Genomic DNA, 130,884 nt, shown 5'->3' with positions numbered 1-130,884 from the left:
TTGACCCTTCTGACAGGGCATGCTTTCCATTTGCCACATCACTGCTGGACCTCTTCCCCAGATGCCTCACCACACCTGTCCCATCATGACACCATCGTTAGTTTCATACATTCTGAAATGACATTTCTTGTTGATATGATGTAGAGCTACCCTCTATCTACAGCACATAACTCCCTGCTTTTCCCACCATTATCTCTCTAGTACTATGAAACTCATTGTTTCCAGGAATTTGATTGTGTCTGACTTTTGTTTTCTATCTGGCCTCTGGTACAGAATGTCCTGTGAAAGAACAATACTAAAATAGAAAAATTGAAAACAAAGTAAATCCTACCATACGGGTCAAATCTCTTGGCCTCCAAGGGTTGAGTTTTGTGCCATGGAATCTCTATCAGGGCTTCCAGTATTGGTTTGGGAAACAACACATGAGCAGCCAAGTGCAGGACCACCTTTATTCCTCAGCAGTTCACTGCCTTGCATGGGCAAGCCCTGAGGTCTGAGAGCTGTGGGTAATGACACACAAAGAACAGCTTTACACATGCCAAAACCACTTACTTACAGACGAGAAAGATTCCAGTGTTTCTGGGGCATTCTGAGGCACAGTCTTGGGCCCTGCAGTCATTGGCTGATTGCTGATTCAGAAGAGAAGAAAAAGCAAAGGTAACAGGTGAAAACTGAAAAGCCGGGGAGGAGACATGATTCCTTTCAGAGCCCTCACTAGAGGGAGGTTTGGAGGAGAAGTCAGGAGTTCAGCCAGCCTCACACAACTTCGGTGGGTTACATATAAGCACATTTTAGCTACAGCCAGATGAAATCCATCATCTGAAGAGCAGAATTAAACTACTCCCAAAACTGTAACCTCATTACAACCAGTGAGAAAATATGAATCTTTGAATAACTGCAAGAAGAGGGTTGATTATTAGCTTGGTTTATCTCCAGCTGATTAGGAATTCCAGGTCATGTCTGCTGACCAAACATAGATAGGTTTATGCTGTTCCTGTCCCCAATATTTGAGAAGGAGTAATTAATACAGCCTATTTTAAAACATATTTTCAGAATATATTCCCTGTATGTAATCAATATCAAATAAGTCCCATCAGCCCCTCCAACTGATGCTGCCTCCATCAACCACAAATTTCAACACCAAAGAGGAAATCTGAGCTTTGCTCCTGGAAATGACAATTTCAACTCATCTGTGCAGGCAAAAGCTCTGGTTTTGGTGCTGTTCACTGCCTTGTGGTTTTTAGGCTATAGGAGTCATTGAAGGAAGACTTCTCCAATAACCTTTTTGTAAAACTTTGTACTGAATGTCATCTCTGCAGGAGTGAACAGCAGGTGAAGGGTTAAGCTTTCCTTGTGCTGCTGCCCTCTCCAGCCCTGCAAGCTGTGATCTTTGGCTGCTTCAGCTGCTACCATGGTCAAACACAGTCTGCCCCTCACTGCAGACAGGGCTGGACACAATCCTGACTAATCCCAGGGAAGATCTGCAGAGGCCTTAGATCCTCCTGACATCTGGGCAAAGACATCTGGGCGCTGCCTGCAAAACAGTGCTTGGAGCTAAGGTTCAGCTGGGGTGTTTCTCCTGGACGGATGGAGGAGTAAGTGGGAGAGAGAGAAGAAAAAGCAGCCTGCAGATAAACAACGAAGTCTTTTTAGTGTTTTTCTAGACAATGTAAACTTGAGCTAAATGCATGTGGTTCTACCAGTCTGCTCTTTTCCTGCAGAACCTTGGGGACTTCAAATGAAACAGCAAGTCATAGGGTTCAAAAGAAACAAGGTGTTGCACTTTCCTGTGAAGCACAGAGTAAATCTGCAAAACTCCTTCCTGCACAATGCTGCAAGTGCCAGAAGTTTAAAAAAACAAGCAGCTGAATTTATGGAGGGAAAATCGAGTGAATAAAATTAAAGTACTGGCACTGGCTCAAGTTATATTCAGACGTGGATCAGGGCGGGCTGCAACACATTTTGGGGAAGGGTCACTGTGCTTGCATTATTTCCTGGCTCTACTACTGGCTGCTACCAGAAATATGGGCTGGAGTACTCTTGTCTGGCCATTCCCATTTTCTGGTCCAGTTATGGAGCTTGTGCCTTCACTCTGAAACCAGAATAATGCAGCTGTGCCTGCTCTGCACACCTGCTGCTCTGTGCACCTGCCCATACTTACAATAACTTACAATCAGATGTTTACCCTTATACATGAGTTCAAGGATGAAGTCAGGGGAGTCCGGGGGCCAGCTTTGGTGTGCACAAGGACAGGGAACCACATGTGAACCTGTGCTTCCCAAACACAGGCATTGCACAGTGAGACCTTCCCCAAGAAATGTCTGAGAGAAGAGGAAACCAGGCTGCTCACCTGCAAGTCCTGGCAAGTGTTAAGGCTTGTTTTTGCCAGAAAAGGAAACAGGTATCGTTTACTACCCACAGAGCTCAGATCTCTGCTGAGTACAGCGCTGAGGCTGCTCTCTGACTCACACTCCCCCCAAGGGAGTGACATGACCAAGGTGTTGAGCATTTGGCCAGCGCAGCCAGGGCTGTGGCACACGGGGGCAATCTCTTTGAACAATTAGAGGAGTTTCTCTAACTGTAGACAAAAACACCCCAGTTTGATTTCAGGGACTGTCTATGCACACGCCTCTTCTCACTTGGTCATGCTATTGTAAAGGAGAAAAAATTCAACTTGCATGTTTACTTAAGAGCAGGCCAATCACTAAGGACTGTCACTACGGGAGTACCTTTAGCCTAGAGAATACAGAGGAGATTGCAACATCGTGGATAAACCCAGGTCTTTCAGCTGAGATTAATGATCTGAAGAAATGGTATCTCCCAAAAGTCAGGTATAAAAACTAGGTGAAAATAGAGTGAAAACTCTTTGGGACTTCCAATGAAAAAAAACCGAAAATAACCTCAGGCAGAGGAGGAAAGACAGTGATTATGGAGTAAAAAGAGGTTTTATTTTGCCCATTGAAGCAGTGCAGAAAATCGTCCAATAAAAGAAATAAGGTATTTTATGTCTCAAAGAAAGGAAGGAAGTGCAGAAGAGGAGACAAGGTGCTCTTAGGGATACTGTAAAATCCTCTGCAAATTCCAGAGCACTGAGAACATCGACGAGTGATGAAGGGGAAAAATGGAGTTTCAGTGTTTATCTTGCTGTGTAAATTCCTTGTGATGATTCCACAGAAATAGTTTCTGGGTTTTGAAATCTTTCATGAAACATGAGTAAAAAATACCAACCTCAAATTGTCTCTAGAAAGCAAAATACAAATTGGGTGTTCATGAGGCTGGCACTGTGCATGAGGAGACTGTGTAAACTCTGTGTACAGGTTGTCAGGGATGTTCAGTGGTCAAAGAGACACTGGAAACTTGTGTTGCAGCCTATGAGGACTATGGGAGGTCCGAGAGCACGTGGATGTGTGTCCTTATTGCCTTTCATCGGCTTTGTTTGACCCAAGGCCACTCTGTCACCCAGTAGCACTGCCCAGTGCAGCACCATCAGGGACAGAGGAGCAGTGGGATGGCTGTACAGCCCCTCAGGAGCACAGCGTCCATCTCCAGGCAGATATAGGCTGCAATCCCTCAGTAACCCTCACAGAATATTGCTGTCTCCAGTGTAAGTTCCGTGGCCTCTTGGAAGAGGAAGAAACTGAGCACACATGCTGTCCTACTGTATGAGTAAGCAGTCAGACTCACACTACAGACAGATTTGGCACAAACTGTCTCAAAAGTGCCACCAGGATAAATTCTAAGATAAATCCTAAGTCAAATTTTCCCAAGGACAGAGTGGTCATGAATTTCAGTCCATCCAAGAGCTAGCAGCATGGTCAGGGTGCTACAACACGCATCACATGCTGGTGGCTGCATTTCCCCAAGACCACTCTTGATGTCCCTCCCAGTACAAGTACAGTCGGATCATTGGCACCCGGGACTCCTCCCTGTGCTTTCCTAGAAAGTTCAGCATGAAGTCCAAGTCCTTCCCATACAGAATGGTTCTGTTCCCCCATGTCCTGGCTGCTCAGAGCCTGTAGACAAAGGATCTAAACCTGCTAAAAGTGTCTTGGTAGCTTTTAACCCTGTCCAGATCTGACCTTGCCCTGCAGGAGTCAGTGAGGAGCTGCCCAATCTGTCGGAGTGGGGTCTGGCAGGAGGGTCAGGAAAGGGGTGAGTCAGCTCAGTGCTCTGAAGCACTGGAAACACTGCACATTCCTTGGCAGATGGACACTCTTGGACTGAAATGACTATGCAGATGTTAATGATCAAATCCAGACACTCCTAACTCTGCTCTCCTCAGGTTCACATGAGTTTCTGCCCTGCCTTTTTACCAGGCAAGGGATTGTTCCTCACAGGAACCAGCTCCAATAGCCAGCACCATGCTGGTTTCCCTGCTCCCTATATCAGTTCTTCATGAATACACAGATAAATGCATCTACTTTGTTATCTCTGCATTGCCAAAGAAAACTTTACTGCTTTCTTCTTCTTCACTCCCAGAAGTATAAAACTGTGGTCCATGAAGACACAGGAAAACTGAAAATTCTTCAGATGCAGAGTCACAGCTCCCTATTCCTTCGAAAGTGAAAAAAACATGACTGTAAAAGTTTGCTACCAGGCAACTGGGGTGGATTTCATCACACCAGCACTGCTGCCTGGACAGTGGGGACCTGCAGCCCCAAGTGTTTCCAGAGCAAAACAGCCTTGCTTTGTATCTGTCCGGTGGGACAAGATTGCAGTGGCTTTTCTCCCCTTTGACCCCCCGGCATTGCACAGGACAGGTAGGTAATCATGAGCCTGTTTGTCTGTTTGCAAATCTCAGGAAGCAGCTCCAGCAAAATCTCCTAAGTCATCAGAATGCAGCAAAACACGGTGTCAAAACAATGCAACCCCATCCGTACCTCCAGCAGGACCTTTATCAGGAATTACCACCTGTTTATCTCAGAGTCTGGGATTACAGCAGGTCCAGGCTGAAGGACCCCTCCATCCAGCCTGTGGTGAGAGCAGGCAGCACCACCCAGCTCATGCCATGCCCTCTGAAGGAGACAGCATTTCTTCACTTTGCCTGTTCTGAGTCGGATGTGTCAATATTCAAATATTCACGCAAGAGAAAGGGAAACTATAGTAACTGGACAAACACACACCCAAGAGAGAGGACACTCCTTCCTGGTCTGTAATCCCCTGGTTCAATACAATTTAGCAAGTCACTGAAGTGAAATTTCTCCCACTAACGCAGAGGTGTACGGGACACTGTTCTTACTAAAATGGTAGGTTCAAAAGTTTGGATTTGTACGTGGATGATGAGTGTTTGCACAGCTGCCTCTCTGAAAGCCCTTAAAAATCATAGTACTCATAATTCCCATGACTGCTCTACTGCCTTCTCTGTAGCTGGTTGTCCCACGTGTGCTGCATGTCCAGGAGCCAGGCAGGGAATCTGCCAGGAGGGGAATGCCCCCCTGCCTTGCCTGGCGGCACTGAGATGGCTGGGGAAGGTGGTCACACATGCAGCAACTGGACAAGTGGAACTGGCACAGCCCCATCCCCACTTCCCTGCCCACTGTGCTGGCTCCTGGAGGGAGGGACAGCCAAGTTTACAGCTCCAGCAGGTGAAGAACAGCAGCGGGCTGCCAGTCCCAAGGAAAGCGAGAGGGAGTTCTCACTCTCAGGACCCCCAGCTCTAGGAGGGGGCAGATCCACGAGCACAACCAGGGCACCCTTCGGAGGTGCCAAAACATCCAGAGGTGCCACCTCATCCCGCTGTGGGGGACAGAAGGGACGGTTCCACGAGGCCTTTCTCCAAAGGGAGGGGCAGGGCGGGGCTGGGGTCACCTGGGGCTGTGGGTCAGGCCGAAACCCTGAGGGAGGGGTCGCTCCGGGTGCGTTCGGGGCGGGGGTCACCTGGGGCTGTGGGTCAGGCCGAAACCCTGAGGGAGGGGTCGCTCCGGGTGCGTTCGGGGCGGGGGTCACCTGGGGCTGTGGGTCAGGCCGAAACCCTGAGGGAGGGGTCGCGTTCGGGGCTGCGCGGGCCGCGGGAGCCCCGCGGGGCGGGGCCGGGGCGCGGCCGGCAGGGGGCGCGCTGCGCGCGGGTTTAAGAGGCGCGCGGGGCGGCGCGCGGGCGGCAGAGCGGCGCGCGGGGCCGTGCGGAGCGCGCTCTCCGTCCCCTCGCTGCCACCGTCCCCCGGGCCCGCAGACATGGCCAGCGGAGGGCTGCAGCTCCTGGGCTTCGTCATGGCCTTCCTCGGCTGGATCGGCATCATCATCAGCACCGCCATGCCCCAGTGGAAGATGGCATCCTACGCGGGGGACAACATTGTCACGGCCCAGGCGCTCTACGAGGGGCTGTGGATGTCGTGCGCCATGCAGAGCACGGGGCAGATCCAGTGCAAGGTGTACGACTCGCTGCTCAAGCTGGAGAGTAAGTTGGGGCTGGGAAGTGGTGAGGGTGTTGGAGTGTCCGTCCCGTCGGGGCTGTCCCCTCCACCCCAGCGCCTCTTGCTCCGGTCGGGGCGGAGGGTACCAGTCCCGCAGGGCCATTACCCCGTGTCGGGGTCGGGCTTGGGCTTGTGGAAGCTCAGGCTGAAGTACTTAGACTGGGTTTGCCAGTCCTGTTGCACGTCCAGTGTCCTGTCTCCGTCGTCGTCATCCGTGTCGTCCCCTCGCCCCTCCGAGTGCCTGTCGCGATGGGGGTGCCACTCCTTTCGGGTGTCACGGTCTCTGTCCCGTTGGATTTACTCAGCCTGTCCCTTCGGGGTTGAAGGTGCGGGGCTCGGGGTCCCCCATCTCTTTCATGATTCCTAATCCTGTCGGGGGTCGGATGCGTGTTTCTTGGGGTTCCCCGCTGGCTCTCCCCGCCGCAGCTGGGGGTCACTCCCCGGTGACGGTCTTTTGGGGCACCCTCGGCAGTGCCTCCTCCCCGGGCGGGGAGCGGGGGCGCCCGGGGGGCAGTGCCCGGGCAGGAGCAGGAGCTGCCCCGCATCCCCCTGCCCGTCCCCCTCCAGAAAATGTCCCGGGGGGAGGAAAGGTCAGATTCTCTACGTGTGTTCCGGAAAACGCCTTGTTTGCGAACAAGAGCTTTTGGCTGTGGAGGTCCCGCGAAGGACTGGGCAGCCCTGGTTGGGCACGGCTGAGCAGGAGCAGAGCTCAGCAGCGTGGCCGTAGTGGGCTTTTGGAGCACGGGTCCTATTTGCCTTTGACTGTTTTGGTCTTTTGTTTCCTGGGAAAGTCGCTGCTGCTCCCGTGGGGCTTTTAAGCAGAGGGCTGGCAGGTGAGCTGGCTTCCTACCCAGGTAGCACTGCCTGTAGTTTTTAGGCAGGTCGGTGTGCCGAGACAATGTTTGGGTCTCTTATCTTGTCCTGGGACGGCAAAGCCCATCTCATGCAGGCAGGAGCTGCAGCCCGGCTGGCTGGGGTATCAGCCTGGCTGCTGGGGTGTCATTCGGATGCTCAAGCCGAGCTGGAGCCACACAGAGGGCTGTTTCTAGAGCGCTGGGGCAGATAACTTATGCTGACACCCAAAGGGGTTAAAAAAAATTTACTCCTTTCTCAATACCCCTCGTCTCATCCCGAGTCCTGGAACACCCTCATCCTTCCCTAATTAATAAAATAATAATTGCCACCTTGGTCACCTTCTCCTTCCCAAAGGAACGAGCAGGCAGTTTCACGTAAGCCGAGGTCCGCGGGGAGTGTCCCCGAGTCCGATTGCTTCGGCCCTTCCTGTATGTCCCGCGGTGAAGCCGGACCCACCTTCGTGGCCAGCCCACATCAGTCTGTCCTGCTCCCTTGCCCCAAGCCCCCGTGGGCCCTGCAGCTGGCGGAGGTGCGGATTGCTCCCATCGGGAGTGCTGCGCACCCACTTGGCACTCGCAGAGTGCGGGGCTGTGCTAATCGGGGCAGGGCTGAGCGTACAGTCCGGAGTGGTAATTATGTGTAAGCTCAGCTTCAAGCCTCTTATCTCTCACTGGAGGTGGGGGGCGAAGATGCCAGCAGGTGCTGAGGAATCTCCATCCACCCCCTGGATAGCTTGCGAAAGGTAACCTTGCCTCGGGGGCTGTATACAGCCCTTTGTGCTGTAAATGAGACCCACCTGCGGAGCCCGCCTTGAACAGACTCCCCAAAACCTGCCCCAGGCCCTCCGGCCCTGGCCCATTCAGGGCTGAGCGCCGAAACCAGCTGCTCCCCTCACCTTTGTCCCGCGAACAATACGGGCTCTTCTCTTCCAGGGCTGCGAGGGAGGGAGGTGATGGGGACCGAGGCTGAGCTTGTAGTGGCCTTTTCTGTTCTCGCCGAGCTCTGCAGGACAGAATGCCTGAGAATTCTCAAATATCACAGGGGATGTTATCCTCACAGGGAAAATCGGTGAGGGCTGGCAAAAAGACTCCTCGTTCTTGCGGTCCCTCAGATTGCTTAGGCTGTGCCTTTCCCGCTTGAAAGCGGATCATGCCTGGGGAAATACACCTTATCTGTCGTTTTCCCTCCTCATATCCCTTCAAGGTCTTACAGCCACGTGGGCTTGGGCAGGGACTTGCAATGCTGGTTTGGATGGAGGTGCGGAAAAAAAAGACCAAACAAAACCCCCAAACCGTTTATAGCCAATTCAACAGCCACACCCCGGGACAGGTGCAGTGGAGAGTTCCCTTACTGCATTCATCTGAGTCCTGGTGAAGGTGGCACAGCTGTGTGGGCAGAACTTCTGCCTGGCCACGCTTTCCTGCCAGAGCTTCACATGCCCCAGGTGCTCTGAGCCACATGTCAGAGCCTCATGTGCTGATGGGAGAGGCTCAGATCTGTAATTACGTTGTCCCTGTGGAAAGGACTGAACCTTCTTGCACCTGCAGTAACTCGTGTTTGTGGGAATGCTGGAAGGCTTTGCCAGCAAGCTTTGGAGTATCTGATAGCTGTTGCCATTGCTCTGGATGTGTCAGTGTTTGGCTGCAAGGCAGAGATGGGGTTGGCACAAGCTGATGAGCACCATTAGCCAACCGAGGGGCCTCCAGCTGCCCGTGTGGGCACACTGCTGGAGTGCACCCATGCTGGCACTTCTCCCGCAGCTGTGTTCAGCTGAGGGCTTATGTCACTGCTCCTATTCAGGCAACAGAAAGGCTGCGTTTTGCTGGCTTACGTGAAAAGCAGTGTGTGGCCACACGCAGACATTCAGGCAACAAATGCCACCCTTGCAACAAGGCTTTATTGCACAGCCTCAGCATTGTTCTTGTGGCCCTCCAGCATGGTCCATGGAGCTTAGCTCAGCTTTGTGCTCCTCGGGGTCTCAGGGGGATGGTCTCAGACAGGAGGGAGTAGGGCTCCTGGTACCTTTCTCTGAAAGTTTTCAGCCCCACCTAATCGCGTTCTCCTGTTCAGAGCAGATGTTCTGGATCCTGTCTAGGCTGTTATAGCTGAAGATACTCATCGACCTGTTTGGTTTTGCTGGGAGAGGTTCTGTGCTTGAGACAAGCTGAGACTCACCTATCAATTCATCACCAAACCTAGTACATCCACAATGAGCCTTTGTGCCCTAGCCCAGAAAATAAACAAGGTTTTGAATGCCCTCTGGGTCAAGCAACATCGCTGAAATGTGAAATCTTCCCTCCTACACCTTTACCACCCTGGCTGAGCCTGTTCCAGGAGCTGGGGAAGAGAATGGGTGGGGGAAGGAACGGTTCATGCTCAGGTTACTGCTGCTCAGTTCTGGTGGTAGGGGAGTTGGGAGGGTGGCCCAGGGAGGGACAAAGCATGAGGGACATGTGTCCAATTCTCCCATCTTTAGATCTTGATTAAGCAGGTAGAACCTGCTGGTGGCATCTGTGCTTTCATGTGGGTTAAGGGTTAATTTGCTACCGTGTTTCTCAATCCCTGTTCCTTCCTGATGAAAAATCATGATTGAGCGATAAAGGTCTCACTTGTGCTGGCTTTGAGAAGGTAGAGGGTTACTTGGAATGCCACCGAGGCTGTTCCTGTGCAGTGCCCTGGTGTGTCTGCAAGAGGGGATGGGAGTCTGTTGCAACACACTGGCTTTATTGCTCTACAAGCAGCTTCTAAGCGGCTTTAGCTGTTACTATGTGTTACTAAATCTCTTGGTAAGGGAATTTCCAGGCTTTGTGGGAAAACAGGCTGCCCAGGTCTCCTCTGACCAGGAACCTGGAAATGGTGGTACCATGCTTGTCTTGCCACCAATCTTTGTCAGTGAGCGTAGGAGGGAGGACATTGAACCTTACTTGCTTTCAGATACACAGCGTACAAGCCCACTGTTACCTACTGAACTTGCCTCTTTGCACTGGGCATGCAGTGGGGAGTTCCCAACCTTCCCATTTTTTCAAGAAACAGGACCCAGAGTCCCTGTTCTGCCTCGATACCTCTGTACCGTCTTCTAGACTGGTAGGGAGGCACTTTAAAAGTGTCCAGATTGGAATCTGATGCTGATGGGTATGCAGGGTGGGCCTTTGCAGGGTCTGGTAAGGGGGTTGAAAGCCTCCAAGCCATTAGCAGCTTTTGGGTGCAGTGAGAACGACTGCGAAGTGTGAGAGATGTTTGCTGGCCACCTCTGAAGCTGTTAACTGCTTGCTCTCTACTGCACAAAAGTAACTTTCGAATGCAGGCGGGGCAGACCAGCAGGATCTCAGATCCCTCTCCTTCCAGGGGATCCAGCTTTCGTGAAACCCCGGTGGGAAGGCTTTGAAGGCTGCTGACTTCTCTTGGAGGCGGACAGTGGAACATGCTTCCTATACTGCAGGGGTGCTTGTAGCTCCTGGGGAACTTCCCTCCTAAGGATTAGAGGGAGCTGCACAGCATCTGTCTCACCTGTATTCTGTCATCAGTTAGCTGGATGGAGGCCCATGCGAAGGGAAGGAAAAGTCCTTATTTTAAATTAAGGCAGTTGATGAGCATCCCTATCAGAGAATAATCTGCACACAGAGCCATTACAGCAATTTTGCCTTACAAACAGGCATTACAAAAATCCCATGGCACTTTCCCAACAGCTTTTCTGTAATATAAATGACATAAACACATTGAATAAGGAAATGGGATGATAGAAAAAACCCTCAAACATCTGCAGGTGAAATACTGAAGTACTTTTTTATATAACTAAGCAGTTACCAGCAATTACTTCTGTCTCAGCTGATAGTTATGGGAAGGAAAAAGTATTACTTAAGCTTCAGAAACCACTAACAAGAATTCTGAATGGTTTGTCAGTATGTTTTTAAAACAAGTGGGGCTTATTCTGTGAAACAGGTGTTATCTGCAGCAGCATGTTTTGTTATTTTAGGCCTTGCAGAATGCAAATATGTTATTAACTGTCTTCAGTAGTTTTACGCCTCTGTTCTTCAGTTCTTGCTGCTTTCTTGCTGTGGGCTTTTCAGGCCATGTCTCTCATTGCTAACCAGCAATCAAAAGGCTTGGCTTCAGAGTCAATACTGGTTTGTGTTGACAAAATACTGTTGCCGTCTGAAAGCTGTTGTTTGGTGCCAGACCAGTTTGTCTCACCTTGTGTAGGACTGTTTTTTCCCCAAGGGCTCCCAAGACTGCCTGGGCTTTCCTGTTCCTGTTGGCGAGACAGTTGCAGCAGCAAGGAGTGTTGGGGAAATCCTGTTTTCCCTCTAATATGGTAGAAGTTGTAAAGTTAAATTGCTGTGGATTACTTCTACTTGCTGTCGGTAGCCTGTCCTGTTTAGCAGGTTGAGACAATATTGTACTTGTATAATTTTGGATTTTTAAAGCATCTGGAAAGGCCCGTGTGAACAACAGAACTATTATTAAAGTAGCTTTCCCAGCCCGTGGATGTGAAGCTTCCACTGACAGCGCATCTGTTAATGTGTAGTTAATAACTGGGAGCTTGTATGATGATTAACTGTGGCCAGTGCACTGCACACATTGCAAAAGTGGTAGGAGGACAAAAGCGCTGCCTCCCAGGCTGTGCTGGGAGCTTGGGGCGGGTGGAGGATGGCTGGCTAACACAGTCATGGCACATTACAGCTTCTTGGGACAAAGGAACAGAATGTTTTGCAAAGGCTCCAACCTGTTTTTCTGTCCCACTTCAAGTTTCCTACATATTTCTGTCCCTTTATGCCATGGAGCCATGCATGAGGAGGGGGCGAGGGCACCAGGAGTTGTCCCACCAGCGTCTGCTGAGAGTGGGCAGCCCTGGGGAATGCTCACAATGCTGTATTTTGTTCGGCTGCTCCTGCAAAGCTGTCGTGGCATGCATCCAGTTAATACTTAAACATCTTGAGATATTAGTGGGTTTCATAGTTGGGTTTTTAGAGGTCATATAAACTTTTTCCAGCATTTCCCTGTGTTTGTCCCTTGGCACTGTGTGTGAAGGTGAAATGTTTCTTCCCACCCTTATAATTGGTTTTCTAGTTTTTAGAAGATAGCATTGCCTATTTTGAGCTTCATGAAAGATCTCTTTCAAAACCCTCTCCTATAAAGTCATTTCTTCTGCAGCAAGACTGAGCCCAATTTACTGTAGTCTTGATAAAACCAGTTTGGTACCTCTGCCGAAAATACAGTTTCCCATGCGTAGTACAAACTGGTATTCAGCCATGGGCCTCTCCGGAGCTGCTGCTGTAGGGCACAATTTGGCCTTTAATGTATGGCGGCAGAGTTGGGTTTCCTGGGTGGCAACCTGTCAGTTGAAGTCTTTCTGAACATTGGCATTACTTTTGTAAGGTAGAAATTATATTTGGAGTGTAATCTCTGACACTGGAGATAAATCAATTAAAAACGAGTTTGGATCTGCAGTGGTGATTTATGCTAAAGTGACAAATGGCTTTGTTAATGGGTTTCTGTACTTGGTGCAGCAGATGGGTTTTGATTAACACGTGGGTGGTGCGGAGGTGTGTCACCTTCCCCTTTGAAGAAAGGGAGAGATATTAGCCAAGCTGATGGAGGACTTTTTCCCAAGAAAGCAAACACTCATCTTATAAACGTGTGTTCCTTCCTGTTGCTCTGATTGTCTTTTTGTGTTGTGTGTAAGTGGTTTCGTAATCTATTTACAGAACAATAAGATTGTGTGTGAAGGGGCAGATCCAGATCTGTTTTAATGCAGAATTAGAGCTTGGTGTTGGTGTGGGTCACAGGAGTTTTCCTGCACAAGCAGTTCTGTGGGACAAAGTGTGGTAAAGGAGCTGCAGGGGCTGGCTGTGTGGCCTTGCTCTCCTCCTAGCTGGTGTCAGGTCTGAGCTCTGAGTTTCAGATTGAGCCACAGAGCCCATTGTTGTGGCAGGGACTCGGGTGGGTTCACCATGCCAGCCCTGACTGAGTGTGCAGGTGCTCTGTTGAAGGCTTAAATCTTGCAGTTGTTCAAGCCTGAAATGCTTTGCAGAGTTCTATCAGGATGCAGTCAGGGCGTTTTGAGGGGTGAGCTCCAGACCTGAGATTCTGTGTCAGGGGACACTTGTGCCTTGGTTATAGCATGCTCCTTGGAATTTATTCCTTTTATTAACCAGCCCTGTTTGTTCTCAGGGCTCTACAGGGCTGTATATTAAAATCCATGCTGTTCAAACAAACTTGATTTGCCAGACAATAAAGCTCAGGCTCTTATTGCATTGCTAGTCAGGTGTTTTGTCACCTGAGGGTTTTTTTTAGTAATGACTTTGTTTATATCACTACTTGTCTTTCTGTCTTTGGTATCAAGAAAATCTGAGTTCAGTAGCTCACATTCCTAGAGTTAGTGTGTCAATGCCTTCAGATGAGTCCATATAAAACCAAAATCCTGGGTAAAGTACATCAAGTCTGTCTGCTGAGAAATCAGGCAAATTCCATGCTTGCCTACGGGAGGCATCACCCCATGCTCCAACTCTTCAAAGCACAAGAGGCTCTTTAAGCATTTGAGTGTCTTTGAGTCAGTTAAATATTTTAAGTAGAAAAGAAAACAAAGTATTTTTTAATTGGCTGGGAAAATCCTATTTCTTTTGCAATTGTATTTTTGTACCCTCTGTGACTCAAACTGAGAATTTAGCACCAAGAAAAAATCTAAATCAGCACTGAGTTATTTGTATAAAAGACAGGTTTTGGAAGTGTTGAGCAGTTAAGGGGCCTTGCTGTCTGCTGTGGGACTATTCATATGTATGTCACTATTCATATTAAAACGTGTGCTTAAGTACTTTGTCAAGGTAGAGCCTAAATCTGAATACTTCTTTTGATAAACAGATATGTCCTTCCAATTGGGATTCAAATGATCAAGGAACAAAAGATGTCTGAGGGCAATTCCCAGGTCATTTCCTGCAAAAACCGCTGCCTGCCCTTGTTTGCCATGCATTTTAGAAGAGGCTGAGTCCTCTGATCCTGATGCATGACAGTCTTGAGACTAAAGCTGAAAAGGAATGTCTTGCTTGGATGTATCCTGTGTACCAGGGAGTGGGAATATTTAGATACATGATTGCTGAGCCCAGTAATTTGAATTTCGATTTGTATCTTGAGTTTTCTTTGAGGGTAACTCAAATCCTAATGTCTTCCAGGCAGCCTGCAGGCCACAAGGGCTTTGATGGTGGCTTCAATACTCCTGGGGCTTGTCGGAGTGTTTGTTGCTGTGACAGGCATGAAATGCATGAAGTGCATGGAAGATGATCAGGTGAAGAAGATGAGGATGGCTGTCTTCGGTGGGGTGATCTTCATCATTTCAGGTTGGTAACCTACAGATGTGCTGAGTGTTCAGTGTGCTGTTTCCTAGGTGGCATATATCCTGTGATGAATGTGCAAGGGCTTGATGTGTTGCTCCAAAAGCATTTGGTCTGGGAACTCCTTAGAGGACTTTGACACAGTAGTTCAGGCTACCTGAGGCATCTTGGCACTGGCATTGCACTCTCTGTATGGACTTCATGCTTTCTGTACCTGTTGGCAGAGCTGAGTTTGACCTTGCTTCAGTGAAAAAAGTCTGTCAGCAGAGCAGTCCTGCCTTTGCTGCAGTGTAACTGGGGGAAACCTCAAATCTGTTCTTACCTTCTCTCCCAACCAGCACTAACTGAAACAGCTCAGAACCTCCAGGGTAGCAGCAGCTCGGCTTTACTCCAGATGCTGATTCTGCTGCAGTGATTTTGCTGATTGTTTTTTCTTAAGCCATGACATTGTGCTCTCTTTACGTGCAGGTCTGGCAGCACTGGTGGCCACGTCGTGGTACGGCAACAGAGTGGCTCGGGCCTTTTATGACCCTTTCACCCCTGTCAACACCAGGTACTGACCCTTTTGGTGTAACACACTATAGTTCAGCATGACAAATACTCACAGAGCTTAGTTTTGAGTAGCAGTTGCTCAAAACAAAGAAGGGAATTTTCTGAACTAGCTGGGTTGTATCCAAACTGTGCAGAAAGAGCTGGGACCAGATCTCATTTTCCATGTGCTTCTTAGGTCTTGGCTTTAAGGCAGCATCCCTACCAGAGACCTGTCTGGTGGGACTTCTGCGATTTTTACCCCACTGCATGCTACAGGCCTGGTTTGCACAGAGCTTGGCCTGCAGCTCTGTGGGGTGACCCAAAATACTGGACAAAGCCAGCTCTGAGCTTTGAGGGTCAACAAAGCCTGACTGCTCCAAGCTGCTGCCTTGCAGGAAGCCACATCCGTCCCAGTTTTGGCTTCCTTCTGCTTTGTGTGAATGTATTACTCCAAGTAATACCCCTGGATTACAGTGATTTTCACTTTTTCCCTTCTTTCTTTAGATTTGAATTTGGGTCAGCTCTCTTCATTGGCTGGGCAGCTGCATCTCTGGCCATACTGGGGGGATCCTTCCTCTGCTGCTCCTGTCCACGGAGAGAAACTTCATATCCACCCACCCGAGGCTACCCAAAAAATGCCTCCTCCACAGGGAAGGATTATGTATAATGAAACAAAGAAGAGGAACCACCAGCACTGGTAGTGAAAGCATTTTGGAGAGGACACTACAATGCCACTGTCCTGAGCAGAGTCCAGGCTCTAGGTTCTGCCTTCCTCTTCTCCCAAAAATGTGTATATTTTTGTAATCCTCTTTGCTACTGGACATAACTTCTCCTTTCTCTCCCAGCCCGTGGAGGAAGGCTAGCCTAGATTCATAGGTATTGCCACTGGAAAGATGAAACCTCCAAGCTTGGGTTAAGTTTAGTTTTTGGGAGTAAAAGGGAAAATGATACTGTTTTTATAGACGGATGTTGGTGCTTTTTTTAGTTGTTTGTTTTGGTTTTTTTTTTAAAAATAGGTGGTAACAATTCAGTCCCATATCCCATTAAGTTAGAGCCCAGTGTGGTGTGTGTAGAAATTAAAGGAACATATATTATATACAAAATGATGAAACCAATAGCTTAAGGGGAAACATAATTTTGGGGAAAAGACTTTACATGTAGGAATGTTTGAAGAGATATAAAATTCTCTTGTACTGTCTTATTGGCATCATCTTCAGCACCCTCCTTGCCATGCAGACAAAGAGTCAGAAACAAATTGCTGTGACTTCAGTGGAAATCCATGCTGTCTGTGCACATGCTGTTGGCCAATGGAAGATGCAGTGTGAGGTAGAGACCACAGAAGTTATCAGACTCCCAAAGCATCTGCAGGTTTCCCTGGTGCCAGGGAAGAGCTCAAGGAAAAGGATTGCCTTCTGTTTTCACTGTGTTTCTCTGAGGCTGTAGCTGTTCCTTAGACACTAAGAGCTGCCAGTGATTGTTTCTCCCTGTTCCCACCCTGGCAGCTGAGCTTGAAGCTTTATCCCCTTGTGTGTGTTACAGGTTACCTTTTAACACTCTCCTCTTTCCTCGAGTCTTTCTTGTTTGGGCTTAGTTTGGCAGCAGATCAACAAATCTCTGTTTGCCTGATGCAGCTAGCTGTGTTAAAGCAAACTGAATGCACTGCCACTCCCTGATGTTTCCCCACGGATACCTCACACGCTGCCATTCCATCCTGTCTGTTTCTTGTAAACACTTTCAGTGGTGATAGGAAGGCAAATTCCAAGAAAACTGACCCAAAGGGTATGGCATTTGCTTGTAATCCAAGCTCACCAAAGAGGAAGAAACAAACATTTTAAAGATGTAGCCATCCTTGCATATTGAGTCATATCCAAAAAAAAAATAATAATAATGCTGTTCATCAAAGGTTCCCACCCCTTTCCCTGAAACACCCAGTCAGTCACTTGGTGTTGGCTGACACTGGGAGTTAAGTCTTGTAATTCCTAAAGGGATGGTGCCACTTCTCCAAAGCTCAACCTTTTTGTATAGAAGGAAACTGGTGCTTCTGACCAGGCTTTATAATTGTGTATATGTTCAGAGGCATCAGATCTCTTGATTTCCTTCTGTAGACAGGGAGAGCTATGTACCATGTTGGTGGTCTGTACAAGCCTTGTACCTCTGTTTTACCTGACTCCTGCAGCATAAAGTTACTAAAAGAAACCAACCAGAGCATTTGCTTCAGGCTTGAGTTGATGTTGGCCTGTACTTGGAGCTGGGCCATGTGGCTTCCCCTTCTCCATGGGGAATTGCCTGTGCACAGCAGCTGCCTCGAGAGACCTCTTGTCTTGGGAGATGGCAGCTCAGGTCACATTAAAGAGCTGCTGAAGTCTGTGCTTTTGTATTTGCATTAACCCTGAGCCAGGGAGCAGATGCTTGTATTGGGAACTTGTACAAAGTGTTTTAAAAATTTCAATAAATGGACTTTTTTAAGGAAAATCAGACTACTACTTCATTTCTTGTTTTTGAGCAGAACTTGGAATGGTGCACATGGAAGTGAAGAGTGGGAACTTGGGCTTTTGGGAGCCTGTCTGCCAGGATGGAGTTTGTTTAGCCGTGTGTATCTATAGCAGACATAGGTGGGGACAGATCTTCTACAGTGAGTCAGGCAGTTGTGGCCTCTGGCAGAAGCTCACCCAGTAATCTGCTCCGATTGCAGCCCAGGAACCAGAAGGTCTGCTCTGCTCCTTGGCAAGGCAGGCTGCACCCTGGGTGGAGCAGGAAGGGGCAGGGGGAAGGCAGATGGCTCCCTTGCAGGGGAGTGGGAGCTGCAGGAATGGGGGAGGGATGGGGTGTGGAGCCAAGGTGTTCCCAGGGGAGCTGCTGTGCCCTCAGATCAGTGAGAGTCCTGCTGCTCCATGTGTGACTCCTTCCATCTCACTCTAAAGCTCTTTAGGGAGTGTACTGTGCTTCTCCTATTGTGACAGCACAACCTTTTTTGCAGGCCAGGTAGAGAATGGTTCCTGTTGGGCATGGCATCTTCTAACCTGCACTGATACCTCCCCAGGGTATAGCAAAGCTCTATCCCCCTGCTTCTACTTGCCCTGGAAACCTTTTTCTGTTCACCAGGCTTTTGAGTTCATCCCTTTCATATTTTTAAGTATTTGTGATGAGAGGCAAAATGTATTAAAAATGTTTTCTTAAGCTCAGTCAAGGAGCTGCCTCTAGTCCCTCACTCCCCAAGAACTGTTTGCTTTTGTAATTACAAACAATAGGAGCAAAGCTAATTAGGCCTTGTAAAGCTGGCAGAGCAAAACAGCCAGGCATGTGGCTGGCTGAGTGAGCTTGCAGTGCCTGGAGCAGGCTGGTTGCCTGGCATAGTTTGGGGTCTATGGTCATTCTTATTCCAACCTGTCAATTAGTCAAGGATTTCCATTGAGATTAACTTTTTTCCCATGTTTTCGTGCTCACTCCCTCTCCAAGGACTTTTGCAAGTTCTACTCTGAAGTTTCCTGGGCAGAAGAAGAGAGGAAAGCAATCCCATCTATAAAATGGTCAGGGCTTCTCAGCAGCTGGCAAAAATAGACCACTGCAGGAGATGCAGGTCTGTGTGTGGGACTGGCACAGGGGCAGGAGCCAGAGGCTACCTTGTTTATGTGTTTACTGTACTTTTAACTGGATGAAATTCAAAGCCAAACTTTAACTTCCCCTGCCTTTCTTCCATGATCATGCAATTGTACTCGGTCATGTTTTCTACAGCCCTTTGGCCATCTCTGCTGTAGGCTGCATAGAAAAGGAGTTGCATGGGTTGAAAGTTGGGGGAGTTTCTCACTGGATTTCAGTCTTTGCACGTGACTGACATTCCTTCTGCTAAAGCCATCTTGCAATGAAATGATGGCATTTGTCTCTGCAGACAATGGGAACTTTGACTGCTTCTTGGCATCTTCTTCCATATCATATTTATTATTCACATAGTGCCTGAGCTCTGTATACTATGCAGGGAACTTCACTGTCAGTGGGAATTACATGCTCATTTATATTGCTTAGATATTTAAAAGGAGTAAGAGATCTCAAGATGTTTTCAGAATAGCATCAGCCTGTTGGATTTCTTGGCTTCTCCAACTCAATAATTTTAAGAAATTGTTGATGCCCAATGTCTTTTACAGATTCAGTTTCTGATTTGCACATGAGCTTCTTGTAATAAATTTGGCTCTGTTTTCTGTATTGCTCTGAACACATATCTAAAGAGTACTAAAGCACTGAAAACTGACAATTAAGATCCCAGAAATAGCCAAGAGACCTAGTGACAGCTGTTGATGGCTGTTTGTGGAACACTTATTCAAGCTCAGAATCTTTTTAATATAAGGCAGAAGCAGAAATAATGGCATTACCGAGTGAAAGAAGTTAATGAAGGACTTCTTCTTAAGAGAAAACCCCAGGAATGTCAGTAAACTTCTTAAGTTGCTCAAAAAGCAGCAGATTTACAAATCTAGATGAGTAACCAGACTGAAAGAGCTCAAGCCTTTGTCCTGAGCATGGAGGCATTTGGAGTAACTTTGGGACAGCCAATGAAGTGACAGTGGTGCAAAATTGTCTCAGTGTTTTCACAAAGGACAGCTAAAAGCTGCCAATGGTAGCAGCATCTTCCAGGGTCTTACACCTGAGTCTGCCTGAAAAGTTATTTTGTGGTCAGCTCTTTGCACAGTGTCAGGTCTGCAGTCAAATCACAGAACAGCCTGGGTTGGAAGGGACCTTTATGTGTCACCTTGTCTGTGTCCCTGCAATGGGTGGGGACATCTTCCATAAATCTTGCAATGTCAGACCTCGCAAGTGGCCAAAGCCCTGGCACTGGTGTGTATCCCATCAAGATTACTCACCCACAATGTGGTTTGCCCACCATCTTAGCACCTACCGGCTGGCAGAGGAGGTGGCTGGTGCCACACAGAGCAGAGGAGCCACAGGCTCACAACAATCACGTGTTTCAGCCAGGGCTTTGCATCCAACTGGGCAACTGATCTGAGCTTTCCAAACTGGCCTTTGGATTGCAACACAAACAGCATTGCAAGGGTGTCCTCCTTGTCCCCCTTCATTAGACTCTTCATTCCTCCACTCCCACTGGTTCTTCAATTTGCCTCGTTGCTGTTTCCCTGCTTCTAGAAGTCCAGCCTGCGACAAGGAGCTTGTTCTTCTATAGCATATTGCTTTTGACCCTTTCTGCAGCTCCTGAAGTCCTGCACTCAGGCATCTGCATCACTGATCAGAAAGGGAAAAACACTCCTTTGTTGAGCCTCATGTGCTTGATTGGAAAACATCCCAACTCCTACTGCTTTTCCAGAAAAGCCCTGCCTGGATTCCTAGCATACTGCGTCAGGGACTCGGTGTTCCTAGGGTCTACATTTCCTACTGCGACCTACTGTGAACACCAGGAGCCCTTGGAACTGTGGAGCCTGTGGGTGCTCCTGCTTTGCTGCCACAGGGGCCACAAGGAGCCATCGGCTTGTGGGTTCTGCCATGGCTGGGGGCCAAGCCCTAGACAACCCACCTGGATAACACATCTGCCAGGTTTGCCTTGAGGCACAGAAGCTGCCCTCTCCACTCCTCATCAGCCAGGCCCCAGGAGCAGGTTTCATGTCAGAAACATGAATTTTGATGTTAAGTTTCCCATATTTTTGCCTGGTTCTGCTTCCATTGTGTCCTGCTTCACTATGGTCATACAGATCCTCCCTCCTGCTGGAAGAAGGACTATTTGGAAAAGTGTTTTCATCACCAGGCAGGTCCACCTGACAATACCAGGCTGTTGCTGACCGGTACAGCCAGGCTGGGTGGCACTTTCTGGGACATTGCACAAGTCCCCATTCTTACCATGGTGTTTTTGTACTTCACCTGCCACATCATAAAATTCCAAGCCTGCAAAAGCTACATCACTGGCTCTTGTCCAGGAAGGTGAAGGATGACAGACATAAAAAACTGCATTTTCACATCAGGGCAGAGGATCCCGAGGACTGGGGGGTACAAAGACAGACTTTGCCAATGTCCTATAGCTTGAAGGTGGGTTTTAATGGAAAAAAAAGAAGAAAGTGAGGGAAGAACAACATGAACTAGCTAGTGCCAAGCTTTCTTACTTCCCAGGCTCCTAGAAAAGTCCCAGCTATGTGAAAGCTTCTCAGTGCTAGTACCAGTGTTCTCCCCTGCCATGGATTCACCTCCCTCTGCATGGGAACCACACAGCAAGGTTCAGCAGTTGGGAGGCATGGGATGCTGCTGTTCCCAGCCCAGGACTCCTGGCTGCCCTCGGAGCCAGCTGCCCCAGCAGGACAGCAGCCGGAGAGACTGAAAACAAGCTCAGCCAAGGGAAAAAAAGCAAGAAATAGCATTCTTATTACAAGGTAAACAGTATTAACTCCGTCTTGGGGGAGTAGCAACATCACGGCGGTGATCGGCTTTTCTGCCCACAAGCCGTGGAAGGGCGGTGGAACGCGCTCCACCCTCCCCTTGTGTAACGCTCCCCATGCAGCAGCTGTAAATAATCATTTACCTGTGTGGCTCCTCTTTCGCTGCTTGTTTTTTAGGGCCTCTCTTGTTAAATGCAGCTCCCGGAGGGGTGGCTGCCCTGAGGTGTGCATGGCAGAGCCTCAGCCCCGGGGCCGGCAGAGCTCTGTCACACACAGGCAGAGCTGGAGCCCCGGGTTACTCCTGCGAGCAAGGCTGCCAGCTGCGGTAAGGGGGATGGGAGAGTGTGGGCTGCATTTGTTGTTTTTCCAGGGAAAAGAGCTCAGTGGTTCCTTTTAATTATTGTTTTCCCAGAGCCACAATAACATTTCTCCACACTGCATTCTCTAGAAAAGGTCTGGTAAAAACACATTGGCCAAAACACGTCTGTCAGAGAGCCAGGTCTGCTTGTTTACCTGACTCCAGGATTTCAACACAGGTGCTCTGGGGTCTTCTCTGAACCTTTCCTGACTTCAGGTGCTCAGAAATTGGGGACAGAAGGGGGAAGCCAGTCCCTTCCTACATGCTTTTTTTTCCCCAATGAGTAAAAATGCCTCACAACTGACCCAGAGCTATGGGCAGTCGCTTTTGCTGGGATTTACTGGTCACTGTCATATTGTAACATGACAAAAGCATCCTTTGGGAAGTACATGCTGGGATGGGTGCTCTGGGAGCATGAGCAGAAATGTGACTGTGCCCAGGCAGCCCTGTGCATGGAGCAGGGGAGATGAGGAGTAATGAAACCTCGGCTGCCGCCTTCCTTCAGGGAGGGATGTGGCCTTGGCCCAGCAAGCAGAGTCTGCACAAGAGGGAGTCTAATTTAGAGTGCCCTGTAATTTGCTGATGCTGTAATATGTTTAGCTTGGGGAAAAGGCTGTGTTGATGTTAACGTGTTCACTCACATTGGAGCTGCAGTATGTTCCATCCACATGGAAAACAACGCCACACAGGGCTGGGGCTGGGCAATCCTCGGGAAAATAACGGGCAGGAGCTCAGCTGGGGCTGAGCTGTTGGGGCTTTAGTGGGTGGGAGCAGCCCCCTGAATCCTCCAGACCCAGGTAGGATGTGACAGCCCAGCATCTGCTGCAGTGACACTCACTCTTCATTAAGAACTACTGCCCAGATTAATTAGACTTCAAGTGTCAGCACAGGACCAAGCAGTATTTCCCTAATGCTTTCGAACTGGCCCCAAATGACTGATTGCGGTGTCAGAAAACATAGCTCCATCCCCCCATCTACAACTTTTCCTCTAGCTGGTGCTTTTTTGAGTCCAGGCAACGAAGGTGACAATATTGTTGTCAGTACCAGCAGTGATAGCGGAAATACCACACATGATCTCAAGACACAGGCTGGGGTGACAGGGTGATACTGGACAGACAGACAGCAAGTAATTACTGCTCTGTGAACAGGTCCTGCTTTGGGACACAACACTGTCATGGCTCAAGCATGCCTCTCTGTTTGCCTGCTGGATTTGTTAGTAGTAATTGCTTACACCTAGGCAGCACTTGAGCTCATGGGACTGCTCCAGGCTGTCTGCTCCATGTTTCAGGGTAAGACTGCAGGACTAAGCCCTGCAGATACAGAAAATACTTGTTTGAAATTCAAGCTAACTCCAGAGCAAGTATTTCTCTCCCAAGACTTGCATGGCTCTTTATACCTAAATTCTTCATCATCCTCAGAGCAGCCAAGTGAGTTAGAACACTCTGCTTCACATGGGCAGCAGGCAAACTATAGCCCCGAACCTTAAATGCCTGAAACCAGGTGAAGTGCCTACAGATCCAGGAGGCTTTGGACTTGAGTCTTCCATCATCTGTGCTGGTGCTTCTCCTCCTCCACAAATCCACCACACGCTCAGAGAGCTCTGTGTGTGTTGGTGTGGGGCTGCCCAGACGTGAGGAGTTATTAACTCTGTCTGCAGGCACAGGATAAAGATGGACCACACTGTCCTCATGCTGCCCTGGAAAGGAAGAGGTCTCCCTTGCTCCATCCTTGCCAGCAGTATGTTCTCGACTCCTTCTTCTTGCCATCTCTGGAACACACAGAGCTGAACAGTTCTCTGCTGGGTTTGCCAGTGGGTGGTCAGGCCGGCACAAGGCAGGGAGCTGGGCTGAGACCCTGCAGCTCAGAGGCAAGGGAGAAAAGCAGACCAGTGGGGTAGGACCACACTTCTGGCACTGGTAACTCCCTGGGCAAGGCAGGTCAGCAAAGCTCCCAGGCTTTCTGCAGAATTCCTCAGAAGCTGGAACATTGAGTAAGAGTCTACAAGGAGTTCTATGTTTCAGAGAAATGACCAAATTTTCCTTGCACACACCTAATTCTACTGAAGGCAAGAGTTAGTCCTGATCACTGCAAGACAATGTTTTAACAGGAATTTCCTTACAATTTGTTCCCAGAGCCAGGCTCAGGCCAGATTTGAAAGGTGATGACATCAAGACCAAAGTTAAGAGCAGATGAAAATTGCTTTTACAGAATTGCACTCAGCATGAACCCTTTTCCAAAGAAGACATATCAGGTGTTTCAAAATAAGTTAAAAACATTAATTACAGCTGTAGCAGTAGTTCAAAATGTGACAGGCCTTTTAGAACTTGTTTCCATAGATCACAATGTCAATATTGGAAAAGAGTAGTTTGTTTCCATCATAATCAAGTTGTCTAGCACTGAATAATGGACTACTGGAGGCTGCCTCTTTATCTTGGCATACACAGAGCTCAGCAGTGTGTGTCAACACCAAGAATACTTGAAGGCTTGCATTGCTTTGTCTGCTTGGACCCAAAAGTACAAGGGCTTTGGAGGGGATTCAAACTGTTTTGTGAAGTACTTTCTCTAAGCCAGCTTACCCCCTTCTAATATGGGCAAACTTGCTTATCTGTGTCCTGGTGTTCAGAACTTAGCCCTCCCTTTCCTCCTATTATTCACCTGGATAATTAAATCTGTGCTTGTGAAAGGGGCAGTGACACACAGTACACACAAACTGGCAGAGGTTTCCATTGGTGCACTTCTAACCCAAATTATTTCAGTGTTATAGAAATGGTGTCGGCCCTCAGGCCCCCTGAGCAGTGGCTTCAGCTAAGCTATGCCAGGTGCCATAAAAACAGCTCAGAGTTTGGAAAAACACATAATATAGTAAGGGTGGGACAGAACCAAATATATACACTTAAATCAACTTGTTCATGCATGACTGGAGTGCAGTAACAGCTCTGGTGAAGCAGCCGATATTTAGCTCAGCGTTCCTGAGCCTGCAGCACCTGGGCTCCCTTGTGGGGCATCACTTGGCTGTTCGTACTCATTTTGAAGAAGGGATACCTATGGAAATGATAGGACAAATACAGCACAGAGGGTCCTGGAACTGACCATAGTCTTGTTCCAGTTTGTTCATTTAAGCATTTCTTACAGAACAGCTGCAGATGGCACATTAAGTGCAGGGCAAGCTCTGCTCCGTTCCTGACAGAGCACAGATGTGCAAGTAAAGCAGGGGATCTGCTAATCTCTTCCGCGATGAGATTTAGATAGAGGTTTGTTTGGGACTCCCCTGTGACATGGGTAATTATGATTCACATCTCTTGGAAAAATGGGAGCTAAAAGCAGTGATTACAACGTCCATGACTTCCCACAAGAGATTCTTTCAGGACATTGAGTTTTTACCTTTTGGCAGGACTAAAAGAAGTTCAGAAAAAAATGCTGATAAAAGCTGAATATACACTTCCTTCTTTCCATGGAATTCAACTGCAAAACAACTTACAATGTAGCTAATAAAAACTGGAAAATTTCCTCTCGGAGTCATAGCTTTTCCTCTCGAGAGCAATTGAGGCGATTTCCTATGAAAGCCTGTTTCTGCCCAGTGCCAGTAGTGGTGCTTTTCTTCTCAGAATAGGTGACTGCACATGTTTGTGGAGACCATCAGTGCACTTGCTGCTGGATGTGCCGTAACACCCACCCTGGGATGGAAGAAGGTGTCCCTCCCCACAAGCATGGGTCTGCTCCTAACACCAGTAACTCTTCATCCTCATGATCCTTGGGGCTCCTGTTGGCAGTGAAATCTCTTCCATGTCAGAGATTTATTTTTTCCTGCTGGATGTTTCTCATGTGGCTTTAATTCTGTTTGTGGAGGCAGCTGCATGCACAGATCAGAGGAACGGGCTGGGCACAGAGTCAGCTTCCCACAGCTTATCTCTGGTTGACTAGGGCAGGTGGGGAAGGGAGGATGTCATCTCCATTCGTCCCCAAAACCTGTGGGATGGCTAAGGATGGTTACTGTAGTGATGATATCTTCTTTCAGAGAAGACCAGAAGAACGTGGTGGGTGCAACCTGGGACACATTCCCACACCCGCCTCTGTGTACTTCTCTCATTCATCCTATTAAGCCTGATGGAAGCAATTAAAAAAAGCAGCAGTAGCTGTTCTTGCTCATTTGTGAAAACCAGTTAGCAAGATTCTGTTACAGATGAGCAGTCAAATCTTAAGCTGACTGGTGAAGTTAGGCTCTCAGGGTAATTCTGTCTTTTGGAAACGTTGTGTGTGTGTGTGTCAGTGTAACACAAACCAGCCCAGCACAGGGAGCCCTCCAGCAGGGCGAAGTTTAACTGCTCAGTAGAGTGGAGAATGGGGATCTGCTCTGACTAGGACCAGCAGGAGAAAGTGTGTTTGTGTAAGCATGCACATCTGTAGGTGACACACACACTGGACTAAGTTTGCAAGGGCCAGTGCCAGCATCTGCTTGAAAAAGGCTTCTAGCAGCATCGTAAGAGTAATGAAAACTTGGGACTGCTGCCATTTGTGGGGCAACTTCTGTTATTTTTGTGTGGGAATCCCACTGGGAAAAAGGCTAAGTCCATTTGTTTGTTGTAACAACACAGGAAGGGAAGAGGTTTTCCTTTTATCCTGCTAGAAGAGCTACCTTTGGCATCGTATCCCTTTCCTCATCTGGTTGAGATCCATATTCAAACTAACAGAGCTTGTCCATAGTTACCATTCAGTAAACAGTAATGAGCTACAAGCCAGCTTTTATCTAGATTGAATTAAGCAGGCGGCAGATCGAAGATGTAACATGTTCACCTTTTCTTTTGCTAGAGCAGGAAGGGGTGTGTTGGACCCCACCAGGAAAGGGTCTCCCTTGGTTCTGATTGCAGAAGCTTGTGACTGCAGCTATCAAATAGAAAGCTCTTGAGTTACGATAAAACATCCTAAATGTGGTTGAAGAAACAAAACTAGTGGTGAGCCCCTGATTCAGTTGGGTGCTCACATCAGTTCAAATCCAGAAATGATCAAGATCTCTCCAGACTGGTATTATTTGAAAATGCCATCAGATTTTCCCACCTGGAATTGCCCTGAGGCAATCCTTGGCTATTGACTCTGGACATCCAGCAGCCACCAAAACTTAAACTAAGTCCTTTCTCCTTTTGGATAAACAAACCACCCTTTGCGTCCCTGATCCCCATCCAACAGAACACTCACTCTTGTAAATGAAAGCAAGCTAATTTACTGATCTCAGCTGCTCTTTTCCCAACATAATATTCAATGCTGTGAGTCACCAAAAAAAGCTCTCCCCTTTTCCATTAAGGTCAGCAGCAGCTTTAGTAGGGAGCAGGCCCCTGGTCATAGCTCCAAGATGAGCTGGCAGCACCAGCAGCAGTGTCCAGGTGGAGGAAGGTTTTCTGCTTTTGCCTCTGCCACAGATACACATTGGACCATAATGTCAAAGGAGGTCAGATAAACAAGATAAGCTGCATTGCCTGAACCTTCTTTTTTAACAACTCTTTTTGGATGCAAATAATTCAGTTTAATACAGGTAGGTGCTGCCCCAGGTCTAAACATAATTTGGGTGACAAATGAGGAATGGCTTAGAGGCAGGGAGCAGTCACCTAACTTTAGAAACAGTTAAATCTCTCTCTTAGAGCTGCAACAATGAGGACTTTTCTTTGTGTTTCTGTCCTCAAACAAACTTCCTTTGTTCTGATGTAGTTTCTCCTCCCCTGGAATTTGCTGTCCCAACTGCCTCACTCAAGTCATGCTCAGGCTTGCTCCAATGCCAGCATGTCTCACAAGTCTGATGAAACCTGAATGATCCCTTCTCCCCCTGTGTCCAGCCCTCCAAATAGAAGCCAGGAGCCATTTCCTGCAACAGTGTTGGCCCAACAGCAGTGCATGAGGAGCAGGAATGGAGGGATGGCACCTGCTGGAGCCCAGCCTTTGGGTACAGGTACTGAGTCACTCAGATGTCCAGAGTGGTGATTGACTCACCAGGAGCATGAGAGGCTCGTTTTGAGTCCCTGATGAGTGTTTTCACACCCAGACACACCTCAGCTGGAGTGGAGGACAGGGAGCCATCCAGAGAAGCCACCAGCTCAAAGTTAGGGCACTGCCTTGGGAGGACATTTGCAGCCTCCAAACTGACCAGAGCAGGAACATGAATTAAATCTTCCATCTCTCACATGGATATCCCAAATGTCAGCACCAGCACAGGCTGTCTTTGTTCAAGCTGGCCCTGGTTTTGGCTTTGTGCATGTCTGGGGCAGAAGTTGGGGAAATGCACATCAGTTCTTCAGGGCATCCAGCCTGAGCTGCTCCTTTCAAGGAACTCTGCTCTTGGACACATTGGCACAGCTTGGGATCCTGCTGGGTACAAGGATGCCCCTGAGTGAGGAGCTGTAGGCTAGGAGCCTGTCCCATTCCCACCAGCTGAGACCAGTGGATCAGCAGTCTTGGTGGCTGACTCAGCCCAGCTCTCCCATTTGACCTTACTGAGGAGCAGCTTCTAAATCATGGTGTGACTTCAGAGTCAGGTGAATCAGACACTTGATCAAGAGTCACTCTAGGATTTATGGATTTGAGTGCAAGCTTAACTGTGGCCATAAAGGGCAACATCAAAATGCAAAGTCAGTGAGATGCCTGCTGCAAGAACCCCCCTCCATTTCATTGCTGCTCATGGGGCCATTTCTTCACACAGAGTCAGAGCAGTCTGAAATCTCCTGTGTCATCCTTAACCCTTATCAGGCTCCTCTACACATAATTGTAACAGGTAGGATCAAGCCTAGAGTGAAAAACAGCCCTGTGTTCAGTGAGGGAATTCTTACCGCTAGTGTCTGAGCCATGTTGTTCAAAGGCCCAGTGACAAGCTGGGGCTGGAATCATTGGAGAGAGCAAAGTTTCACCTGGAGAGGCTGTTTGCATCAGCACTGCCTGCATCTGCTTGTGTGACATCCACTTGGAAGTTGTAGTGGAGGGGCAGGAAGGGCCCCACTCTGTCCCTAATCGAGTCTGTACACCCTCACCTTAGCTTCTTGCTGTATCCTGGTTTGCATTTTCTGCTGTGCCTTGTGGGAGCAGAACTCAGGTTTCAGGAAGCGTCTCATTAAATTTTCCGTATTTTGAAATGGAGTGACTCACTCACCAAGCCAGCCACTGTTTTGTCCTTGCCCTGTGCACTGAGACAAGCACAGGACTCACCCCTGCCCCGCAGCTGGCCCCAGGATTCTGGGGAGTCGGGGGTCCAGGCAGCAGCAAACACTCATCACCTTCCCCCTCAAAAAATGTCCCTCTGTGGCTTTTAGACACAAATATGAATGTACATGAAAGGGCAGTGGGTGGGGGCTTGTGCTGAATAGTAAGCAGCAGCCAAACAAGTCGAGCAGGTCTGTGGAAGCAATTCAGGCAAGGCAAAAAGATCGGTAAGGTGAGATGTAATTATAATCCCTCTGAGCTGGGACACAGGGAGCCGAAGGATCCACAACATCAGCCGTGCAGCCCTGCTACACCAGGGGGAACCAAGCCTGAGTAACAACTTGTTTACAACTTCACATTTTCCTGGCTGAGCCAGCCCCACAATGATGTAACTCTGAGCGCCTTATACCTTGGCCAGGCCAAAATTTTTTGGGCTGTAAGAGCAGATAGGGAAGAGGAACACAGGTACATAGGTCAAATTTTCTTTTTTCCTTTCCTGTGTCCTGTCCTAAAAATATTTAGCTGAAGAACAATTTATTCAGGACTTTCCCTCTGTTTTTCCATTGTGTGTCATGTGCTTTGCTGGTGTGTCGATGATGGAGGAACTGAAGAGCAATAGCTCACATCCATCCACAGTAAAATGAAAGTTCAGAACCCAAGCAAATGGTCCACAAACCTCTACTACCCTGTTAGGCAATAAAGAAGCCAAAAGGTGCCTTGGTTATCACCAGAAAACAGCCTATGGAAGCATCCTGCTCATTCAGCTGTCCCTCACTTGTTTTCTTTCTTTAGCTGTATGAGGTTTCCAGTCTCAGTTACCCAGTGGCACAACATGACTGGGTGAAAGGGTGAAAGGGTGGCCCTTGAGAGCCAAGTGCCCAACCAGAAGCTGAAAGAAACCCGTTATAGCCAAAGACGAAGCTTAACCTAATGGGCATAATCAATAGAGAAAAATATGAAAGCAGAAGAGCTTCAAATTGTCCTGTCACTTCAGATAAGATCTGACTTTCTACATGTGAAAATGGGAATAAAATCAAAGGGAGGGGGGGAGAGAAAGAAGCTGCGGAAGTGCTGAAAGCTTTCAAGCTTTGTTCTTTCATCACAAAAAAAGAAAAAGAAAAAAGGGGCACGTTTTCCCCTTTGTAAGTTTTATTTAAGAGCTAGACCCTTCTTCATTTCGAGCCAAGGGAATTTTTGCTTTTGAGTTTGAAAAAAGCAGAATCAGGGTCATGATTTTAAAAAGCTTAAATCCCAGGCGTGTTTTAGAAACAGATTCAAAAGCACATGCTCACTGCAATTATCTACGCCTGCGGTATTTTCAGACATGTGGACTTCAGGAAAACAATAGCCAGCCCTGTTATCAGCACAAAGGAGGATCAGTTTGGAATTACCGTACCTGTAACGTAGGCAGCCCTCAGCTCTGAGGGTTTCCATTCCCACTGTTGTTCAGCTGTGAATTTACTTACAACATTCCTGAAATAAAAAAATAAAAGAAAGAAAGAAAAGAAAGAAGAGAAAGAAGAGAAAGAAGAGAAAGAAGAGAAAGAAGAGAAAGAAGAGAAAGAAGAGAAAGAAGAGAAAGAGAGGCATTCCTGACTGAAGTATGGAGCAATTCAGAGCTGGCACCCTCTAAACAATAACTCTCAGCACAGGTCTTGCCTAAAATTAGGGGAATATTCTGCCCCTGGAAACTGATGGTTTTTGAAGCAGGAAAAAAAATCAGAGAGAGAGGATGTCTGAGCACTGGGATGCTCCAGGTCCAATGCAGACACTGCACAAGGGTAAAGAGGTGATAGATGTATCCCTGGCTGGAATATTCCCCTGTGCAGGAGCCATGAGTCTTTCCATACATTTGAAACAAAGGACCATGATGAACCACTGCAGCTCCAGAAGAGGGTTTAATAGAAAGTTTTGGTGCTGGTGGCAAATATCCAGATGCTACTCGGTGTGATCACTCAGAGGTACACACACCTTGGGTAGATGGGCTGGGCTGGCGAAGAACTGTCTCTTGGAAACGCCAAGCTCATTATTCAGGTTAGCTGCATGTGACTCCTTTATGTATTTGAGTTTAAAACTCTCGGGGATAATATTGTCGAATCTCAGAAAGCTGGGTGTGAATCAGAAAGGCATGGGCAGTCAAGCCTTAAGGACTTGAACTGAAAAAAAAAAAAAGTGATTGTGAGTTTTGGCAGGTCCTGGCTCCCCTGAGCAGCTCTGGAGGAAGTGGTCCCTCTGTGGTGTTTGCATTGCAAACTGTGCTGAGCAGGTAGTGACGTTGCCTAACCAAAGTACCAGAAACATCTTAAAAACATCTTAGAAATCTTGGGTCTCTGTGTCAGGGGCTACAAATCCTCAGTGGCCTGGATCTCTGTGGTGCAGTCACTGAAGGGTGATGAGTCCCCCTGTGTGTGGCTGAGCCCAGGGCAGCCGGGGGACAGGGGGATAGGACACACACACTGGTATCTGTAGCAGCCATCTCGGCTCCTTTCAGAATCGATGGGGAGAAACTGGGAGGAAGGCGTGATTCATCCCACCTGCCCGACGCTCCGCCTCGGCTCCCCATGGGTCGCGGCCCTTCTGCCTGGAAAGTGCTCTGCCAGACTCTGCCGGCACTCCTCTGCCTGCCACCCACACCCCGCACCCCACTGCCATGTGGGTCTCCTGCTGGTGGCCCCCGAAGTCCCGACCCCGGGCAGGACGCTGCCATCTCCCTGCTGGCAGCTTGTGCTGTGAGCGCCGGGATGGGGCAGAAGCCGCGGTGCGGAGCAGCACCCCCAAAAAGCAGCATCCCGCCTCCTGCACGGGTGATCCCTTGTTGGCACTTGGGAACAGGAACAAGTTTGTGTCACCCTTATCTGCATGATCTCAGCTGTGCATTTCATTTCTCTGTGTGCCAGAGGAGGAGCTGAAACCTGCACCAGGTGTGATTCATGTGCCATTTCCATGGGTAAGCCCCGTGGTGGCGATTAGCAATCGCTTATATAAAACACCGGGTTTCCAGGGTACTGAGCACCTGTGAACTCTGTTAAATCGCAGGCAGAGTTCTCGGGAAGCTTCTGGACCTTTTTGGTCTTTAGCAGGGTCACCCATGGGCTCCCCTTTGCCCCAGGCTAGCCAAAATTGTGATGCTGAGTGGCAGGGAGCCACGGTGACAGCCCTGCCAGAGGGCTTTGCCCCGCGTGGGGAGCAAATAGTCAAACCTCCCAGGCAGGCTTATGTGGAGAGAGAAAAAGCCAGCAAGAAAGGACTTAGGGTGGGAGGAGGTAGAGCGGGGTGATGCTGGAAGGGAGGGTTTGGAGAGGGGGAAGTGCTTGGAGGCTTGGCTGGGGAGGAGAGGCTGGTGGAGGTGTAGGGTGAGAAGGTGACAGTGGAATGTGGGGACTCTGTGAACAGCCTTGCGGGAGTGGTTTGGAGCCGGGGGAAAACCAGTGGAGGAAGGGCGGTGAGGCAGATTGTTTTCCAGCTTTCTGTTGCAAATGAACAGAGGTGGGAGAGGCTCTGAGGGCAGATAGGGAGATTCAGCTAATCTCTGTCAAGTTAACCATTCTTTAAAGACTTGCTGAGCAGGTAGTCCATCCATGGGGGATACCGGTGCCAGTCCTGATCCTTATCCTCCTGTGCCCGTGGAAATGCACTGCTCACCACTAACTCAGCACATGCAGAGCCTGAGTGAGTCCGGCTGATGGCTGAGAGTGCCCCATGCCACTCTCACAGCCCCGGGTCTCCGGCAGGGGCCACACTGAGCCTTTGATGAAGCGGGATAAAGGGATCTGGGAGAACTGGTCCTGCAGGGAGCCCGGCAAACCCCACCGGACAGCTTATGCCCAGCGCTGCTATGCACTGCTTAAAGTCAGCTCCATTCTCAGCCAGAAAACCCCTCTGATAAGTAGTAAGTCAGCCAGCTGCATATTTACCTTCGGAGGCTGGCCAGCGCTGACATGCTTTGGAGAACCAGGCCCAGCTCCAGTGAGAGGGGGAGTGCCCGGGAATGCTGCGGCGCGAAGTGGGAGGATTTATAGCTGTTTGCGATGGGGGTCGGGTGGGTCACCTGAGCCGAGGGGGCCTCCCAGGTCCTTCTTCTCCCTTGCCAAGAAAGACTTTCCTTGTTTGGCCTCCCAGATAGCCGGGTCGTGCAGCCCCTTCCCAGGGAGCGGGGTCACTTGGGAGCAGCTGAGCCTGGGAAATGAAACTATGGGTAGGGCTCCCATCTCACCCGGAGCACAAGGAAATGGGCTTGGAGGGCTGCAGGGAGCTCAGCAGAGAAATGAACCCGGCTGCAGACATGTTCTCTATTGCTGAGCATTTCTCTTTTGCCAGCTGACCATCTCTTTGTACACCCCCACCCTTCCGGGCTGCCCTCAAACAAAATAACCGCAAAAAATGGACATTTTCCAGGTAAAATGGGGTCAGTGCCTGACCGCGGAGGGGTGCATAGGGATGGACTTTGTTTTCAAAGTGCAATGGCTTAGAGAGACTGTTTTACCAGCCAGCAGAGCGTTCTGCAGGGACTGTAGCACCCCAGTGTTCCCCCCCCATGGACTGACACACACGTAGCTACAGCTGAACTCCCCCAGCTCTGCTGCCTTGCTGGTTTGTTGGGGTTATTTTTCTTCTTTTACCAAGAATGCGGGAACCTGCTGCTCCTGGATGGCTCCGAGATGAGTTTCTGCTTGTAGCACTCCCACTTCCCAAGCGGAGCTGAGAGTGCAGCCGGCCGAGCTGCTGGAGAACCGCACTGAGCCAGGGAAGCGCTTGGCAGAGATGCTGAGCACCCTGCAGTGCCTGGAGCAGCTGGCCTTGCACAGGGAAGGGGCCTGGGGCAGGAAAGGGGGATGTGCAGGGAACCCCGTCTCCTCCCTGGACAGATACAGCTGTGAGGAGCTGGGGGACATTGTTCTGGCCACTGCTCCAGGGAGGTTGTGTAGGAGGAGGGCTCATATTAACATTTTTCCACAAAGCTGGATGAGGTCACAGAATGTTTGGAGTGACAATAGGTGGGATTTAGGCTTTTCCTCTGAGAGGATTTCTTGCAGGAAAAGACAGAAAGCTAAGTAAGGTCTAGCAGGATCTCCTATGGCCAGGCCCTGGGGACAGGGTCAATCTTTCTGGGTCAGTGAATATTGAATATTTATGCTAATTGAAAAGCCTGGCAAGGTGAGGGCTGGCTCTCCAGGTTCATGTGATGGTAGTCCCACTCCCTGTCTTGAACTGCACCGAAAACTATTTTCAGCCTGTTTTTCTAAGCCAATATCCTGGCATTTGGGTTAGTGTGTGTTGGTTTGGGTACTTCTGCTGTTGGCAGAGAATTTTGTCCAATCCCCATCTCTGAGATTTCTCACCCTAGTTAGGAAACTAGTTGCAGAGAACCACAGATTCCTCCAAACAGGACCATTTCCCAGCCTAGTGAGCCCTCGACTTTCCCGAGCCAACGTGAGAGTCTCTGTCCCCCTCCAGCCCTGCCTGGCTGCCTGCCTCACCCACCACTCACTGGGCTGTGCAGGCAGGGGATGCTGCTGCTGCTCCTCAGGACCTGCTCTTGCAGCTCCATCTGCAGGTGCTCACCCAGGCTGTGCCTGCACTGAGCCGCTCCCCGGAGCGTGGATTTCCAACCAGACTACAGTGCTCATGCTGGGCTTGCACAGTCTGTTGCTGTCTGTCCCCTTCCATGGGGTTCCTGCCCTTGGCTGTGACACTGGGGTGCCGCTCCTCCTGACTGCCCCACTGTCTGCCTCTCCACGTGGTGTGTTCTCATACTTTGCCTCCAAACTCTTTGAACCAGTCTGCAAGATCCTTCTTATCCTCCTCCAGATCTTCCCCTGAGAGGATTTCTCTGGGACAATGATGAGAAATTCATCGTCTAGCTATGAGGAGAGGAAGGGTGTGGGCTGGAATCTTTATCTCCTGCTGGGACACTGGCTCCTGATATGATGTGACCCATTTGCTGACAGCCACATTTTCAAACCCTCCAGCAGCTGTTCTGCTCACTGCTGGGTGTCTCTGGAGAACAGGATCACAAAGCCACGGGCAGCAAGTCCTGGGAAGATGCTCCAAGCAGTGTGCAAGGCTCCTGTACCCATCTGCCCATGTTACCCTGTGTCACAGGCAGCTGTCCCTGGACAAGACAGGAAGGTGTATTTGGCCTCAGTGCAAAGTCCAGCAGCAGTTAAAGCAGAGCCCATAACAACTTTTCATCATCCCAGTGTTCCTCTTCACTCAGTGCTCCTCAGGGTATGCAGGGACCTGTGGCAGCCTGTCCCACCTTTGTGCAGGGTTGTGGCCAGCACCTCTTGCTGCTCCTTTGGTGGCTGCAGCATTTGTGATGGAGGCTCTTGCACACCTTTGAAACCACAGTCACAGGGTTTCTGCATCAATCCAGGTGGTGGACAGTCAGATTAGCATCTACAAGGAGAGGATATGAGGGCTGAGAAGGCATTAAACACAAAAAACATCTCCAAATCAAACTGATACCTCAGGAGCAGTCATGACTGGGGAGGGGCCTTTTGGTCTTGCATTGCTAATAACATAAATCCTACAAAACCTAGTGTGGGGCTTACGCAGGCAATTAATGTCCTGTTGGCTGGGCTTTGTGAAAGACCTGCTCTGAGATGTCTGTGGGCAGAGCTTGGCAAACTCCCCACAAGTGGGAATGTTGAGATACTGGAGCGGACTCTGGATTTACTTTCCAGGAAGGGATCCTCAACCCAGGGCTGACTCACTGCCAAGTAGGATTTCAGGATTTCAAGATTATAAAATAAACAGGAACACCAGCCTACAAGGCTTTTAACTTGACAATTTTCCTTGATACATGAAAACAAAATGAGCTGGAGATGGTCAGTCCATCAGGCTTCCAGCTCTGCTTGAGGCGAAGTGTTCAGCCTGGGCTGCTCATGGGGTGTGTGTTGATCCCTTTAACCTAAGAAATCATGAGCATGGTCCCTCCTGTCAGCCAGATAAGTACTTTGCACCGTCTCTTGTACCTGCATGCATAACCCTTGTTCATCCATCCATCTGGAGAAGATGGCAGCAAGGACAGTTAGTCTGACCACTGGCCAAGAGTCTGGGATCTGCTGGCTGTGAAGTTTGGGCTTGGAGAAATTCTACTACCTGTGATATATAAAAAGGGGGTAATGATGCCTCAGCAGAAGTTGCTTAGAGTGGTTATGGGGGTTAACTAGTTAATCCCTGCAAAATGCTGTAGGTATCTGAAGTGTGATGTTAGTATTACTGCCTTTCACGCAGGCAAACATTGTTCACTTCATCTGAGAACGTAAAGCAGACTGTTCTCATTAAGTCTCCCAGAAGTTTGCAGACTTTTGTGTACATGACCTTGTCAGGACTGATGTGCCCAGTCTGTGTGAAATAAACTGCTGTGATCCCATTCAATTTTTTTAGCAGGGAAGTATGGTTCTTTCATCAGCTCATTTGTCTGATGCAGAGACCAACACCTGGGATTTCAGGTCCCTGGACCAAGTCTGGTGCCTTTCTTGGCACAGCCGGGATGGTGTTGGACTGGCTTCACCTGCAGGTTTGCAAGCTCTCCGTACTGAGTAAGCTGGCAAGAAGCACATGAATAGCATCCATCCACTTACACATTCCCACACGGTAAATCCCGGCAGCCCTGTCTGGAGCAGAGCGTGCCTCGAGCGTTTCAGAACCAGGAGGGGGCAACGAGGAAGAATCGTGCGATGGGGAAGCAGCTGTTGCGGAGAGCGGGGAAAGGTGGCATAGCGAAGAGGATCCCGGGCTCCGGGACGCCGCGGGGATGCGGAGCCACGCCCGAGGGTTGATTGGAACCGCGGAGATTCCAGGCGGGAGCGGCGGTGGCGGGGAGTGGCCGGCAGGTGACGCTGCGGCCCCGGGCGCGCTGCGGGCGGAGGGCGCGGAAGCGATCCCGGAATCCCGGGATCCCTCCCCAAATCCTGCCCTGCAGGACCCCGTGTCCTCGGCTACAAGGAGCCCAGCGCCCCGAAACTGCACCGTATCGCACCCAGCCCTGGTTGTGCTGCTCATTTGTGCTGCTGGGTACCGTCGTTTGTCACCCAGGCTCTGGCCGGGGGACCGTGCGGAGGATGGAGGCAGGAATTCGCCCGGGAGCCTCCTGCTTCTGACCTTCCTACCATGGCCCCCTTCTGCCCCACTTGAGTGCAGGGGTGGCTGCTCGCCCGCCTCGCAGGGAATGAAGGGCCGGGGGGTGGATCAGAAGGAAGACATTGTGCCCTGCTAATCCCCTCGAGCCCACACTTGTCGCTAAAAAGCGTGACTTTGTTCCCAAAGTGTGTTTTCTGCCTTCCCAGTACAGCCAGGCGACTTTGTCCCTAAAATGCTGACTATCCCTTTCAAGAGGCTGCCAGCTATAACTTCAGACATCAAAATGGGATGGCAGCGCTCAGTGCCTCACCTGTGCTATCACTCCTCTTTTCTTTGCCTTGTACATCTTAAGTCTCTTAGCAAGAACTATGTGAACTTAATCCTTACACTTCCACCAAATTAATTTTCCTTTTTATCTTTCCCTGTTAAAGTGAGATGCTTTCCAGGTGGCAAGGATGCGCCTTACTCCTCCAAGAGCAGATGAATCGAGGGCTGAGGCACCACTGTGTTTTGGTGGGAGCGGGTGGGACACCAGAGAGCAGGGGGATGTGAGGGGGAGCAGCATGTCACTTGGACAGGTTATCAGCCCTCTGGAGGGACAGGGCAGTGCATGGGAAGGGAAAGAGAGGGACCTTCCACCATGGGCTGATATTATTTGATTTTATATTTTAGAGCATAAACTCTCCCAGAATGAGAGCCTGGGCAAGCACCCCCACACCTAGGAGCGGGGAGGACTCCCTCGTGGTCATCTGCCTGTTTTCTGTCTCCTCAGGCTTGCCTGCACCCAGCATGACCCTCAGACCTTCCTCTTGGCCATCTTTGTCCCTCCTCTGCTCTTGCCTCAGTTTCCCGCGATCCTCCCTGCATTCCAGCCACAAAGGAAGAGCTGAGAGGAGGGCAGCAGAATGAGACAAGGAGCTGGGGTAGGAGTTAGAGAAAGGCCAGGGTGGCCATTACGTCTTTCCAGTGGGTCATTCTCCTCCCATGCCCCCCACAATCTCACTGCATCTCACATTTCTTCTGCAATATGGACCCCTTGCTTGCTTGCTACCCTCCAGCTCCCAAAATACAGTCCTATACTTTCCCTGTAACACTCCTATACTCTCCTTCTTGCCCTGTCTCCCATTCCAAGGAGAGAAAGGGAGCCATTCTCACTGTTCCAGTTTACAGGGCACTGTATCCTCCTTCTCCCCCCTGCAGCCATCGTAGCCAAGCGGCTGAGGACAAGGGGCTGTGGACAAGCATTCAAACTCCTGGGGCAGCCATAGAAACCATAACACTGAATAATACCCTCCCATGAAGCCCAAGCCAAGGGCTGCTCCTTGCACACGTAGCATGCTGAAGCTGGCCCTGATTTTCAGCACACTTGTGCGGCCAAGTTCTGATTTATTTGTGGCAGTTTTCCAATCAACTGGAGTAGACCAGGACTTAGAGTGAGACACACATTCTCACTAATGTTTCATGTAGCTGTACTTTTTCTTCCAACATGATGGTCTTGTTAGCAGCTGGAAGGCTTCAGAAATGTGCAGAACAGATGCAGGTAATTTGGGATTTCCAGTCTTGGGAATATTTTGTGCCCACTGAAGTCAGTGAGAAAGCTACCACCACTTCCAGTGGGTGCTGGAATGCCTCTGAGCTATTTGGCAGAATAAAATTGATTGCCTTAACGAGTAAAGGAGGGCTTAGGTTTTCCACAGGATAAAACTTGTGTTATCACTTAGGTCTTTCATAAAAACAGACGAAGCCCAACAACAGCAACAAAGTCCTGAATGAGGGAAAAAGGAAACATTTTTTTCTTAAAAGCTCTGGGCATTTGGAGCACTGGGAATCATCTTAGTGCGGTGATAGGTTTGAAAATGAAAATTCTTACAAATTTTCAAATGAAAATTCTTAACCTCAGTTCATTGTGGGAATGTGCAGCCTGGTATTTCTGTTCTCAGCAAAGATCTTATCTGGCAAATGAGCCAAACTACCCAAAAGGCCTGTGTTTATCCCACTTCTATGACACAACAAGGTCCAAGTGCCACTCCACAGACTCACACAGCTGTGTGTGCAGCAGAGCTCATTTCAGGAGGACCTTTGAGATGTAGATTTCCAGGAGTGCCACAGTGTCCATGGGCTGCTTTTCTCCCACATTATGGATGTTCCATGCACCCAGCTCACGAAGGCTGTGCCTCCTTCTCAACTACCCAGGGAAGGCTGCAAGGTCAGAGTCAAAGGCTGAGATTCAAACCTTTGCTGCACCTCTTCTTCTGTTCTATTACGCCATGTTTTCCCTTCCTCCAATAAGGAGGTTACTTTTTTCCCTCTGAGAATGGGTTCAGGAGAGGCAAAAAGAGCTCTCCATGCAAGAGCCAAACCTCTTGCATGGTGTGATGACAATTCACAGCCTCCTGTTACACTGATAGGTAACATGAATGTCACCTGTGTAGTGGGGAGAATATTTCCAGGAGAGCTGAGGAATCTTGGACTAGATACAAAGGTACCTTGCCATGGAAATTTGAAATCATGAGATATCAGAGGCTGTTTAAAGAAGTCATGAAAGCAACAGCCCTCTGAGCTTGTTGCTCAGGGAACTGCATGTTTTCCTAATCTGGGAATAGGTGATGGAAAAGCCCCCTTCCATTATCAAATCTTCATAACTGACCCCAGCCAGGAGAGTGTTTTCCCTATAGCGTGTTTTCCCTTTACATTTTGTTATTTCATCAGTTTAATACCCCTTGCATGTGTTTCTTCAGTTCACAGCTACAGAGAGTAGCTTCAGCTGGAGCTGTCCTGCAGCCAGACTGATGTGCTGCACGTAGGAGGCATCACCCTGGAGGTGACCTTGCAATGACTTCACTCGGTGCCTCACAGTAACCTATAGATACTGGTGCTGTAAAAATGGTTTTGTGAGAGGTATAAATACAAACACTGTGAGATCACATATTCCGGGCTGTAACTGGATGCAGACTCTTGGAAGAAAAACAACAAAGCCCTCCTGGAAAAAGCTGTCAAGTACAAGCACACTTCATAAATTTTTCCACAACCCCAAATGCACCATGCAACAAACAGGCTTCTTTTAGAAAGTGGGGCCATGAACCCCACAATGCCTGGGCATTATTCATATTATTTGCAATCTGTCCACGATGCGGAGGAGGAAGGGTTATCTCCAGTCCTTATTGTGTTGATGTTCGTAGGATCTCCATGGGAACCAAGACCCTCAGGAAGGAGTCACGTGCTTGCTCTACAAAGTGAGTGTGATGCCTTCAGTCTGGTGCCTGCCAGCAGCTCCCCTTGCCCAGGAAATACCCAGCGTGGCTGTTTCAGGCAGTGCCAGCAGTAAAACCAACCTGTCACTCAGGAGATCATGAGATCAGCCCACGCAGCCCAGCACTGACACTGGGCAAGGAGGACACACACCATGCAGGAAACTGTGCTTGAACCTCTGTGTTGCTGGACTCAAGTGCCACCAATGGATCTGAGAGTCAAACACATACCTGCCCAGAAGTTTAATTTTTGCTGTATTTTCTCTCTACTTCTAGGCAAGCCAAAGCAAGGACGGTCCAAGCAGGATTCATAACAGCTTGCTCTGGAGCCATCATCCTTCAGATTTCATTGGAGAAGGTTAACCATCCTGGCAGATGCTCCTGCTTGCAGTCAGAATAGCCAACATCTGCTGTGCAAGTGATTTAGTGGCAGTTTACCTGGCTGTGAAAGGTGCCATAACATTGACAATTACAGTATGCCCATAGGGAGCTCGGAGCTCCCTGCATTCCATCACACATTTGTCTGTTAGTGTCTGGTGATGTTGCACAAATGCCTAGAGCAGGCAATCAAAAAGAATTATGGCTTAATTAAAACCCACCATGACCATTAACCAGGCATAATGAAGCTATCTGACCTGGAATTCGCCCAGCACTCAAACATTTGCTGTTTCAAATGAGTGAGAGTGGCCAGAAGTGGTTTTACAGTTCAGGGGAAAATGGCGTGTCCAGTCCTACAGCCCCTCTACATCCATGCCAAGGCCTCAGTGCAGCCCAGTTGTTTGTGCATCTCCTATCAAGCACCATCTGGGCACAGGGCCACCCTCACACAGCCCCTGCCAGGAGCTTGGCCCCAGCTCAGTGTGCTGCACACCTCCTTCTGCTTCTCTGCATGTTTTTCTCCCTCTTTCCGGCAGTTACTCCTTCATTATTCACTGGAGCAGGGAGTGGATGCTGTGACAACAAAGCTTGTGCCACAATCCTGCAGAGTCCCTCCCAGACCAGTAAATAATTGTTGATACTGAAAATAATCTGTCTGGGCTTCTGTTCAGCCTCAGAGGAGGAGAATGCAGAGGCTGCACATGGCTTCCACTGCCACCTCCTACTCATGCTGCTTTTAATGAGGCTTAGCCATGCTCCTCAAGGCTCTGTCCCAGCAAGGGGCAGCAGAGCAAGGACATCTGGCTTGGGAGATGTGCCAGAGCTTGGCCATGATGCAGGACCCTGTCCCTCAGCAGGGTCAGCCCTGGTGACTGCTGCAGATTGTCCCTCTAGGCACTGAGCATGGCCTGGGGGCCCACCTGCACTTCTGGGCAGCACCTCCCAGACCTTCTTCTGTGACTCTGTTAAATACTCTGAGCTAAAGGTGTCCATGTGGTCTGTCCATCTCAGGCATTTCCATGGTTTTGGGGTGTTTCAGCTATAATTGTCCTATTCTCTGTGGCCAAGATTTGGGACAGATATATAGTTTTGTGCATTCTTGCCTCTGGTTTGTTGCAAAAACAAAAGTGTTGCCCAAGCCTGGAGGTTTGGCAGGGAGTGCCCACTTTGGGTGGGAGGTTTTCTGCTTTCCCCAAACTGGACAAGTTACAGGTGTCTGAAAAACTTCTTGTAGCACTTTCTCGGTGTGGTGGGGCTTGCAGATGCTCACTGATATGGCTGGTGTTAATATAGATTGTGTTCTAGATAGATTAAATATGCCATACTCTGAAAAATCAGCACACTGATGCCCCAGTAGGCACGCCAAAATTTGTTGCTGTATCTCATTTTGATTTTGTGTGGATTAATTTTATACAGCTAACATGGAGCTAATAGTATTTATTTCTTGCACAAAGAAATTAATGAATGCCAGAGTAGCATTTAGAGACAGCATAAAACAGTCAGAGAAAAGCTTAAAGTGAAGTGGTGTCCTCAGGACAGCATTTAAACACTTGCACTGAATAAGACCTGAAGCTGCATGCTGAAGAGGAGGAAAACAAAGGATGAAATTGTTTCATATGACATGAACATCTACTCTGTGGTGTGAGCAAACCATAATGCTGAGGGGGAAAGAGGAAGGAAGAGTGAATAATGGACAATATGCCCTTGAGATCTGTAGAGCACTCAGCTTGTGGGAACAGCAGGAAGCAGAACAGAGCACCCTCAGCTCTGAAATCCTCTGATTTCAGAGGGTTTCACAGCATCCTTCATTTTGCTTAGCCAGTTTAGGAACAGAGAACTTCCTTGCATGACCTTATAAAGTCATTTATTTGTGGTTTGCCTTCAGTGTCTGTGGGTCTTCGCCCTCCCCTGGTCTTGCATCAGTCCTGTGGATCTCCAGGGTCCTATGCCTCTTTATGAAGCCTGGCCAGGCTCAACACTGGTGTCTTTTCATCTTTCTGGATTACTGGATGAATGTCAAATGCACCTAATCCCATAACTCACAGTGGGAATCAATTTCTCTCTCCCATCTGCAAGACGCCAGGTTGGGACTGAGGGCAGGGAAGGTAGCAGGAGGCTGGGACTTGGTGGGATGAGGAAAGGGGGAGGTTCCCTGGGTTTGTTTTTCATCATGAATTTAGTCATCATAAGTTTCTATTTTATTCATTTTTCTCTGTGTCTACCTGCTTTCTGTTTTTATATTGTGAGATCCTGAGAGAGGGGGACTGAGGTTTTTTTATTCTGGATTTTTACAGCACTCTGCACAAACCCCGAGTGCTGTCATAACAGAAAAATATTGCAAAAATTCCTGTGTATATAATAGGTTATGCTGTTTCCTGGTCTCATGATGAGGTGCCTAACTAACCTTGCATCTAATGCTTGGACCAGCTCCATAACTGGTGTAAACCAACACAGTTGCCTGTTTCTTGCCCTGCGGTAGCAGAGTTTAACCTGACTGGAATATTCCGTGTGTGGAGAGACTTCTGTCTGATTTTTTCATGCACACCTGTCACTGTGAGAGATCCTTTTGGTACAGGGAGGTGCTAGTTATCTCAGCCCTTCAGGGGGAAGTGGTTGCCCCAGGGGCCTGATCTTGGCTCTGTGTTTTCCTGACCTTAGAGTCTGTGCTGGAAATCAGCAGAAGCTCTGTGAAATAAATGGGTAGCACTGATATATGATAAAAATCCAGCTCAAAACATATTTAAGGGAGGGACATAGTGATCTTTTCTCTCCTAGCTGTTTGGATAAAGGACAGAAAAATATAGCTAGGACAAAAATAAGACAACTAGGATGGTTGCGGGCCTGGGGGAGAAGAGGGTGGGCTGTATTCATGGGTGCCTGTCCGGCACTTTCCCCTTGACATGCTGAGAGGCAGTTCACAAATGCAAGAATTTATTGTCTGGGTGTGACATTGTTGAATGTCACTGAAATGTCTCAGACTTCAGGTTTTTTGTGCTAAGTGCAGCAGAAGTCTCAATGGCCAGACCACTGCAGAGATTAAGTGCTCCTGGCATCAGCTGGTAGCTGGTTTCTCTTGTATTTGGGGCTAATTCTGCCCACTTCTGTGTTGACCCTGCTCATTGTTCAGGGCAGAAAAAACCCAGCCTTGACATAGCTTTTGGGCTGGACACATGAAAACCTCAAGTATTGCTTTTTTTGAGCACAGAAGCTCATTTTATTTGCACAGGAATGTTTGTGTGCTTGCGAGGCTGGGGGAGCAGCATGGGGAAGAATGAATTCCTGTGATGTTTTGTGATGAAAAAGTGGACACACAGTTAAAGAAAAAAGGTCCCATTTTATCCCAGCCAAGCCTCATTGGGGAAACTCCAATAAAATCAGTGATGTTTGGCCCAGAGAGTGAGCATGTTGGCATAAGCATAAACTGGATCATCCAAAGTCACAGATGATTTATGAGAATTCCTCATGCCTCTACTGCCATTTCCTCCATCTGTCCGAACTCCTTCCACACCATTCTCCCATTGGAGAGCAGGAATTAGCCTCCTTTTTCCTAAATGCTACATTTGGGGAGGACATCTGACTGACCAGGCCCTCTCTGCAGATGGGAATGGCTTCAAATATTGGAGGGCTTCTCTTAACATAAACATGCTAGCTCCAGCTCCCCTGGAAAACCAAACACCTCCCTTGGGCTCCTTTAGCAGGCATGGTTTCCCCTCATGGAAAGTCTGTGTGGGATGGATACAGCATCAATTAGGGAAAATCTAGCACCAGCTGATGGGTGATTTGGTACCTCCCCAGTGTGACATGGACAGAGTTATTTTACTTTGGGTTCTCTACTTGCTTGTTCATTTCTTCCTGTCAAGTCTGTCCCAAGGGCTGAAGAATGCTTTTACATGTGTCCTTCTCCAGTCTTCACCTACGTCTTCGGTGGTTAGGGCAGGGTCCTCTGGGACCCCCCCAAAGCCATGTTTAATGTCCTGCAGAGACCTGCCATGGCTGCTGAGGAAAGAAGAGGGTCACAGACTTTTGGTGCTACTGTCAACCTGACTGTCACGAGCTTGAAAAATCCAGGCAGCCTCTCACTTGCACTGGAGCACAGTGCTCCTGGTAGGTCTTGCTGATCCCTCATGTTGGGGGAACAATGCTCAAAGCCAGCTTCTTTGCTCCCAGGTGACCTCTGGCTGGAGATGTGCCATGCTGAGGATAGGAGCCAAAGGGAATGGCAGTTTTAAAGCAGCTGGGGGATTGAGGGTGGCTCACCAAGACCACAGCCCTGGGAGGGGCCCTTGCTTGCTACTACCTGGTACTGACCATGATGTAGGTATTGACCCTCAGCACTGTCATCACAGCTGGATGTTGCTGTCTTCTCTCCTCAGGTTCTGTCTTGTCCATGAGCCATCCCCCTGGCCTAGAGACTGTCCCTTGTGTCTCTATCAGGATCTATCAGGATGAAGAAAACAGCTGTGGGCACAGCCACTCCAGGTGCCACTGATAGGCAGGATCCTGATTGCAAGCTGCTTTCATGAAGGCGGGGAAAAGCCCCTGAAGCCCCACCAGGTAGAGAAGCTCTGGCCAGTGCAGTATGAGCTGTTCTGCTCAGATGTCAGTGCAGAGGGAGAAAAGTTTCCCAGGGATGACTCACAAATTCCTGAATGTGCTGAATGTGCTGAGGTTTTTCTGAGATGAGGTCAGCTCTCACAGAAGCAGGACTGCTGCAGAAGGGGGTTAGCTGATGGCTTGATCTCCATCCTGTGTGTGTTCAAAGAGACACCACAACAGCCCTGGTGCAGAGTCCAGCACTGGCACACATCTCTCTCCAGCGGCTGAGCAAATACAAGGATCTCTGCCAGCCTCCCCTTTGCCACCTCTCCTTACTGGATTAGTATCTGCAAACTCATCTGGAAGCAGAATATCAACAGTTCCTTGGGATTTGATCAGTGCTTATAACCAGCAGTGTAGCAGGCTTACAGGCAGACACAGAAGCAGAAGGAAACACAAGGAAACACTGCAGGCAATGCTAACATCAGACAGGCTTTTATTTCAGCTTTCAAGGTGGTTTTCCAGACCTAATTGTGCTCAGTATTTAAAAAGTGCATTCGTTTCTTCGTTACCCGCAGCATATTGGACGTCCCTGTTCTTAGGTTGTTTTGATTTCTAGGTATTTGAGGGTTTAAAAAGGTTTTATGTTTGTTTAAGGAATTATTGCCCACCCAATTGAAAGATAATGGGAAGCTGTAGCCTTGCCAAGTGTTTTATGCTTCAATAAAACAACAAGCAATTTACACAAGGCAATAAAACGGTACCCTGCCTCCTCAATGAAGAAACACAAAGCCATGGTTGAAACGATGTCTAGCTCAAAAAATAAATCCACCCTTACTCAATGAACTCCATAAAATTAACTAGGTACAAAATCCCCCATATGCTCTCCTTTTCCTAGAAGTTTGGAAAATTAGCACAAGATGTGTTTGAAAATCCTATAATGTATCAGCATAATTTGTCCCAAGATAGGTTGCTGTCTGTAAAACAACAGACTGACTACTCATTAAGACTTCCAGAGGGGCATAGGTTTGATCACATACCCCATCAATCCTTTATTTATTTCCTCTCTGGGCTCTGTCACTCTTTGAGCCCTGCCTGGTTGTGTGAAGCATTGAAGAATCCCCTCTGATGTAAGGAACTGCCTCTTTACCCACTCTGCTGCATGGCTCAGGCATTTGAGGGCATTTTCCACACTGGCATTCAGAAAATTTTGAAGGCTGTGCTGACCTTTTGCCCTCTGAACAGCTCTGTCATCTCTATTCAGGAGCTGAGAGCATCCTTGAGCCCTCAGGGAGGGCTCTTGTTGCCTTGCCTGCCTCTTCTGTAGAGGCAAAGGAGGATTTTGGAGTCCCATGGAGACAGATGGTAGCAGGGACATGAGAGCCCTGTTCCCTCAAAAGTGTCTTGCCGTGTGTATTACCTCAGTTTGAGTCTTGAGCTTCGAAAGCCTGCCTGGAGCTCCATCTGAAAGACCTCCTGGCCACAAGGATGCTCTGGCCTGCCCCTTCAGGGACTGCCATAGAGGAGAGATTTCAAGCTCTGTTGTGACTAAAGTGGCAAGAAGATGTCTGAGCCCAAAATGGAGTAGAACCCCCTTCTTGTTCTCACACAGGACTTTAATCTCAGCAGAAAGGGATTTCTGCTGGCTGTTCTGGTGGGAAATGGCACAACAAAACTGAGCAGTATGCAGCAATTAGTTCCACAAGTGTTGCTGTTGGTGGCGCAACAGGGGCACCAGCAATAAATAAAGGCTCAATTTTGCCTTTGCAGATGCCAGCTGAACTGAGGCCCTGAAGCACAGGATGGCAAACAGGATGGTAGAGACTCACTGCCCTTGATTCCAGCTGGGAGCCAGCGAGGAAACACACTCCCCACACTCCCCAGTGAAGGCCCTCCCAGAACCCATCCAACCCAGCATATCCAAGCATGTGCTGTTTAAATGCATTATCCCTACGGGCACGAGGCACCCCCAGAGCAGCATCCAGCTGTGGCCAAGGACCTTCTGAGATGCTTTTTGGGCCTGCATCTCCACCCAACCAGCTGCTAATCCTTTGGAAGTGCTCTGGTGACCTTTGCTTTGGGGCGCCCGCCAGCCTCTTCAGCAGCTGCTGCTCTGAGTGACCTTCCTGGCTTACAACAATGGAGGCTGTTTAAAGAAATAAATAAACAATCCAGCCTGTTGCAAAGCCAGGTTCACAGCAATCTTTCCTAACAAAAAAAGGTCAGAATCTCCGTAAGTAGAAACACACGCTGGTACTAAGATTAAAGTTTTCACATATCTCTTTTGCCATTAAAATCCCACTTCTCATGAGAAACCTCTCTTCTCCTTCCATAAATGCTCCATTTGAGCTGTTGGCTCATCGAAGTATGATGGATTAATGCAGCAAAAGGTTGCTGAAGCTTTTGGCTATCCTTCTCTGGACATATACTTCAAAAACCACCCTTGGCCTGGCACACAGAGCAAATTTCACTCCTAGTCCTGAAGGCTTGGCCAGGGGGATGCTTGTGAGACCAGATCACTGCTCTCTACAGAAATTACAGGGGTCAAAGAAGTAACCACAGTCTAATTTCTAACAGCTGAGACCTTCAATGCAAGGATCTGATACAAAAGCAGCACTGTCTGTGCCTTACTTATTTTCCACTAAAAGCTGAAACATAAACTAGAAAATTAAGGAAAACTGAGTCCTTGCTACTGTGTTCAGACATCATCTCCTCTTGGCTACACTCTGGAATCTTTTTCTGGACAAGTCCCAGAGGTAATGCAATGTAGGAGAGAGGGAGGGAATGCACACTAGGGTCTATTTTTAGTGATTACAGTAAGGCTGAAATCTGTCCCCTCCCCCCAGTCCATCCTCAGCCAAAAAAAAGGCCCCAGAGAAACTGCTGAAGCTGCACTGAACAGGCTGTGCCAGTGACATCCTCTCTGCTGGGGTGCTCACCTTCCATGCCTGAGCCAGCAAAGGGTGTCCCCCTGCAAGGAGAGTCAGGGGAGCCTCTGTCCTGGGGGATTTCAGGCAGCCTGCTTCCCTGCCTGGGTGCACAGCACCTGGTATGCTGGGAATCTGCTCCCTCCACAGCCTTCTCCTGCTCCCCTCAGAGAAACAGCCACTAATCAGAGAAACATCAGCTTTCACAGAGTGCTACACCACAGGGAACACAGAGGCAATTTCCCTTCCCATTCTTCAAGAGTGTTTCTATTCTGCAATTTCTATAATTATAGGGAACACTTCAACGAGACAGGATATTTGCTCCTCTCCACTTCATTATCACCATCTGGATTTGCTGTTCTTGCCATATGTCCCACAGCTGATGTTACAGTCACCCTCTGTGCCTCCACTGCTGCCTGGTGTGCAGTTGGTGTCCCTGGAGCTTGGCATCCCTTAGAACAGTAGGAGAGGGTGGCACAGGGGAGCCTGAGGCAGATACTGATCTCAGAGTGTTGTTCTTGGAGTCACTCCATATCCTTCCACCATATCCCATGGTTTCCATACCCAGTCTTTCTGTGAGTAACACCACTGTGAAACCAGAGTAAATTTGCTGCAGGTGAGTTTGTCCAGCTTTACTTCACCTTTAATGAAGCCTAAATATTAGCCATGGGGGAAGAGAAGGAAAGAGAGGGAATGAGGGAACATGTCATTGCTTGGATTGGGAGAATCTTTTCCAAACTGAATGCTTTCCACTGGCCTGCAGTAGTTCTGCAAATAATGACATTAATGCACTCCTTCCAGGTCTCCTTCCTCCATTCACCCCTTCCAGCCCTTTCTCCAGCAGGAATGGCCCTGCACAGTATCTGTGCAGCCTCCCCAGTTACTGACACAGGTACAAGAGATGGGATAAGAGGAGGAATGATGGTGCAATCTCCTGCACACCTTAGCTGGCCACAGACCCTCTGTCTCCTTATTCCTTTCAGCCGGAGCTGGCCGAGTGTTAGGAGGTTTCTCGTGGGCTGGGGGCAGGAGGTACCCCTGCTGCTGTGTGTTCCCGAGCTGGTGCCAAGCACGGCAGTGTCGGTGTTACGGACCCACCGCCAGGTGAATCTGGGCGTGGTCCATTGCAGGCTCCCAGCACAACTCTGAACTCTTGGTGTTTCCTCTCGTTTGCCCCAGGGCCACACAGTTGGCTCCAGCACTCTGACTCCAGTATTACAACGGTGAAGACTGACCAAGACCCCCCCAGAGGACTCTGTATTACAAAAAGTGTTAAGAATTTAAGTTCTTCTTCCTTTCCCAGGAGTAATTTCCCTTAAGACAGGATTTTGCTGAGATGTCCTGGGTTGGTTATTCCCTTCCCACATCTGGGTGGGAAGCAGTGTGCCAACAATCTGCCTAGCAGCTGTAGTGAAGTGAGTTTTATGTGTATAGCATTAGCAGAACATTTTAGGATTCTCTAGGATGAAAACTATGGCCGAATAAACCTAACACCTTGCAGTGAAAATGATTCAGCCAAATGTGCTCTGGAGTGTAGTTTTAATCACCTCAGGGCCTCTCTCTCTGCATGCACAGTGTGTCTGTGATCTGCCCCAACAGCACTTCACCCTCATGAAGATTTTTGACTTTTAACCAGGGCAGGTCTTTAAGGAGATCAAAAGCTACTCCAACTAATACTTAAATGCACATCATTTCTTCTGGTTTCCCTTGTGCTGCAGCTGATGGGGCTGTAGAGGTTATGTGCACCTCTTGGTCAGCTCAGTCAGAACTGCACTAATGTACAGGAAAGATGGACTATGAAAGAGGAGCCACAGGGAACCCAGTGCTTGTGAAAGAAGTCTGTCTATGGAAGCTTCATATCTTCCCTAGTCTCTCAGCCCCCCACTTTTTCACTGAATCATAAAACTAAAATTGGGAAAGACTGACAGCGCAGGAGTCCCCTCTATGCCTCTGCCATGCCAGTGTTGGTGAGAGCCTCTGGTATTTGCTGTGGTCCTGGATGGATCACAGTTATCATTTCTGGTGCTTAACCAGGGAGCTCCTCTCTGCTGTGTGTGTCCTACCATTGCCAGATTGTTTTCTCATTTCCTCAGTGGACTTTGTCTTTTGGGCTTCCCCTGCTGCTCTCTCCACCCCTCTGCTTTCACAGGCAGGATGTTGGGTTTCCCACTGCGACAACTCTCCATTCTCTCCTGTCGGGTTGCCCTCCTTGTGGGCCTCTTCCCCCTGCCTGACATTTCCTTCTTTCTTCAATAAGTTGGGGTCTGGCTTATGTGGAGAGCTCTGTGGGGAAGACAAATATTTACTCTTGGAGTCACAGTCTCTCACTGCTGCGCAATGCAGGGAGAAAGGTCTGTGGATAAAACCTGGCTGTTTGCAAATTATATTTTGGATGAGATGCAGCATCTACCTGAGCTGGCTCAGCCTCCCCATGGCTTATACATAATCTTATTTTTAAATGTTTTCTAAGTCCTCAATGGTATTTTGAAACCAGACAAGACCTGATAAGAGGAATCACAAAAAAAAAAACCAATTAAGGTGCTCAGATTATAATTTAATACATATGAAAAATAAGCATGAGGTCATACAGAGGAAATATACGGCCACACTGGATTTAGGGGTAGTTATATTGATTTTAATGAGGGTTTACTTAACATTTCCGCTAAAAGACACAGACTGCTTCAGATAGATTTTGAGAGACCCTTGAGCATTTTCCTGTTGTCCCACTTTGATGCCCACATCTTGCTTTCACAAACTCTGATTCTTCCATGTCACTCAACAGCAGCTGAGTCCTCATACTTTTGGGACAAACAGCCCCATTGCAGGCAGCAGAGCTGCCAGCACCAGGAAACCTGGGAATCAAATCCACCAGATGTTTATCCAAAAGGTTTTCATGGGCAGGACTTCCATGGGGAGCTTTTCTCTGGAGAGGGGGTGAGTCTGCAAACATCCACACCAGCTGCACAGGAGCCTGGGCCACTCCATCCGCACCCACACATCTCCATCAACCTCATTTGGGTCAGAAGAGGTTTGCCCTGTGTGGCCTCTCTCTGCCATCCCCTCTCTTCCTTTACCCTTCACACACCACCCCAGAGGGCTGCAGGTTGTCAGACAGAAGTGTTACCTGTGGCTCTGCCCCTCCTAGATGAATTCTGTGTCCCTCAAACCCTATTCAGAGGCCACCTCAGCCAGCCCGTGCCACCCTCATCCATCTGTGTGTGTGACCTCCTCGAGCTGCAGCCAGGCTCCGGCTGTGCGAGCACACGCTCTACACTTGACCCATCATTTTGGCAATGTCACCAACTTCGGTCCAATTACAGCAGTCATGAATTGGACCCTGTTCACCCTCTGAAACTGCCACAGCTTACAGCTAAAGTTCAGACAGTCACACAATGAAACCATTCACACGTCTCATTAACTCTGGACTATGCATTGAAAATAACTGTGTCATATGTGTCTCTGATTTAATTTTCCCAGTTTATGTCATTTATAGGTACCTTCCTGTTCATAACAGCAACTCTAGTTGTGTAAAACTTTTTGTCTGTCAGTGTAGTAAAACTGGTATGTAGAGCACAATATAATAATTCTTTAGTGTCATTAATTATTGTCGTCCCAAATAATATAGGCCATGGAAGTATTTTAAATCCAAGCTCAAATGTACAGGCATGGGGCCAACTCCTTCAAGACACCAGTGTGCCTGCCTTTGGTTCAGTATTTTACACTTTTTGAACTTTATTGTTTTTTAATTTATAACCGTACTCAAGTCCAAGTTTCCAAGTAAGCAAAGTGTGAAGGCACTTGGAATTCAATACTGTTGTCTACACATGGGAAGACACAAGGATCATCTGCTTATGTGATTTATAGGATTGTATTTCTCTGCTGAGTGCCAACAGCAAACCTTGCGTTGTATTTGTCTGTGCTCTTGTATTAAGGTTTTTGTAACAGATGCAGCACAGGGGTTTCTGTGTATCACAAAGCACTTGCAAACTAAAGCACACATGTCCAAAGCCTCAAGAGGCACAATGGAGGGATGATTGCAGAGATGGCTTTGGGGAGTTAGTTTCGGTTTGTGCTGCAGTATAGAAGCAATAGCAAATTCTAGAACACAAAACCTTGTCTAAAACAGCAGAGGTACAGTAAATCCCATGAAATGAAGCAGAGAGACAGGACAGACCACGAAAGAATAGAATGAGCTGTCAAGGTTGGTATTAATAGTGGTGTGCAGCAGAGAGAGAAGTGGACAAGCCTGTGCCAAGGCAACTTTACTGGGTGCTGCAAAGGAGGATATGAGATGACCTTGACAGTGTATGTGAAGATACAAGAACAGGTCATGCACTTAGAGCAACGCTGTAAGCAAAGCTTTGCTGGCAATCACTTGGTGCTTCTGCAGAGGTAATGCCAAGAGGAAGTCATTTAAAAAAAGAGGCTGTCACCAGCAAGATATGAGATGTACATGCTTTGGAGAAATGTCAGGATAGAGGCCTGCTAGGACAGAGGACATTCTGGGTTCTTGGGATTGTAGTTTATGATATAACAACAGGCAGTGTTTGATCACAGGTCAGACGTCTGGGAGAAAGCCATAGCTGCTCCCAGGTCCTGAACCTACACAAATATTGCTAGAAGGAAGTAAAAGTTAAAATGTTTAGGGAGAAAAATTAAAGACCTGTTCACCTGTGCTGACCTCAGGTCGTCAGCAACCCATGCAGAGCAATGCATCAGAGACAGGCCCAAACATAGAGTGGGACAGCTGTGGGGAAGCAGATTTGTAAGTCAACAGCAACGAAACAACAGGTAAAACCTGGAGCACATGCAGTGGCATCCCCAGCAGGCACCTTGTGTTCTCTCCATCCATATTCTACACTGTTGTAATGTGCTACATCTTGCTATACCAAGAATAATAATTTACAGAGAAAATTCCTCCTTGGTCACTCATCCTTTCCCTCTGCCCAAACCCAGACTAGTTTTATACAACTCTGATGATGGATTTTTCCTAGGAGAGTCCCAAAATATGGTGTGTAATTAATATTGCAGCACCTCGTAATTAATATTGTAGCATCTTTTTATTTAGTATTAATTTCCTGACATTTACTGACATTCACAACCACTCTCACACTTTCTTGAATAAAAACAGTGTTGGGTAGATGGAAGCATTCTATGAAATTCAGCTATGGATTCGGGTCTAAATCATGAAGTACTAAACTAATGGATGTGATATAGTCAATTAACTCTCACTTTTGTACATGAGGCAAAAATCAAAGCCCCTCAATAAGGGTATGTTTTACTTCTCCATCTGATTCAAAGCACTCTCACTAAGGTACATGGCTGAAGGGGTCACCTGTGTTTGATTTGGAATTACAAAGTTTGTCCACAATTAAATATGAAAGCAAGTCTACAAATGAAAGAGAGATGGCTTGGAACCTAGGTCTGCTTGTAAAAGTGCGTGTTGAAAAGCCATTTTGAAAGGCATTTTAAATTTTGCTCTTATCTTGTTGCCAAATCATCAGTGGTTTGACTCACATATCAGAGTTTTCAAGGGAAAAAAAAAAGCTTCAGATGAACCTATTTACGTAGGAAAAGGTTTTTCAAAACAACTGCACAGGGGCCAGGATCAACATCTGAACAGGGGCTGAGTTGTTACATTTTTAGAATTATTCCTTTCATTAAAGGCATGAGGGACATCTCAGGCATCCTGGGGCCTGATTCAGAGTTGTAACATCCTAAACCAGTAATTGCTGTACTGGGTGAAACCCTGTCTTTATATATGCAAGGCTTTCAAACCCTGCTCCTTTCCAATTCCATGAAGGCAAGCCCACCTTGCCTGTGATTCTGGTGGCTGTAGCAGCAGCACGGCTGGATGTTATGGTCCAGATCTTCTGCAAGAACAAGACCCACAATAAAGGGACCAGCAAACTTCTTTCCATCTGGTTGCTGCTGTAGCAGTGAGCAGGGTCATAGAACTAAAGGTGGTTGTTCAAGCAAGTGCTCTGAATGTCAGAGAGATACCCTGGATTAAGAGCCCTGTATGTGCCAACTGTTGTTGAGCTCTTTGCTCCAATTAGGTAACAACAGACCAACAAGGTGAGGCAAAGCCAAATGTTTGTGAACAAAGAAAGTGAGACCCCAGGCAGGGAGACTGCAAAGTGGGGTGGTTGGCAGCCTGGTCCTAAAGCCAGCGGGTGCCTAAAAAAACCCTGGAAGAAGGGCAGCAGAATGGGGCCGCAGGGTGTCAGAACAAAGAATTATTTCTTCCCTGTTTTAAAAAGGACTTTTAATGAGAAAAAAGATCTGGACCACAACATGCAGCAGTGTGAAATAAAACATTTTGTTTGACCTCCTTCTCTCTCCAGCCTCTTGCACTTGCTGCATTCCTTCCTAAGCAGGGCCTCTGTTACCACTGCAAGCGCAGAGATGTTGCTGACTTGGAAAGCAATATGGAATTAGGTACAGCACTTCTGCAAACAGATCATCGGAGACGCATTGTTCAGCAACTGCACCCAGGGAGCCAAGCATTTTATCCCCGTGATAATGTCACAGGGATAAGAGCTCCCTCCTACTCTAAATTTCTGCAGTCACCAGTGGCACCTCTGGGACCCTTGAGAACGTTTAAGTAGCCCTCTCATAATGTCGCCTCTGCTCCCCAGGAGTGCTGATAAATTTTTCTTTGCAAAAGGCTTTATCTGGACCTGAGACCTTTGTTTTGCACAGGCAAATAGTTACAGCACATACCCCTCCCACTGCAGATACCCCTTCAGGGTGCTGTGCTCCCCCATTGTGAACACCCTCCCCAGCATGCCAGCCTGGCAGGCAGAAGGGTGGAGGGACACCCAAACCTTTAAAACATTTTGTGCCAATTTGCAAGAAAGCAACAAGGACAATTGTTATGAAATCTTTGCCAGATGGGAAAGATCTTCACCAAGAACCCTAGTAAATTTCTAGCCATGTGGAAAAAAACTTCCTTTATGTGAAACTGTTGTAAACTGACTCCATAATCTGACCACTTGCCTGATGAGAGGCTGCTGAGCCCTGTTCCTGATCCTGGACACAGCAGTATAAACAAGGCATGATTTGATCAAAGTCACTGGAGCAGCAGAGGGGGATGCACAGCATGACCGTGAGGAACATCTGGCTTGATGCAGTAACAAAATCTGGACCAAGTGGATTTCAAGCATCTCCCATTTGCAGCTATTTTAGTCTATGAGAAGATAGGCAATATCTGTAGAGATATTCCTGAAATGTCTGAAAAAAATAAGGCCACAATGCCTTGTGAGAGACCCTACTGAGTACAGTGCTGTATGCACAGACTTTGGAGTAGCAGAGCCCAGAACAGCTGACAGTAAAGCATCTAGCCAGATCCAGGGTTTGGTCATTCTCCCTCACTCAGGAACAGCTGATTTCAGCCGAATTAACTGTGTTAATATAAAAAACTTCTTGTTGACAGGTGTTCAACACTGAGATTATTTAAAATGCCAACTAAGATATTTTTTTTCATGTGTCACCAGACTGCATTGCCAAGTGTCTCGTCACAAAAAAGCATAAAAATTCATGCAAAAAAAAAGAGTAACATTTTTGGCAGGGCAGGGCATTGCAGCATTGGGAGAGAGAAATCTTGGAGGAATCGAGACAAACACACAGCTGGGAGCTGAGAAAGCTTCGCCAGCCACTCACTGTGCCCATCCCAGATTATTTATTTGCAGAATTCCCGAAGGCAGGAGGCTGCCGGGGTAAGAAGGGCGAGGGGGGTGGAGAACCCAGCAAAAACCGGCTCCAAACAGCAGCCTCGCAGGCAGACAAAACCAAGCATCCTTCGAATAAGAACGCCAGCGCGGGGATGCGGGGCGGCAGGAGGAGGTGCGAGGCACGGCAGGGAGAAGCGGGAGGAAAGGCTGCTGCCGCTGCTGCCGCCGCCATCACCCCGGGACGATTTACATTTCCCGACGTCACTCACGAGCCCCTGCGGCCGCAGGGGAGCGGGGATGCTCCGCGCAGCCCTGGCTGCTGTCGCGCCCCCTCCGCGCCCCCAGCTCGCTGCGGGGGGGCCGGGGCCGGGCCGGCGGCGCGGGCGGGGCGGGCCGGCGGCGCGGGGCCCTTTAAGAGGTGCCGGCGGCGCGGGAGGGCGGCACAGGCCGGGCGTGCATGGAGCCGCGGCCCCGCCGCCACCGCAGCCGAGCCCCGCGCACGGCCCCGGAGCCCGCGGTGCCCCGGCCCGCTGCACCGAGCCCCGCTCTCGCTGACGGACCCCCGCGTCCCATCACACCGAGATCCATTGCGCGGATCCCGCACCCCGCCGGGCGGACTCTACGGCGCGGAGCCCCGCATCCCACCACGCCGGGATCCACTGCACGGCGCCGCTTGCACGGACCGCACCACGCCGAGTTGCACCGCGCGGACCCCGCCGGGCGGACCGCACGGCGCGGAGCCCCGGACCGTCCCGCATCCCGCCGCCGAACCCCATCGCCCCGAGCGCGCCCGGACCGCGCTGCCCACGGCGCGTCCCGGCGGTGCGGCGGGCATGGCAGGCGGGAGCCGGCCCGGGGGGGCCCTGCTGCTGCCGCTGCTGCTGCCGCTGCTGGTGCTGCCGGCGGCGGGCGGCGGGTGCGCGGCGGAGGGCGGCCCGCTGGAGCCCTTCGATGCGCTGTACGCCAGCGGGGTGGAGGCGTACTACGGCGGGGACTTCGCGGGCGCGGCGCGGTGCCTGGAGCGGGGCGCTGCGCAGCCGGCGGGAGCTGCGGGCGGCGCGGCTGCGGTGCCGGCGGCTGTGCCGAGCGCAGGTGCGGCTGGCGGCGCCGGGCCCGGGCGCCGGCGGGGACCTGCCCTTCTTCGGCTCGGTGCTGCGGCGCGCAGACTGCGTGCGGCGCTGCGAGGAGCCGCGCCTGGGGGCCGTGTCCCGCCACCGCGCCGCCGAGGAGGTGCGCGCCGACTTCCAGCGCAGGGTGCCCTACAGCTACCTGCAGCGCGCATACATCCAGGTAGGCACCGCCCGCCCCGGCCCGGCCCTCCTAGCTGCCCTCTCCAAAGGGTTACCGCGCTTCCGTACCGAATATCCCAAGTGTGCCCCCTCTGCCATCTCTGTCAGCCGTCCAGGTGTGGTCCCCCCCAACATTTTCACTGGTGTGTGTGGTCAGTGGTCATGGCCAGTTCTTGAGAAAAAGAATCCTGGATGGCAACGTGGATTCTGTCCAGCTTTGGCTTACCTGTGCGTTTCCTGGTTTGTTTTGGGTGGCTTTTCTGTTTGCTTTGGGAAAAGGATGTTTTTGTTTTAGTGTGACATAGTATAATTCTGAAAATTGTCTGCCTTCAGTTTGCAGAGAAAAGCCCCCAGAAACCCTGCAGTAACCCCCCAATGCCCTCTGCCAGAGGTGTTTCCCTTTCAGACAAGCTGAACTGATTCCATGTTCCAGGAGCTGGGACTGTACGTGAAGCTGGAGGATATGTAACCTGTGTTCCAGGGACCTGGTGGTCGTTATCCTGATGTGATGTGAAATACTTCACAGTATTTCTGCAAAGTAACACTGTGCAGTCAGTATTTAGCAGCCACTGACATCCTGAGTATCATCCTCTTATCCCAGTAACTTCTGCCTTATAACTGGTAAAAAACATGAGAAAATGGTGTTACTCTTTGAACTTCCTTTCCAAAAAGAAGAAAAAAAAAAAAAAACCCAGAGAAAAAAACCCCAAACAACCCCCCCACCAACCCACACCATGATAGTTAATGGTGCTTTTCTTATTCATTCAAGACTTGTGCTCTATCAAGCCAGCTACCTGTAGTAAGTCTTCCTGTTCATGACTAGTAAGGACAGAAACTGTGGGAGTTTTGTTTCATGCCAAGCTGAATGTTTAAAGCATTTCTGGAACATCTCCCTCTGGATTTCTGCTTTACTTGAGCCCATTCATAACCTTTTAGTTGCTTTAGGCAACTTAATAGGTGAAGACCTGCATAGCGGAGCACAGGGAAGGTGATTCTGCTGAAGTCCATTTCCAGGTGGAGAAGCAAATATCTTTCCTAGGCAGTGCTGGTGCCTGTGGTGCAGTGCTTACACAGCCACACATCAAGGAGGCAAACCATCAGCACTCTGAAACCAAGTGGAAAATCATAGCTATATTGCTTTTTCTATGCTTCCTTTTCTGTCATTGCCTTAATGTCAGTTTTACAAGTCAGGGACTAGAACTGCACTGGCTTAAACTCTAGTGGCCATGTGGTGCACAGAGTTCCTGAAAGAAATCCTGGGAGTGAACTGGAACTGTAATTTGGCTTGTGTGCAATGCCAGTGCAGCTGATGGTCCTTACTATGAAAGATGCTCTATGTAGTGTCAGCATTTGTGGGAAGTGACACAAAATTTGTCATGCTAAAAAATTAAGTGATTTCTTATCCTGATTTCAAAGCTTTTTCCAGACTCACTGATGTCAAACTCACTGAAAAACTTTCCTCTAAACAAAGCATTAGGGTGTTTGTCTCCCACTTCAGTAAAATTGATATATTTTCAGGCTCCTGAGGTTGACTACTAATACCCAGAAGATTTTGGGGTATGGGCTTGTAGGTGTGCTTCTACTGAGACTGAGGTTATTTTCCTCATTTAAAATGGTATTCTGAGCTTATCAAAGCAATGTGTTGAAAACAGGCCTTTTAAAATTTATTTTATGTGTGACTCATCTTAATTTGCTTTTGCAACATCTGAGGATTTTATGTTCATGCTAGCACTGATTTCACTGCTCTCTGATGGAGTCGTGGATGTTCTTGGTATTTGCACGGCTGTCCGGGTGTCGGGCACTGGAGCCAAGGGAAGGTACTCTTTGACTAGACTTGTGTTTTTAATACCTTTTTCTTTAACACTTTCTGATGCTCTTGGGTTTTGTAAGCAGCACTGACCAACCTCATCCCACAGAGCACCCTGCAGTGATTTGTCCACGTCCTTACCTGGCTGCTGCCTGTATCTGAGTTCTGCTCCCAGGACTGCCCTTTTGCTCTGGCTCAACAAGTCTGTGCACAGGAGAAAATACCCCACTTGGAATTTGCCTGCACTTGCACCAAACACGAGGTCTAAAGTCATAAACTCGGATGTGAACCACCCCTGAGTGCCAAGGCTGAGTGCCAAGGCTTTGGCGTGTTCCCTGAGGGTTGGGATGCATCAGCTCCGCACCCTCTGGGTTGACTTTGGCTGCAGCATCTGCTCAGCATTTTGTCTGAAAAGAGGAGCTGCAAAGCGGGGCTTGTGCAGAACCTGCCTGCCTTGCTGTGGGTGCACAGACAGGCTGCACAGTTCTGGGGGTGGCCATTTCACCCTCGTGTTTTCTCCTTGAAACCCAAGAGGAAATGAGATGAGGTTAAAAACCCTGTTGTGTACCCTGTCCAGCTCCTCCCCGGGCTGCAAGATGAGGCCAGGATGCTGGGCAGTAGTACAGAGGACTGGAAGGATGGCAGGGTTTGGTGACATTTGTGGTTTGAGAGAAGAGGAGCAGCCTGGAATGTTCTTCCCACCTCCCACTCTTGCTGACCTCGTGCTTGTTTGTTTCTCAGGAGGGGAGAAACACATCCCTTCAGGAGGGAGTGACAGAGCAAGGAACAGATGAAAAAAGTTGAAGGGTTTGGCTCTTGTGCAGCACTTTGAAAAACGGTGCTGAATATACATGAACTAATTCTTGCAACACTCCTGTGGGGTAGGAAAAGCACAGGCTTTCAGTTCTGCTGGACAGATGCACAGCCAAACATTGGCCAGCACTGTGTGTGCCTCTGCTGTTTTGGGAGCAGCAGGGCTACCCAGATGCCCTGGGAGCAGGAAGGGCCTCCCACTGCCTTCTGGTGCCCTGGGAACGGGCTGGGGTCTGCCACTGCCTCTGGTCTCTCACTGCAGAGCAAGCACCAGCACAGCCTGGCCCAGTTGTGATGATGTAAATGAGACTCTGCAGTGAACTGGTGGAAATGTGGTGCTAGAATTGGAAGTTTTGGACTTCTTTTGCTTCTTTTTTTTGCTTTTTTGGGACTTTTAAAACTGGCCAATAGCAACAGCTGCACTGGGCTGCATTGCTCTTGCTTCTGAGCAGATGCTCAAGATATTCCTGCATAGAGTACTGTAAAGGGGCAGGGAGGTGATGATGTGTGTAGTGAAATACCAGTGCTATCTCTCTATAAAAACACGTTCTATTAGCCTCTGATGTGATCTTCCCCATCATCCTAGCAATCATTTCCTAATTTACCTGTACTTTTCTGAAACAGAAACAGTGGTCTTCTGAAGACCACTTTCCTATTTCACAGACGTGATCTGAGTGTTTCTGGTGACTCTGGCATGATGTGAGGGCAGACTGTGGTGCACTGCAGGAATGGGACAGCTTGTGGATTCAGCTGAAGGTTTCTGTCAGCTTTGGACTCAGGATCAGGCTCCTGAGGTTGACTGCAGACTCTACAGAGTCAAATTGCATTGAACAAGCAGCCCAAGTCCACATGTGTTTGTAAGACTTCTTTGCAGCTTCTCAATATGTATTTAAGTAGGAATACTCCTCCTTTTCCTAGGATAGCTGATATTTTCAGGTAATTTGGAAATACACTGGGTACAGCTAGTTGAGGCAGTTAGGGTGGGATGGGTTTGAGGAGGTGTGGAAACAGAAGGAGATGAAAACATGGGATTTAACTCTTGCAGTGCATGTCTTGGGCTCTCCAGCCCACAGTGAAAAGGATCTTCAGTGGGTTTCTGCTGTCATGTCCCACAGGCAGGACAGTTTGCCAAATGCTGCTGGTCTCTGCTGTGTACTGGCTGCTTGGTCTTTGTCAAAGAAATACCCTCTAGGCTTGGCAGGTGGGTGTGGTGGGATCTCTTTGCCCTCTTAAATATTTTATTAGTCATGTCTTCTCCTTGCTTTGCTGCTTTAGTCATCTTTTTTCTGTAAAAACCTAGCCTTCAGGCCGTGATGTTCCTAACCCTGCTTTTTGGAGTTTTTCTAGCTCTGAGAGTGAGTGGAGGAGGAAATGTACACAACGTACACTGTGACAGCGTTTGCTGCTGCGAGCTGCTGACTCAGGAGCCGTGTTGGAGCTTGCCCTGGATGGTCTGCCATGAACCCTGTGACAGAGCATTACTTCCAGTCCCCGGTCTAACTCCTGAAAATCAGCTTGGTCCAAAAACAAGTAACCTGGAAAAGTTGATCACTGCCTCAATTGCAAAACCAGACCTTGTTTCTCTTCTACCTTACCAACCCTCTCCTTGAGGTCTCTTTCCTTTGTGTCTTCCTGTTTCCAGCCACAGCATTCCCTGGCCTGCTTGCTGGGTAGATGGCTATAGTCTGTTTTAATTTTCTCTGGATATTGGAGTGCTTTTGCTGAGCACTTCCTCCCACTTTGTAAATACTGACTTGCAGTGGTCTTGTCTTCCTAGTTGCCTGAATGCCCCGTTGCACATCAGTGAAGCATGGCAGGAATCGTACATATGTAGTTTGTAACCACCAGCCTTGGATCTAGATGAGTAAAAGCCTTTTAGTTTGTGCTTGGGTTTAAAACAATAAATAAAACAAGTCCCCAGCATGTTGGACATTGCTTCTATCTTAGTAATGCCAGATTGTAGGTGGAGCAAAAAGGGCAAGAATCTGACTATGTCTGGCTTATTCTGTTTTTGTCTTGAGTCCCCCCCTTGCCATGTCTGAGATGTTCTTCAGTTCTGTTACCATCATGACTTCATGTGTTGCAAGCATAAAACAATAATGTTTAGGTTTTCTGTGTTGTAGGAGAGGCTGTTTATTTTTTCTTTAAAGCTGTTCCTTTTTTTAAAAAAAAAGGTCTTGTTTGGGAAGAACTTCCACTTTTGTCTTCACTGCCGGGTCTTCCGCACTGCAGCAGATGGGGCAGTGCTGGGGGTGCTGCTGGGAACATGTCCTTGGGTCACACTGTGCTGTCCTGCCCACCCACGCCACCAAGATGTCTGAAATGCAGCACAGACACAATAGTCACTTGATAAAAGACCACGGAAGAGCAACAAAAGGGACAGAGTGGGAGCCCAGACTTCAGAAACACTTGCGATACAGATAATTGCCCGACTCCAGTTCTGCCTTTGAAAACTCCCTATTTAAGAGGATCCAGACCCAAGGGAGGAGAGTTGTGTATGTAAACCTTGGCCTTTAACCTCTCCAGTCCAGTTGTTCTACCCTCTGCCAGGGCTTGTGTGATCTCTCCACCAGCCACGTTTGGGTGTCTGAGTGCCTGTACCAACCTTCAGCATGGTTGTTGAGACACCTCCACCAAATTCTTTCCACCTCCAGTAACCACTCACTGCTGCCCATCTCTGTGTGTTTCACAGGGCCAGAGACTTTTGTCTCCTTTACAGACATCCGGATTACCCACCTAGGGATTGTGGAGTAATTCTGGATTCACACCAACGTAGTTGCTTAGGGCATTGGTTTGTTTCACTCAAGGACTGCTGTTTTCCATGAGCATTTTGCTCAGTTTTCCTTCGTGCCGCAATGCTGCATGGACCTAAGCAGATAATGGGGCCCTGTCCAGGGGTGAGCCACAGCCTTTGGGGTAAATATGGTTTCACTTGCAGCATCTCGTGGGCAGTGACACAGAATAACGTGTAAAACCTCCTAATTTAAAGTCTTTGGGGGAGCAGCTATTTCTTACCACAGGCACCACCTGTCCTGCAAGGCCTGCCTGTGCAGTTGGTCTTGTTTTTGCAGGATTTATGATATCTCAGACAAAGACCTATAGTAAAAGATAATCATTATTATTTTGATTTTTACTATTAGTGGTGTTTATTTATCTTCAATCTTGAGAATTGGTATTACTCAGATACTGGATAAATAAACAGATCCCAGAATTAATCTCTTGGAACGTCTCTTTATTTAGATTTTCTGAGAAAGCATTCCTACTCCTCAGCAGAGGATAAATGTTAGTGCTCAGAAAGCTAAAATTATTTAGGACAAAAATAAACTCAGTTTATGGGGATGGAAAACACTGAGTCTTGATGGTTGGGTCAGTGTCCTGGGTTTAGAGCACGATATTTAGTCCTGCCCTAAGCCTGGGACACTGACCCAGCTGCCTCTGCTCCTGTTCTTGCTGACCACTTCAAATGAAATGTTTCTGAAATGTTTCTAAAATGTTTTGAGTTGAAAGTATTGTCAGAGATGGAAGGAGGTGACCCAGTGGTTCAATTCTGCTGCCAGCAAATGCAAACCAGGCACGTCTCAGTGGTGAAGGTGTCTCACTCTCTTCACAGGAGACTCAGTCTTGACTTTTTGGACTTGACTATGGGCTGGTGATGTACTAAAAATTAGACTACCTGTTGTAGTGATTTTCTGCTGGTTGTTTTTGTTTTGTTTTTTGAGTGTTTGGGTTTGTTTGGTTTTGTTTTTTTTTTTTTTTTAATAGAGCAAATCCAAAAGCAGAACTCAGTTGTTTGCAGTTTGCCACGTAATTTCAACTGGTAGTAAATTAGGACAGCTCTGCCCAGCAAATCAGGACACAACCAGTAAACACATACTGGTCTTAGACCCACTAAGCTCATTTCATACAGCCTAGTAATCATCCATTTGATAGCCAGGGCTGCTCTTTTTGTCTTGCCAAATTCCTCTTTCTCACTTCATGGCTACGCAGTCGTGCCAGGGCTTCAAAATACACTTGCCGTGGGTCCCAGTCTGCAATATTTCTCAGTCTTTTGGAGAAAATAAGGTAAGCCTGGATTCCTCCTTATTTCTTGGCAATCCCTGGTGACGTGGCTTGGATGATGGATGAGACAGGTGTGACTCATATGGTTTGAGTGGATTCTTTGAGACATTGATCTAAAGGTCTCCCAGTGCACCAGCTAGGTTAATGTCCCAAGTGGAACAAAACTGGGCACCAGTAGTGCAGGAGAAACCAGACTCCTTGCTGGGATGTGACCCAGGAATCTGTTCCTTCCCTGTTCTTTTATCTCCTTAGTTTCTCGTGGTTTTTGCACCTTCCTCTGCTGGCTGCTCCTTGGCAGAGCCTTGCTGCTGAACTGCCCCGTCCATGCGCCTTGGTGTGCTGGGATTTGTTAAGTGGCTTTTTGTGCTGCCTGTTAAATCTCATCCATACGTCCAAGAGCTCTGCTCTGGCTTCTGCGGAGCCCTTTTGTTGTCCTTGGCCACAGGAATAACAAACGGCAGCTGATGATGAACTGCATGTGAATGAGCAATGCAGTTTAGCCCTGCTAAGCAAACTTATGCCCAGTACTCTCTAGTTGTGGCTGAGGTTTCAACAAGGATTATTCTCATTTCCTTGTACAACTGGTGACTTCATCGTGGATGGCATGGGCAGTGGTGAGAAACCATCGTGTCAGTAGCTGAGCCATTTGCTGCTAACCTCCTGAGCACTGCTGGAGCCTTGCTAGCAGGATTCTGGGCTCAAAGCACTGCTGGATGTCTAGAGCAAGGAATTGAGGCGTTATTTATCTTAGTTTTTTCCTTTGGAGGTGGTATGAATTAGTCATTGTGATTGGGTTTGTTCCCAAGGAGTAGGAACCCCTGTACTCTGCACAGGGCATATTTCCATGTGTGTAGTCTGGACTGAGGCCAGGCTGAGTTTGGATAAATCAATGTGAACCCGGAGTGACCCAGCTGAGGGCCATGGAGTTTCTCTGCCTTAGCACTGGGGTAGCTGAGATCAGGACTTGGCCTGTAGTTTTCAACAGTAACAGATGGCAGGAAGGAGGGCACGAACTTCCCTGGATGCTTTTGTTTCCAGCCAACATGTCAGCAATAAGGTATTGACATTTTTATTTCTTGGCCATGAGCTGGTGATGACTAATGAAGGCAGGGGGTCTGCCTGTGGGTGGGTTCAGGCAGCAAGGAGCTGTACCTCATCAGCCTGTACATCCCAACCAGTCCTTCTCCTTTCCATGACAACTGGTCAGTTGAACAGACCCTCCAGGGCTGACGTCAAGGGTCAGGGATTTGGCCACCAAATAATTACAGCAACAAAAATAGCATCGCTTCCCCACCCCTTCCTTCCCACATGATCCTGCTGAATCCCAACTTATAAATGTCCTTATTTTTTCTTTCTTGGATGAGAAGCAAAGCCCACGTGTATTAGCTGGAACATATGGCAGGCTTTGGCTGCAGCCCATCAGCTGTGAAGGCCAAATACTCACTTGTAGCTTCTTGTTCACTTAAAAAAAAAAGAGGAGAAAAACACGTTCTTTCAGGATTGGATGAAAGGCTGAGTCTGTGCTCGTGCTGGGGTGGGAAGCAGATAGGGTGTGGGACAGCACGCCGACCGTGCTGTGGTGACAGGGAACGTGTCCCCTCACAGCATGGAGGTGACTGGCTGGCCATTGAGAGGTGGCCTGGTGGCAGTGGCCACTGTCCCCTGCTCCCTGCCCTAATGCTGGTTCTTGGGTCAGGCAGAGTTTGCAGACAGGCTGCTCGGGAGAATGTCACCAGTACCAGAGGTGCAGAGCAGTCAGCAGGTTTTAAGTGTGGGTTAGCCATGGGCAGGAGAAAATTCTGTATTTACAGCACTAAAGATTTTATTAAGGGTTATGGGAACATCTGGGAGGTCACAGAAAATTAGTGAAGGAGAAGAAAATGAAGGGACACTGTCAGAAATGGACTGTCTGCACCACTAGAATGTACCAGTATACCTGAATAAAAAAGATCAGAAAAATCACAAAAATGGTTGCTAGACACTGACATGCTGCTTTTCACCGTGGATTTTCCAAAGCAGCTGCAGTGGTGGCCTTGATCTCACATCACGTCCCTGCAGAAAGATAAGCCTGAGACTGTGCTGTGTCCTGTCAAAGTTAGAGGTGGGAGCACATGAATCCACAGAGCCTTCTGCCTGAAAAAAAAGGGTGGGCAAATCCTGCCTCAAAGTATTGCAGGTAGGGCAGTGCCTAAACCCACAGCTCTGTGAGGTCAGGGCTGGACTCTGGAGGGTGCAGTGGGGAGATGTGCTGAAGCTCATCGCCCAGGGCTGCGGGTGCAACTCCTTTTGAAGATGGAGCCAGCAGTATTCCTTCCCAGGAAAGATCCGTGTGGTACAGAGAGAAAGAGCTTGGAAAACATCCTTCAAAATATTTGCCCAAGGTGTTTCTGTGATTGCCCAGGGACTGAAGCACAGTCTGTTGGTTCCCTTGCTTGGAAAGCTGCTTTTAAAGTGGTTTTTTGCCAAGGTACTGCCTGTTCTAAGGTTTATATATATGCTGGGGCATCTGTGACCTGAGTTACTCTGTGTCTTTGGAAGCAGAAGAGAAACGGCAAAGTTTCATTGAAAGAGTCTGAAAGGAGGAGCACTGACTTGTGGTATGTTTCACTGTCCTCCTGCTGGAAAACACGCCCCATCTGTGGCTGCCAACCTCATCCAAAGGATCTGTGATGAAGCAAAATATTTTAGTGAAAGGGAGGAAAATATGTTGTGTCTTATCCCCATTTTTCTTATTTATGGAGCTGCTGGTCTCTGTGCTGCAGGGGCTGAAAATGGACAGGAGTTTTCTTACCTGTGGGCAGCACTAATCCTGGGGATGTGTTTGCAGGCTGTTAAGCAAGAATTTGAAATGCACTGAGCTCCAGAGGTGGGTGAGGAAAGGCTGTTTGTGTAGAGGGAAGTCATGCTGCTTTGGGAGAGACTTCTATTGCATGGTGATGCAGAGTCCTGATCTGTGCTGCTGAGAGCAGGTGGTTGGGACAGGGTTTGCTGAGTGAGTGGTGCTTCTGCATCTTGTGCTCTTAATAACCTTGTTGCACTCAGCACACCGTGTGTAGGCACTGCAGGGTGCTGCACTAACTGCAGATCCCATTGTGGGCTGCTGGGGAAGCTGGTTACTACTGCTCCCTTTGCTTTAAATATTAATATCTTTCGGCAGTGAGTGGTTCCTTGATTGGCAGTCCTACTCTATTTTCTTTAACATAAGTGTTGCACCCTGGTGTCCAGGTGGCTCTGCTGCTTCTCTGGAGTTGTCACTCCAGGGTCGGTCACAGGCTCCTGCAGCCAGTTACCTTGGCTCACTGGGGTGCTGCTAGTAAAACTTGGTTTCAGCTTGGATCCTGTTACAAGGCAGGCAAATAGCAAATAAAACAGTGATGTGCCACTTTAGGAAGCAGCTTGTCCACTCAGCTGTCAACTTCAGGTCCCTTCTGTGAAGCCTAGGCTGGGCTACAAGACTGTGGTAGCTCACTGCAGGCATGTCCTGTGTGTTGTGAGGATGCAAAGGACACCCTCAGGCTCCCCCAGAGCTCTCCCCAGGTAATGTCCGTGTCTGGGCTGTAGTCTCCAGCTGAGTTACAGCTGAAGCCTGGCTCGGACAGGCTTCATGCAGCACTTTTGCCTGCATGGGGGAGCCAAAACTGTTGCACCCCTGTCTGCCATCAGCATGACCTTTATATGCTCTCCCAGCTGCCCTTCCTGCTGCTGGAGTTTGCTCTCTGCCACCCAAACTGGCTGAATCTTTCTCCCTGTGGCCTGAGCATTCCTTGACCAGACTCACCACCTTATAAAGGGGCAGATCCTCTGTGCACCCAGTGCTTTAGTGCTGGGTTGAGGTCTCATTCCTGTAGCCTCAATGACTTGGGTGTCACAAAAGCACAACATGGGACATCAGTGCCTGGCTGTTCCCCAGTGCCCAGGCACAGTTCAGGCCTGGATGCTGGGAAGGCTGCAGCGAGCACTGTGGCAGGAGGCAGCTCTGCAAGGCACTGCTTTGTAGAGGACAAGGCATGTAGCTCCCTGATGGCCTGGGATGTGCAGGACAGTTTCAGTTTTGGCAGCTGGACTCTCCCGTGTGATAGCTGACGCTCTGGGAGCTGGAGTAGGCTATGATTCTTTTAATGTTGCCAAACTCAGATCTGAGCTTAACAAAAGAGATTTTCCCATCTTGGAAGACTCATTCCAGCCTGATTACTGTTTGGGTTGTTCAACAGAACAGTCCCTAGAAAATGACTTTTGCACTGTAGCACAAGGCTTCCTCCAGTGGTGTTTTTAACTCCAAATCACTATTTCTTTAATCACTGTGCTTCTGTTTTCCAAATATATTCTTGGATCCTTGCTGTGGAATCTGGCTAGATTATTGACTCCTAAATAAACCACTTACAGCCTCTACTCTTTTTTGAATCAAACCAAACCAGGTAGAGAGACCTGAATAAGCATTCATCTGGACTTTTTCTTTGAAAGTTACAGCACTTAAAGCTGTCAGTGAGTTGCCAGCTATCAGTACACTCAGCTATTTTGAAAAGCACAGTGTAGAAGCCATAGCGTCCTTCATGACGCTTTTGAGAAGTATTAGATAGTGAAAGTTTGCATGTTTCAGGCTTATTGTTTACATTCCTGTCCCTTTGATGCTGTTTTACATGGTGGATGTTACAGTTCAGCTCCTAGGTGGTGGAACCCTGCTCAGAAAGGGCTTCAGGTCCTTTGGGATCTTCTGTGCTGTCTTTGGGGTTGCTTTGGTATTGCAGCCAGCCTGTGCTGAGTAACAAAGTCCTGCTAAGTAGGATTGCCAGTTGAGCTCTTGCATGCTCTAGGTGTGTGTCACAGGCTCTTCTCACATGCACAGATGTGCATGGAGCTGGGGAGATGAACAGGAAAACTCTCCTTGTGTTTGCCTGTGCTGCACACCTGAGATGGGAGGGAGTGCTCAGGTATAAGAGCCAGCAGTGCTTAGCCCCTGAGTGAGGGATTATTTCATTGGGGTAAGAATGTACTCAAGCCTAGGAAGGATTGTGTTTGGGAAGTGATGAGGATTACTGTGCTAAGTGAAACAGAATGCTGGTGGTGCTATCAGTGCTTTTAAGTGCCGGTTTGTCAATGGTGCAGCTGAGTCAATAGTGCATTATATGAATCACTTTACTGTCCATCTTATTTAAGCCACTTAATGACAGCTTTGGAACTTATTCTCTGCTATTGAGGAAGAAGAGGTAAGCCCAGACAGCTGAGAGTTCAACCATATTTAATTTTGCTCTGTTTGCTCTTGAGTCCTAGGTTTGGAAAAGTAAAGATTGCAGGAAGACAAGGAAGGGACAATCTGCTTTTCTTTTTATAGTGTTTCCTCTGTGGCAGGAGGATCATCAGGCGTTTTGGAGGTTATCCTTGTAGATTCCCCTTTTGCAAAACTGCAGTAGAATTCTGGCTGTGCGGTATTCTCCCTTTTATGTGCCAACAAGCTTGGCCCTCTGCTCTTATCTACACTTAGTGCTTTAGCAGTCCTGAGGACAGAAAACTAGATCTGCTTTTGCTTAGCATTATGAGCCAAAAAGCAGCACTCGGTTATCTCTTGTTTCAGAGCCAGGGTGCTGCTGAGTGCAATCAGAGACTTTGTCCAACCAGTGACGGGTGACAGCAGAAGGATGTCAGTGCTAGGGAATTTCAGACAGAGATATGTACCAAAGGCTGCTGAAAATAGCAGGGTTTGAAGCCTTCTGAGCTGCACACTTTGATCTTGGTCCATGCTGAGGACAACTGCTCTGACTGATGGACTGCACTGTAAGTTGGTGATGGATTTAGCAGAGTCCTCACAGGTGTCTGGATTTGAGACCTGCTGGTACTAGCAATAAAACTGTGTAAATTATGTAATGGTATGGGTGCATCTGTCCATTAATTTGAAAGCACTGAGATGGAGGTTGTAAGGACAAATGGAAGGGAGTGTGACGCAGCTTGTGCAGAAAGAAAAAGAGCTGAAGCAGTGCCTATACTTGCCATGGACTTACATCTGTTCTAGTGACTGTTCTAGTGACTCAGGTTGATGCCTGATGACTTACTAGAGCACAGCTGTGCATTGAACCACGTGTGTTGAATCCAGCCTGTTGGGTTTTCATTCTGCACAGCGCTCAGATGAGATCTGGCAGACCTCAGGCTTAGATGTAGCAACCGCCTGATGGTCACAACTGTGTTTGATTTGGGAGCGTGTGACCCAGACACCGGGAACAGTCTGTGAGGCAGGGCAGGAACAGCTGGGTTTGCTCTAGCCCAGCACTCCATGCCCTGATTTGCCCATCTGTGGGATGAGTTTGATGTGCAGTAATTACACACCAGGCACTCGGCATTGTAAGACACGACTGACATCACGTATTTGGGGAATGTCAGATGCGCCGCGTGGTGTCCGTGCTCTGTGAGTGAGCTCCAGCAGGAAGAGCACACATAAACAGTAGCAGATTAATTAAAGATGTCCTGTGCTGCAAAAGGCCAATTATGGAGCGGTTTGCTCAGAGTCAGTGGTGCTGCCTGGCTTGTTAGCAGGACATGAGCTAACTGTCCCCTCAGAGGAGAGCGGTCATACAGCAGTGACAATTCACTGTCACAACTGTCCTGCACGTGAAAGAGGAGACATGGATGTCAGCCATGCAGGTCCAGGGCAGGTCAGCTTCCAACATGACCCTTTGTTAAAGCTCCTTCACAGGCACCAGAGCAGTGTCTGTGTTCCATACAGTAGAAATTCACACTCAGGTGTTCCTTACTACATTTGCAGGGATCTTTCTGACTTCAATACATTCAGTATGTTTTATGCCAGATGCTTTTCCTTGAGCTGCTGCTGCTGCTGTTTAAAAGGCCCTCAAAACCTGATAATATCCATGGGATCTGGGGGAAATTGAGCATTTCAGATGAGTGGGAGTCCTAAATAATTGCCAGGCTGCAGAATAATGGTTCTCCTTGTTTTGGGCCTTCAAAGCCTGATAGGATCATTGTAAGAAATGTGACTCAAGGGTTTTTGTTGGAGTAGTTCCTGAGTTACAAACATTTTCTGGTTGGGACCTGGACTGAATGTGGAAAGCCAGCTGCCTTGTCCAGGGGCAGCAGCTTTCATTTTACAGGACACATCTGGCTGAGGATGAAGTGTCCTAAATGTCCTAATGTCCTCAACCCACTCCCATCCCCCTGTCACACCACTGCCCAATGCCATAAATCCCATTCTATAGCTCACCATAAATTACCCTGGGAATCTGTTCTACACACATCCCTATTTCTTTCTGGTTTCTGGCGAACCTCACCAGCAAGACCCTGACAATCAGCATGAGCTACTGCAAGGAGAGTCAGACCCATCAGCCATGGGGCTGAGCAGGACTGACAGCTCATCCTGTCTCAGCTGTGCTGCTTGAGGAGACTTGCTGAGAGAGACTCTCCCTTCCCAGCAAGACTCTATCTATTTTTCATATTGCTTTACTTTAAACAAGAAAAAAAAATCATTACTGGAAAAATAATTATTACAACATCCACTGAGATTTGTTTTGGAAAGTTGATATTCTGCTTGATTTCAAATCCACGAGGTGAACTGAAATTTCAGCTCTGGAGCATATTTCAGTTTGTCTTCCACTCATGGGAGAGTGGAAAGAGAAGTATAAGCAAGAAAATTGGGGCAGGGAAGAGAAATGGCAAAGGGATCAGGGGAAAGGAGTCACAGCATCAAATGTGTTTGGCAGACTATTGTGCCAAACTGGAGGAGAAGGTCGTGGGGATGTTGTCATATTGAGGGGCACTTGCCTGTACCAGGGTTTGAGGAGGGTGAGTAGCGATGGGTTTTTTGGAAAGGAAGAACTTGCCAAAAGGTTGGATTTGAACTTCTTCCTGCAGAAAACTGGAGCAAGAGTTCATGCTGGGACTGAAGCAGCCAGGCAGGCTCACTGTGGCTGGGAAAGAGGGAGCTGATGGTAGTACCTCACAGGGTCTCGACCCTGCACAAAGCAAACAGCTGCTGTTCATGTCTCTCAGCTGGTCACTTTTGGAGGTTTTGAAGGCCGTGTAGCTTTGCTTCCACTGCTTAAAGCCTGTGTGCCAGGTGTCCAGAAAAGCCAGCACTGTCTCACAGGGGATTTGGTCCTTCCTCAGGAGGGACTCATCCTCCAGGCCAGGTAGGCAGAGAGGTTTAACCAGGATTATTCTCAGGTAGTGTGCATTGGGTTTTCTCATCACTGAAGCACGTCCAAAATTTTTCATTTTTTTTTCCTAGATCACACTAGAAGATTTCATGTTTACAATAGGACATTGGTCTTCAGCAGCAAGCATAGACACATGTCTTTTCTGAGCTACAGAGACATGGATTGCTGCAGAAGAAAATTCACAATGGAGCTGATTGGTGTTTTGCTGGGTCCCAGGTTAGCAACTGGGGGTGTCTTAGCCAGTCCATAAACACCTTTTCTATTACAAAGTGAGGATTTCCAAGAGCTTTTGGCCTTTGCTTTAGCAAAAGGAATACACTTCCCTGGCATGGGATGCAGTACCCCAAACTCTGCTTTACCCCAGACATACATCTTTGTATCCAACTGCACAAGTGTTTGTGTTAAACTGCTATGTGATATCTTCCACAGAGCTGGGCAGGGAGGCTTGTAAATTTGGGAGATCTTGGAGCTTGCTTGTGCATACACACTCGTGTGCAGTCATGGGTGCAGAGCTTTAGGAATGAGTGTAACAGTTGTATTCCTTGAATCTTTCTTAGTACCCCAATAGAAGAAAACTTGGCAAAATGTGGCACCCTGAATTTGTAACTGTTTGCTTCTTTGTTCACATTTGCTCATATCCCCGGAGGAATGAAGTCATTCATTTGATTTGCCCTGCTGCTTCACACTCCTGCTTATGAATGGCTGGGACAAGACTGGGAGTATGAATAGCCTGGCTGCATGTGGTTTGGAAAGACGTGTTCACTTGTACATTGGTGTCCAAACAGAGTAGCTGTCTCTGAAATCGTATCAGTAAGGCTTCTGAGTAACTTAAAACCCTTCTCATAGATGCTTTGAATTTCTTCCACTCTGACATTGTGTAAGCCCCTGTTGAAGTTTCATTACCTCAGTAACCACAGAAAAGCAGCCAGCCTTTTCACTGAAACCTTCCCCACAAAGGTCTGGATTCATTCCCCACCCCCCTTTTTCCTTGAAGGCAGAGCACGGCTTATTGTAGTTTAAATAACAGGGGAGAAGGCCAAGACTGCTTATGGATCTGGGTGGCATCATGCTAAAGAAGTAGGAATGTGTCCTGTCCCCTTGCTATCTCTGTGCCACTCTGTACTAAATATGGAAGCTGACCTGTATAATTTTCAACATAATTAGGATATTCAGTGCTTTCTTTAGAGTCGCTTATAACAGACCAGTCCCAAACAGCTGCTGTTTCATGGGCCATTCTTGGTATTTTCTGGGCTTTAAATAACTCCAGAGTTTCGTGATGTGCTCTGGTGAGACTTTTCCCTGCTTTCTCTCTAGAATTTGTTCCAGAGCCTTGTGTATTGAGTCAGTGATTCACCATCGGGTTAGCAGGGCATCATGGTGTGAGCAGTCACAAGATTGCTCTATTGCTTCTTCTCTTAGGGACAGTATTCCTGGCAGAGGAACTTCAGCCCTGCCCAGAATGTTACAAGTCCTCCTCAGCACAAATATCCCCTTCCCACATTCACTACCCAGCCCCACCCAGGTTGCTTCCAGCCTGATTCCTCCTGCTACTGGTAACATAGATCAGAACAGTTCCCCAAGAACAAAAAAATGGGGTTTTTGCTTATTTTTTATCTCATCTGGTTTCACCCAAGAACACAGTGACAGTGTATGTCACTGCTATGTAGAGAGGCTAAAATATCCTGTTAAAAATTTGAGGCAAACCTCTGCCAGCAGCCACTACATGGAGCTGCTGAGGACTTTTCCTTGCTGTGGAATACTGCTAGAATTTGGGAAAGATTTTAAGTTTTGCCTTTTTTTTCTTTTTGAGTGGCCTGACCCCAAAAAACTGAAATCGATGTCAAACTGAACATCAAGTGAAAAGGTTTCTTATTTGAACCACCCAAGTTCCCAGTTTAAATCAAGTCAAGTTCCACTAGCTGATGCTTGGAGAGGAAAAGGAAAGACTTTTTTAGACACCAGGCAGTGCATTATATGTGCCTCCCCAGACACTCTCATTTTCAGCCTTTTTTATATTCAGACACCTACAAAATTAAGGGATTATTTTCTTAGGCACAAGATCATGTCTATTTTCAGAAGCACCCACTTCAAATGCTGCTGGGGGAATCAGTGCCAGGCAGCTGCTCTTCATTTCTAGGGAATTTAAGAAAAGTTCACAGTGCTTAGCTGATGTTTTGTGTTTAGTAAAGCCTTTGTTTTCTCCCTCAAAATTTCATTAATCACATTATTTGTTGCTAAAGCAGCAAGGTAGCTATCAGGCAGAAATGATTGATATTACTTGCTCATATCCAATACAAAGTTGTTGAAGCATGAAAAGAAGATGAGAAGACTTCTCAGTCCTGAGAAAGAAAAGCTGTTACTTCTGGCTGTGCTGTGGGAGGTCCAAGGCAAGAAGTTTACCTTAGCTGAGCAATTAAGCACAAAACCCGATCTAACAGCTTTTCTCTTTCATGGTGGTTATATTTTCTTTTCCCCCCTCTAACTAATGATTTTTTCATGGGTAATCTGCATGTGTGTGATTCTGCTCTGTGCTAGAGGATGGGATGCTCAGAGGCAGTAACAGGTGTACAAACTTCAGGAGTTCGTTCATCTCAAAGAGCCTGCAGTGCTTGCACTGGTGTGGTAAATAAATTACCCAGAGTGTACATGTTCAGCAAGGTGAAAGCAGCAGTGAGAGTTCCCTGCTCTTGGTTTGTGCCCGTGGTCAGAATCTGCTGGGCATCAGGCACTCACCACCCCAGTAAGATGAAAATATACGAAGGCAGTAGAAGTGTTATTATGTGTTTTGCCACGGATCACACCATGTCTTGTTAGAATTACTCAGTTTAGAAGACTAAAAGAGCCCAGTAAGTTGCCTTCCATAGAAAATGTTGAAAAAAGAAACCAAAAAAGCAGTGTATGCCAGAAGGGTGGCAGTAGGAAATGGGCTGACAGGGCTTCTCTCTGCCCTGCTCTGGACAGCATGAGTCTCTCCAACGATGTGAAATCCATCCCTTTCTTAATTTTTTAATTAATTTCAGTGGTGTAGCTATTCAAACTCCTGTGCAGGTGGGAGGGTTTGCTGTGCATATTTTCATTGCAGGTAACTACAAAAGGAAGGAGGCTTCACCACACCACAAGGGGTGCTGAGCTGCGTTCGTTGGCAGGAGGACAAGAATTATCTCTTCGTTAGCAAGCTGTGAATCGTTGATCTAAACGTGTTGTTGTGAATTGACACCTGCAATTCATGTCCTTCCCATTCCAGATGCTGCCAGGCTCATCAGTATAGCCACTCTTGGCCACCCTGTGATTCTGGTTAGACCTAACCAAACCCACAAGTGGGGTGGAAACAATTCTTGGTGCATACACACTTGTGTCCGGGTGAGACCAAGAGACACACTCTTGGTCTTTCCTTAATTGTTTCCAAGGCAGAGGATTGCCGTGTCTTTCAGTGGGTGTTGGCATTGCCCATGGATCCCTCTCTGGCTGATACTGCAGTAAACCATTTTACCATAAAAGCTGTGGTGCTAGAGCTGCTCCCCTGAGGCAGCTGACACTTCACACTCCTTGCTGAGAAAGCCTTGCTGTAATCTGCTAGGTAAGGAAAGTATTTTTACTTCACCTCCGAATACGCTGCTTGCTCAGAGTCTGGCTGTGCAACAACTGCACATTTTTGAAAGGAGAGGAGGAAGCTCTTGGTTACCACAGATGCTGATCTTACCCCTCAGAGCTTGCTGAGTCATGCAGATGCAGCCCAGACATGATGTAGGTTGCATCTCAGACTTCCCAGGTTTTTCCACCCTTGCAGACCTCCCATTGTGGTTTCAACTAAAAATAGAATTGAGGGACTTGATTCATGCTTTAGGGAAAGAGCACAAGAACAACCTGGATTTTCATGTCTGTTCCATGCACGAATTGGAATTCCAAAGGCTTGGTGTTGGCTTCTTGGAGAGATGACTGGCTTCCTGCTTCATTCTTGGGGACTCAGGACACTTTCTGACTGTCACATTTTGGGCTGTGTGCTAGCTGCTGTGGCACCTGGAGATGGGAAACCTTGCTGGGGAATTTGCTGTGGTGCTGATTCAGGAAAGCAGATGGGGAAGATGCTAGAAGATGCCTATATTTTGATATATGATCAAAAATGTCTCCGGGAAGAGAATTGCTATACTTCTTTCACAACTTCAGTTATAAGCAACCAGCCTGGAGGAGAGCCTGGAAAATGCAGAGTCACGGACTTTTTCATTCTTGGTTGTGCACAGCTTCTTCATTGTGGCCCTTGAGAAAGAACAGAGCTCTGGTTTATTATTTTCCAGCTCACAGCCAAGGCAGACTAGTCTCATGGAATCTGGATCCTTGCAGAAGGAAAGTTTAGAGGGTGTTGGTTTGTTTTCTTTGCTATTTATCTTGCTGGAGGAGATGAAGGACTGGGAATGAGACAGGTATATCATCCCCTGAAAAACGTGAATTGTCTAGTGTGTTTTGGGATTAATCCCAATTTCCTTTGGCTATTTTTTTCCTAAAAGTTGTCAAGTGCTGATGTAAATTTCATCAAGTGACTTGTTGATGCTTCTCTAGCAGTAGATGCTCCAGCTGAAAGGAGGCATGTTTCCCAGCATGAGGGAACAATCACAGGCTCTATGAGTGCCCTGGGGGTGGGCAGTAAGTGAGGCAGAAGCTGGAGGTACCAGCTGAGGAGAAGGCTGATGGAGGCAGTGGTGCACCAGTGGCTGCCTGCTTGCCCCTGACACACTGATCTTGCACTACAGATTGATTTTCTGCCCCTCTGTTTTCAAAGATGCCCGTGATACCAGTCAAGCAGCTCTTTTTAATCTCTTTTCCTGTCTATACCATTGGGTTCAACTGGGTGCCAAGGGGCAGCACAAAAGCAGAGGTGCCTGGCCAACACAGGGCTCCTTTGACTTCTGGTTTCAGGAGGAGGCAGAGTTGGATGAGAAACAGTTTCCTACCTGGAATTTCCTGTTTGGGTCCTGGGAAGGTTGTTAGGGATTCCAATCTTAATTACGAATTTTCTGTTTCAATTAAGATGCCTCCCAGATAAAGCCCAATACCAGATGTGTCACAAACTGCTCCCTGCAATTCTGCTCCTTTGAAGCTCCTTGGAATAACAGGCTATGGACATGGAGTGCAGAAACCACATTTGGATTTTCTAGTGAGAAAACCTATTTGTCCCACGCTTTTTGTTATTGCTGTTGTTACTCTTAGTAACATTTGTGTGCACTAGAAAGCACATGATTAATGGTATTGGGGGAGGAGGAGGTTTGTTTTTGGTTTTTGTTTTTATGCAATTGACACAGAGAGCAGCTGTATCCAGTTAGAATAAAGGTCCCCAAGAGTGGCCAGGACTGGGCGCTCAAGGAAGGACAGAAAAACAACTTCAGAGCACAAACAGAATGCTTGTTTTCAATATAAAAGGCAGTTAGCAATTGCTGGCAAATTTTCTGAATTAAAAGTGCTCAAGATCTTTCAGAAATTGTAATTAATTCTCAAAGATCATAGATTTATGTGAATGCTGCATTGAGAGGTACTTAAAAAACTTATGTAGTCCAGCCATTTGCTTGAGATAGGTGCATGCCAGATATTTATTATATATGTTTTTAAAATCCTCCTGAGGAGAATCCTGAATTGCCAAAGGAAAATGTCCTTGAAGTTGGGCATTATTTTTCCTGATACCTAGATAAACATTTTTACATGCTACTAACCAGTGGCTATACTCTGATTCCTCATCAGCTTTCTTTTTATATATCAGCCTGCATCTGAACTGTGTTTTCAGCTCCCCTCTGTGTTTTCAATTCTAGCTTGAGAAAGCCAACTGTTTTCAGTCCTCCCTCCTAGACCAGACCTTCCAGAGTAATTTTCTTTTTCTCTTGCCTCCTGTCCCTGCCCCAGCTCTGCTGAGTGTGTGTTTCACTTGGTTCCACTTTCCCCAAAGCATAGACTTGGCATTTCTTGCTACTGGTGTCCTGCAGTGGGAATGCCAGGACTGATGTTGTTGTGAGATAGGCTGTTTGCAAGAGCAGCCCACATTCTTCAAGTTATTCTAGCCCTTACATTGCTGCAGAAATCAGATCATTTGCTGGGCAGGTGTGGCCTTTGTGTTCGTAGGTGTAAGGCTGAGTTAACTCTGTGCAGGGCTAAAGAGGAGAGTGCTTGTGAAAGGGCTCTTCCTGCTGAGGGAGGTTCTTCCTTCTGTCACAGGCACAGGCCGGGGGGATGCTGCCTACCCAAGAACTCTGACAGCATGTGCAGATGTTTTGGAGACAATGGGATGGACAAAGCCAGCATTTCCTGTCAGAGAAGGTTCCTTTGCTGAGGAAGTTGGTTTCAGAGCCAAAAGAGCAAGAGCAGAAGAGCCCCGTGGGTGGTTTTTGTGGTATTTTTTCAGAGGAGATGCTGATTTAATGCTTCCTGTTGTTCAGTGGGATTCTCCAGTTCCCAGGGCAGGAGAGTTCATGGTGCTGAGCCTTTGCATAAGGGTGTGCAGTGCAATGGCCACACGTGCTCCCCAAGCCAGCAGATGTGGGAGATGCTGAGTGCTGCTGCCTGTCAGTCAGGCTGGAAAACGCTGCCAGATTCATGAGGAGGGGTCTGGAGAGTGGGGGCAGAACTGCAGAGTATTGCTCTGCAAGCAGATGGCATTCAGGGAGCCTCCTGCCTTGCTGGGAGCTGGTGAACAGGATAAGGTCATAGCAGGGGGTCTGAGCCAGCTCCACAGCAGCTCCATAGCTCCATGAAGCTGCAACTACTGATGAAGACAATAGTTCCTTAGTGTTTTACTTATAAGCAAATTCCCCTGCACTGGATAATGAATTATCAGATCCAGACAGAGGAAGTCTCTCATAATTCTCTTCCTCTGAGGTAACTCAGATTCTTTGTGAATTAACTTGTTTTACAAACTATAAGCACAGGATACAAAAACAGTGGTTAAGAATCTCCTCCAAGTAGTACTCCAGTAGATGGAAAGTTAATATAGGTCAGACAGCTGTGCCAAATCCCAGTTACCCAAACTGGGTAGCAGACTTTCTGCTTTCCTATATCCCTTCATATGCTGTGTGATGTAAGCATCAATAAGCAGCTCAACACGTGTGTCTATTGCAATCATGTCAATGGATAAAGCCACACAGAATGTGTGCTCCTTGGGCTAAAGTTGTCTTTGGAGAACTGGAGATGTGTTTTTCACCTTTCCCCTCTCACTCTGTTATCTCCAAAGAGAGCTGATAACCTTTTTACTTGCCATAAACTGCTGATAGACAATAGCAGACCAGTCTGTGAGTGAGCTGTCACTGAGCAGGGTCATCATTCTACACCATTGCAAAAGTGACAAGTGTTTGATACCATTTGTTTTTTCCCTTTTCCTTTTTCCCTTTTCCAATTTCCATCCTATGATGAAGTTTCAGTTCACTTGTTCCTGGCTGATCACATTTTGTCAGCCTTCCCAGCAGCAAGTAGTGTTTGGCAGAGTAATGCTGAGAGTGCATGGACCAAAAATTATAAATACCTTCAAATTTAGGTTGAATGCTCCAAATTTCATTTTTTTATAGGGGAAAAAGGATTGCTTCATGTTACAGAAGGGAAGTGGAAGAAGTGGAGAAAATCAAATGCTTCAAGCAAGGTCTTGTCCAGGAATGGAATCCAAACAAATGCTGTCAGCTTGTGGCCTGTACAGACAGAGGCAATTTGGGAAGGGGACGTGAGCTCGGCACTGTATTCCTGTGTCCGGGTACTTGGCTCTGCTGCTGGTGGAGGATGGGGAGAAGGGGCCAGTGATAGCTTGAAGATGCTCTTTCCAAAATGAGGAAGCGTCCTCAAAATGAGGAATTAGATGACAAGGACCCTGCACCCTGATCAGGTGAAGGAGGAGATGGGAGGTGTGGGTGTTCTCCATAGGTGACCTCTGTGAGTGGTGATAAGTGCTGGGAAGGAGGGTGCGTGCAGGGGGTCCAATCTGGAAAGTGCTTTTCCTGTAAATTCTGCATTGTGATGAAACCTAGGTGGGAGGGGAGGTATGTGTGTGTGACATTTATCCTGCAGAGTTTTGGGATGCTCCAAGGTTATTCTGGAGTGTTGACTACCTGGATTTATCGCTTCAGTGTAACCACCAAAGTTCTCCCCAAGTGCACCCCTGTGTCTCACCTGTGAAATGAGGCTTGTAGCCATGGATAAATTCATTATATTTGGAAATTTTCATCATACATACATATTAAAAAAGGCCGGACACAAACCTGCATGAAATTCTAGGTGAGAACTGTTAGACATTTTAGTAGGAGATGAGCAGTGATTTAGGGGAGAGTTGATAGCAGGGATTATGGAAGAGTTGAACTGTTATGTTTCTGCTTTGTTAATTGAAAAAATATCCTGGGGAGAAAAAAAAAAACAACACAGTACATTTCTGTCAGGAGCTGGACACCAATGTTTAAATACCCGTTTTGGTTTTGCCCTGTGGTGTGAGAGAGGAACCCCATTCAGCAATATATTCTGATTAATGTGTCAGTTCCCTTCTCTGGAACACAGAGATCAAAGGTTTTTAGAAAATTCTTCCTTCCCACACGGAGGGCTATTCCTAGTATTATTTTTGGAACTGGGCTTACCAGAAGTTTTCCAGGAACAAAATTGCAAATCTCAGTGCTCCATGGGCCATCTACTTAATTTAATTTTTTTTTCTTTTTTTTTCCTTATACATGAGACATTTTGGAGCCTGTACGTAACCAGCCAGTCGTGTTGACTGATTCTGGCGTGTCGCAGAACGAGCACCTTGTAGCCTGAACCAGATGTGGGGAGGCTAATGAGGTGTCTGTAACCTGAGTGTGAAAACCTGAAGCTGCAGCAAAAATTTGGAATTTGATACCTCTTGAGGTAATGGAAATTAGTGCTTTAGGCAGAAGAGAGAGTGCAGATTTGGGGTAAAGTGCTATTAAAGGCAGTGAAGCAGTACATGAATTAGAAATGAGGGATGTTACTTTGAGAATTGAATAGTTTCTAGAAAGTGAGGTCCCTGAAAAAGCTTTCATGATACATCTTTATATTTGGTTATTTTTAAGTGCCGAGAAAACACAGCTTGCAAACATGGAGTTTAAATCCATAATCCACTTTTACCTGGAGCATGATTTCCTCTGTTGCACTGAGAGCCAGAGCAGTGCTGATGGGGATTGTGGTCCAAGTCCCTGCACAGGGTCTGGAGCTCAGGAGCAGGCCATGAGTGGTGACACAGCCACTTCTCCCCACTAGTCACACACAGATGGAAAAGGGGGCGTTAGGGAAGGAGACCCTTTTGGAAGCTACCGTGGGATGCTGGATTTTCTTCTGCCTTGGCAGGAGCAAGGAAACTCAAATTTCCAGCTGTGTGCAGTCCCTTCAGACCACTGTCACTCATTTTGACATGCTTGGACCTCCAGCCCCATAGCTCAGAACTGTTAGTGACAGTATTTTTCTCTTCACTTGGCCTTTTGACAGCTCCCCTGGAATGTGAAAGCCTGTTGGGCAGCACAAGTAGCAGGGGCAGGACCAGCCAGTCTCATTAGCTGGAGACGTGGCTTTGCCTTCACCTTTCTGGTTCTGGATCCTTGAAATGCAGATTGTGGGGCACATCCCACCATCCCTGGATAACTGGGAGTCTGTGTGCCGTCTTCTCAGAGCTAAGGCAGGTCTCCTCCCATGCTCCCAGTTCCCATTGCCTCCCTGGGAACTGAACCCAAGGAGTGGTACCAGATGGGGCTGGTGGAGCTCAGGACATGCGGTGCATGCTGTTGCCCATGTTGGTGAAATCAGGGCTATCCTGTGACGTGGTTTTTGATCTGGAACTTGCTATTTGGTGTTCCCAGTGGTTTCAGGCTGTAAAGATCTTCCTGGTCTCTGGGCTGGGATTCCTTCATACTTGCAGAATAACATGGGTGTTGTGGGCTGGAGTGGGGAGAAACTGTTTGTGCCTGTCCTGGGGCTGCCAAACTCCCCGCAGGTATGCGAAGCTGCACTTAAATTAGAATGCAGAATTTTTGTGGTGGCATTATCCTAAAGTAGCAAGGAATGTTTTTATCACCTCTTGGAAAACCCACATAGCTTGGGGTATCTTGCTAGCACCCAGGCATTGCATGTGTCACAACTATCTAGACAGATAGAAATAACTACTTTAAATCATCCTCCTTACTTTAGGACTTTTGCTTTCCTTTGGGAGAGGGCTCTTCGCTCATAAACCTTTGGGAAACTTCGTATGTTTGTTTTTGTCTTGTGTCTGTTTGGCACGTTGTAGCAAAATGATGTGATTGACCTTTAGGGTTACAGATGAAGCCTCGTTTCCCATCCTTGTTAATTTAGGATAGCTGGAGGAAAATCTCAGAAGCATTGAGATAGACTTTACAGATGAAAGCAGAAGCTGAATGGCTTGAAGAGGTTCAGCACTTTGGAAATTTGTAAATATTCAGCTGAGAAGAGCGGAGCATATGTGGGATTTACTGGGTGTCCTTGGCAACCTTCGCCTGTTTATTGGAGCAGAGCAGAAATAGCCATTATTTAAAAAAAAAAAAAAAAGCAAAACAACAAACCAGTAAATATGTTTAAATTTTGCTTGAGGCTTCCCTGAGCACACAGATTAGGTGGTCTTGCTCTTAAGTCCCAGTGAAAGCCAAAGGCACGGAGAGGAGGCAAAGGGGGCACAGAGCAGAGCCGTGCTGGCGCTGCTGTTCCATGTGGCTGCATCCTGGTGGATCGCAGCCGCAGCCCTGGCGCCTCGGACCGCATCCTCCAAGCACTGCTTGCTCTGCAGCTGCTCAGCGCTGTCTGTGGGAGAGCTGCTCAGCATTTTTCTCAGGGATCTTGGAACGTGTTTTCAGCACCACGTGGATCACATGAAGCCCCTGGTTCCTGCTGGAGCGAAGAGGGAAGCTAGGTCCAATTCCCTGTCCGTGTGATGGAAACCTCCCCATCCCTGTTATCTGCCAGGCCCCTCCCAAGGAGTTTTTGAGAAGGGAGCGGCAATCTCTGAATTCGGCTCCAAAGGACTGTGGAGAGCCAGCCTCTCTCCTGTGCAATCTGCTGTAATAAACATCAGCCCAGAACCTGCGGGACAGATGGATAAATCCTCCAAGACCGTGCTGAGAGGGGCCACTCCACGTCACCGCGTGGCTCCGTTAGCACAACAATGAATATTCAGTGAGGTTGTTCCTGTTAAGTGTCCTGGGCTTTGGTTTAACCATCAGACAAACCCCTGCTTCATGCAGCATCCCTGTCTGCTCGCTCAGCCCCGAGGAAGTCGAGGCTCTAATGGAGCGAAGCCGCAGCAATTCACCGGGAGGCGTTGGGGTAATTACTGACAAGGCTGTTTACATATCAAGTTCCCTCGTTGTCAAGCACTGATTTGGCACTTTGTACACAGCTGCCTGTTCAATGCTGAAGCCAGCCTTTTCCCAAGCTCGGCTGTGAGAGAACCGCTTAAAAATGTGTTGCTTAATTGCTGTTGCTTAATTAACGGTAAGAGCATGCCAGCTCTGCATCCTGGCTTCGCCAGAGAAGGGAGGCAAGCAAAACTGGGAGGGGAAAGCTCAGAGGAAGCCTGGAGCACAGTGGGTTTGTGCAGGTTTTAATGATCTGCCAAATGCTGCTGAACCTTTTCACTGGACTGCAAAAACCTGTTACAAATTTTTCTTCTTTCTCCTGTCCCTTCTTCCCCACATGGAGCCAAATCTGCGAGCCAGCAGCTTGGTGTGGTATGGATTGGAAGGGAAGGTTTTAGGTTTAACAAGTCACAGAATCACAGAATATTCTGAGTTGGAAGGGACCTACAAGGATCATTGAGTCCAACTCTGACATGAATGGCCTGTCCTGGAGGTTTGTTTCTGGCTATCCCTATGTTTGCTTTGAGTGTGTGGAGAGTGGGTGTCCTATGGTTGCCAGAATCTGGGGCAACCCATCAGCGTGGAGCAGTGCAGCACCAGCAGAGCTGCCAGAAGGGGCTGAAAGCAGAGTGGTTGTGTTTGCTTACTGCTGTGCACTCAGATGTCTCTGCACCCATGGGGTAGACAAGCCTGGTGCTTCACCAGTCTGACTCTTTGACTCTAATTTCAGGGGGGTTTTTTTGGTTGTTGGTTTTTTGGGGTTTTTTTTGTTTGTTTTGTTTTGTCGGGTTTTTATTGTTTTGGTTTTTTTTTTTGGTAATATTTTACTACCTTGCACTTCTGGACTTGGACTTACAGAGGTAAGAAAGGCTTGCATAATCTCTTCCTGTGCAGGGGTCCTCTCGTGGGGAGCTGGAGGCTGAGCAGCACTGGCCTGGCTGGCCTCACTGGTGGGAAGTGCAAACAGGAAGGTGTTGATGTTCAGACTCAGTCACCAGCTCCCAGCCAGCCTGTTTTTAGCATTAACTGTCTGCTGCAGTGGAAAAGCCACGTTCAAGCAGACTATCCCTCTGTGGGTCTTGGATGACAGTGGCATGGGTGAAGGAGTGAATGAGTGGGTGTTCCCTTTTGCTGCCTGCAGATGGATATGTGCAGCTCCTGCCCTTGGAGTTCAGAGAGGGGTTTAGATCCATCTGCAGAAGTGCACTGAGCCTCTGCCATGGTTAAATGGCTGTTCAGACTTGGAAGGAAGGAGTGGAACATAAGATCAAAGGTAGATGGATGAGGCTGTGGGTCTCAGACATCTGCTAAGTGCATTGCAGCTGGCTGTGCTGCAACATTAAATTCCTAATGCCTCTTGCAGAAGAGAATTCCCATTGCCTGCGTTACATGGCAGCCCAAATACACAGCCTGTGCTGTGCTGCAATAGGGTTTAATTTTTTTCCAGACCAGCTTTTAATCCACTTACTTTTCAATAGGCCTTTTTGAACACAAATGAATGCAATTAAATGTGTGTTTCCCAGTTGGATGAAGGCAAGGTAGAGGAAGGCATATGGCCTGGAAGGGAACACAAAGACTTTGGAACAAGCTGCTGTGAGGTGCTCCTGTGTGGTTTTTGGAGTTCATGAGCATCCAGTGAGGAAGATGCCAGGGAAAAGGTGGCTTATACCCATATGAATTGCCTTGAGCAGAATCCTCCTGTTTGTTGTAGAAGTGCGTGGGACTCGTCAGGGGAAGTGGTGAGGAAATTAATGTCTTTGGGATCTCAGTTATTGCTATGTAGGAGTGTGAACATGCTGTGCTGTTGCTGTAGATCTGTTGCAGCTGTGTCATCTGATGAGGTGCTGAGCAAAGAGCTCTTCAGGCCAAGGGGTATTGGTGTCATTCAGTGTTTTGCAGGATTTGGTGCACCAGAGTAACTTATGAGGGACCTCAGAGTGTGTGTGCATGTGGAAGGGAGCATCTGGGTATGATACAGGTCAAATTTAATTCTCACACTACTGTGAAGGCAATTTTTTATTTCTTGTTGAAGTGTGGGGTAGACTGAACTGTACCAATGGAAATTCCCTCAAGTCCTTTGACTGGTGTGACAGTGGAGTTCAATGCCTGCCTGTGATCAGATAAAACCTGAAGCTTGCTACACGGTCTGAGGAAAAGGAGTCCCACAAATCTGTCCATAAGTTTGAGTTGCTTAAAAGGACTTCCTGGGATTGAATCTTTGGTTTGCTTGCCCATCATTTTGCCAGGTGAAGTGAGATGTAGTTTCAGTGCCTGAGTTCAGTGCTTTCAGAACTAGACTGAAGATTTTTTTGATGAAAATCCTCTTCAAGCTTTAAAGGGAAAAGCTGTGGTTTACTATCAAATCTTCTCCCCAGCACAAGGTTTGTCCCAAAAGTGCTCTCAGAATGCTCCTACTCTTGCTGGCACCAGATCAGTTTGACACTGGCAGGAGGCTCAGGGTGCTGCTGGGAGCAGATCAGTGACCACCATCCTGTGCCTGGGGAAGGTGGCATGGGGTCAGGGTCAGCTGCTGGAAGGGAAGGTAGCCTGAAGGTTAAGGGATGCAGAGCATCACTTTTGTTTCAGCTGCAAGGTCTGTAGCATCTCCCATCAGTGGAACTGGGAGAAGGGGCAGGAGCGATGTTTTGGAGGTTTTGGTGGTGTGGGGTGTAGCTGTCCTGCTCCTTCCCTCCCCATGGCAGCTCAGTGGGGACAGGAGCCATGCTCAAAGCAGTTTGCTCACCCCCACGGTGACAGCAGGAGCATCAGTGCTGTGTGTGGAGATGGAGCACAGCTGCTTGGAGCGGGTGACAGATGAGAGAGCTGCTGCCATGGCCTCCTCAGGCCTCTCGGCACTGATCCCAGAGCCGCTGCCTCAAAGCTGCAAGGGGGGGACAAGGTCTGGGGAAGGGGTGCAGGGAAGCCAAGGACCCACGAGCTGGGGCAGGGTGACCTCTGAGCTGTCTTGTTCCCTCAGTGAGGGCAGCAGGGCAGGGAGGGGAGTCAGTGTTTCCAGTCTTGGCTTTTACACTTTATTGCTGCTGCTTTCAGCAAATTGCTTTGGCTGGAGGAGCTGTGGGGGGTTGCAGACAATGGCTGCTCACATTTTCCAGCTGTCAGATGCTTAATGACATTAACTCCCCAGCCTCCTGGTTTTTTTTACTGATTTAATTTATTTTCTTCTCTCTGGCACAGCCAGATGAAGTGCTTCCAGCAGCCAGATAGACCAAATCCTGGCCCCCAGCAGCACTGCCCTTCCCCTCTCAGGGACCCTGCTCTGCCAGGCTGCCCTCCCGCAGCAAAGGGGTTTCTTGCTTATTGGAAGCAAAGTGCCAAACATCTGAGGTGCAGTGGGGATCCCTGGACTTTCCCTTCCCTGCAGGAGCTGTAAATGTGCATTAACCTGATGGGTGTGTGAGAGGGAAGTGTCTCCTCCTTGAGAGCAAGGAAATAATTCGTTTTGTGTATGGAAAAGGCATCTATTCTCTGCACAGACTGCTGAAGGCAGCAAAAGCCACGGGGTCTGAGCATCCCAGAGAAGGGGAGGGCGCAGGGGTTTGCCAACTCCATGGCCCTGCTCACCCACAGCCACCAGTGTCCCTGCCTTTGACCCTTTGAAGGCCCTTTCTGCAAAGGCTGGCAGGTTCCCATCGCTCTGTGTCAGTCGCTGGGCTGCAAGGTCAGTGGAGCCCTGGGCAGGGTGAAGCTTGAGCCTCACACCCTGGTGTCTCCAGTCATTTTCTTGAGCTCTGCTGTGCTGGTTTTGGGTTGAAGGACAGCTGAGCTGGGAACTGTGCTAAGCCTTGCTGCAGCCCAATTTGTTCAGTTATTTTTGTGAATTAACAGATAATTTACATTCAGCTTTTCCTGGGGGTAAGGGTGATCGGGGAGAAGACAGCACAAAGAGAGAAAAGGAAAAACACCTTTGAACTCTGTCCAGCAGCTTGAATTCTGGAGCTGAGGAGCATCGCACCACTTCTAAACTGATCCTTTCCACCTAGCTTTGACTCCAGGCATACAGTTTGCCCTTGTTATAATATATGCATTATATATAAGTGCATGCAGGTCTGCAGACAGCTGGCATGCTGTCACAACATGCTGCTGCCATGTGTGAGCATGCCTGTGCGTTTAGATGATAAGAGCTGTAATGCTTGAGGAAGCTTTGGCCTGGGAACATCCTGAAGACTTACAGTGCCTTTATGGCCCACTGTGGGGTGTACCTGCTAGGTGTGTGCTCTCATATGCATTCTGCTTCCCTCCCATCATGTGCTCTGGATTCTGCACAGGATCTGCACGAAAAAAGAAAAAAAAAAAGCTCATTAAGTCATTTGGGAACACTCTAGAGAGTTTCAGTAAGTTGCTTCAATTATTCTTTGGTATTCCTGCTGGTTATTTTCTTTTTTTCTTTTATAATGCCATAGCAGTAGACCGTCACAAAAAGTCAGTGCTTTAGTTTATAAATCAGTGTACAGGCATGTTAGCAAACCCTTCCTGCCCCACAGAGCCCAGGCTCTGTCTGGGCTGTGGGTTGGTGGAGTGTGAGGGACCCAGCATGGGACAGCCACAGCACCAAAGTCGGGCAAGGTCTAAGCTGTCATTCTGTGTAGCAGCAAGGAGATGTCCTCTCCAGGTTTTGATTTAAGAGCTGAGAGCCTGTGGGTCAGGCTGTTGAGCCAAAATTCATAATTGGAGTTAAATGCCAGCAAAAGCATCTTTGCTCCCCTTTGCACTGAAGGAAATGCACTTTAATGGTTCTCAGAGGTAGCAAGTGAGGATGTTCTTCCCCCAGCCATCAGAGTGGGCAGTGGGGCCATCTGGCTCATGTTTCCCAGGGGCTTGCTTTAGCTTGCAGACACTTGCCAATTTACCAGCAGTGCAAAGGCAGGAGTGTGGGAGGATTCCTATGGGATGGAGAGTAGGAGTTGATAGCTTGTACCTCCCAGGCCTCCCAATGTGCAAGAGAAAAACTCAAGTATTAAGGGCATTTGAGGGTTGTCATTCATGCAGACCTGACATTATTCCAGTCCACTTCACCCGAGGCTTCTCCTTTTTGCACCGTTTCATTTTCTGCTTCACTGCCAATGAAAGCAATATGCTATTTTGATATTATTAGCGGTGGAAAGCCTCATCAGCCCTTTTCTTTCCTTGACAATATCTGCCCTGCCTGCCTGAGAGCTGATCCACCCTGCCCTGCCAGTCACGCAGCAGGATTTCCCAAGGGCTGTGGCACAGCATCCTCCTCCCTTTCTTGATGTTTTTCCCATTTACCAGGCACCGAGGGCTGTGGGAAAAAGTCAGGCTGACTTTTTCATCCTCCTTGCTCTGAACTGACACATACTGAAGTCATTAACTTGGCTATCAAATCTCAGCTGTGGGCTGAAACTTGGCAAAGAAGGTTTTGGGGCAAAGTGTGTGGGACAGGATGTAGTAGAGCTTCCTGTAGGAAGCCACCTGGATCAGGGACATAAGCAAGAGGGGTTGTCATCACCATGCCTTCAGATTTCTTCACAGCAATGGGATTTATGGGCAGGGCACTCATCCGAGTTCAGATTTCTTTCACCAGTATTTGTGGGCTTGTGGTTCATGCTGATCTGCTGTACTTCTGACCTCTTCTTGCCAGCTAAACACATGGTTGAGTCTTGTTAGGGTCATTCATTACAGCGGTCAAGGTACAGTAATAGAAATATGGCTTTCTCCCTGGGAAGCTTCAGAAGTGCCCCTCTCCCCATCTGCAGATTTGGTATTACCATCCAAGAAAGCTGTGGAGTTAGGCTGTTAAGAAGCAGGCAAACCTGGAGCACCTGGTTTGGGGCCACTTCACCTGGGGCTGTATTTTGAGCTCCCCTTAGCACTAGGAGATTTGCCATTGACTGTCATGGCTGTAAGTTTTGATATTTTCCTGCACCTGTGTGTGAGCCCAGAACCATGGAGCCTTACACGCAGTAGCTGGGGAAATACTTGGGGCATGCATTACTTCTTTTACTGTTCTACAGCAGAAGGTAGGGAGGGAAACCCACCCAGCACCAGTGTGGTTGGCTGCCCCCCATGAAGTGTGGTGACTCACCCATACAGGACATTGGCCTGCCTGCTGTGGTCAAATGCTGGAGAGGGCGTTTCCCTCTGGTAGAAGAAGGGACAGAGCCCACCTGTGTGTCAGTGCAGCACCACACCGTGCCCTGACACCTCTCACACTTTGCACACCCTGCTTCCCTGCTGGATGCAAGTAAGGAGAGCTGAGGAGGATTTTCTTTCATTTTGTTTCACCGGCTTTCTAATTTGGTCTGCCTGTCACTTCCTTGCTCCAAAACTACTTATTTGGCAGGGTTGGGAGCGTGAGTCATGGCTGTGGCCCAGGATCCTGCCTCCTGCTCTGGCCAGCAGCACTGCAGCTGGGGCAGAGCAGATCTGCTGCTGCTGCTCCAGTGTGCCTGCTTGCTGCAGGGCATGGAGGCACTAACCTGGGGCAGGGGAGAGTGTAAATTAATAGGTTAATGGGCGAAACCACTTGTCTGATGTCTGAGCCCAAATGGTTTCCTAATGTACTGCTTTCCAAGGAGAGGGTTGTGTGCACTCACTTGGTAACTTCAGCAAACTTCTCCCAGAGGCAGGCTCACTCTCAAAAGAAAAAGTTGGTGGGAGATGCATCTGCACAGAGCCTGTCTCTAGTATCATGGGCTGGGAGATGAAACTGGATTCTAAAAGGAGATATTCCTTAGAGATTGAATGGGCTTTGCAGAATTTGTGCTGAATAGGGGTAGCCTTTCCATCAGGCTTGTAGGGGACACAGGTTTTGTTCTTTCTGTTGGTATCTGTCTGTGTGACTTGTGCTGGACCCACTGCTGGAAGAAGAAATGCAGTTCCAGTTGGCAACACAATGAGTACAAGGTTTCCTGGAGATATCCCTTCTGGTTTCCATCCTGGCAGGACCCTGTGGGCCAGTCTTCAAGGATTTGGCTCTTGCACCCCACTGCTGAAAAATGCAGAGAATGTAGATATGCAGACCCTTAGAAAAACTGCCCAGCAATTTTGTTGGTGAAAATGCCAGTACCTGCTTCCAGTAAGAAAGGCAGGGAGAGAGGAAAGGAGCAATATTTTGTTTCTGGTGCATAATGTTAAAAGCAAACAAAAAAGCTCCTCTTAGGGATAAAAGAGACTCTCAGAAGTGCTGTAGCCTGCTTGAGACATGCAGAACTTTGTCCACAACCTTGAGGACTTCCAGGCCAGCTTCAAGCATCGCGTGTGTTGGCCAGACAATGAACCCTTTGAACACACTTTGGGTCAGAGTACTGTTTTTTTGGAGGGGGAAAGGGAAGGGAGGCTGGTGCTTTGGTCTTGTATCAGCAGCCATCTGTGGTGAGCCGCAGATGCTTTCGGTGGATGGCAGGGCTGGCTGTGGCTTCTCTGTGCAGGCTGCTTCTTGAGGCACTGAATCCACAGCAGTGGATCTGCTGCAGAACCATTGCTGTGCAAGACTTGAAGTGCCTCTGCCCTAGCTCTGTGCTTTCAAAGAGAGCTTTTAAACTAACATGGGAGCCTGTGAAATTATCCTGCTGCGATGTGTCAGCTGTTGACACAGCAACATGACAGCATGTCAACACTTATTTCCTGCTTGAGGGATCATAAAGCCTTTTTCCATGGTTTGGGCCCATCTGCTTTCCAAAAGTGAAAGTTTATTTTATCTCTCTCACCCTCATTGTTCTCCTCTTCCAGACTTGGCCTCTGGTGCCTTTCCTGAACCTTGCTCATGAGCTCTCTGCGGTGAGGTGAGAGAAGGAATTACCCACCTTCTCCTACATGTTTGGGGCTGCACTGGCCCTGCTCTGAGCCATCTCTGTGGATCACTGTCATCTGCTGACAAAGAAGACTATTCTGTGCAGTTAATGGGTACCTAAGTCTGACCCCTTTGCCTGAACAGCCTGGGACCAGAAATGTCACCAGGCCAGCTGACCTGTTGGTTGGTTGACCTGCTCTATTGAGCATGAGACAAAAGTGAGTGATATGGCACATGAGAAACAGCAGTTGCTTTGCAGCACTGGTTTGAGCATCCAGGCATGGTGGGAAGCCCTCAGCCCATACCTGAAGGGGAGTTTGAATCTCTATTGCAGTGGGAAGCCCACACTGTCCTGGGCAAACCAAGGGGTGCAGCTCTTGAGACTTTGGCCCTCCCTGGTGCTTCACTCAGAGCATCTCTTTTTTCCAGGAGTCTTAAGCTGCTACTGCTGTTGTTGGTCTGGTATAAAATCCAGCCCAGGGTTTATGAAGCTTGTTGTCTCTCCTGCCCCATCACAGACAGAGCTTTTGCTGCTGCATCTGTCCCATAAAGCAGAGCCTTCTCCCCTTGCCAGGGCAGGGACAGGCCTGTGCAGCTGGGAATCGGACATATGGGCGGTCTCATGGTAAATCCTTTGGAGAGCTGCTGAAGGAGCTTGGCTCAGGTCTCGTGTCAAGTAGGATGAGAGAGGGGAACGCCTCCAGCTTGTTTGTGGTCTGGCAGCCAGAGAACTTTCTGCTGCTGTCACTGGAAACCAGGGTTCTTTTTTACATTTACGTCATTCCTGGAACGTTTCTGCTGCGAGTGCCTGTGCCACAGCCCGGCACCGTGAGTGCTCCAGAGCATCTTGCTCCAGGGAAGTGCTCCCCAAGAGCAGGAGGGGAGGGATGCTGTCGTCATAGGAAGCCCCTGTAAATAATAACCCAGAGAGCTGAATGCAGCACTGGTGCTAACTGTGCAAGTCTGCCCATGGCGCCGTTTGCCAAGTCACCACTTAGGTCATGCAGATTTTATTCTGTGCCCCAGATTTATTTTGGGTGGAAAGCCATGTGTTTACAGTGAAGTTACACCTGCGGGGATTTATGTTTTGAATTAGCTTCAGCAATGACCAAAACACATTTGTCAAAAGTTCTGCTTAGTTGTACTTTTTAAAGCACAAATCTTTCCTTTTTTTTTTTCTTTTTTTGGTAGTGTTAGAAGGATGCTCTGCTTTTTTAACAGTAGTCTGATCTGGGAGCAGATGAATGTTTTTCCAACAGCTTCTTGAAATGAACAGCTGTTGTGCACTAAGTCAAACAGACGCGTTTTGTGGAAACTAAGTCCAAAGTGATTATTTTTAAAACCAAAATTAGATGCAGTATTATGGTTAGGTGCACGTGCCAGAGACTGAGTAAATGTAACAATAGGCTTGTGATTTAGTCTTCACCCTATTTAATCCGTCAGTAGTTGGCTGTAAATCTCTGTTTAGAATGGAAATGTTGGGAAGTGCTGCAGCTCCTGCGCTCTCCAGCCCAGGATGCTCTGAGCTATTGTTAGAGGTGCGTGGTGGCAGATCCTTCTCACTGGTTGTGATGGGATTTCTCAGGGCTTGTAGTTTCCTCTCAGGGGTTTGGGGTGGGTCACATAGGATGTCATTACATCCTGCCTGCCTTGCTGCCCTCTGTGACTTTCTGTCTTTGCCTGTCTCAGTTGTCACCCTGGATTGTATTTAACCAAGTTAAAGGATCTTTGTGAACCAGATGATGATTAGTATCCTTACCAGAAGTTTTGTTAAAATACTTAGCTATATTTTCTTTTAAAAATCCCTGCACTGACATATCTGTTTCATCACACATTCTCTTTACTGTGCCAGGGAAAACCAGACCTGGTACCAGTGAGAGAGAGACCGGTTCGGTTCTGCTGCTCCAGGCCAGGAAAAATTTAGTGGCGTGAAGTCTGCTAGATGGCAGACTTCCTCTGCCTTCATCCATGTCATGTGCTGCCATTGAAGCTGCTAACAGGTTTTATTTTCTAAATAAATAAATTTTTTTAAGGGTTCCTGAGTTTGCTGATTGGGTTTTCAACAAAATGGAAATATTTGCAGAAAGCAAAATGGTGACTCAACATCTGGCAATTACCTCAGCCACTATATTTTTTGTTCTTTCTTGTGGATAAATGCAAAAAAGAATTTAAGTGAAGTCTTTGTGCACATAAAACCCTCACTGTCCCAGCATGATTGATTAGGGACGCTTGCTGTTTCCCTAATTCTCTTTCTTAATCTTGGCATCATCCACATTTTCCATCTTAGCTATTTCCACTGGAGATGAAACGCTTCTTTGCAGAGGGGCAGGAGACACCCACCCACGTCGGAGGCTCCTCAGACAAACGGGTCAGTGTTCCCTGCAATCACGGGGGGAGCAGGAAGCCACCCCCTGGCCACAGCTCAGGGCAGCAAAGCCATAGAGAGCCTGACCCTATTTGACTTCTCTTTTCTAGATCTCAGTCTCTATAAACAGCTTTATATAGTATTTGCCTTTCAAAGAGGAACCAGGGTGTGGATGGGAACGATGACAAAGAGCCACTTATAAGGACTGAGTGAGCTCTTACAGGAGTCCAGTGCATAATTTTCAGATCAACAGAAAAATCTTGCAATGTCCTAAGCCCTGACATGTCATCTGAGGTATTTAAATGTTGTCATTCAGCCTCCCAGCAGTTAGGGCCAAAAGGTTTGTGCTCCTGTTTAACAGGGAAACTGAGTCATGGGGGTATTTGGTGCCTGGCAGAAGAATTCCCAGTAAATCAGAACCAGAGCCAGCAATTGGAAAACACTGGCTTCTCAGGGAGCATGACTTCAGCTGTGTCCTCAGCAAGGGCAGACAGCTCCTCATTTTTTGCATAGTGGAGCACAGCTTTGCCCCAGACAGCAGGTACCATCTCTCACGGTGCCAGGGTGATGTCAGTGCTGGGGCTGCAGCGGGGACACAGAGTGTGCCAGTGCCGTGAGTGACAACAGCCTGTGCATCCCTGTGGGACACACCACTCCCCAGGAATCCTGCTGCATTCCTGCCCAGCTCCCCACGGGCTCTGGGCTGCAGATCATCCTGCAGCAGCTGGCAGGGCTCCCTCTGTGGAGGGCTGCCATCCCTCCCTGAAGCTGCACCAAGCAGCTGCTTTCCCCATCTCAGGCAGGCAGAGCAACGCAAGCAGTGATGGAATAAACACCTGTGCCATGCCTCAAGTGACATGTGCATCCTTCAGGATGTTGCTTCCTGGTGCTGGTTGAGAACTGAGAAACTGAGGAGCCGGTGCTTGGGTAAGAGACCAGCAAAGGTCATCCATCACCACAGATGCTTTTAAGCCCTTGATGTGAAGAAGGTTGTGGAGGAGTGTGTCTGTACAGGGTTTCCAGCAAGCAGGGCCACAAGGGTGTCAGAGGTTGAACACTGTATTTCTTTGAGTTCCTCCAGGCTGTGGCTGGCATCCAGCCTGGCTCTATCCATATCTGCCCCCAGTGCAGGAATCTGTGCAGACCAAGTGCCCAGTCTGTGCACTGCTCTTGCCCAGGGTAGTGGTCTGTGTCTTATTTCCAGCTTGTGGCTGTGAGGAAGAAGGGTGAAGGTACACACCTGTAGGAGAGCACCCAGAGTCAGAAATGTGGGATGTGCCACTGGTCAGCCCTTTGCAGAGGGCACATCTCTTGGCTGCTTTCAAGGACAGACATGTGCCCACTTCCTCTTGGGTCACTCACTCCTTTGGCCACATGTGAACCGGTCCAACTGGGAGCTGACACATCCCACATTCATTCTACTAGTTCTTGTGAAAGGAAAGCCGCACCACTGGGAGGACCCACTCCGCCTTTCTGTAAGCTCTTTACCAAGCCAGGATAACAGGATTAGTGAGAGTGCCTGGAAGCCTCGGTCAGAGGAAGCACAACTCCTTAGCTCAAGTCTCCTCGCCTTTGTTCTCCAAGCAGGTTTGCCATAAGTCGCTCCCATTGGATGCAGATGTTTGGCAGCCCTCTGGAATGGGCAGCAGCTCCTGGGCAGCTCACAGGGTAAAAGTGACACTGCTGCAGCAGCAGATCTTGTGATTTGGTGCTAATGACTCTATAACTCCATTACTGTGCATTTGTAGGCGGCTTTTTATACACTAATTAACCCACAGTTTGATTTGATGGTGATACTCTGGGCTCTATTACAAGTGGGCAATTGTAACTCAACGTCCCAGTGGGCCCCATGGCACAAAGGAGGGGTTTGAAAGCACCGCTCTGTGTGCAGCACATTTGGCAAAGGCTCCTTCATCCCACCGCTGGATTGAATGTCCTGGATCGAATGTCCTGATAACGGAATGGAGCTGTGAGGGCCTGTTTGACTCCTTCGAGGAATGGCATTAGGAACCGGCAGCCCCGAGGTCTGGTTCTGTTTTGCTGTGAGACATCAGACTCCTTACCTGCAATTCAGGGAAAATAATACCTCTTTGCAGGGGCCTCGCAGCATTCAGCTAAGATTAATAAGGGAGGGAGGGAAGATGAAATATCTGTGGCATTTTGTTGTTATTATTAATGATGTAGAGTGAAGCCAGAGCATCTCTGTGAATGATCACTGCATTTTCCTCTTGAGATCTGGCTGTGTTTCTTCCCTCCCCTACCCTCTACTAATCAGAGCAAAGTTAAACATTGTAGTAGAAGGGCTCAGAAACCAGCATTTCTCAGTGTCTGAAGAAAAAGCGGCACGTTTCCCGGGGTAATTAGGTCCAGGCTCTCAGGAAATGAAGGCTGTCTAGCTGATAAGTGTTTAGTAACGATTACCAAGCCAAGGCTGGGGAGAGCAAGCAAAGTGTTTTCATTTCAGAAGCAGCAAATCCAGCTGAGACTTGTGGTGTGTGTCATGTATGGAGGCAATTGTCCAAGTGGTATGTGGCCTTGCCTACTGGAGCATGAGCCAAATCTGCCCTGGTGTAACTCCGCAGGAGCCTCTGGAGCTGCACCAAGAGCCTGAACAGCAGAGCACACTTCTCCATACAGTGCCCCGGGGCTGTCAGAGGTGTCATTCTGGGGACTTGGTGTTACTCTTCTCTCAAAGCCAGCAATTCCTCTCTCAAATTAGTAACAGTGCTCATCAAAGCTGGGGGAGCCGGAGGAGGGTAAAAGTCACGTTTGCAAGGGTAGAGTTACACCTTCTCCAGATGAAATACACGTTTCTTCAGTGGTGCTGGGTAAACGGAACGTGGCAATGCCTGAAGGTGGGTTCTTCAGCATGCTTTTGTTCCGTGTGTCAGCTCTTATGAAAGGGAACCTCTCCTCCGGAAACTTCAGGGTCAGATTTTGCAGAGAACGTGTCTGGCAGTTGCTCTGCTGTGAAGTCAGTGTAGTCCATCCCATGCCAGCATACTCATCCTGTCAACAACCCTTGAGACCCAGTGTGCTCTCAGTGTTCTGGATGAGAGGGTGGGTTGTGGGCCCCTTCCCCTGCCCTGTTTCGTGTCCCTTCGTTTCAGAAGATGCATTTTGATGGGAAGCCCTATCCCTGTTTATTCAGAAGGGTTTGAGTTTTACAAACATTGAGCATTGGAGGAACCTGAGGAGATTTGCAGTGCTGCTGCAATGCCTCTTGCTTTCCTGAGGAGTCAACATGTGCTTTGCAGTAACTTCCACCTTTTCTGAAAACTCTAACATAGCCTAGTGGTAGGTCTTTCTCAACCACACATGTACTCTGGTGAAAATAATACACTGATGTCTTAAAATCTCCTAAACCCCTTATTTATTGCAGCCTGTATAAATGAGTTCTAGAAAGGATTACACAACTCCATGGAGGACAGATCCATCAGTGGCTTTTAAGCACAGTGGTACAGAGGCAGATCCTGGTTCAGGAAGCCTGTAAGCTGCTGGACATTGCAGGCAATGCCCTGTGTGTGAGGGTGAATGTGTACCCGCCATGTCCTTGTGCCTTTCCCACAAGTATCCACCCCTAGCCACTGCTGGGGGAAGATTCCTGGGATACTTGAACCTTTGGACTGAACTTGGCAGCCCATACAGGTAGTATCCCTGGCGAGTCCTCTCCTTTGCTTTTCAGACCAACCAAGATTAAATTGCAGAACTATGGATATGTTTTCACTTCTTTCCTTGTACTCTCTCCCTCCCTCTGCAAACTCTCTGCTGCCAGTGCAGTGCCCTGATGCTGGCCCTGTAGTGGTGAATCAGCGCAGAAATTTCTTTTCAAATATGGCAGTTTTCTGCAAACCCAACTAAGGCATAAGCTGAGTTTGCTTCCCCTTGGTGTCAGTCAGTTCCCCTCACAGTGAGCAAAGCCTACCCCCAATCTGCAGGCCTTCTTTAGACTTTTCAAAATGCTTGAATTGGAATCCGATGATTATTTAATCAGATCTGCAGTGCCCTAATGTCCATCACCATCATGATGGTTTCCATGAATTCAGCAGCTGTGAGGCATGATTCGCTGGTTTATGACTTGAGCCCTTGAAAAGGTATTCAAGAAACATTGTGTCTGGAAAAAAACGTGAATTAAAACCATTTCCTTGAAGACTGTCAAGGGTTTTGGGTGAGGGAACGATGCATAGATATGCTGTGAGTCTGTTTTCCCATTGAAATTTATGGTTTGTTTGCTTCTCCCTTTGCTGCCCCATCACAGCTCAGGGCAGGCAGAGATAACTTCTTCCTCAGATAGCACAGTCCTGTTTGCAGCTACCCTCAGGGCTCTGCGCTCTGCTTTTCAAACTAAAGCTCTGGTGCTAACACCATAAACTGACCATGGTCACTGTTCGAGTCAGTCAGCACCTTCTTCAGGAGAGGACTTTTCAGGCTGGCACAGGCTGTAAACCCGTTGACAAAATTCCATTTACATCATAAAAGGGCTGCAAAAAACAAGGATCATTTATCACCAGGTCGCTGTGGCTTCCTGGCTCCGGGATGGTCATGGAAAACCATGTGTCTTCTGAGGAGGGCGTATTCTAGGGACACACGTAGCTGTTTGGATGTTGTTACGTAGCAGCAGACAAGCAAATGCATTTGCACAGGAAACTTTGGCTCCCAAAGGGCATTCAACAGCTCATCATGTCTGACTCTTCTAAGAGGTGCTGAGCCATTGCTAAACCGTAGAAAGGGAGGAAAGTTCCTGCTGTAAGAATTTTTCTGCTTGTCTCAGATTTTTCTGTCGTGTTTTTCTTAAGTGTTTTAGTAATTATTTCTATAGAGATACCAGTGTGGAGACAGCTGGGTTAGGAGTCTGACCCAGTTATCAGTCGGGGCAGTTTGATTAGCTGCAATGTCCAGGGAGGCAGGATGCTGGAGAAAATTCACATCTAAACTGAAAAGCTGCTTTTAACTGCCTGCCAAGTTTGTTTAGTTCTGATTTTCCCCTAAAAGCATGAGACCCTCTTCCCCTGATAGCAAAGGCCTCCCTTGCTCCTTGCCAGTGTCTTCAGCAGGATTCACCTTTCTTCCAGGTATTTCCGTGACTCTGGGGACTGCCTGCCTCTCTGTTATCAGTCAGTAGATCAGATTAAAAGCTCATTGTCTAACAGGCAGTGGCCTGCAGGAGTGCTGGTGGTCCCTGGGGAGGGGATAGTCACATCCTGCTTGTTCCCAGCTGCTCGATTTCATTAGCCTAAAATGCCTGGGCTAATCTTTGATACTTTCCAGGTGAGCAGAGACTCAAGCTGCCACAGGGATGTTATAACAACAGGAGGAAGGACATGCAAGAAAAAATTCTGCTGTGGAAAGCCTGTTTGGTTTTATACTGTCCACCTTTTGTTGCACTGATAGTTGTCATTAGTCTGTGAGTGTATTGCTTCTCCCATGCTACTCATCTCCAAGGGCACTGGTTAATTACCTGACCAAGGAAAACTCTGGGGTGTAGGAGCTTCATGGGTAGCCATCCTCACACATTCCTGAGGGCTGAATACATCCCACGTTTTCCTCATTGAAAATACTGTTTCACACACAACTCAGCTGCTCTCAGAGTATTTTGGACAGAACTGAGTGTCTACATAGGACAAAATGCAACTCAGAGTGTATTTCACAATCAGTCAGCTCGAAGGTTCAGTAAACACAAACACATTTACCACTGCTTGCTCTGCAGATGAATCCTGCAATGCTTCAGTGTGTTGGAAATTTGTACAGAAGGGTCCTTCCCGCTGGGAAGTGGTTTTGCTGTGAGTAATGCCCTGCTCCTTGTGCAGGATTTGTTACACAAGTGTGCACTGAAACGTATAAAGCACAGCCAGGAACGTGTGGAAATCTTCATTCTTACATGCCTGGGAACAGTTCAGGAGGAGCATGTCAGAGAGGGAAGGAAGGGAGAATGTAAGTGTCAATCTAATTCGCTTTCTCAATGCAAAATGGCCCTTTCAGACAGGGTCATCCAGTCAGTCTGCTCAGCATGGACTCATGCACACATAAAATAATGCCAGCATGGCTCAAGTGAGAGATTCGTTAAGAAATATGATTTCTGTCTTGATTATTTAAAATCATTTTTTCCATGAAGAATATTGAAGTGGTGTGTTCAGTTTGATTTTAAATTTCCAAGTATCTCCCACTTTCTGGAGAATAATTCATCATCTAATCAGCTCTTTTGACCATGTACCTACCAATCCAGCTATGTTTGTGTCTTGAAAATTGCTTGTTGGAATACCAAAAAAACTCCAAACCTTTTCTAAATTTCCTTTCTCAGGAGAGATTTTCCCTGTGCCAATTGTCCAAATTTGTTCTGTTTTGGATTTGGGTCTACCAGAGTGAGTGGTAGGGAGCAGCACACAAGCTGGGGTGGTCTAAGAGGAACTGTCCAAAGCAGGCTACAGGTTGTCTTCATTTTGAAAATGAAAAAGACCTCTGAAAAGATACATGTGGAGTCTCCAGGAACGCATCATTATTGCCCCTCATCACAGCAGTAGCAGGGATAGGAGTCAACCCTGTTTATCTTGAGTTGGAAGACAAGAAACTGGTGAAAGGTTTGGAGAGCAGGGGATGGTGTGGTACAGAACTTAGAGACAGCCTCACACCTTTGGCTCTTGGTACCTATTCCCTGCACTTGATTAAGGTCCTTTCCTGCCGTGTACTTGCCTCGCTCTCTGATTTTGGTGGTTTTGTGGGGCCAGTGGGTGCCATGGTGGGCTGCAAACAGCTCAAGGATCATTCTGCAAATATGTGACCCATCAGCAGAGGAAAAATTTCCTGATTAATTTCTCAGGAGAATTTCTTCCTTCTTATTTGCAATAATAAAATAGTTGAGGCAAGGTCAGATGCTATTTATAGCCATCTCACTGCTGCTTGCTCCTACTCGCCTGGGCAGTAAGCTCTGCACAGACACAACGAGATTAATCCTTCATGACACTGAACCTTTTATTTCCCTTGTTGTGCTTGCAGACTCCAGAGCCTCCTTCCTCTGCAGAGTCCAGTGCACTAAGCCTTCAATACAACACAGCAGCAGTGGAGCCATGGAAAAGTTTAGAAAAACATTATCTGTTCAGCAAACCAGGGATTGTCTGCGAGGTTGGAGACTTTGGTTTCTAGGTCAGCTGAATGGTTTGAAATTTTTCATCACAAGCTCCATGCCAAGCTCATACACTGTGGAATTAACTGAGGTCATGTGCAGGTAGGTCCAGTCCTGGCATGGCAAGAAATGCTGAGCACTCTGACATATTTTCCAGTATATAAACCTTACTTCATTTCCCCTCAAAAACAAAAGTTTTAATTGAAGCTATATCTTATGTGATGAAGAGACCTTAATATAGAAGCAGGTTCGATAGGACAGTCTAACACAGAATGCATGACAGCTGCCAATAATCTGATATTAAGTTTAATGCAAGGGGAACTCATTATGAAAAATAGTCTGAGGTCTTGGTTATATCACACCTGTGACCTCTCATCTCAGGCAGTCAGAATTGGTTTGATTTGGCTACATTCTCTCTAAAATCCTCTGACTTTTGCACCTCTTTCATCCTTGTTTTTGCTGTGAAAAGCTCAGGGTGAGCTGGGAGCAGCTGAATACCTGTAGTTGCTCTGGCTACAGCTGCTTCTCCCCATAAGCTTCAGTGTGTCAGTGCTCAACACAAGCAAAGTGATGGTGGGAGGGCAGCCCTGGCTGCGTGAGCTGATTGTACAGCTGTGCAGTGCTTGTCTCACTGGCACCCTGCCTGTTCCACTTCCTTATCCCCACTGCCAAGCTCCAGAGAGCAAACTTAAAGGACTGAAACTTTTGGGTCATTGTATCTGAAGCCATGGTGCTGCTGTGAGGCCTTTTCCCTAGGGAAGGGGACAGGAGTTTGTGCCAGCTTGCTGAGCATCTGGCATGAGAGGGGCTTTGGTAAGAATTCATTTGCAAGTAGTGAAGGCAAGTGTGAATTCAGAACATGTGCACATGGAGCTGAGCCAGTCTGAGGTGTTTGGGGTGGGTGTTAGCAATGAGGTGAATCCTCTGTGTTTCTCTTTGGGGGACACAGCAGCCGAAGTGATGGAAAAATCAAACAGCAAGATGTACATGTTTCAGTGAGACAGCTTGTTTCTTAAGCCCAGGTGGTTGGTGACTGTGGCATCACAGGTACAAATCAGATTGCTCAGCATGGAGTTTGCTGACTTAAACATATCTTAACAGGTCCCAGAATGACGATGAATAGTAAGGGTCTGTTAGTGTTATGTTATGTGTCACCATGCAGCCTGGGGAGGCTCCATAAAGGATTCTCTCAACGGCTATCAGTGAGAATTGGGCTCAATTGTCTAGTGATGGTCAAGATGCTCACTCAAGGTTCTTTCTCTAGCCTTTGTTCCTGCACAATGCTCCAGTTACAGCAGCCTTTCTAATCCAAGCCACCTCTGCAGGCTTGGAAGCCACAATCCCACCGAAGCCCAGCCAGCACTGTCCCAGATGCAAGTGAAACTGAGCCTTTACAGTTTGCTGAAATTCTTTCACCTGAGGTTCTGCTGCTTAAAATATTTTTTCCTATTTTTCTGTGAAATGAACCACTCCTAAATCTCAATGAGGAAAATAAACATCTTCCAGCATCAGAACCCAGCAGCACTTACGTGTTGTGTTTTCCCCTTCTTGGCTCTAGATGTTGGCATGTTAAGATCAAGATGGACAGGGCAGGGTGTTCCCAGGGCTCTCTCAGTGCTGCTGCTCTGATTTCATGTGTCTTCTCTGGCTGAAATACACAGGGTTTGGTGCAAAGCTGCAGCAATGGTCCAGCGATCTCATTCCAGCGGGGTGAGCAAGCAGACCTTTGAGCACATACTGAAGTTGTGAGTCTACATTTGTCATTTTTTCCTTGCTGATTTTCATTCAGCAGTTGTTGTACAAAGATCAAAATCTCCTTGTGTTACGTGCTTGCACATGCTTATGGCCCCCAAGTTGCTTGCCATCCAAATAAACAAAATTACTACTCTGTGGGAGAAATGCTATTATTTTTGTTGTTATTAGCTTAAAACAATGGAAAACCAGGCACAAAGAAAACAAAATTGTTTTTTTCCAGTGGCTGCACAGTGAGATTGTGACAGGGCCAGGAACTGAGTCCAGGTGTCCTGAGTCCCAGCCCAGACCTTTAAGCACCAAAATATCCCGCTCCTTGTGAATTCAGAGTGTTTTGGCAAAAGTTTCCCCAGAATGTTTCATAACTAATGTCAGAGCTAGACTCTGAACGTGTCTTACCAGTTAGGAATTTTGCTTTTATATACATTCACCCACTTAAAAACTCCCCCAAACTTAGCAGCTGTTGGCTTCTTTGTGTTACTTGAGTGTTTCTAAGGCAAATATGGAACATGATAAATTGAAAAGCGTTGAGTTGAAATGTTCTGCTTTGAGTCTGCTTAGCAAACTCCAAAGGTCATCTCTGCTGTGAAGAGCCAGCAGGACAAGACACAGTGTGAGCCTTGTTTGAAAGGGATTTTCTATTGTCTAGAAATCAGGCTTGTCACATTTCACAGGGGTGGATGTTATCCAGAACTAAGCCCATCCTGGGATCTCTGACAGTTTTTGACAGCTTCTGGAAAGGATCTAGAACTAAGGGGAAAAAGAACATCCCACAACAGACTATTGCAGGTTGTGTCTTGAGGGACCACTTCCCCTTCTGAGATGCCTTCAGTCTCTTTTAAATCTGCACAGGCAGGGTGTTGTTTGTGAATAGAAGTCTGTGGTGTGAAGGAATGCAATTCCCCCAAGCAGCTCAAATCGTGGCTTTTTAGGAGCCTTCTGGATCAGGTCAGCAACTTGTGTATCTCCAACAAACCTCTTGTTCCATCTTGACTGTCCTAATTACCAGCTGCAGTGGCATTCCCGCAGACACTCAGCAGGACCTGAAAATTCCCATTGTGAGATGCTCTGGTCAGTCCTTTATTCCATATTCGATGGTGTCCAGCTGCAATGAACTTTTCCAGAGTGGAATTATGTTGAAATGATCTGTTTCAAAATGGAATGTATGTTTCTGAATAGGAATGTCTCTTTAAAAAAAAAAATACTTCTGCACTGAAGGGGTTTTGGTTTTTTATGTGCTGTCTCAGTTAAAAATTTCTTACAGTCATTTTTCATGCCTGCTGGAAAGCCAAGGGATTATTATGGAGAGTGGTGTCCTTTGGAAAACTCCAAATGAAAGACTGGAATAGATGTTGTTTTTGCAGTAAAATCTGGCTTCCCTGCACATGTTGTCAGTACAGAGATAATCCTTAAAAACTTCTGAAGTTTACACAAGGCAAATTTTTTGCGTTTCTGTGGGCACTGTAGCACAGCTGTGCTTTGGTGTGCAGACCTGGGGAGCAGGCTGGGATGCCGTGGCTTTCACCTTCTTTTTGGGGATATTCCTGTGTGCTTCTTGGACTGTCTCTACCCTGGAGCCTGTCTGCTCTGCTGCAGGATGGCAGGGTGTGAAGCTCATGCTTTGCTGCAGGTCTCTGTTCTCGTTCTGCTGGTGGGATTTGTCTGCTGGGTGCCTGTGCAGGTGAGCTGCTGTACCATGTCACATGGATGTGCCTGAGCTTGCTGGCTCTGGTGCCTCAGGAGCAGCCTCTTGGCACAGGGCTTGGTGTGGGTTTTGATGTCAAGGAGAACACTTGGACACAGCCTAGCCAGGGCTAGCATTAGCCTGGCCCTGGCTGATATGGTTGGGTCAGAGTGTGGATGTGTCCCAGGGACCTCACTGCAGCTTGCTGGTACTCAGTGGTGTTGGCTTTCTTTCAGAAGCAAGTGCTTGAGTGACTTCTCTCCTGCTAGCTCATGCAGATGTTTCACCTGAACATCTGTTCTGCTCCTGATGCTCCCAGCAGCTGCTGTGGATGTTTTTAGCACTAACAGTTCTGTTTGTTTATGAGGCTTTCTCCAGGGTGAAACTAATGTCTGGTCTCAGTTCTGAATCTCTAAACCCAAAATAACTTGGTATACCAAAATAAACTTCTCTTTATACCTCTGCCACTATCAGCAGAGTCAGGCCTTTTGCAGCTATACACAGCTGAGCTTAATAAATGGTTCTGAGTCCCCATCTCCAAGTAGAAGCCCTCAGCCTGGACATAGCTCAGCCTCCAAGGCTTGTAGACAGAGCGGTCTCAGCAGCTGCTTTCTTCTTCTCTCTCCATCTCATCTTTCCACCTGGGACTGTGCAGGGGGTTGGAGCAGCTGAGTTAAGAGGATGTGCCGCTGGAAAACAGGCTGGATCTCATCACCAGTTGCAGTGACTTATCTGGCTCTCAGCAACTCCAGCTCTTTCCATTTCACTTATATGGGGCTTTCCTCTCAATTCAGCTTTTTTCTTTAGCCTCTGCATTCAGGTTTTCCTTGGTTATCCCATCATTTCCCAGTCCAGTGGTGTCAAAAGGATGTCAGAGGATGCAGCATAAACTGTGTTCACCTTCCTACATCACCAACCTTACCTGGTCTTTCTAACCTTGTTACAGCTGAACAAGCTGGAGGAGGCAGCAAATGCAGCTCACACCTTCTTCATGGCAAACCCTGAGCACATGGAGATACAACAGGACCTCGAGAACTACAAGACCACATCAGGGAAGGTCAGCTTGATTGACCAGGAGGCCAGGCAGCACATGGTGAGTCTGAGTTGAAGAGGTGCCCAGCTTAAGTATCAGGAAGTCTGGAGAGGAGAGATTTAGGAGGCCAAGAGAGATGCATCTATAAATGGGGAGATTCTTACCAGTGCAGCAAAACAAACTTTCCCTTTCAGCATTTTCCCTTGAGGTAAGCCTGCTCCTGCCTTCTCAAGGCACTCTGCTCTTTGTTTGATTGCTACATCCCCAGCCTGGCCCCCCTCTTCAGAGAACTTGGGGGTCATCCGTGGCTGCGAACACACACCAGCAGACAGCTTCAATGGAAGCCTCCATGACAGATCTTGGCTCCTGTGTGTTTCTTTTGAGCTGAGTTCTCCCACCTGGGTGGGGTTCATGAACTTGAGTGGCTGTGCTGGTGAGGGTGCAGGGTGGCAGGCAGGAGTGTGTCAGCTTTTTCCACCTCCCCAAAGCAAAAGCCCAAGACAAATGCCAGGGCCACCCCCAACTTCCCAATTTCACAAGAATCAAGGGAGCAGGAGTGGCTGTTTGGTGTAATTAATGGAGGTGCTCATTAAGGGCCATTCTAAGAACAATCTTCCTAGGTCAGGACCAGTCTTTTTCCTTGGCATTCAGTGTTGTTATTTGTTGGGAGGGTAAAAACAGAAAAAAAGGATTTTTTTTATATAATGCATAATCTAGGAGTGGCACTGAGAATTCCCTAAGTATGGAGGAGTTGAGAAGAGCATTTAGGCAGATTTAGTAGGTTCCAATGGTCCAAAAGTCCACTGATGGCTTAAACACAGTTTGGTACAAGTGATTACATCTGGTAGGTATCTGGGAAGAGATTGTCCTGTCCCTTCCCCCCTTGTTCCTTCTTTTGAGAAGCATCTACAGGTGGCAAGGGCAGGGTGCTGTGGTCCAGGCAGTGTAGCCTGCTCATGGTTTGTGTTCTGCCTTCCTACTTTGCAGGAGGACTACAGTGCTGGAGTGAGGCACTATGACAGGGAGGAGTACGAGCTGGCCATTGAATTCTTGGAGCGTGCCTTGAAAGGATACTACTCCGAGGATGAGGATTGCCAGATCATGTGCGAGGGACCGCAGAGATTTGAGGAGCACGAGTACCTGGATTACAAGGCTGGTCTCTACGAAGCTGTTGCAGGTGAGATCTTTTTGCATTTTTAGAATTCTCACCCTTGGCCCTGAAATGTTTTTAATTACTGAGTTTGGGCCTTTGGCTGGATTTGGTGAAGTATTTTCCCTTCCATCTCTGCTGCTGGTGAGTAACGCTGCAGGAGGCACCTGGAAGCCCAGAAAGTGCAAACTCAGAAGACAGTGAACTAGAACATCTCATTTTGGTCCTGAATGGAAGCTGGGCTAGAAGAATTGCATTTGCAGATGTGGGAGCATTTGCAGCTTTCCATTACAGCTTGAAGTTTAGGTGCTTTATCATTAACTGCTTCCGTTTCCCCTGTACACGTCTCGCACACCTCCCTGGGATCTAGACATTGCTGGCCTTTGTTTATGTTTTCTGTTTCTGAGAGCATATGAAAAGAGCAGCAGAGTTCTCTTGGCCATGCTCCAGAGGGCCAGGAAAGTTGCCAAAAAGGCTCGCAACATGGATTTTCTCCCCATCCAAAAGGATGGATTTGTCATTAGTGGAGGCCCACCTAATTATGATCTTGACTGAAATCTCTGGAGAGAATTGAGCGTTGCTATGTAATCTTCAGATTTGCATGTGTGGCTCTGAGCCAGAGGGGATTAAAACAGTTCATTCTCAGTAGAAATGAGATTACATTTAATTAGTCAGGAGGGAAGGAAGAGCAATAAATTAAGGTTTGTTTGGTGACAGAAATCTTATTTATCTGCTTATGGTCTTGGAGTAGCATCAAGCCCTGGAATCTTGCTTCTTGTGTGGAAAATACTTCACTCAGATGCAGACTGCTTTTTGGGTTTGCATAATTCTGTTTGTGTCGAGACAGGAAATCTAATTGAAACAACCAAGAGGAGAAACCACCAGCATACCAGACGGGAAGCTACCCTGGTGGGGTTTGTTTACCCATGCGAAAAATAGAAGTGTTGGAAGGGCTGACTTGGTACCAGTGTGGCTCTCAGCTGATCAGACCTGCTTTTAGAGCCCTGACTAGGACCCCAGGGGCCACATCAAGAGAGCAGTCTTCAGTGGCAAAGCAAACCCAGCATCCTTCTCACTGAAAGCTGCTGCTCTTCGAACAGGACAAACTGTTCCTGTGCTGGGCAAGCCGGGTGCAGCCCCAGTGAGCCGAGGGGTTTCTGTGCTGGCCCATCCTGAGCACAGACAGGGTCATGGTGTGGTGGTGCTCAGAGCAGCACATCACCTGGGAGGGACAACAGGCCAGATGGTCCTTGCAAGTGCTGTGGCTTGGCCAGGGATGCCTGGGCATAACAACTCTAAACCCCGGGACCATTCAGGTACCCAACAAAACAGGGAGTTGAGGGAGGGAAATAAGATACGTGATGCAACTGCTTTCCTGTTGGAAACTCGGTGGTTCCTTCCAGGGCAGCATAATCCAAAGTTCACCCCTGGTCCAAGGCACTCAGGCACAGATGTTTCAACAGGGAGTGGGAACACTAATATACAAAGAAAAGAGAGTTTCGGTTTCTTCAAAACTCATTTCTCTCTTTAATCCCAAACTGCTTTGCTGTGCTGCTGCTTGAGGTTGAAGCACTCTCACCTTTTCCCCCCAGGGACAGATACATTTCAGTGAATTGATTCCAGTCTATATAACCCTAGTTCTAGGGCACTTGGAGAGTACCAAGAAAAAGCAGTGCTTCTCAGTGATGGATTATTTCGGATCTAGGATGCTTAAACAGCTTTAAATTACAACAATATGATTTATTTCCTTTCCCTTCTTGCTTTTCTTAATGTAATACACTGTGTGTGTATGGTAAGTCAGATAACTACTCGGACTACCTGTCAAGAGCAAATAGGCACTGTTCTGAGTCTCCACTTGATTTCATTGCAAATTCCTCAGGCGTTTTTTATGGCAGCTCTAAGAAATGCTTTGGTAGCTGAGCACATGGTTATTTTCGAGCCTGTATTTGTTCCTTAAGGTTTTTAATGGTGTGCAGAGACAGAGCAAGCAGAGTAGATTCGTAAGTACATTGCAGCAAAGGCTCTAAAATGGAATCAGATGTCAGTGTTGGCTTTAAAAACTGTGCAGCTGGTACAACGCCTATACTGTGGACTCCCACCAATTAAGAAACTTTGTTAATGGCAGATGTTTACCGTGTGTTCGTGATTCCCTGGGAGATACCTCATCTTTGAGAAGCAGCAGACATGGGGTTTTCTGCTGCCCAGATTTGCACCTCAGACCTTTCGGATGGGGTGCAGGTGCCTTGCTTGGCCGTGCTGGAGAATCCGCACCAACCCCTCTTAGCTAAGCCTCCCCGTGCCCTCACAGGACCTTCCTTGCTGCAGGAAAGGAGAGGATTAAAGATGAGGTGAAGGAAGGGAGTCTGGAGCTGGATTTCATGTGGCAGCACATGTGGCCGCTTGTCTTCACACCTCTGCTTGCTTTGTGGGTTTGTCTCTTGGGGTTGAAGTGCTACCTGCCACCTGCAGTCCCTGCCACCAGCTTCCCTGGGCAGAAACAGCGCTCCTGCCACACAAAAGAGATGCTCAAGCTCCCTCTACAGTTGACAGAAGGAGGAAGGCGTTTCTCAAGGGGGGCAAGGCTGTAACTGCAACTCTCTCAAATTGGTTTTGGGGAGGAGCCTTTCTCTCAGTGCACACTCGCCTGCCAGACCAAAGCAGTGTGAGTTGCACATCCCTCAGCTCAGGAGTTTTATCCTCTGTCTGTCCTTGTCTCAGCACTGTCGCCATCCTTCTCAGCTCAGGCCACCTTCTCCCTCTTTTCTTGGCAGATCACTACATGCAGGTCCTGGCCTGCAAACACGACTGTGTCCGAGAGCTCGCCACACGTTCGGGCCGGATCTCACCCATCGAAAATTTCCTTCCCCTCCATTATGACTACTTGCAGTTTGCCTATTACAGAGGTAAAGGCTCTTGTACTGTTCCTCGTAGCACCTGGCTGAGTTCTGTTCATTTTGTGCAAGTTTATATTGTTCCATTTGGGAGTAAGGCAATTTCCCCCTCATGTCCACACTACAGTGATGCAGAGACGTGGTCTGAAAGAGAAGCAAATAACAGTGGAAATTGTCTCTTCAAAAGTCAGGTTGACTGAAATACAATTAAGTAGTTTTGTGAAGGTGTTTTAGATCATCAGTCAGGTTTTAAAAGACCAACCTTTAGCTTAAACATTACTGTTCTTTAAATAAATCGTGTTTTTTAGGATCCTTTCATTTGGCTTTTGATATTAAAATCCTTGGGATTTATATGTTTCACAATTTCTGAAATGACCTGATAAATTTTCTAAATTAAAATATAAGAGATATATGAATTAGCTCAAGTTTATCCCAAGATGCCAATTTTTTGCCAATTGCCAAATATTTTAAGATTCGCAGTAAAGTCGCAGGAGCTGGCAGCATGGCAAAATGTCAGGAGTCGGCAGTGCTAAAAAATAATGCCAGTTGTGTGGTTCTGTGTGCTATTTTATTATGTTCTGTTATATAAAAGAAAATAGAAATCTGCTCTCTCAGGATTCTGCAAAGAGCTCTTTCCTGAAGAGGGCAGAATGCACAATGGTCAAAATTTCTACTCAGACATAAAGATTCTTCATTCATCAACACAGTGGGAAGAAAGAAGGAGGAGTCAGCAGCGTTTCATGTGTGGTGTACAGGCTTCTTTATTCCTCTGCCCAGTTAGAGGTTTAATGTGGTGGGTAAAACCCCCTGGGCCCTGAGAGATGCTGCACAGATGAGAAGCAGCTTGATGCCAGACAGTATCCACATCCTGCCCATCCAGTTGGATCCCATTTGGATACCATCTGATCTGTGTATGGTGGCAGAAAAGTCTCGTGTCTGTGCCTCAGTTTTCTTGCTGGTGAAGTGGAGTGGTTAAGACAAAGTGGCATGAAAAGAGCCTTGTGAAGTGCTGGGCTGCCCCTTCAGCTGATGGGGAGCTCAGGCTGTGCCTCCATCCCTGCAGTCCCCTCCTGGGCTCTGTGTGAGCCCCCTGTGCCCCCCTGACCACTGCTGTGTTGCTCCCCAGTCGGTGACTACGTAAAAGCCCTGGAGTGTGCCAAGTCCTACCTGCTCTTCCACCCGGATGATGAAGATGTCCTGGAGAATGCAGGTTATTACGAGGGTCTCTTGGAAGGTACAGTGGATCCAGCCACCATCAAACCCCGAAAGGTGAGAGTGAGTGACACCTGAGAGCTCTTGGGGGGAGGCTTTAGTAAAAGAATCTGCTGAAAATAAAAGCAGCTTGGCAGCTTTCCCACAGTGGGACCACTTTGAAAAGAGAAGTGGAAGTGCTGGGCTCGCTGGTGATGCTGAGGTGGTAATTTTTGTTCAAGTTCACAAGTTCAAGTTCAGAGTCACTGGTGTGGAGGAGAGGCCAGTGAACAGGATCTGCTTTAAATGGGGACTTCAGCTTAGTAAAGCCTGAGCAAGGGCAGGGAGGGCAGTGACCAACAGTGTAAACCCTTCTCTTGTCCAGTGCTCCGGAGGATGCGCAGAGGAGGAATGCAATGAAACACCCAGCAAAAGGCTGAGAAATATTTCCCAGGGGAGGCTGGGATCCCAGCATTACTCTCAAGTGTCTTAGCTTGGAGTTCAGGGCTCAGCCTGTCCTGCAGGGAGTAGCTTTGTTGTCACAGGGTTAGGCTGGGGTCAAATAACCAAACTGTGTGTTCCATCAACCAGCAGGACTGGCTTCCTCTCTGGTCTGGGCAGCCTTTATCTGTGGCCCTGGGGCTGCCTTCCTCACCATGCAGAAGTTCCTCCCATCCCATCACAGCCCTGCTCATACCTCTTGCACCATAAGTAGAGTGTTGGCAGGAATTGGTTTTTCCATTCCTTTGGGAACTCCTTGACTTCCAGGCAAATCGAGGTGAATTTGGTAAAGTGTTAAGAAATAAAAGCAAATTGATAAAAAGGAAAACAAGAATAATTGTTGTTTTGCCTCACAAAATGAATCTAGGAAAAAAACCTTAAGTTGACAAAAACATTTAATTGTTTACAGTGTTTTGAAGTTTTCTGTAACAAATGAATTGATTTTTGCTTTGCACAATACTTTTCTAGGAGAAATACCAGTGTTTTGTTTACAGACTTTTCATTCAAAATAAAGCCCTCTGATGGACAATTTCCAGCTGGCTGTGCTTTGTGGTCCCCATCCAAGCACTCTGAGTGCATCCCAGGGCCAGGCCATGGGCTCCATCTGGGGAACTGAGGCACAGTCCAGCCGGGGTCCCTGCCCCATCAGCCTGCCCCTGTTCTGCAGCTGGGGTTTCTCTGGCCAGCCTTTTGCCCAAATATTTGGAGGCTCTCCAAGGCGCTCAGGAGTTTCTTCCAGCTATGGACATGTGTTTTGGGGATTCAGGCTTCCTAAATGAGTTGCTGAACACTTTCTGTCATGTACTGAGTGCCTCAGCCTTGTTCCTGGGGCTGCTCCAAGCATCCCTCGCCCCACGGGACTTTGCAGCATTGCATGGAAACCAAACCCCTCTGAAGCAGAGGTGCATTGCCACTGTCTTGCAAAAGCTTGCCATGTTCAACTACTCCTGTTTTCCTTCTCTTTTCAGGAAGCAAAAACGCTGCTGCGGCGCCACAAGCTGGAGTCTCACCTCTTGCAGGTGGCTGCGGCCGGCCTGGGATACGCCTACACAGAGCCGGTAATGCCTGGGTGTGCTGTGGCAGGACCTGTAGGAGTTCACAGCTGTAGGACCAGCTCCCCCCCTCCCCTCTGCTATAAAGCCAGTCCTGTGCAGGTGACTCGGGAGCTGGGTCTTGGCCTGGTTTGTTCCCTATAGGAAAATAGTGGTGGCAAAGCAAAGGCAGGCAGTCCTGGGGTGATGGAGAGGCACATACAGCCTCGTCCAGCTCTCCTGCCGTGGGGTCTGTCTGAGTCCCAGCCACTGCCATGGTGATGGGGTGAGACAGAGATGCCTGGGCAAGCTGGGCTTCCTAGGTACTCATCACAATGTGCCAGTTTGGATTCACATTTTCAATCTGGTGACCTCAGGCCATTGCCCAAAGTTGTGTGGGATAGATCCAGAGAGGCTGGCTGATGTTCCTGGGAGTCAGGCAGAGCAGGTAATGCCATGGCTTTGGCTGGGCATTAAATTAAGAAGTTTGACCTCTCTCTTTTCCCACAGAACTACTGGAACAGGTATGGCCCCCGCCAGGACGAGCACAGGTGAGCCACAGTCACCCCAGCTGAGCTGCAGCTTTGCCATTCCCCACGGTGGGATCAAGGGGATGTGCTCATGGTGGGGTACCAGCCTGCCATTCGGGGGTACTGCCCATCCACCCAGCTCACCATCATGGCTGAACTAGGGCCCATTGCCCCCTACCATTACAAACATTCCCACAAGGACCTTATTTTAGCTGAGTGCCTCAAAACCAGCAATGGTCTGGAGGGAATTTGATTGATGGGGCAAGTGGTGCTGGTCAGATTTGTTGGTGTCTGTGCTTTGCTGGTGGAAACTGTTGCTCCCATTCCCAGATGTTTGCCACAGGACAGGGTGAGGGCTTCAGCTTGTATGTTGTGACATTTGTACAAAGTACTGATCTGTTTGGGGGTTTTGTGTATTAGTTTCCAAAGGGTGCAAAAGTGCAAGTGCAAGAACTTGTGGCCAAAGTTGGGATGTTCCTCTTCTCTTTTGCTCCTCAGTGTCCCATCAAGTATCAGCAGTGAACCAGAGGATGGGCCCCGGCTGTCCCTGACAAAGAAACCCATGCCAAAGCCAGATCGAGAGCTGAAGGAGGGTAAGGCTGATGGAGATGTTTCAACAAAATCGGGATGGTTTTTTTCCTATTGCTAGAGACTACACACTGCAAAGGCTGGCCACTGAGCAATGAGAGGCACTCCTATTTAAGGAGTTCCAGTTTTGTTTAAGAGACAGAGAAGTCTTCATGCTGCCACAGCATTTCTGGGTCTGTGGATCCCAGGGCACTGCTTTTTGGACGTGTTTTTCCCACCTGCTGAGGTGACAGAGCCCTGAGATGTGGAGCTGGGAGGTTGGGTCTTCCTCACCATGGGGAAAGTGACACCAGCACACAGTAGTCTTTCCTCTTTTGGTGCTTTTAAGATCAACGTGTTCCCTGTTGTCCAGGCTGCAGAAGGAGGGATGCTGGAAGCATCTGGTCCTGATGCTTTGCTAAATGTGCTGGATCACACTGTATTAGCTTATGATTTCATGTCTTAGCTCACATGAAATCACTTGTTTATAAGCCTGTCAGCAGACACTTCAACTGATTTCAGCACATTTTCAGCAACCACAGAAAATACCATAGCATCTTCTACTAAAGACAGGATTTTTCCCCATAACAATTTTGAAAAACAATATTGTAGCCAAGCACCAAAGCAGAGTCCTTGCTGCAAAACAACAGGGTCTCAAGCCAGGAGGTGTCTTGTGTCTCTAGCAAGCCAGCTTCACAGCAGCAGGCAATTAAACCTCCCTCTAATGCAATGGATGGTAGCGCTTTTTGGGGAATTTCACAGCTTTCCCCAGCCTGTGTCCAACTGCTCAGTGTTGTGTTCAGAGTGTTGTTATCCCTTCTCTAGCCATACATAAAATAGGCAAATACCACAGTAAGATCCCAAAGATCTTGCTTAAGCCAAGAGCTGGTTGAATTACATTTGTTGGCCTGTTTGCCATTTATAACCAAGTAATTTCAGAGTCCTTCTTTCTGTTTTTATTTTTCTCTATGCTCTTATTCTGGTTTACTTGCAGAATGTTTTTGTTTACAAAGAAAACTGAAACCATTCAAAAAAGAAACTGGGATTTTTGTCCATCCAGCTGCTGCCTTTCTCTGTTGTCTTTTTTTCTTTCTCTCTTTTTACTTGGAAAAAGGCTGAAAGAAAAAAGCCTGTTTTAGTTTTGTACTCTTCCATACTTCTACCCTTCCCCCCTTCCTCCTTTCTGCCAATGCCTTCACTCCCCAAAGTCCAAAGAATTCGTCAGTTTCTTTGGGGTGTTTTTCACAGAGCACAGAGACATGGAACAGGCCTGTCTCTCTGCTGATGCTTAGAGGAGGCGGAGGCAAGGAAAGCAGGTGGGAGCACACTGTCAGTGTGGGACAAGGGTTCAGTGTCCATGGCACAGAGCTGGCCCACTGGATCCCTGGGAGGAACAGAAGAAATGTTGGAAGTGGTGAGTGATGCTTCCCATGTTCGTCCCTCATGTGCCTGTGGCTGGGGAAGAACATCTGAGCTGGAAAACGCAGCACTGATTTGGAGCGTGCCAGGAGTATGGATTTGAGAATCCTGATTCTGATCCAGCTGCATTTGCAATAAGTGTGGTTATCAGGCAACAAAATCAGCACAGTGAACGCCAGAAACATCCCATCTTTTCCATTTCCAAGAAACCTAACTCTTCAGAAATAAAGTTGTGGGCTAATCACAGGGCTCTGTGGGTGTTACGTGTCCTCCATGGGCCAAGGAAACCTGCCAAGAACACAGTTTTGACTCAACAGGCAAGAAAAGTTACAAAAACATTGTCACAGAGAAGTTCCGTAGTGCCACATGGTGAGAGGAGCTCTGTGACTCTGTTTCCTCTATTTCGTTGTGTCTCTGTGACAACAAATAATTTTCCCCACAGTTTAGATGTATTTCACTTTTCTCCTGGAGAAACATCTGGTTTAGGCTTTTATTGTTACCATTCATTTCATTTTCTCTCTTTGAGGAGATGCAAGAAAGAGACTTCAAAAGATGGTGGTTTAGGGGCCTTGCTCTGGTTTTTTGATCAGTCAAATTTGATGGGGATGGATTGAAACCTCTCATGAAAAGCCTGCAGGCAGAGGGAGGCAGCTCAGAGGCAGGATGTGAGGGATGGCAGGGACAGCCATGGCAGCTCCTTTGCCTCAGTGGAGGAGGATTGTCCTCAGAGTGCTCTGGCTCACCCACTCCCTGCCCCCATTCTTGGAGGAGAGCAGGGCTTGCTGCAAGCTCAGCACCACGTGAGGTTTTCTCTCTGTATAGAAGACAAAAAACACTGATGACAGTTGCAGAGAGTGGCTTTGCATGCCAAGCCAGCAGGATCCACACAGCACAAATGCAATGGGAGCCTACAGCCTTGATGGTGTTGACGGCTGGGCCAGAGAGCCAAGTTAGCCACTGTCCGTATCTCTCCCTGTGCCCCCCTGGGGTTTGGTGTTTCCAGGCTGTGGTCCCTGCATTTGCAGGGCAGCTGTTCAGATGGTAGAAAATGCTGATGCTCCTGCAGCAAATTGGTTTCATCTCCATGTGTTCCCATTGCTTCTCTTTCTTATGTTACTGATGGGAGGCCAAACTCTGCTCTCTGCTGTGGAGCTCTTTGCCTGTCAGCGCACCTGGGTGACTTCAGCTGGCCTCCAGCCACTGTACAAGATGTCAGCAAGGCCAGGGCATGTTCAGCAGGATGGTTTTGTGTCTCTGCTCAGGGGGCCCCCTTCTCTACAGCGATGTGAAGTTTGTCTACAACTCTCAGCAGCTGAATGGCACCCAGCGAGTGCTGCTGGATAACGTCATCTCGGAGGAGCAGTGCCGGGAGCTGCACAGGGTGGCCAGTGTGAGTAGGCAGTGGCCCTGGGCTGAGTGTGACAGCTGAATGTATGACCAGCCTCTGGAGAGCTTCTGGGTTTATGCCTTGCTCCTGGGTGTTACAGCTGATGCCGGGATGCCTGTGGAGAGCAGGTGGATGCTTGTCCCCATAGCACACCCATAACTGCAGCACGGGAGCTGCTGCTCCATCCTGGGCTGTTCTTACGAACACGCTGCAAGACAGAGCCTGGGCAGAAGGAGCTCTTTCTCCATGTTATACACAACCCCAAAGGATGCTAATCCACAAGTCTGGTTGAGCCTTCTCATTCACCATTAACTGAGCCTGGCAAGGGACTGAGGGTGCCAGAACATCCCCAGGTAGGAGGTGGGTGGTTGATATCCAGCATCCCTGTTCACAGACAGCTGCAGCACCTTCCCACCCAACTCACCTGGCCCAGTGAATGCAGCCCTGGGGGATTTGGGGAAGAGGGTGCCATGTGCTTCCATTGCAGACACCTCTCTCCTGACAAACCAGTTCACCCCTCATCTGTATTCATGTCTTCCAGGGGATCATGTTGGCTGGAGATGGCTACAGGGGCAAAACCTCCCCCACACCCCAAATGAGAGATTTGAAGGAGCCACTGTCCTCAAAGCCCTCAAGGTACAGCTCCCTCTTCTTTCTCCTCCTCCTGTGCCCTCCCTCCCACTCTGCACATAACACTGACCCCTCCTGGCCTTTCTCCTTGCCCAGTATGGCTACGAGGGCCGTGTCCCGCTGAAGAGTGCCCGCCTGTTCTATGACATCAGTGAGAAGGCTCGCAGGATCGTCGAGTCCTACTTCCAGCTCAACTCCACGCTCTACTTCTCCTACACACACCTGGTGTGCCGCACCGCCCTCTCTGGTGAGGAATTGGAGCTAGCAGTGGAGCAGGGAGGATGGCAGGGGTTCAGCCCTCCGTGGGGGCTTTATGAATGGGGGTCAGAGTAGCTCCATTTTGCTTGATGTTTAAATTGGTGGCCAAGGGCTGGGCAAAGTCAGCATCCCACAGCAGCAAAAAGTGGGCACTGCTGTCCCAAAGGAGCTCATTTCTGTTATGTCTCTTAATTTTCATGTCTGCAACTCTTCTGTTTTCTCCTCCCTCTTCTCTTGCCTCCTCTGTCTTTCCCTTCTCCTTTCCACCCCAGCCCCAGCTCTCCATCTCGCTTCCCTGCAGTAAGGAACAGGCAGACCTGTGCAGATCTGAGTCCTTAGACGTTGCCTTTTCTCCCCAGCCATTCCTTTCCTTCTCTCACCTGTGAACATCATCCAATGTGGGGTCAGGGTAGGCTCCCACCCCATGATGAGACCCCACAGAGCATGGCATTTCCATCTCATCCACCCCTTCTCCTTCCCCCTTCCTCCACATGGTTCTGCTTAGGCCAGCAGGAGAGAAGGAATGATCTGAGCCATCCCATCCATGCTGACAACTGCCTCTTGGACCCCGAGGCCAACGAGTGCTGGAAGGAGCCTCCTGCCTATACCTTTCGGGATTACAGGTAGGAAGGAAGGGAGGGGATCTCCCTAGGGACTTCTCTCCCTCTGGCTGTCCCCCACCTGTGGCTTAGTGGAGCAGTGTGGGATCTGTCCACGAGGTGGGGGTCAGCCTTGAGACCTCCCCAGTGCTGCCCTTACGGGGATCTCCCACTTCCTCCCCCAGTGCCCTCCTGTACATGAACGCAGATTTCGAAGGCGGCGAGTTCATTTTCACTGAGATGGATGCCAAAACTGTGACGGTGAGTTGGTGCTGCAGGCCAAAAGCTGTTCCTCAGTAGTCCATGCTGAGGGCTCTGCACTTCCCTGGGCAGCCTGCAGCTCCTAACTTGCAAACAGCACATACAAAATCCTGCTGCAGAGGAGCACAGACCTTCTGTTTCTCCCCACCCCCAGTGCAGGCAAAGGGATGGCTGGTAGTTGTCCCTGCCTGGAGGACTGCTGAGCTGCCACCCCATCTCGTGGTCAAACATGAACTGGTGCCTCCATACAGATGCAGTGCCTGATCCAAGTCTCTTCTTCCAGAGTGTGTCACCGTGATGGACATCAGACCCTGAGAGGGATGTGGCTCCGGCATGAGCCCTCACCTCTGTTTGTGGCCATTAAGAAAGCTGGGCACTCACTCTGTGGTTGAACAGAGGTCTGGGCACCCTGCTGGGGTCTCTGGAGGAGCTGGAGGGTAGATTGGGTCTACTTAAGTGCCTGAGGGTCGATTTGATTGGCACTTCTGCTCCCTCCTGAGGTCCTGCAGGACTCTTGTGGGCTCTGCCAAGAGAAGAAAGAAAGAGATGTTTCACAGCCATGCCAGGCTTACCCTGGACGTCCCTGGAGTTACACCATGGCCCCATTTTGCTCTAGGTGGTCAGCTATAGTTTTGCAGAGACTCCATGCCACTGTCGTTTCTGCACGATGTCTGCACAGCAGGAGCAAGCTTCACACCTGCCTATTTACTCCACACATTTTCCCAGGCACGCCTAGAGCTCTACATGTCCCCCAGAGCAGCTGAGCAGGTCCTGGGGCGATGCAAAGGGATGTCCAGTGAGGTCCCAGGCCCTGGACCATGGTGAGCCTGGCCACAGCCAGCACGTGCAGCTCCTTGCCAGCCTGCTGTTGCTGTTTCCCTGCAGGCCTCCATCAAGCCCAAGTGTGGGAGAATGATCAGCTTCTCGTCGGGTGGCGAGAACCCCCACGGGGTGAAGGCAGTCACCAAAGGCCAGCGGTGCGCTGTGGCTCTCTGGTTCACCTTGGACCCTCTTTACAGAGAGCTGGTGAGTCCCTCCATTCTGCTGTGAGGGGAGTTGGGGCATAGCCAGCATCCCACAGGAGCCAGGACCACCTTATTCTCCAGTCCCAGTCCATCTGTTTTCCTCCCATTACACCTCCCACAGCAGCATTCCCATGATATGAGCTGGTGGCCCTGGGGCAGGTTTTTGCTGCCAGTCCTGCTCCTGGGCAGCCATTGCCCTTGGCCCGTGGGGTGCAGTGCTGGGCTGGGGTGCTGAGTGGGGCATGGAAGGGCTCCGTGCAGGGCTGGGCTGGCCATTTCTGACACCTAGTGGCAGCAGCCTGATGGATGGGGAGCTCCTCCAGAGCCGTCCACAGCTCCGAGTGCTGTGCTGAGTCGTGCTGCTAAGTCCGCTCATAGGCATTTTGGCAACCTGAAGTCCATGGCTCTGGGCACCCAAGGTGCCTTGCAAGATCTGGGTTGTGATGCCTTTCACCAGGCACCCTCCACATTCTGTTTTAAAAAGCTGCTGTTCCAGCCCCTGCCTCTCTTTGATAGCAATTCTGGTCTGTAGAAATAAAAGATACAAGACCAAGCAAAACTAAATGCACTGAGAAAGCAAAACCCTCGTTCCTTTCCCTTGTGATGGAGGTGGGCTGCAAGGTTTGGGGAAAAGCTTATTTTCAGCCATGTACTTCGATGTCTCTCAGATTTTTTACACTAGCAGAAATTCCTCCAGCCTTGGTGCCTGTGTGGTAGGAGATCAGCCCTGCCCAGGGAGCTGGAAATCAGTGGAGGGGACAGGAGGAGGTTGTGCTGCAGCAGTGGCTGCTAGTGGAGTGTGATAAGGGAGCTGCAGAACATCAGCTCTGCCCCAACCACTGCAGCCCTGCAGGGAGGAGAGAATCAGGTATTGAGGTGGGAAAGGATTTGATTTATTTTGCCCAGGAAATCCCCAGCTCGAGTCCCAGGCTCTCCCCATCCTCTCACCTACACTGCTGGTTCTGGGGTAAAATCCTTGCTGCGTGTCCTCCCAGCAGCCTGAGCCTCACTGAATTAGCTGGAGCAGGCACTGAAGCTCTGCTGTTACCATTTCATCGCTTCCCCTCTTGCAGGAACGAATCCAGGCAGATGAAGTGATTGCAATGTTGGACCAGGAGCATCTAGGACCCAGTGAAATGAACATCAACCCAAAGGATGAGCTATGAACTAGGCCAAAGACTTTTTCTATTAAATATTTATTTAATATTGTTATTCTTATTAGAACCCTTCTATTTTTGTACAGAGATGCTGTATAAATTAACAGGTTAATATGATTGTGGAGTTTCAGGAGTGCCTCTTCTGTGTTTAGCACAGCTTTTGCTGGAACCCTCATCCTTATGCCAGCATCTCCTGGTGGGGCTGACTGCTTCCAGCATTCCCTGTTCTTCTCTAGCACTTCTCAGGACTCATTCAGGCCCACTCTACACCCTCGGAGAATCTATTTTTTTTTCTTTTTCAACCAAAAATAGCTGCTTCTCTTTAGCATCTGCTGGAGAAATGTCTCAGGTGTCCTAAGGCACCAGTCTTCCTCCTCCTGCTTCCTCTTAGGGGAAATTGGAGCACAAAAACTGGAGTAATGATTGTCCCTCACCATTTGAAATATGCCTTTAAGGGGAAAAAACAAAGGAAAACCCAAATCCTAGCAAAATGAAGATACCTCTGTAGCCATGCAAAGCTGGTGTTTGGGCATTAATTCTGAGCAGAGCTTCCAGAAATCAGCTGCTGAGCAGGGGCATGAGCTGTGCACGGGCATGAAAGGATGTGATTTGCAGCTGACTCTGGTGAAATAGGGTCTGTCACTCATGTTCAGTCCCTTCTCTTGCTAATGGCCTGGGAACATGAAGGATGCTGCTTCACACTGCATACTTAGAGCTTCCAGCCCAGTCTGCCTCTGGTAGAACCCAAAGTTTGTAGTCATAATTTCCAAGTTCCTGTTGCAAAGCAGCTTAGGAAGAACCATGGTGTTGGGTGGTCATGGTGCAGCTCTGGGTGTCCTGGCTGCATCCTCCCATCCTGGCAGTGCAGAAGCAGCAGATGTTCATGGTGTAGTAGTATCTATTTGCTCAGAGTGGTTCTGACCCAGCCTGTTGCAGTGAAAGCACTTTTTGCAAGTAGTCAAGTAACTGCTGCTAAGCCAGTAAATCATCCCTCCCCAACTATTAAATTTAGTCCTGTGTGTGGGATCAGAGCAGCCCCATCTCAATCAGAACAGGCACTGAGCCACAGAATTGCTGTCCCAGACCTAAGGACAGCTTTTACTTTGACCCAGCAGCTGCTGCTGCTGCTGGAACGCAGTTCCTAAAAGGCAGATTTTAGCAACCTTGAAATTACTGCAAGGCTGCAATCTATCCAGAAAACACTGCAGGGACCTTTGCTGGAGTTCACATCCTTGAGCAGCTTTGCTCAGCTGCCTGCTGCATTGGCTCTTTCTTCAGTCCTTTTGTGCTCCCCTCTGCCAGTTTTGGCATTCCCAGGACTTAAAATCTGCAATAGAGAATTGTCTTTTCTCTTTGCTCCTGCAGCTTGTTCCTATTCAAACCTCCCAGGCTCAGAAGCCCCCTCTTCCCATCCAGTCACTGGCTGCAAAGGCTGTAGACAAGGATTGTCCTTCTGTAGAGACCTCCTCAAAAGCTGGTCCTGGGCAAGACAGGGGGGAACTCTGTGCATCTGGAAAAACAAGTGCCCAGACTGTGAAGAGGGCACTATTACTGCCTAGAAAATGCTGGAAGAGTCTTTTGCTGCACTTCCTCCATGCTGAATCTGCAGAGGAAAAAGCTCTGGGTGTTTCTGAGCCACCAGCATTGCTTATTCCTTTGAGGTTATCTCCTTTCCTCGAAGATGGTTGAAAAGATTCCTCATGTGGGCTCCCTAAAGAACTGCCCCAGGTCTCTGCCTTCAAAGAGCCTTCCCTGTTTTAGTGCCTCTTCTGTAAGTGCTTAACGCCCCCTCCCCTTTTTCAAAACAGCCAGAGGAGAAGCTGGGGGGAAGGAGGGGAGGGCAGCTGTTCAGTTTGGAGAGCTGACACCCATTTCATTGTCTCTCCACATGCACCACGCTGCTGCATCCAAGGCTTGACTCCTAATGCTGCACCTTCTGCATGGCTCTGTGCTGCCATCCCCCAACAACCATTACCCAAGTGCATCCTGCAGAGCTGCCCCTCGGCGCAGCCCCAGCCCTCCCAGGGATCCCACCAGCTGCTTCTCCTGTGAGGAGGTGCAGGGGCTGGCACAGGTCATGGTTTGTTTGCTGCTGTGGTGGTCAGCCAGAGCTGTGTTTAAATCCAGGGAAAATAAACTAAACACATCTGTGCCTGTTTTTGTCTTTCTTCAGTGAAATGTTGGATAGACCAAGGAATTTGGGGCCTGCTTCATGATGGTATCTGTCCCTTTGGCGTTTCCTGCCTTAGACCTTTGAGCAGAGCCCCCTCTCCATGCTGGAGGAGCGTGGATTGTGTGTGTGGGCTTCTGGCTGCCTGTCCATCTCCCTTGCTCTGTATCCAGCTGTGCAGTAACTTCCATACCGTGGACATGCTTCAGGCAGTTTGGTGAGCAGAGGGAGTTACAGCCCCTGTGCACTGCTGGGGTGTGCAGGGCCACAGACACCTCAGTGAAACAGTTTTGGTGCAGCACCATGGAGCAGCCTCAGGGGGATGCAATATTTCAGGACTCAGTTGCAAACATGGCCCCTGAATCCCCAAGAAGGGAAAAGACTCTGCGCTGCCTGGGCCATGCTGTTCACTGCACTGCTCTGCCAATGGGACCTGCTGGCAGCCTGAGCCAGGCTGAAGCCAGGAAATGGGAATGCAGTGAGTCAAAGGCACTTCTCCCGTTTGTTTGTTTTTCCAGCTCTCTGCTCTGGCAAAGTCTAGCTCAGAAGTTGATCTGTATTTCTGCTGCAACAGCAGAGGTGGGTGCCAAGTTTATTTGCACTCTGTAGCCTCACAGGAGCAAGTGGCAGAGCTCTTTGGGGTAAAATACAACACAGGTTCTTGTATCCAAGTGGGATGGGTTGCCACCAAGGTGGCTTGGACTCTGAGAAATTAATTTTAACTCTTAGATTTGATGCAGGGGCCTGGTATCTGGTAGAGCTGTCAGGGTCACATCCAGAGTGCCTCAGAGCACCTGCATCCCTGTGAAAAGAAAGCTGATGACAATACTGAACATATACACTCCTCCTTGGTCAAATATGCCCCAGGGACAACCTGCACTTACATTTTTGCTTCCTCCTACTTCAATTCACATTGTTACTCCTCTCTTGACCTGCCAGTCTAGTAATTGCTGCTTCCCAAAGCCCCATCGTGAAGCAGCTCCGCAGGGAGGCAGTGCCTGCAGTCACAGCACTGAGCACAAAGCTGATGTGCATTCCAGAGCACACTTCATGGCTCCCAGGCCAGCTCCGAGCTCCTCTAGCCAAGGCTTGGCCACCAAAGCGAAGCACAACCCAGGTGGGTGTTGGTCATGTGTTATACATTCCCCAGTTCTATCACCAGCAACAGGAGCCTTTTGGAGATGGAGGTGGTTGAACTGTGCCTTAGTTCCTTGTGCACTCTGCCATGCCCTTCCCAAGAATAATAATAATAATAATAATAATAATAATAATAATAATAATAATAATATAAGTAGAGTGGGATTAGCAGGGTTGATTTATGACAGTCAACGAGGAAAAAAACCAACAACTCCCCATAAAGGAAATGTAATGGAATTTAAAAGTATTTAAAACAACAACTGAGGTGGTTCTGTGTGTGTGTGCATGCGTTTGGGTGTGGATGTGGTTTTGAAAGCGAAGCCTGCATGGTGTTACTCCATGCCAGGGGACCTTTACTACCAAGAGGATTTGTTTTGTTTTGTTTTGATGCCCAAGTGGGCCCAAGCCAAGTTCACTTGCCCATTACACAAAGCTGCTGTAGGTTGTGGGGGCACTGGAGGAGCCTGCTCTGTGCCACAGGCATGTCTCAGCAAAGGGAGGTCAGTCATATTTCAGGACAATACAGATGAAATGATGCCTGCATTAAGGACAAGATTGCACTTTGCAGCCAGGGATTCAGCAACAGAGTGTGAAGAGCCAGTGAGAGCAAAAGCACCAAGGCTTGGGGAGCAGTGGCTAACAGGAGGTATGACAGCCCAGCAAGGTACCTGATGCCTCATGCAGAGGGTAGGAGCATGGAAAACACCTTGTGTAAGTAAAAAACCTCCAAGAGAGGCCAGCAGAAAGTCTGAGGCTGAGCCCCCTTGGGCTGTAAATGCCTTACTCCATGTGGCTGCAGAAAGCTTCTCTCCAGCCAAAAGCTCACCCCTGAAACATCACCCGAAAAGAAGACTCGTGGGTACTTACAAGTTGCTGAATCTACACTCAAGGCTGAAATACCTAAACCTCTTTTTGTCTAGTGGCTGCAGTCTAAAGAAACCTGGACATTCCATAGGCATTAGCCTGAGAGACTTTCTGAGGCATTAATTTTAAGCAACTGAACCTTGCTTAGGGCCATGTGGACAGTGAGTCTCCAACAAGAGGGAAAAGATGTGGGCAGAACAAGGAGATGGAGTTTGCACTGAGCCCTGCTCATCCTTCCTGCTTACGCCTGGGCAGAGCCAACCTGAGCACTTACAGGCAGCTGAACATCTTCCCATGAAAAACTGTCATTAAAAAAAAAAGGTTGTTTCCTCCTGTCCACACCCTTGCCCAGCCGGGATGGGGAGGGGGGAGGGGAGAGAAAAAATAACAAAACAGCTGGCAGTGAGATAAAATTGGGCTAGTCCTGCTTCGGGGAAGAACTATATTAAAAGAGAAAAGAAGTTATGTCTTTTGTTTCCACAACTGCTCCTTATGTCCACACCCCACTGTAAGAGCCACCTTTTCCTGGGGGAAGTGTTCCTGCTTGTCTGTGCATTGGGGTATGACCCTGGCCAGGTCCCAAGACACTGTGCTCTTCCCCACGTGTGGATGGGCCCATGTAGATGTGTGCTGCTCCTCCCACCAGCCCATTTCCACACCAGCACCCAGACAGATGGGATGCCCTGGTGTCAGTGAGAGCACCAGAACCAACAGGCAGCCATGCACAGTCAGATCCTGCACTGTTGTTCACCCCAAGCACAGCCCTGCCTTCACGTTGGGCCTGGGGCTCCACATGGACAGGTCCAATAGATGTCCCTGAGAGCAACAGAGCTCCCCAGTATCCTCTGGGAGCACGGTGCAGTGTGTGTGGGCCACCTGACCATCCCCCCAGTGGAAACTGCTGTCTCCACAGCTCTAGAGGATACCACGGCCAGCCCAGAATTGCTTTTATCTTGTTTTAAACACATGGTGAAAGCTGGCACTGAGTTTGTTTCCTTCTCATTTAGCAAAACTTTTGTTATGCAGAAAAACAAAAATCATAAATGTCAGCACGTCCCAACCTCCTGGCCATCATCCAACCCCACAAAAAATAAGTGCAGCACACTAGAGGAATTTGAGAAAGCAAAACAGGTGACTCAGAGAGCTGCCTGGCCATTCTCACCTTGTTTCTGGTTGAAAGCACCCCTGAACTTCAGGGGAGGGGGTCCAGCTGTGGTCCAGCTGGGCAGCAGCGTGCGGGGCTGTGGTGGCAGAGTACAAGTGCAGGAGCCTGCAGTATGTGCCCTGGTGGGAGCCATGGTGGGAGCAGGCACCGTGGGGGCCCTGTGGGCAAAGAGAGCAGGCTGGTGAGTGGCCACCCTTGGCAAAGGAGCAAGTCAGCTAATGATTGTTTCCAGGGATGGTTTGGGTAACAAGAACGGCAATTCTAGTAGGTATTTCCTGAAGCTGAGCAGGGCAGGGCAGGGGGAATTAATATGAGCTCAGTTTAGCTTCTACTCCTCCTTTATTTGTAATGAGATTAGCAGCAGAGATGGCAGCGCACCATCTCCCGCTGCCGCGATGGGGTGAGCTGATAAGCAGCTCCTGCCCGGCCTTGCGTGCAAGCCCAGCAGCTGAGCCACGAGGGGTAAAACACCACAAAAAACCACCCTGCCATCACACATGGCTTTTTTGCAATGGTCCTAAGCTCGGGGGTAAAATATTGCATCAGACTGGCTGGGCTGATCCCGGCAGTGCCAGGGGTGTTCCTGATATCCCAGCGCAGCCCAGGGTCACATCATCTCCTTGCAGTGCTTCTGCACCTAATGTCAGCTGAAAGCATCAGGTTAAAGGCTTTTCCCTGCTTTACTGGTGAGACATGAGGCCACCACTTGCCACCAATGTGCCTTGGGCAGCCCCAGTGCAAGAAATGAGAGTGGTTGATCTGACTGCATTGAGGCAGAAGCGGTGAAGAAGCGTGACTGCCCTGCAGAGCATCTCCCAGCTGCTCACAATGCTGTAACTGGACTGTAGCAAAGGTGAAGAAGCTGTCTTAAGATTTCCCCCCCACAGAGAGGAGAACATGGATCCCCTGACAAACTTTGAAAAAATCTTCATTGCACCCATGACAAGGTCTGTTCATGGCAAACCCAGAGCCACCTCTGAGAGTACATAGCCCTAAGTAGGGGAATTTTGTCTGTGAAACCACTGAAATCCCCCCCACCTGTATTTTAAAGTCTCGTATTAGTTACAGCAACCAAACATGCATGGGCCAAGTGTACCCATCCAGGGCAGAAGTTCCAGCTGTGGGGCACCTTGGTACCTGGTTTATCCTTGCAGGGGTCCCTGCAACCATTGGGCACACCTGAGGTGATGGCCAAGCCTGAGGTCCCCTTCAGCATGTTGTCACTGGCTGCATTGTCCCAAGCCAGGATGCCCATGAAAGCCATCTGTGGTGACATGCATTTCTCACCAAGTCCTTTTCATTGAGCCAAATCAACGTGTGCCATAGCTCAGGGGTGACTAAGCTGCTACAGGGGAAGTTGCCCACTCATGGGGTGATTGTGGGGGGCTGCTCCCACCACCACACGGGGAAAAACAACCTACCTGCATCTTAAAACCAGTTTGTGGCTCCCAGGCACCTGGGAGTTGTTTTTTCATCTTTCATTTTGACACCTCATGTGAGAGGCTGGGAGCTGGCATTCACTGCTCCTGTGGTGCCAGCTCCGAGATAGTTTTATTTGATTTGCCAACCAAAATGGGTGGAAGGGTGGAGACTGTATTTTCCCCTTCATTTTTGTTTTCAAAAAACCCTTCTGGCCCTGGGTGAGGCAGAGTAGTTTCATGTCTATCTACACTGTGACAGTTACCTGCCTACAGCATCAGGGCACAGCCTGGCTCCTCCAAGCAGAACTGGGTGTGGGTGGATGGGCTCCCTGTCTAGGCGGGGAAAGCCTTCGGCCACCTCCCACGGCATTTTTTTCCCCCCACAAAGCACACTGGAAAAAGCTGTTGTGTGAGCCCCTCCTTCCTTCCTCTGGCCAGAGGGTCAAAGGAAAAATAGAGTCTTTTATATGAGCAGCTCGTGGCACTGGGAGAGGATGGGGCAGGCTGTGAACTCCCCATCAGCAGTGGGGTGATCGCCGCACTCATTTTGCACAGCTGCAGGGCAGGGGTTTGTCACTAAAGGTCCCCAGGGAAAACCCTGAGCCGCGTGTGGTTGACACCCTGAGGTGCTCTGAGCAAACACTTTGAGAATACCCATCCCCACACCGAAATGTGTCCCCGACTCTTAGGGATGAAGTGCACACGGACTTTCTCTGGAGCATGGCTGCACCCTGTGCTTCCCCAGGTGACTCACACAGCCTTCACAGCATCTCTGCAAGCAGAGCAGCCCGGGAGGGTTTTTCCATCCTGCTCGTGGCTATGAAGAGACGGATGTTCACGTGCATCTTCCAAAAGTTCAGCCACCAGCAAATGATGTGCTGTGCTCTTCTGCGCCCAGCAACCTGCCAGGTCCACGCTGCCAGCCGCAAGCCCACCGTGCTGCCACCAGGCTTCCCGGGCAACTTGGGCTTGCCCACCCTTCTGGAGCCTCCTGAGAGGCCGCGGGGAAAGTAAACGTGCTTGCACCGAAGCCAGGCGCTGCAGGGAGTGAGAAACCCTGGGTGCTGAGCACACACCCTGCCCTGCTCAGCTGGCACCGTGCACGTCCCTCCCTGTTCGCCGCCGTGCTGCCCCTGCAGCCACGACCCGCACCCTGCTAATGAGTCTTTAGCAGTTCCCCTTGAGGTGGAAGATGCCACATCCTTTTCAGACTAATTACACTGAAACAAAAGGGGAGATACACCATACCAGGAATGCTACCAAGCCCGTGAGTCCCCCACCCAGCGGGATGAGGTGGGAGCTCTGGATGGCACGGATACAGCAGCCAGCCTCCCACTCTTGCTCAACTGCTGGCGCCACCAGACGAAAGATAACAAACATCTCTCCTGCTCTTGTGATGGGCCTAGCAGCAAATGAAAATTTCCAGGTCAGAAGCTGCTGCTGGGTAGCCCATGCTCCAGGCTATGGGGAAAAGCTGCAATCCCAAATTGCTCCCACTGTGAGCACTGCATAGTCCTGGGAGACCCAAGTGCTGCACACCCCAGGCACTGCCCTGGGTTCTCCCCTGCTGCCTTCAAACTGCATCTCACTTCCAGCACTTCCACCCTTCCCAAGAAATCACATGGCTGCAGCGAATTCCTTCTAAACGCCTGCAACTTCTGGGGAAAACCCAACAGGACTTTTTGCTTTGCCCTCCTTCAGTAGCTCTGCAAGCCATTAGTCACCGTGCATTAGTCTGAGGGCAGCTCTGCCTTGCAGACACACTTGCTATAAACAGGGATTAATGCACCAAAGGGATCATCCTATTCTAACCTAGGAGGGGGAAAAGGGCAGAGTGCTGCCTGGAACACAGGCCAGCTCTGGGAGCATCACCTTGACCTTTTCCCTCCCTGCCATGCCTGGCCACCCCAGTCAGCATTGCTCTGCTCTCACTCGCAGTGGGGGATGCTCACAGCCAGCTAAAGCAGCATTCATGGGAAGCAAATCAGGCTTAGAAAATTTTCCTGTATTAGTACAGATAGTTGTCTTGGGCATCCTTTTCTGCAGCCTCACTGGGTTTGATTTGCCTGTCCCAACTAGCTGAGAACCTTGTCAAAGCTATTCCAGATGCCCTGGCCTAACCAGGCATGCAAGGGTTAACCTGTGTGCTCCTTGGACCCAGCATCACCTCACTTCAAGTGCAGATGTGAGACCCAAGAGCTACAGTTTCTTCCCATCTAGATTCTCTTGCTGGGCTTCACGTCCTGTGAAACACCTTGGCATCTCTTTTCTGCTTCCTGGCCATGGGGGCACTAATACAAAAACAACAGCAAACAAATAAACAAACAAAAATCCAATTTCTGTCAGCTCTCTGGTTCCTGGGTCCTGTTCAGACAGCAGCTGGTCACTGCCTGTGTAGGATCCAGGGTGCCTTCACCTCCTCACCTGCCCATCTTTCTGTGGCTGCTGGCAACCCATGTCCAATTTCCTCACCTCCGAGGCAAGGCTGAAGTCATCTGAGACAGCTGCTGCCCATGGCCTGACTGTAACGTACTTGGCTTGATGGTTACTCGCTAATATTTTACCCTTGGGTGAAATGATAAGGTTCTGGGCCAGGTGGAACACGTTCAGCCATCTCTTCTTGAGGGCAAGCTGAGTCACTGCTGTTAGAGTTGTGCAAAATCAAGTTTGTGTGTGGTTTTGGTGCATGCGTTTTTACTGTGAGCCCTTAACCTCCAATGCACAGCACAATCCTGCCTGCTGATAGCTCCTAAACACTGACTTCCTCCTGTTCAATCACTAATTAAGCAGCAGGAAAGCCAAAATATAAACGGTAATAGAAGCAACTGTATTGCTACCCAGTCACTTAAAGGTGGAATAAAACTTTTCTCTAAGGAGGGCAAGTCACCCTCAGTGGCAGCCAGGAACCACCACAGGCTGCTCCTCCAGCTAAGGGAAGCCCTGCTCAGGATTTTCAAAGGATGTTGTGGGTTTGAGGCTCAGGCCAGAGGGAGAGGACTGGCTCCCACATGCCAGTGCTCAGGGCTGGGTAGCCTTGAGAGGCCAAATACTGCCCTGAGGGGAGGGCACTGGGCACTGCTCCTGGGCCAGGCTTCTTACACACAGGCATTGCAGCATCTTCTAGGCACAGCAGGTGGAGATGATCCATTACCTCCTGTTTCTGTGGAAAACATCTCCAAGAAATACTCTTGTTCCCCTTCAGGCCAGCAACTCTCTACAGGCTCAGCAAGGGCTGCTTGACCGTGTCCTTGGAAAAAGAAATCAATGCCTTTATCTTGCATTTTGCCACAGTGCGTGGATAATTTGATGCAATTGTGTAGCCACCCACGCCTTTAATTAATCAAAGAGTTTTTCACGCAGCACTGTGCAATATTTTATTTCCTAACATCCCTGCTATGGTGTACTTGGGTCTGTTGCAACGTTTCTTACCCAATTCCAGCACTGAGAGCTATGCAGCCAAGAAGAAGATGGATCACATGTGTAGAAATGTTCAGCGTTGTCTCCAGAGGTGACTGCCAAGGAATCAGAAGCTGAATTAATCAGAGGCTCACAAAGAGATTTGGGAAAACAAAAAAAACCAAAAACAAACAAAAAAACCCCCAAACCAACCAAACAACAAAAAAAGAACCAGCCAACAAATGTAAACAACTTCAGGAAGAAAACAGGAAGAAGTCAGCAGATTTCCTGGGGTTCCACTTAGGAAGCTCAGGAAAAACTGGAGGACATCAGAGGTTCTCTTAAAAAACTGGGAAACACCTTGCTAGAGTTCACTGTTCTAGGACAGAGCTGAAAATCCCTTCCAAGGGGCCACCCCAACATCCTCCCCCTCCGACCTGCTCCTGCCCAGCTTCATGTTGGTGCTGCTGATGGGGAGAGGGAAGTGCAGGTAAAGCCTGGAGATGGTTGGGCTCAATGCTGAACACCTGAACAGAAGTGCCTGAAAAATGCCTGTCCACACCTGAGAGCTGAGCACCCAGCCCACACCTTTGAGTGCAAATGAGTGTTTTGGATTCCCTGCAGAACGTGAAACCCCAGCCAGGAAAACTCTGCTGGGCCTGGAGACCGAGGCAGGGGTGAGCAGCAGGGGTGACTTGCTGCCGAGGAGAGAGGTGGCCCCACACCAAGCACTGCCCATGACTGCCAGCACAGCACCGTTCTCCACCTGCCAGCCAAGGTGGGTGCCCTCCTCTCCAGCTCCCCAGCTTCCCCTTGGGAGCTGCACAGCGTCTCCATGGCACAGCCCCGAGCTGCAGCGGGTGCCTGCCCAGCGCTGGGGGGTTTCTCACATTTGGCCTCCCCGGAGCAGGATCCACGTGTGCCAGGGTGAGCTTTGAAAGATGAACCATCAAACTGAGCCGCAGCAGCTCTCAGCCCCCGGGCCAGCAGCCCCCGGGCAGCAGCGCCCCGGAGCCGCACAGGTGCTCGGGGGTGCCGGCAGCCGCAGGCTCTGGCGGGGTGCCGGGGTCCCACCCAGACTGGCTGGGCTGGCT

General features: G+C 48.6%; 2 protein-coding genes across 2 annotated transcripts; both read left to right on the top strand.

Annotated features, from left to right (window-relative positions):
* The first annotated feature begins 6,161 nt into the window (after nt 1-6,161).
* On the top strand, nt 6,162-17,596 carry CLDN1 (claudin 1). Its single transcript, XM_039557107.1, has 4 exons — nt 6,162-6,394; nt 14,432-14,596; nt 15,059-15,143; nt 15,626-17,596. The coding sequence occupies exons 1-4, from the start codon at nt 6,172-6,174 to the stop codon at nt 15,786-15,788; spliced, it is 636 nt and encodes a 211-aa protein (XP_039413041.1). The 5' UTR covers nt 6,162-6,171; the 3' UTR covers nt 15,789-17,596.
* A 38,754-nt stretch (nt 17,597-56,350) lies between these two features.
* P3H2 (prolyl 3-hydroxylase 2) lies at nt 56,351-121,789 on the top strand. Its single transcript, XM_039557065.1, is given in 17 exon segments — nt 56,351-56,898; nt 56,900-57,163; nt 104,954-105,100; nt 106,028-106,217; nt 108,962-109,093; nt 110,208-110,350; nt 111,742-111,831; nt 112,315-112,355; nt 112,833-112,927; nt 115,583-115,710; nt 116,249-116,285; nt 116,288-116,343; nt 116,434-116,584; nt 117,101-117,218; nt 117,380-117,455; nt 118,341-118,481; nt 119,554-121,789. Coding segments are annotated over 17 exon segments (2,094 nt in total). The 5' UTR covers nt 56,351-56,706; the 3' UTR covers nt 119,647-121,789.
* The last annotated feature ends 9,095 nt before the right edge of the window (nt 121,790-130,884 follow it).

The sequence above is a fragment of the Corvus cornix genome, chromosome 9, assembly GCF_000738735.6.
Source record: "Corvus cornix cornix isolate S_Up_H32 chromosome 9, ASM73873v5, whole genome shotgun sequence".
Classification (NCBI taxonomy): Eukaryota; Metazoa; Chordata; class Aves; order Passeriformes; family Corvidae; genus Corvus; species Corvus cornix.
The sequence above is the reverse complement of the archived record's forward strand: the minus strand, read 5'-3'. Positions and strand labels throughout refer to the sequence as shown.

Bases quoted from the DNA above. Each gene is read 5' to 3' on its own strand.
- CLDN1 (XM_039557107.1), top strand. From the start codon at position 6,172: ATGGCCAGCGGAGGGCTGCAGCTCCTGGGCTTCGTCATGGCCTTCCTC. The intron at 14,597-15,058 runs GTTGGTAACCTA...CTTTACGTGCAG, and splicing joins GGTGATCTTCATCATTTCAG to GTCTGGCAGCACTGGTGGCC. The intron at 15,144-15,625 runs GTACTGACCCTT...TTCTTTCTTTAG, and splicing joins TTCACCCCTGTCAACACCAG to ATTTGAATTTGGGTCAGCTC.